Below are 144179 nucleotides of genomic sequence, written 5' to 3'. Positions count from 1 at the left end.
CAGGCTGTCGAGGATGGTATGTATTAAGTTTTAATAGTTTCTGAAAATATTGGTAGAATTCAGTAAATGACGGCTTTTGTTATTGTTGTTACTGGCTTCCTCTCTCTGCATTCCAAGACATCCTGTCCTTGCCTCCAGATGGAATTCCTTAAAACACAACCTTGATCATGTTACTCCTAAGATCTTTTTGTTTCTGATTTCTGTTAATTAAATCCAAACTCTTTAGCATGGTGTTAGATGCTTTCTGTAACTTGGATTCTTTCCTATGTACAAATATTATCTATCATTATTTCCCTTGTCATCTCTTCTGGTGAATTGATTTTTACATGAGGCCATCCATTCGGACAATACCTAAGGGGCCACTGGGTCATGGAAATGAGTACCCTGGGAACTATGAGGCGAAAGGGAGAGGAAGAAACTGGCAAGCAGGGGTGTGTGTAAATACTTCTACTAAGTTCCTGCCAATGGTGTTCATGGGAAAATGTTTGCTGACCATTGCTGGATCTTTAATTTTTTAACATAAAGTTAGGCACTTGAATTTGTATATGAAATTTATCAATTTTTGAATGCTGTCAGTTGAATTAAAAAATTAATCTGTAGCATAATTTAAAAATATATCCATGGGTTGGATTTGGTCTGTGAGCTTCCATTTTGAGACTTCTTGTCTCAATCCTGAGTATAATTCATGTTCCTCCAGCTATCTACCTTTGTTTATACTCTTCCTTTTGTGTAGAATGTTCTGTCGCCATCTCATTCAACCAGAAATCTTCCCTGCCCTTCAGTACCCAGCGCGGGGACCACCAGAGCCTGCCTTGCTCCAGTGTGTTGGCCTCATCTAAACACCACTGGTAGTGCTTGCTGTTCATGCCTCTTATTTGATGCTCAGAAAATCTTTTGCCTTATCATTATTTTTAGATATGTCTTTGTTTTTTGTTTTGTTTTGTTTGAAATGGAGTTTCGCTCTGTCAGCCAGGCTGGAGTGCAGCGGCGTGATCTCGGCTCACTGTAACCTCCGCCTCTCTGGTTCAAGTGATTCTCCTGCCTCAGCCTCCTAAGTAGCTGGGATTACAGGCACACGCCACCATGCCCAGCTGATTTTTGTATTTTTAGTAGAGCTGGGGTTTCACCATGTTGGCCAGGCTGGTGTTGAACTCCCAACCTCAGGTGATCTGCCTGCCCTGGCCACCCAAAGTGCTGGGATTATCAGCACCCAGCCTGGATATGTCTTATATTTACTGTTTTGAAAGCCAGACTGTATTTTTTTAGATTATATTTTAACCATAACTGCAATATCTGTTATGGGGTCTTAGAATAGCTCTTGTACAGAATAAAGTAGTTGAATGAATAAAATGATGTATCTCAAAAGATTGTAGTTAAAATTACTTTTGCATATATGTGAAAAAATAGCTAAAGTTTTATGTCTTTAATCATAGAATTAACATTATACTACTTAGAAACAAAGTTTTATTTGTAGGAAAAACAAACCCAATTTTATTCTCGTAAGTCTTGGAGAATGGATGGTCATTTAGTATCACACAGTACAAATATTTCATGTAGTCGATATGGTATATTACATCTTTAAAGCTTTTTTCCTTCAGAAGTTTTAACCTAATGCATATTTTGTGAGGTTAGGGATCTTTTGAGGTATAATTGCTTTGGAGCTGTTGAAGAGGAAAATTGTTTTAAAACACTCTGGAAATGCAGTGGGCTGTTTATTCCTCTCTGCTTCATACTGATTAGGCAAGTGTTGTAAGATCTTAGGCTTACCTTATAAAGATGCTAAGTTCTCAAATTGCCTAGTGTAAATGAAATTCAAATATATTCTCAGAGCAATTACTTGAAATTTCTCACATTTAATCCTAGGTTATGAGTGTGGACAGAGAAAAAAAACAAATAAGGCAAGGAGCTATAAAGTGTCAAATAGGAGTTTAGCAAAAATTATATATAAGACAAATATAGATATATATGAAAGTTTAAAACATCTTTTTATTCTAAGGAATAGCATAACACATTTATCTAAATCACCCTATAGAAAGAGAGAAGGTTCCCAACATCTGTTGGACATATTAGTACAGGGATGTTTGAGCTGATCAGCCCAATAGTATTTTGCTTTCTACTGCATGAAATAACACACATATGGCAGTTTGTCTGTGTGCTACAACAAGTTCCCCTTCTGACTGAGATTTGTGAATATTTCCAGGGGCTGATCACACTTGTTAAAACAAAGGGGAAATTCCTCTTAGATGAAAGAGTGTGTTACCTGAAGGACTGGTGGAGTAATGTACTAAGTTCTTAGGTGTGAACTCTAGAAAAAAGCTATGACTTTCAGAGGGTAACTGATAATAATGTCCACTGTTCAACAACACCTTTGTGCCCAAATCAATTTGGACCTGACAATCTTGTAGTTTTTTTTTTAATTTAAAAAAAATGCAGTCCCTGCTTTATGCTTCATTGAAGCGAAGTTTGAAATGAAAGAAAATGAATCCCTCCCCTTTTTCAATAGCATTTATTAATCCCCTACTATATTCTGGTCATTGTGAGGTCTAGGAATAAAATGAAAAGCACACGGCACAGTGTCTTCTTTCTCATTCTAATAGAATAAAAAAAGTTCTCAGAGATTGTAATGCAAGATGATGATTGTTATAATTATTGCAGAAAATGCAGGAGAAGCCAGTCTGTACTTTCTTTGGGAAACCAGGAGAAGAACAGGAGCTAGGACTTCCAAGATGCATAAGATATGCTTGGGAACTCTGGCCTGAGAGGACAATGCAGGCAGAGACACCTTAAATGCAAAAGCCCAGAGGCTCGAAGTCAACCAGGTCTGGTTCAGAGAAGGGCTAGTAATTTGGTGTGGTCATATGAGTGAGCATGAGGGATGAGGTGGATCAGAACACGATGGACATCATATATCCACCAAAGTTTGCTAAAATTGATCCCGGAGGGGAATATTCCTATTGTATTTGGATAGCTTTTAAGACCAAAGTTATAACACTTAAAAGGAGGGTTAATTAATGTGATATTTTGATGTATGTCTGATTCAAGTATCAGGTACTGGTCTGCTTTCAGTTTTCTGCTTTCAGTTAAAATTTAGAATTTATGCCTAAGTCAGTGAAGCCCGTTCAGGATTGTGTGCATGTGTGTGTGTGGGTGTGTGTGGTGTGTGTTCTTAGGGTAATAGAGAAGATATGGGTAGACAGAAGAGTCAAGTAACCTTTCAGGGAGGTTTTACAGATTAATGCACTGTGGTTGGAGCACAGCAGGGTTTTGAGAAAAGAATCTTAATGTGGAGGGACACCGTTTTGGGTTAGGGAGAAAGCCATCTAGTAGGAGTTGGATAATGTGAGGAAGGAAAAAAATCTAGAAATGAGTTGAAAGAGATAACCTATGCAAGAAAAGGATAGAGGATCTGTATCTGGATTTACAATCCCCTTTTTGGGCAAGTAGCACCACTGCCTGCCATCTGAAGACATTGGGGCTTGGAGAGGTTCAGCACTTGTCCCAGAGTCTGATACCCAGTGAACAGCAAAGCTTCTTTCACACCCAGGAAACCTGTCTCCCGAACACACTCACATTAACCACTCTGGCATTTTCCTCTATAGAGCTGTCTTCTGTTCCATTGCATCCTTGGTCAGTATAGTAGCTGTATTGTTTAGTTATAGGTTACTGACATTTGCCAATAGACCCAGACTTGTCAAAGCTCAAAGGCTTAATGAATAAAATGATTAAATACCACATGTTAAGACAAGAAGCTGTTTTCTTAGTATGCTTCAAGTGTAGCACTTGGAATGGAAGTCTATTCAGACCAATCCTCATCCTTCCCCTGGATATTAAAGACTGAACCTGGGAAAGAAAGAGCCATTTTTGCTCTTTGGCAAAAGGCTGTAAAGATGTGATCTTAGAACTGTCAGAAGCCATAACCTTCACCAAGCAGAGGCATGAGAGTAGAGATCTACCTGCAAAGAGATGTGGAGATGAGATTTGAAAAGAGAAGGGTCTGACTGTGCCCTAGACATTAAGTCCTTGTCATACCTTAGTTTAGAAGACCTTTGCTTCTCCAATATCTATGTGAATCCAGCAAATCCCTTTCTCGACTGAGTTACGTACAGAGTTGGGTATTTTGTAGCCCTATCTCTGAATATTTGACTGAATATATTCCTCATTCTTAGAATAGTTCAGTTCTTAAAATTTATATTTTCACTGCATATTATATGTTTATTTTAGGTATAATAATAATTATGCTAAATGAACTGATACCTAATGACTCTACTCCAAACAATCTTCTTTCTTTGAACTAGTACAAGTAAACTTTTATTTGTTACTTGGCATTTAATCATCCAACACTCAATAGGGTTTTATTGATTGACAACAAGTGAAAATGTGAAAGAAAGATATACTGAGTAAATGACTAAAAGAGAGTAAGAGAAATAGTCCCTATAAAATGGGGTTAAAACCCCTCTTTAAATAATGAATTGCTTTTGACACTTCTCTAGTAAATTTAAATTGTTAGACTAGTTAGTTTTAGGGTGCTGAGAAACTTTAGGATACCCTTTGGGTGTGATATTAAAAATAGGTAATCAGTGTAATGGATGAGTATTGATCAACCAGAATGGATGTTGCCCTTCAACAACTGATAAATGGCCATACTGGTGTGGCGAGTACTTACTGAACACAGGCTGGTCCTCATTCCAGCTTCTAACCTTTCCCTTAAAGGTTACTTTACTCCTCTGCCCATCCGCATCTTCTTTGTTACCCTGAGAACACCCACCTACGTCACACAACTGCACACACACATGCACACAATCCTGAACAGGCTTTATTGACTTAGGCATAAATTCTAAGTTTTCACTAAAAGCAGAATTGGTCCCATGGGTTTAACGAACACATGTTTTTCCTATTAAGGTGAGGGCGGCTTGTTTTAAAATTTCAACAAGGGTTCTGTGTTGTATGACTATCATTTGACTATTTTTGGCACTTTAATAACCATTATTTATGCAATCCTCTTTATAGTAAAATGTCTTCTATGTCTCTCAAGAAAGCGTAAGATTCCCTGGGTCGACAAAAAACCCATTTGACCTCAGTGACACTTTTTCCCATAGGGAGTTCAAAGTGGTTTGGACTTCATGCTTTATGTTTGAAGGTGCTACTGTTGCTGATTTTAGCTTTTGTACTTGGCCTGCTCACCAGCAGAAAGATAGGTATGAATTGTCAAAGGCAAGGGTGATTTGAATGCTCCGCCTTTTGACCCTGGAGCTAAGCAGCCCCCAGAGTGAGAGCCAGTTTAGGGAGTAATTAAGTGAAAAGTTGCTCTTCAGTGTGTTCAACATGTAACTTAGGGACTCATGCTCTTTCCCCGCAAATTCTGTCCCAGGCTTGACTGTTAGTCATTATAGAGAATTTTGACATGAGCATGATTATGATAAAAAGTTTAATGCACTGTGGTTGAAGCACAGCAGTGTTTTGAGAAAAGAGTCACAAGGTGGAGGGACACTGCTTTGGGGTAGGGAGAAAGCCATCTAATAGGAGCTGGATAATGTGAGGGAGAAAAGGGTCTAGAAACGAGTTGAAAGAGATAGCCTATGCAAGAAAAGGATAAAAGGGCAAAAAAATACAGATTAATAAGGATGACAGCAATGAGGCTGATTTCGTATGAAGAGGACAAAACCATTAGGTTTACAGAGAAACAATCCTAGAACTGCTTTGCTTCCTTGTAAATGAATCTCCCCAAGAACGAGACTTGAGGCATTCAGGGCGATGGAGAAAAAGACCAAGTAATTGGAGGCTTTGGGGGACGCTCAGAAATTCACTTTCATTGATTCCCTGACTTCCCCTAAGATAGGAAGAACATGAAAGTTCTCCAACTCCAGGGAGTTCCAGCAGAGATCCAACATTTTTCTATTAATCCTGTAACTTACTGAAATCTAGAAATCATGCTAGCCACTTCAATAAAAAAGAAATTCAGATTGTTCTATTCATCCAGTGACACTGGAATAATTCTATTAAAAGGACAGCAAAACAAATGCTTGCATTCACACTCATTCCTATGTGATAAGGCAACAAACACATGGGAAACCAAATTAGCAGTAATGGGGTTACATCCCCCAACTAGTGTGCTGCAACGAATGCTCAAAACTAGCAATCTTCTCTGCATGTGTTTGTAGTTTCAAATGGCTCCAGAGATAAAAATTATTTGTATTAGATCTTTCCTTATAAGTGGCATTAAGGTTTGTAGAAATGGGAAAGTATGAATTGTGGGTGGAAAAGTATACGGTTTTCCTATGAGGCTGGACTTACAGGATATCCTGTAAAATGTATGTTTACTGTTATGGAGAGACGAAGGACCTAGTGTAGGGAGGAAAGAAGAGAGGTTGAAAAAAGCAAAATTAAAGCATTTTATGAATCATGCAGTTTGTACTTCATTGGGCTTACATACTGGTAGGATATTATGTTAAGCACAGCTTATACCAGGAATTAATAAACTATGGTCCAGGGACTAAATCCAACCCACCATTTGTTTTTATCAACAAAGTTTTAGTGGATAAAGCCATGCTCACTGGTTACACATCTTCTACGGGGCTTTCCCACTATAATGGCAGAGTTGAGTATTTGCTACAGAGAACATATGGCCTTCAAGCCTAAGACAGTTACTACTCATCCATTTACAGAAAAAGTTTATAAACCCCTGCTTTAGATAGTTGGAGGCTACAATACTTAGAGGTATTATAAACCCCTGCTTAGGTAGTTGGAGGCAGCAATACTTACAGGATTTACAGTCATAGGGTAGACTACAATGAGTGGGTCTCCCCATAGTCTTTGGGAACTGTTGAGATGAAGATGAATTTTGAGTGTAGGTTGAAAGATGACAAGAAAAAGGTCTATGTGTTCTAATGGTGTGTGTTGAAGGGGCAGGGCCCGGCGTGATGTTTCTCAGCTGCTGCCTGCAGGATCCTTATAATTTGCTGATCGAGTGTTCGCCAACCTCAGATCTGCTTTCCAGCCAGCTTTCCCTTCATTCTTGCCACATGAAACTTTAGCCACCTTCCCCAGCATCAGTGAGGGCCCCCAGAGCTAGGGCTCAAGCTGCTTAGCCCAATTTGTTATACTTGAGAATTTGGTGGTGGGAAGTCATACAAAAATGGTATACTGTTAAACAAGGTACTTACTGAACAGGATGTTATGGGATAAAATACCCATCTTGTGATGCATACAAAAGGCACAAAATATGTAATTTGAGGGAGAGCCACCAGCTGGTGTCATGAGCCAGGAATTCCCAAGAATGATGGGATTTGAGACAGGCTCTCAGGAATGGGAAAATATGGGTATATGCAGAAGGGTGGAATATTCACCCTTGTGAAATCAGTGGCGATTTCCTCTTCTCTAGAACAGAGCTAAGCAACAGCTGGCTGACTTCCTACAGAGAACAGCTTTTGTACACAGGGACTAAAGACACGGTTGAGGCTTTATACTCTAGGATTAAACAACCTCAGACCTTAAAGATATGGAATCTGTCAGCACAATTCTCACTGTTGTTCATTCAGGAATTTTATTTGTCTCATCACATTTCTCCCCAGTGCTATTACAATGTAAAGCCACAGGAGATATTTTGCAATTTACACATTGACAAAGAAAGAAACACTTATTTATAAATCCATTTAAATGAAATTCACATGGAATGAATTAAGGTAGAAACAGCAATAAGCTTACTTTCAAGGTAGGGAAATTGAGGTGCGAGAACAATTTTCCAGAGTGACAATTAGTGCCAGATTAGTTACTGAACTCAAGTCTATTAACTTGGAGTGCATAGAGGTGATGTAGAGTCAATATGCACAAGTGAGACTTAGTTGACATATTTTTAAAAAGTTTTCTTTTTGGTTGGTGAATATTCACTGCGTTGAGTTCCAAAAGGCTGAGGTGACTCTAATTCTTGCTTTTGCCAAGAAAGTCCTGGTTTACACCTGTCATTCTCAAAACTGTCCCAGTGTGGGTGACAAATTGTAACCTACACCCCCTTGGACCTCTTTACAAACTAGCAAATAGTTGGCGGGCCGTTAATGTCCACATAGTCAGGGCCTATGGAGGGGAGTATGGCCCACACGGTATCCTGGTCTAAGCAGTTATTAAATATTTTCAATATTATTCCTGTTGGCTTAGTGTTACCCAGAGTCACAAATTCTCTAGGTGGCTTACAGTAATTCTCCTGCATCCTGTGGCTTTGACAGCACCCTGCAGAGAGGAGGACTCTTGTGACCTGTGTCCAGTGTCCTCTTGTGACCTGCATGGCTCTGAGGATCTGGTCCAGGTGATCCATCCACACCTCTCACCAGCTCACATCTCTCACCAGTCCTCATTCTCTGCGCTCTTGCCTGTGGGCTTCCTTTCAGTTTCATGAGAACAACTCTTCTCCCACACTCTTACTCTGCCTCTAATGTTCCTTCTCCCTCCTCATCTAGCTAAGGCATTGTCTAGGCCTCAGCTCTGTTATCCCTTCCTCAGGCAAGCTTTCCCTGACCTACTGTGGTAGCAAAATTCTAAGATGATCCTGCAATGGTTAATACTGAGTGTCAACTTGATTGGATTGAAGGATGCAAAGTAATGATCCTGAGTGTGTCTGTGAGAGTGTTGCCAAAGGAGATGAACCTTTGAGTCAGTGGGCTGGGAAAGGCAGACCCACCCTTAATGTGGGTGGGCACCATCTAATCAGCTGCCAGTATAGCCAGAATATAAAAGCAGGCAGAAAAACATGAAAAGGCTAGACTGACTTAACTTCCCAGCCTAGATCTTTCTCCCGTGCTGGATGCTTCCTGCCCTTGAACATCAGACTCCAAGTTCTTCAGCTTTGGGAGTTGGACTGGCTTCCTTTCTCCTCAGTTTGCAGATGGCCTATTGTGGGACCTTGTGATTGTGTGAGTTAATACTACTTAATAAACTCCCCTATATACACACACACACACACACACACACATACATATATACACACACATACATATATACATATATACATGTATACACATACATATATGCATATATGTATATATACCTATATGTGTGTATATATACATATATACATATATGCATATATGTGTATATACATATATACATATGTGTGTATATATACATATATACATATGTGTGTATATATACATATATACATATACATACTATATATACATATATACATATACATACTATATATATATATATACTTTGTGGTATTTTGGTGCAATGTGAGAAAAATGTGAGAGGATATAAATATATATCCTATTTGTTCTGTCACTCTAGAGAGCCCTAATACAGACCCCTAAGACCTTGGCCCACTGGTATACTCACATCCTCTAGTTATTCACAGAAACGAACCTAGGTACTGCTGTGAAGAGATTTTGCAGACATAATTAAGTTCCCAAATCAGTGGATCTTAAGATGAGGAGCTTACACTTGGTGAGCCTAACCCAATCAAGTAATGGCTAAAGAGGGTGTGGGCTCTTCCAGAAGAAAAAGATTTAAATCAGGTAAGAAATACTACGTGAGGGAGGTTCTCTGTTACTGGCTTTGACGATGGTGGAGACCGTGTGACACAGTGTGGGTAGCTGCTAGGAATTCATCACTGATATCATTTGGCTGTGTCTCCACCCAAAATCTCATTTTGAATTGTAATCCCCATAATCCCCAAGGTATCAAGGACGGGAGCAGGTGGAGGTAATTGGATCATGGGGGCAGTTTCCCCCATGCTGTTCTTGTGTTAGTGAGCGAGTTTTCCCAAGAGCTGATGGTTTTGTAAACATCTGACATTTCCCCTGCTTGTTCCTACCCTGTCCTGCCACCCCGTGAGGAAGGTGCCTGCTTCTCCTTTGCCTTCCACCACAATTGTTAGTTTCCTGAGGCCTCCCCAGCCATATGGAACCGTGAGTCAATTAAACCTCTTTCCTTTATAAATTACCCGTTCTTGAGCATTCCTTCATAGCAGTGTGAGAATGGACAAATACAACCGCAGTCCCCAGCAGTCAGCCTGTATGTTAGTCTGCACGGCTGCTGTAACAAAGCACCACAGACTGGGGGCTTAAACAGCAGACATTTATTTTCTCACAGTTCTGAAGGCTGGAAGTCCCAGATTAAGGTCCAGCAGGGTCAGTTTCTGGTCAGACCTCTCTTCCTGGCTTGCAGATGACCACCTTCTCACTGTGTCTCCATGTGGCGTTTCCTCTGTGCTCGAATGGAGAGACAGAGAATCTGTCTTCATCTTTTTATAAGGCCATCAATAGGCAAATAGGATCTTATTTAACCTTAATTGCCTCCAAAGGCCCTCTGTCCAAGCGCAGTCACATTGGAGGTTTCAACAGTGCAGAACAACCAGCGAGCAAACAGGACCTCGTTACCGTAAGTGCAAGAAACAGATCTTTTCCAATATCCAAATGGAGGTTCTAAGTGAATCCTCTTCAGAGCCTCCAGACTAGAACTGAGTGTGACCAAAGCCTTGATTTTAGCCTCTGAGGCCCTGAGTGCAGAGCCCAGTCCTACCATTCCTGGAATTCTGACCTACACAAGTTTGAGATAATAGGTAGATATTGTTTTAAGCTGCTAACTTTGTGGTTGTTTGGTGCAATGTGAGAGAAAACTACTATACCCACAGGCTAGTTCATACTCCTCCTTTCTTCCGTACTCATACAACCATACTCTTTTCTTTTGTTACTTTCATTCAGTTTGCAGTTACGTATTGAGTTGTGTGGTGTGTTGAATAGTGTTGACCAAAAATTCCTGCCCACTGGGACCTTTAGAATGTGATCTTATTTGGAAAAAGGCCTTTGCAGATGTAATTAGTTAAGGATCTTGACATAAAATCATCCTGGATTTAGAGTGGGCCCTGAGTCCAATAACTGATTTCTTTATAAGAAGTGAAAACAGAGATACACAGAGAAAAAGATGATGTAAAAATGGAGGCAGAGATTAGAGTGAAAATGTCTAGAAGCCAAGGAATTCCAAAGCTGGAAGAGGCAAGGAAGGATTTTCTCTCAGAACCTTCAGAGGAAGGCCAGGCACGGTGCCTGACGCCCGTAATCCTAGCACTTTGGGAGGCCAAGGTGGGTGGATCACCTGAGGTCAGGAGTTCAAGACAGGCCTGGCTGACATGGTGAAACCCCATGTCTACTGAAAATATAAAAATTAGCTGGGCATGGTGGTGGACGCCTGTAGTCCCAGCTACTTGGGAGGCTGAGGCATGAGAATTGCTTGAAGCCGGGAGGTGGAGGTTGCAGTGAGCCGAGATTGCACCACTACACTCCAGCCTGGGCGACAGAGTGAGACTCTATCTGAAAAAAAAAAAAAAACTTCAGAGGAAGCACAGCCTTGCCAGCATCTTAATTCCAGGCTTCTGCCCTCCAGAACTGTGAGAGAGTAAGTTTCTGTTAAGTCACCCAGTATGTGACTACTATAATGTGTATACACATTTTCAACTTTTGGGCTCTCCCTACCAAGGCCCTTCAGTTAAGAGAATGAGTATTTTTGTCCAGCATGGTGTCTCCAGTACCTTTCCCAGAAAAGGTGCTTAATAAATAAATCATCATCTAATTAATGAAGATATGAAAGGAAAATCAGTGAACACTTTGCCTTACCTTTCGTTAGTTGATTTTCCATTTCAACATACCAAGGAATACGTATCTGAGAAGGAGTACACAGCACAAGTCCAGGTTTGAAGTCAGTCAGAAAACTATATATGTGGAGACCACAGCCTCTCATGTTCTCTTTCTACAGCAGAACAGCAATGGTCTTCATTTATTTCCATACAGGGCCAGGCATCATATTTGACAAAAACCTAAGTCCAGTCCTGGACATCTAAGGTAATGTGGACTATTATGAGAGCCTCTGAAGCTAGCCCCACTGTAGTCAGGCTCTGAGGCTGTACTCTGCAGAAACTGGCCCTAACACAAGCAACAATAGGACACCTATGGGTACACACTGAGTAAGCCACAGAATTGAAGGAAGAGTTGAGCAGCTAGCCTTCTGGAAGGGCAGGAACTGAGGCACCACTGGGTAACTGGCAGTTTAGAAACAGGCTCTCTTGCCCTCTATTTGGGGCTCTATCTTTGGATAACACAGCTGCAACCACGCTTTGTGTCTCAGTGCTAAAGATTACATTTTCCAGGAGAGGAAAACTGATTGGCTAACTCGAGTCACATATTCACTGTTGTGATCAGAGCCTTGTGATTGGCAGTTCCACTAGACCTTGTGAGGTAGGGAAGTTCCACACATAAAGATGGTGTTCCCCGAAGACAGAGATAGGATGCTCGGCAGACAACCAGACCAACTTCCTCTAAACTTTCCATGTCAGCTCATCCTCAAACCACAGTGACCCGAAAAAATATTTATTCTGTTATTTCTGCTCTTCTAAAATGTACCTCCTCTTATGGTATCAGGGCCTCTTTACTCTTTGGGCAACCTTCTCTACAGTCATGTGGTATCAGTGGAGCTCCAGGAATGCACAGGTGACCCCAGCCAGACAAATCCAGGCTAAGGAGCTTCAGGTTCCTTGAACATATTAGGGAAAAAACACTATTTTTCTTTTGGAGGTTCCTAAGAATATAGGGTGTAACTCTTGAAAGTCTGTTGCCACATAAAATGAAATGGTTGACTGAGAGTGAAAGCCACACAAGATAAAATTGGAGTCCAGGGATGAGGAGAGCAAGTTTGAGCTGTAATGATGCCATTTGTGTCCTAGATCTGACCCAAATACTGAGCTTTTTAGTGAGTGAGCCTCCCTCCCTTCCTCCGTCCCTTCCTCCGTCCCTTCCTCCCTCCCTCCTTCCCTCCCTTCCTCCCTCCCTTCCTCCCTCCTTCCCTCCCTTCCTCCCTCCTTCCCTCCCTTCCTCCCTCCTTCCCTCCCTTCCTGCCTCCCTTCCTCCCTCCCTTCCTCCCTCCACTCCTCCCTCCCTTCCTCCCTCCCCTCCTCCCTCCCCTCCTCCCTCCCCGCCTCCCTCCCCTCCTCCCTCCCCGCCTCCCTCCCCTCCTCCCTCCCTCCTTCCCTCCCTTCCTCCCTCCCTTCCTCCCTCCCTTCCTCCCTCCCTTCCTCCCTCCCTCCTTCCCTCCTTCCCTCCTTCCTCCCTTCCTCCCTCCCTCCTTCCCTCCCTTCCTCCCTCCCTCCTTCCCTCCCTCCCTTCCTTCCTTCTTTCCTTTTGACAGCTCTCTCTTCTTTCACCTACTCCCTCCCTTCTTTCTTTTCTTCTCCTTTCCACCCAGAGGGCACATACTGTATCTGGTATTATTGTTTTAATCCCAACCTCTCCCCCACTTCACACTTTGATTGTGTCCAATCTTTGTTGTTCTCTGACATGGCCCCTTGTATCATCTTCTTACTCTTTGTGTGTGTGTGTGTGTGCCTGCTTTGACAGATGCACTTACTCTTTCAAAAGTCACAAATGTTTTTCACTGTTGCACTGAAAAGTGGGAATCCTGCAGACAGAGGTGATATCTGTCAGCACAGCATCCTAGTGAGACCCGCTTTCCTAGTTGGTGAGACCCTTCAAATTGTTTCCCTCAGGGTGTGAAGATTTGTGAAGATCTATTTCACTTATGCTATAAAGAACTCAATGCATAAAGGCACAAGTACCTGTCCTGTGTGCACATGGCACACAGCCTGAAACAGCCTGGGTCACAAGTTGGGCTTTTGTGAGGACCCAGTGTTATCTGTCATTTTTGCTAAGGTTCCCAGTCTCTGCTTTAAGTGAGATTTGCTAAGCTAAGTCCATGATATGAGTCATAGCTGAACTAAGAAAGAAAAAGTTAAGAAAGGGCTTCTCAGGGCTTCCTTGTTTATTCTGGAGCTGAGCTGTTGGCATAGATGTAATATCTTGGTGCCCACCTCTGACACAGCAGCTGGTGACTGTTAGAGCAATTGCTAAGAGGAGCAGAGCTGTTTAAGGATAATGTAGAACACCGTTTATGAACCTCAATATATTGGCTCAGCAGACAGGTGGCTTCCAAGTCTAAATCAATTCCTGTGCATGTGAGATGCTGTTCTTTATACTTCCATGGAAGTGGCTATCACTGTGATGCTGTATTCATGGTTTTTATTATGATCATGTCCATTGTCTGAATTGATAGAACCATTTAGCTTGTAAGCCTAAGTAACAGCAGCTGTTTTTAAGTTTAAAGGAAAGCTCTACATTTTTATTAGTAAACTGCTAAATTTCTCATGAAGAAATAGTGTAATTATAAACAGAGGTCTCCCTGACATTCATTTATTTATAATTGATAAACTTCTTCTGGCAAGAGGCATTCTGAGAGAGCACCCAGGGAGAGGCGTGCAGGTTGCTAAGAGAACACATTAGAAGGCTCAGAGGATATTTCAGAGAAAGCTTCTGGAGGAGATGACAGAATAATTCTGGGAAAGGCAATGAAATTTAGCCAGGTGAAAAACTACAGCAAGAGCATTACAACAGAAGAGGAACAACACAAATAAAGCTGGAGCATAAAGCAGCATTGTATGGGCAAGAATGCAAAGCAATTCAGGTGTACTGGAAGTCATGGTGGGAGGATCAGATGCCTGGAGGTTGTAGAAATAGTTAGGACCAGGTCCCAGAAAGACTTATAGATAATGCAATGGTTTGAATGTGTCCTGCAGAAATTCATGTGTTAGAAAGTTGATCCCCAATGCAACAGTGTTGGGAGACAGCGCCTAATAGGAGGTGTTTAGATTGTAAAGGCTCCACCCTCATAAATGGATTAATCCCATTATTAAAAGGGCTCCTGGAAGAGTGTGCACTCTCTCTTTCATTTTTGCCATGCTGCCGTTTGCAATGATTATACAGCAGAAAGGTCCTTAACAAGATGCCTGGTGCCTTGACTTTGGACTTCTCAGCCTCTGGAACTGTGAGAAAATTAATTTCTGTTCTTTATAAATGACCCAGTGTCAAGTATTCTATTACAGCATCACAAACAAGCTAAGACAGATACCAAGCTAAAGGGCTGGAGCTTTCTTCTGTATGTAATATAAATAAAATCTGGAATCACATCATTTGGGAAATGTGAGAGGGAAAGGAAAACGAAAAAAGAAAAAGAAGAAAGAACAAAAGTCAAAACCAAGCACATTAGTTGTCAGAATAAATGTGAATGGATTAATCTTGAGTATTAAAAAGAAAAAGATCTCAGATCCAAAGAGTCGTATATGTGGAATTCTCACATAAAATCAAATGACAAGAAAATCTTGGAAATAAAAGGAAAGGCAAAGATAAATTAGGCGAGTAGAGAGTGGAGAAGGCATTGTTAATATCATACACAGAAGACTTAAGGTAAGAAGGCATTGAAAGAGAGATGTTACACTATTCTCAGGCTGGGGCAAAACAAGTCTATGAAAATAATTGAAATTGAGTAAAATAAAAAAGTTAAGTAAAAATTGAGTAAAATAAATGTGAATAAAATTTAATAAATTCAACTTATCTGATATATAATGGATAGTCTATTGTGTAAGGAGAGAATGGAGCTCTTTCCAAATATTTCTGTAACATTTGTAAGAATCATTAAAAATAGCATTCTCATGAAAACTCTTTGATAAGTTTTCAGTAGGAAACTCCTTGATAAATTTTGTCACACGATAATATTAGAAATTGCCATTAAAATTGCATTAATATATGCTATTTCTAGCAAAATAAAACAGAAAACATTATCCTAGGTAGAACATGTAAATTATCCTTCATGTTAAGAAAAGCCCAAAAAAGAACAGGACCCATCCATCTCATGGGTTGTTCCCACAGCCTTGTGCTCACAGGTAAGGAAGTTCGCTGTCTTTGAATCTTTGCAATATGTGAAGAGATCAAGCCTGGATTTCACCATCTGTTTACTATGTGAACTTTGGAAGTTGTTTAACTTATTTAAGTCCATTTCCTCAGCTATAAACTGGAGCTAAGAATAATATCTACTGAGTTCCTGCTCGGGTTAAATTAGATATTTCACTTGAAGTACTTAGCAATGTTTCTATAGAAAGAATAAAAATGAATTACCTAATCCTTCAAAAAGGTAATTATAGAAAATAACCTAGAGGAAAGTGGAGGAAATAGCATATTGCAGAACAAAGAAAAAATTATAAATTAAATAGAAAAAGAGTTGACTTAATAAACTTGGATTTTTATATTGAGAAAGGAGTTAATATTCAAATCTCACTAAAATCAGAGAAAACACAAAACACAATATCATATATTAGATGCTTTAAAATGCTTATAGACTTTGATTCAGAATTTCCACTTCTAGAAAATATTCCTAAGGAAATAACTATAGAATTACATTAAGATTCACAAATACACATATTACTTATTTTAAGAAAATAATAGAAACAACATCCATCAGTATGTCACTGATTTAATAAATTGCATTAACTCACTGCAGAAATTATGCTAGAGACAAAATCTATGGAGCATATTGCAGGGCATAAGAAAGGACTCATGATATAATAAATAGTAAAACTAAGCCAAAAAGCTACATTCTTAGATACTAATGTGATTTTAAAAATCTATATGCATTCATAGGCACAGGGAACAGATATGTGTGTGTTTGTGTGTTTGTGTGTGTGTATGTGTGTATTGGGGAGAGGCACCGGATGATGGAGCCCAACATATTCACATACTCACAGTGAAGTGAAATACTTTTAGTAAGTTTGATTTTCTTTTGTCTTTTAAAAAAATTCCTAGTTTTGTGCAATGAGCATATATTGCTTTGGTGTTCGGGGAAATTATTAGCATTAGAAGTTACCATTTTTTTTTTCAAACCATGACTTAACATGGAAATAATTGAAAATCTCCTCTCTCTCTGCCCCCCTCCTCCTCGCTGTCTCGCTCTCACTCTCTCTTTTCCTCATCTCTTTATCTTCCCTCCCTCCTTTCTCCCTTCCTCCCTCTCTCCTGCCTGTAAGACACTTTGCTGGACTGGGTAAAGTTGAAGGATTCTTGCACAAACAGGATTTGGCATGAGGAAACTTTTATGGACAAAGATTGTTTTTCAAAACTTGACAAGGAGCTATTTGGAGGGGAAAGTTGAACATGTCTGTCATCCCCACCAGACGCTCTTCTCACATTCATTTCTACCCTTCTTATACCTTGACCAGGTTTTACATCCCACGATAATGAGGGGCCTCGAAGCTCTCCATGTTCCCAGGTTCACCCTAATAATAATTTTTTTTTCTTGACCTGGCAGAGTCAAATCATGTTTCTATAAATTTAAATGTAACTTACATGCATAACTTATTATTTAAAAAAACCCCAGCTATGTGTTTCTGTTCCTTTCTCACTTAGGAAATATGAGTGGAAACTGAAGTCCATTCAGCAGTACTTACTTTGTTAGTTTCCCACAACAGTCAGAAGAAAAGATCCAGCTTCTGAAAAATTGCATAAATATCATACAGTGGATTCATTTCTCTTATACGTACCCTGACTTTTTAAAATTGGTTTGACTCTTACACTTTTTAAGTTTTTTGTTTTAAATCTCATATCAATTTAGGATTACTTTATGCCTAACAGCAAGTGATATAGTAAAGGAATAAACATGGAGAAAGGGTTGAGTTCCGTGGGTCATCTCAAGGAAAACACTTGATCTTCCTGTACAGCAGCATTCTCTTCTGTAAAAGGAGAAGTTTATTTGTGTAAATTCTCTTGGTTGTTCTGGAAGGATTAAATAGCCAATGTCTGGAAGCAACATGAGCGATTCTGAAAATAAGGCTCTGGGAATCTGTGATTTTCTTTCTCAGAAGGATTGATTGCTTCAGCATTGGAGCTTGCGTGCATTATGTGTACAAAGCTAGGAGTGAGGTTCTTGTCTCGAGAAAGGAATTTGTTTATTTAACAAACACGTATGTAGTGCTTACTATGTGCCAAGCACCATTCCAAGCTCTTTACAGATTTTAACTAGTTTAATCCTTGCAATAACTCTGTGAAATAGGCACTATTGTTATATTCATTTTATAGGGTTTCATTTTATATCCATTTTATAGGGAAACTGAGCCCCAAAATCGTTAAGCAATTCACTCTAAATCTTACATTTACTAAGTGATAGAGCAAGGATGTAAACTAAACCCAAGCCACCTGTGTCCAGATCCCATGTTTCTAATCATGATGCTATGCCACTTCAAAGGAATTTTCAAGAAGTCACTGAAAGTCACCCCCATTCTGTACTGTAGAGGTTGGTTTATTTTAAAAATAATCTTACTAATGTTGCCTACTTCCTGATTACGAGTCAATATTTATCTCACACGTGAAAGCAAATCCTGAACTTAACCTTTCAAGGGTGATTCTTCCTCTTAAATGACATGATCCATGAACTAACCTAACCCTTCACATCACATTTTCTTGAATGTACTTTATGTACAGGTTGAGAACTGTCAACAAGAGAGAGGAAAAGTCTTTTTAGTGGATCCAGCGGGGAGGAATCTCAGCCCAAATCCACATGCACTTAGGAAAACCTCTAAGGAGAGGGAAATTGTTTTGAGGATTTTAAATCTATAAGCTCAGCAGATTCCCCACTGTGCTGATGGACAAGATTCACTTGACTAGCCCCGCCTCAATGTAACACCATCTTCTTGGCCCTTAGTGAAATTAGCTTGACTGCAGATGACATTCAGCATTTGATCAAATTTAATGTAATGCAGCTGGAGTTCCAGATAAGATTAATTAATTTCCAAAGTGTCGCTGTTTTTCCTAACATGAAACTTGGGCCGATCCTAGCTTTCTTTGCTTCAAACGTTAATGCAAGTCTAAGTACCTGCTTTTCAATCCAATAAAAGAGAAATCCTGAAATATATGTCACCATCAAGCCATTTCATTTCTCTCTGAATACATACATAAAATTAAATGCCATCAACCTCAAAATCGGCTGAAGGGTTCAGAATAAAGCAATCTCCTTGAAATAACTGCTATCTGTAAGAGCTATAATAAAACATGTGAACATCATCTCTGACTGCATTAAGTGACTTAGTATGATATTCTTAGAGTCTTGGTGGCACTTTACAATCAGAATTGTTCTTTAATAAACTCTTTCCTAACAGCTTAATACCCCTCACTCAATAATTACTTTCATAATCCATTTAAAGGGCAGGTAAGTATTATTCTCTGTATAAGCTGAAGGAAAATGTGGTAAGTCACCAAATTTGAAAAGTGGTTGTTAAGGTTAAGGCAAAAAAAATTAATGATGACAATGTTAAAAATCAAACATAGACAGGAAAACAGATATTTAAAGACTCCTGTAGGCAGTGAAAAACGCTCCCTAGTTTTATTTTTAAGTACCTAGACAATTATAAAATGCCCTTCACCAAATTCCTGCATGCCTTCTATTTTTTATTTTCTGGAGAACAATTGGTGTGTACAGGCTGCTTAAAAGGTCAAACCAAGGGGTTTTAGGTAGATGGAAGGGTGGTGTGTATATACTTTTGCTGTAGTAATGCACTCATCTAGACACCCTCTATACAGGTGAGATCTAAATGGCTTCTCAGCTCCACAGTTGCCCTGCTCTACTTGCTTTCTTGAAACTGACAGCAACTCCAACAGCTCAGCAGTGGATGTAGCCTGTGAACTGCAGCTCAAGGGCAGTGGTGGGCATCTGTTCTCACTCTCTGGGTATGAGCCCTGTTTCCTTTTTGCTCCTGCATCTCATGTTTATGCAACATCTCTTTAAATAATTAATTGCTTCCATTAATGCTCCTCTGTTTAAAGTACCTAAAATAACTCAATTTTCCTGGATGGATGCTAAGCTTAATTTCAGCAGACTCATAGAAAATAAGTGATACTTCTTTTATCTTAATCATTAGGAACCATTCTACTGGCAAGTATTTTCAGAAGGCGTTTCTAGAACAGGTTGTAGCAGGTTTTCTTTAAACTGCTGGAGATAGTTTAAAAGCTGTTACCAAGCAATACTTAATCAATTTCATTTATTCACTAAACATTTACTGGTTGTGTTTATTATATACATGTAACATTTATTCCTAGCTTTTAAAAAGTTTTCTCTCACATTTCCTACTTAGTCTTAACTAGACCACAAAACAAGAATTTGTTCTGAAGTAGAAATAAATGCTGGTTTTATTTAAAACCTCTAGTTTGCAAGGAATAAAGCAATTCTGATCACTCTAAGCAAAACAATAAGGCAATTAAAAATCTTGGAACTGTTGAAGGAACTTGAAACAGCTAGAAAATTGCCAAGCATCTGTAAACTTCTAAAGTATGTTTTGAAAGATCACTGAAGAAAATAAACTTAAATTCTACAATGGACTTTGCAATCTGCTAACACCACTAGATAAATGTTGCTTTCAACTTCTGAAAGGCTCATGGAAATCTCAGTGGTAGTGCGATACATGGTTAGCCTGGAGAATAAGAGGCAGCTACAGGGGACTAGAGACAAGTGGCCAAGAGGTACAAAGCCAGCCTACCTGAGCTTGAACCCTGGCTCTGCCAGTCATTACCTAGAGTTCTAGGGTATGGCTTTCTTATGCCTGAGACTGATGACTAAAATTATAATTATTGAGTCAACCTCATAGGGTTGTAATGAGTATTACATGTAAAGCACTTAGAATAGTATCTGGGAGATAGTAAACATTCAATAAATGTTATTATTAACAATTATTATTATAGCAAGTTACCTGGAGTCTAACGAGTAATTTACCTCTGACCAATCACCCACTTCAAACTTGCTCCTCCCCCTTCCCTCTGTCTCTTTTTTTCTTCCTTCTTTCTTTCCTTCCTCCCTCCTTCCCTTCCTTTCTTCCTTTCTCCCTTTCTCTTTCTCTCTCCTCTCTTTCCTTTCTTTGTTCCTTATTTCCTTCCTTCCTTCCTTCCTTCCTTTCCATCCTCTTTGCTTCCTTTCTTCACTCCCTCTCTGTCCTCCTCCTTGTTTGCAATTCTGTCTTTCTGTTGGCTTTTACCTTCTTCCTCCCTCTCTTCTTCCCTTCCTTCCTTCTTTCCTCCTTTCCTCTCCTTCCTCTTTTCTTTCCTTCCTTCTTTCTTCACTCTCACTCTGTCCTCCTCCTCTGTTTGCATGTTATTCTTTCTGCTGGCCTTCTCTCTCCATCACTCCACTGTCTCCATTTGTCTGCTTCTATCACCCCACCTCTATTTTTCCCCACCATCTTCCACTGATGGCCATCAGTCTCATTAGTGTCCTTCTTTAGTTTGTTATGATCTGTTTAAAATGCATATTTCATTACTCACTTGTTTTAAATAATCTAAAATTTTTATACCTCTGGATTAAAAAAACAAGTAACAGTAGGCAGGAGAAATGTTTTACTTCTTTAAAAGCAAATCCCTGAGATCTAACTGAAACCATTTTAGACATGCCACTGCCCAGGTTGGCAGCAGCAAATGGAGATTTCTTCCCTTTCATTATGATAAAACATCAAGGGCTTCCTAGCAGGAAAGAGAGACAGAGGAGTTAGGACTTCTACAGGCTCTAATAGATTAGCACCTGCAGTCTGAGCTTTGCTCAAATACAGAGGAAATTGGACTGGGCACAGTGACTCATGCCTGTAATCCCAGGACGCTGGGAGGCCGTGGCGGGTGGATCACTTGAGATCAGGAGTTCGAGACGAGCCTGGCCAACATGGTGAAACCCCAATTCTACTAAAAATACAAAAAAAAAAAAAAAAAGAAAAGTAGTCAGGCTTGGTGGCATGCACCTGTAGTCTCTGCTACTTGGGAGGCTAAGACATGAGAATCGCTTCAACCTGGGAGACAGAGGTTGCAGTGAGCCGAGGTCACGCCACTGCACTTTATCCTGGGTGGCAGAGCAAGACTCTATCTCAAAACCAACTAACCAAACCAACCAACCAACCAACCAACCAACCAACCAACCAACCCTCACAAAACACAGGAGATTGGTCAGTGCACAAGACTCTGGGACCAGATCCCCCAGGCAGCTCATAGCACTAAGCAGGGGCCTGGCTGAGTAGAGATCTGACTTGGAGGGCAGCCATGGCCAGGCAGTTGCAGGGAGATTTCCTGTTGTGGGGGAAGAGGAGACCTAGAGGCCCTCCCAGGGCTTTTCCTCCTCTGGGATTTTCTGAGGCTGGGAATCCTGTGTCTGTTAGGTAAGCATATCTGTAGTGACACATCTGTCTCTACTTGCCTGTATTTCAGAGCAATTAAAGAGACTTTAAACATAAGTGAGGATAGAATGACCAAGAAAAACTCAAGTGCATTCCAAGGCCCATGGTGTCATGCATGCTTGGGAAGGCCAATATCCTTGTGCATTTGTTCACTTATTTAGTGGAAGGTCCACTAGAATATGGGCAAAAGGAGTCACTTGGTAGACAGGAAACTTTTTATTAAGAGATACCTATGATGAAGCTACTTTATAAAAAGTCAGAATTATTTCTTGTATGAAATACTTATATCACTTTTAATAACACATAATGATCCTTATGATAATATAAACAGAAGTGAAATCTGAATGGGAACAAAATTTTATTTTCCTTCCCTCATTGAAAAGCCTCCCACTTGGTAGCTACTTCTTTTAGGGATGTTACAGAATGATACACAGCCTATCTCTGTCACCCGGTATGTGGAATTCTTAGAATGAAAACCTGTGTAAGTACCAGAGCTCAAATACTTAACAGAATAATTACAGTGTAACCAGTGTTTCCACTTCCTTATATGTTATATTTTCATCAGCATTCTTAATAAAATGACAATTGAAGAAGCTGACTGAAAAGCCACTATCTTTGAGAACTCCTGGTCTTGAATTCCCTCGTGTTTCTGACATTTATAACGTTGCTTGCAGGACACTTTCATCCACTGTACTAGTTTGCATCTGTAGAGTGTATTTAGCTTCATAAAGCTCTTTTATATGCATCATATGATTTTGCATTTGTGGACTACTTTAGTGTTTATGAAGCACAGTCACCTAAATGGTATCATTTGAGTTTCACAACAATCTTGGTGTATTCATGAGGGGCCAACTGGAAATCGGCAATTTTAAAATATCCCCAGGTTGCAAAGGTAAGAGGGAAGAGGTAACCTGCTCTTGTAATGAAGCCACATTAGAAACCTGGGCTTCTCATTGTTTTTCCTGCAGGAAACCATCAACCAGTACAAAAAACCTTTGCAGATTTATGCAAAGAGGGAATGATGCACAGAATCTCGAACAGAATTTATGACAAAATTTCCACAAGCTGGGCGCAGCCCTAAGCGTAAGTCAGGGTAGGAGTGTCGCCCTTTTCTATGTTAAATCATTCCAGCTATATGAAGCACATTAAGATGACAACTGCAGGACACGGCCTTGATTTAGAACTGAGCCACACACCTGTTCATCTAAATATAAACAAATTTGTAACCTGAGTTCGTGGCAGTCACTTGATGGTGAGCAAGTGAAAGCTGGGGCTGGTGCCTGCCTGCAGCCTGGCTCTGGGCTCACAAATGCACAAGGGCCAAGGAAGCACCCTGCCAACAGGATATTTGGCACTGTGTCTGGTGGTCACAGTGATCTTCTATCTCACCAGAGAGATTATAATTATTATCCTTCTTATCCGTATTGTTATTTTTAAGTGTGCTTAGTTTGCTCTTGTGGCTCCTCTTGTACCCAGCTTGTTGAATGTTCCAGGCCTTCTTGGTTCATATATGTGCAAGTTGCCTGAGTTGCTGTGTTTAAAGAAAGCGTTCTCTCAGGGAACTTGTTTGCTGGGCTCCAAAACACTGAATTAAATCTTACTGTCTATGTGAAGGCAATATTCTTTCAGGTTATAAAGTCCTTGATTATTCAAAGTAGGTAACTATTTCTTGATACTATCTATCATGCCTCTTTCTGTTGTTGCTCCAAGGGAAAGAGACCATGCTGAGTCCCTTGGAATAGTTGCGCATTATCCTTTACAGGTGGGATACTACAGAGGCAATGCAGATGACAGTAATCCAGTGGCAGGCATGTCATTGTGCATGTGGTAGAACTGGACAGAACTGGGACACTTGATTGGTCTGATTGGCCAAAGCATATGATTATCAGCATGTTCTGAAAGCATTATTTCTAGATGCAAAGAACCAGCAGATAAGTTTCTTAATTCTCTTTGAAAATAACTATGAATCTTTAATGCAATCCCAAAAGATTTGCATGTGGAAAATTTTAAACACACAGAAAAGCACCAAAGAAATTTAAAAAGTGTTTCCATTTTTTGGTTTACTTATATGCCCCCCACCCATACCTTGTAATTTTGTGAATTTCACCAAAATATCTTCTAATATGAATAAATGTCTTTGAATTCTTGTGATAAACCTTGAGTATGGTAAAATAGACGTATTTCGATATAAATGGAGATGTAGAGATCGACGTATAAATGTAGATAGGTCTGGTAGTAGTGACCATAGAGGTGTGTAGATCAGTTCTTCCATTGAGAGTTCAGGCTACAATGAGTAGCTGGCAGACAACCTCACCTGCCACCAATTTGGATCCTTCTTATTCACTCAGTGGCCACGCTGTCACTGGTCTGCTCTCAGCCAACGTCCAAGTGTGGCAGGAGTGTGGGCTGTTTTTGTCCCATCCTCCACCAAAAGAGTAAATCAAAACAAAATTGCAGCCCAGGGGAATGGTAAAGCTTAATGCTACCATTGAAAGCCTGGAAGATGCAAGGGTGGTGGTCCCCATTATATTCCCACTTCATTCACAGTCTGGCCCTTGCAGAAACTAAATGGACCCTAAAGAATGGCTACAGATAAGGTCAGCCAAGTAGCCCTAATGACAGCTGCTGTACAGATGTGGTATCGGTGCTGGAGTAGATTTATCCAGGCCTCAAGTGTATGACATTTGGCCATTGATTTGTGGAATGTATTGTTTTCTATTCCACTCAGAACAGATGGCCAGAAATAGTTCACATTCATGAGGAACAGATAACAATAATTACAGTTTTGCCTCACAGCTATGTTAACTCTCCCTTCCTCTGTCATAATACAACCTGAAGAGATCTTGAACATCTCCGTATCCTGAGGAACGTTGCATTGATACAATACATTGATAGCATCATGTTGATGTGGCAGCATGAGCAAGAAGTTGTTAGTATGTTGGACACCCTCATAAGATACATGCATTCTAGGGGTATGGAGGGGGTAAACTCAATGATAAGTCAAGGACCTGTCACTTCAGTAAACATCTTAGGGATCTAGGTGTCAAGGGATTTCCAGAACATAACCTCCAAAATAAAAGCTAAATGGTCATATCCTGCATTACTAAGATGACAGGTAGCACAGCTCCTTATAAACCACCTCAGGTCCTGGAGGCATCATATTCTGTACCTGGGTCTTTGGACTTCTGCCTTGGCTCACATACTAGGTGACATGGAAGGCTGGTGACTTTGGGTGAGGCTTGAAGGAAGAAAGGACTCTATAACAGGTCAAGCTGTGGTATAAGCAGTTCTGCCATTTGGGACATACAGTCCAGCAGACTATAAGCTATAGCTTCTTCCAAGGCACCGGGAAGTTCATGTGCCCAGGGATGAGCAGGGGAGAAGAGAAATCTTCATTCCATGGGTAACTGATTCTGACCAGGAGGAGGAGGTAAGGCATTACCCAATAGGAAAATGTGTATGGAACCCAGGTGACTCATTTGGGCACCAACTAGTACTTTTTTTACTCCGTTGTAACCATGAACTGATTTGTTTGGCAACCCCAGGCTGAGAATGGTCTGATGACCAGTGTTCAGACCCCTAGAGAATAAGGGTTTGGGTCCCGCCACCAGGTAAGCCATTAAGACCTGCTGAGGTGGTAACACAGGAGAGGGAAAATTTAAATAGATAGTGAAAGGGGAAGATAATGAGTACCAGGTGTGCCCTCAAGTCCAAATGCAGAGATGGGGCTGCAGTTTATCCTGCTAGTCTCTTCCTCCTGTGTTTCTCTTCAGGAAGAGAAGCTCTAGACACTGTAGTGGAGCTGTTTCCCAAATGTGTGCGGAAGTGGCTACGTCTGATGTGTGGTTGCTGGTGGTCATTAACGTGCATCATTCAGATCTCACCTTAAGAGTAGCTGGTGGATCCAGGGTCATTCACAGAAAGCCTCCAGGGGCCACATTTTTGAATTCTCCACAGTGTCCAAGTGGTGGTCATGCTTTCTGTTGGCCGCTCCCAGCCAATGACTGAGCAGGGCAGGTGTAGTGAGCTGGGCAATTCCTACCTAATGCAGGGTTCCTTTGAGTACTTTGCTCTAGAGCTCTTCATCAGCCTGGTCAGGACTTTCTCTGAGCTTCTCTGCAACATGAGTCTCCTACCCAGTTCTCTTCCTTTCCCTCACTGCTTTCAGGGTGTCAGGCCAGCAATGCAGATGGAAGCCTCTCCCTGCCTTCTCCTGTTTTGCCCCCTCCACCCTTATTTACCCTTCAGAGACATTTCCCTGAAGACTTACTTCACTTGCATGTCTAATCAAACCTTGGCATTTCCTTTGCAGAGACCTAAAGTCACACACTAGATTTAAAGCTTAAACCTTGGCTTCAAGACTTCCTTTCACTCTTCCTTTCTTCCCCTCAGGTGTGCCTTCCTTGGACCCAGTGGTATAGACAGCTGCAGGCAGGGTTGGCCTCATGGGCATGCAACCTGTGCACTGACACCAAGCGCCATGCTGAGAAGGGCACAGTGCTTGGTTTAATGCTCTGCTGTTACTTTGATTTTCTAGGGCTGTTGCAACAAAATTCCACAAACTGAGGGCCATAAGCAACAGAAATTGATTGTCTCACAGGTGCCGGCAGGGTTGGTTCCTTCTGAAGCTGTCAGGGAGAATGTTTTTCATACCTCACCCCCAGCTTCTGGTGGTTTGCTGTCATGCTTTGACATGCCTTGTGTTGTAGATGCATCACCCTAATCTCTGCCTTTGTGTTTGATATGATTTGGTTATGTTCCCACTCAAATCTCCTCTTGAACTGTAGTTCCCATAATCCATATATGTTGTGGCAGGGATCAGGTGGAGATAATTGAATCATGGGGCAGTTTCCTTCACCCTGTTCTCCTGATAGTGAGTGAGTTCTCACGAGATCTGAAGGTTTTATAAGGGGCTTTTCACCCTTTTGCTCAGCACTTCTCTTTGCTGCCTCCATGTGAAGAAGGCCGTGTTTGCTTCCCCTTCACCATGATTGTAAGTTTCCTGAGGCCCCTAGCCATGCTGAACTGTGAGTCAATTAAACCTCTTTCCTTTTAAATTACCCGGTCTTGGGTATGTCTTTCTTAGCAGCATGAGAACAAACTAATACAAAACACAAGTCGGGCATAGTGGCTCACTCCTGTAATCCCAGCACTTTGGGAGGCCAAGGCAGGCAGATCACCTGAGGTCGGGAGTTCAAGACCAGCCTGACCAACATGGAGAAACCCCATCTCTACTAAAAAAAAAAAAAAAAAAAAAAAAAAAAAAAAAATTAGCTAGGCCTGGTGGCGCATGCCTGTAATCCCAGCTACTTGGGAGGCTGAGGCAGGAGAACTGCTTGAACCCAGGAGGTGGAGCTTGCAGTGAGCCCAGATCATGCCATTGCACTCCAGCCTGGGCAACAAGAGTGAAACTCCATCTGAAAACAAACAAACAAAAAAAAAAAAAAAAGAAAGAAAAGCACGTGGTGTTTTGTGTCTCTGTGTTTGAATTTCCGCCTTTTAGAAGGATAAAGTCATATTGGATTAGGGCCCAATCTAATGATCTCATTGTAACTTAACTAATAACATCTTCAATGACCCTGTTTCCAAATAAGATCACATTCTGGAATACTGAGGATTAGGTCTTCAACATATAAATTTCGGGGGAGATACAGTCATCCCATAATAATCAACACCTTGAAATTCCTAGTACTTTTCATTTTGCACTAAATCCCACAGATAGTACAGCCAGTTTGGCTCTGGCCCTCTGCTTCCAGGCTTTAATATACCTTAAAATCTTGGATCTCAGGAGAGAATGACTTTTTTTTTTTTTCATATAATTATAGCAAAAGTCTTCCTGGGAGCTTGATTGGCTTAGACTGGATCATCTAACCATTTCTAACCAATCCTTATGGCAGTAAAGATGCTGTCTCTGAGTGGTCAGGCCTGGGGCTTGGATCCCCAAATCACATTGCCTATGACTGGGGAGGGCAGCCCAGTCTTTGGTCTACTCTAGGCCTCTTGACAGGTTTAGGACCAAGCTTATGCTAGTTTTATAGAATGTCATTTATAGCTTTCCTATTAATTTTGTAATCTTAAATGGTTTTTGTTGTTTAATATTTTTCTGTGACTTGGAAGTCTAAGCACAGAAAAACACCAGTAAAGTCTGCTGCATTTCATTTGACAACTTGATACATTTTGTATCATTATTAATCTCAGTTTTCCATTTTTTTGAGTCAAATTTTAACATTTATGTTTTCTTTAAAAATTTGTTCATCACTGAATTGGTAATTTTAAAACTTTTCTTCTGCGTATAATTGTTTAGGTCTGTTATGAGCTGTTGTGCTGTCCACCCCTCCCAATTCATATGTCGAAGCCCTAACCCCAGTAACCTCAAAATGTGAATGTATTTAGAGACAGGGTGTTGTTTTTTTTTTTTTTTTTTTTTTTTTTTTGAGTTGGAGTTTTGCTCTTGTTGCCGAGGCTGGAGTGCAATGGTGCGATCTTGTCTCACTGCAACCTCTGCCTCCTGGGTTCAAGCGATTCTCCTGCCTCAGCCTCCTGAGTAGCTGGGACAACAGGCATGCACCACCATGGCTGGCTAATTTTTTGTGTTTAGTAGAGAAAGGGGTTCACCATGTTGGTCAGGCTGGTGTCAAACTCCTGACCCCGGGTGATCCACCCGCCACGGCCTCCCAAAATCCTGGAATTACAGGCATGAGCCACTGCACCTGGCGTGATAGGGTCTTTAAAGGATAATTAAGGTAAAATGAAATTATTAGAGTGTACCCTAACCCAATAGGACTGGTGTGCCTATGAGGAGGGTAGATCTCCTGTTAAATATTGTTACCACAAAACAAAAGTAAAACAAAAACACAAGGAATTTTTGAAGGTGATGGATCTATTTATCACCTAATTATGGTGATAGTTTCATGGGCTGATGCAAGTATTCAAACTCAGCCAATTGTATACATTAAACATTGCAGTTTTTGTATATTACACCTCAAGAAAGCTGTTTAAGAAAATAAGAGGAGATTAGGACACAGATCACACAGGGAAGAGCAGGAGAACACAGGGAGAAGAGGGCCACATCCAAACCAAGGAGAGAGACGTTGAAAGAAACCTATCCGGCTCACACCTGACCTCACACTTCTGGCCTCCAGAACGTGAGAAAATGTGTCTCTGTTGTTTAAGCCATTTGGTCTCTGGTATTTTGTTACAGAATCCCTAGCAAATTAACACAATATGTAAGGCTTAGTACTTGTGTTTTCTTTTACTTTCTTAGGTTAATTAGACTTATATTTTTAGAAAGTATATTTAATTAAAATAACTTCTGAGGCTTTCCATGTTTGATAATATCTTTCTGTTTCTCTTCTCCCATCTTGCTACCAATTTTCTATTTCACAGCCGTTTTTCATCAACACTTGGTGGACCTTGCTTCATTGCTTTCTGTCACTTTGCATTGTGAAAAGGATTTTAATGTAAAACTCATACTTTATCCTGTGTAGACAACCTTTTTATTTTCTGCCTGTATTCTCTCAGATTACTGCTTCCTTTATTTCTGAAATACAGTCATACTGAATTAGTCAGGATTCCCCAGAGAAATAGAACTAATAGGATGTATCTATATAAAAGAGGATATTTATGATGGAAATTGGCTCCTGCAATGAAGGAGGCTGAGAAGTCCCACAATCTGCCATCTGCAAGCTGGAGAAACTGGAAAGCTGGTGGTGTAATTCAGCTCAAATCCAAAGGCCTGAGAACTGAGGGGATTGTTGGTATAAATCCTTGAGTACAAAGGCCTGAGAACCAAGAGTGCTGATGTCTGGGGGCAGGAGAAGGCAGATGGCCAAGCTCAAGAAGACAGAGAGAATTCAACTTGCTTCCACCTTTTTGTTGTAGTCAGGCCCTCAGTGAATCTGATAATACCCACCCACAGTGGTGAGGACCATCTGTGTTACTCTAGACTACCAATTAAAATGCAAATCTCTTCCAGAAACTCCCTGACAGATATACCCAGAGATAATGTTTTACCCGTGAACAGGGCATCCCTTAGCTTCATCAAGTTGACAGATAAAATTAACAGTCACACATATTATAAGAATATATGAGACGGGGTGCGGTAATGCCTGTAATTATGCCTGTAATCCCAGCACTTTGGGAGGCCGAGGAGGGCGGATCACTTGAGGTCAGGAGTTTGAGAGCGACCTGGATAACATGGCAAAACCGCATCTCTACTAAAAATACAAAAATTAGCTGGGCGTGGAGGCACATGTTTTTAATCTCAGCTACTTGGGAGGCTGAGGCAGGAGAATTGCTTGAACTTGGGAGGCGAAGGTTGTAGTGAGCCAAGGTCATGCCACTGCACTCCAGCCTGGGCAACAGAGCGAGACTCCATCTCAAAAAAAAAAAAAAAAAAAAAGAGTTTTTAAAATTTCTTTTGTTTGGCAATTAGAATCCCTCTGACCTGAAACCTCAAACATGTCTTGAATTCAGGAAATCTTTCTCATGTTATTTTGAATATTATGTCTCATCTTTTTCCTTTATCTTCTTTTTCTTCAACTGCTGTTACATGAGTGCCATAGTTTCAAGGTATCTCTTCCATGTCTCTTATCTTTTCTCTCATCATTTTTATATATTCATCCTTAATTCTTAGTTACTGACTAATCTGTGAAGCACATCTTCTGCTTTAATAGGTTAGGGTTTTACGTGATTCTAATAAAGGTTTCACCACCTCCATCACAATTTTAAATCTGAAAATAGGCATTTCTTCCAGATCTCAGATGACTTCTTCTAAGTGTTTGACTAATATAGGTTCATAGATGTAATGTTCTCTTTTACTTTTCCCCAAATATTTTTTCGTTTATTGCAGAAAATTTCATTGATGATAAAACTGAGGAATATTTATTTGATTTTTTGTATTATTTTGTATTGGCTAATTTCTCTTGAAGCTCCTTTTATGTGTCTGATATTTTTCTCTGTTCGTTCTTACATGCTCAAGTTTTCCTAATATTGAAAATTCTGGTGCCTTCTAACCAATATGTTGTGGTCCTTTCTTGGATGTTTTAGACTCAGAGAAGGGGAAAGGAACAATTTCTATATATAATAATTATATTTACCAGGCAGTAATATGTATTGCGAGACGTAGTGAGAGCCGAGGTAGTGAAAGTAGCAACTTCACCACTGCCAAGGAGTTTGTTTTGTTTTGTTTCTCTTTCTTGTTGAGGTTAGACAATTCTTCCATTCTCTGTCCTAGCTCTCATCATTAGGATATATTGTGGCATTGCCTCCACTCTTTGGCTAATAAATCGGTTTGGGATGAATTTACATCTGGTTGAATGAACACTTTTGAGGAAATGCCTTATCTTGTTGTAGGTACTTGCTATACTCCTGGGCTCTGGGATGCCACCTTCCCCGCCCCATCAATAGTCCCCAGCCCTACTTCACTGACAGCCCTTTTTTGGAAGTTGTGATGTGCCAATGTGATCAAGTCAATTTGCTCCTTCTCTCATGTGTAGGGAGCTTTTCTTTTCTTTAATATATGGTGAATTGCATGTTGGCTAATCATCCCCTTAATTTTAGATCTGTCTATACAGTGTGTTGAAGAAATCCTGGTTTCTGGCTCATGGACAGTAACTTTTTCTGGTGTCTATTACTCGTACGGAATTTTTCCAATGTTATTTTTCTTTTGACTATTTAAGCAAACATTCTTAAGCTGTCAATAATGCTGTAACAAATCCTTATTGAGCTTTATTTTGATGAAAATAATTTATGATGAGAGTCCTTTTTTTCCAATAATAAACTTAAGAAATGCATCCCTGTACTATAATCACATTAGTTACTACTGATAGTAAATGTGGTACTTCAGAGCAAGGCCATATGCTTTAGTTTCAGACAAAACCTGAGTCCTTTACTAGCTGTGAGACCTTAGGAAAGTCATAAAGATTCTCAGAGCTTGGCTCCCTCCTCTGTAAAACAGAAACAGCAATACTTGCAGGATGTTTTTGACGATTTGATAATAACTGCAAACATACATTGAGTGCTTACCATTTGCCAGGCACTGTACTAATGTATACATGTGTCTATATACAAGTATATGTAATCATATATGTTACATGCAATACATAATGTTATATATAAAAGTATATGTTAAACACAATGTCATATTATATACTATATAATATGTAATCACAAGCCTTCACAGCAACTCCCTACAAGGTAGGTACTATTAATGTCCCCATTTTATAGGTTATGCATCTGAAGCACAGGAAGGTTAAGTAAGGACCTTGATAATACAGGGGTTAAGTAGTACAACTATTGAATGATGAAACCAATGTATGAACCAAGACAGACTGGCTCTTAAGCATCTGCCTCACTGCCTCCGTAATGACATCAATCACCTCGTACCGTATATTTATATACCTCACAAATAATACATCCTTCAAATAAGAGAGGAGCTACAGATGGAATTGTTTCATAGCCAGTGTTTTAGTGTGCATAAATACACACACACAGATCCATTTACAAGTTATGCAAAATTGCGTCTTTACAATATGCACACATCTAAAATATGGTTATCCTGGGAATAAGTGAACATGCATATTAATTACATCATAACATAAAAATATGTGGAATGCTAGAAAGACATCTTGGAGAGATAGTCAATAGATATTTGACTTTTGGTTATTCATTTATCTCCATGTAGACAATAAGAATGAAATGCTAACATATTGCCATAACTATTTTTTAGATGTTAAATAGGATGTGATCAGTAATTTTCTTAAACTGTTTAGACAGTCCTTTTGTTCAGTGTCATCTCAGTGTTTTATACGATCATAGGCCAAAATCTCTTGCAAACGACTTTTTCATGTTGGTTCCTCCGATTCTCCCTAGTCTTCTTCACTCCCTCTTCCCTTACTTCTTTCTGTCAATGCTTTCTCCTTCCTTTTTTTTTTTTATTTAATATTGTGAGCATCACTGGAGTGCTTCCTTTAAGCCACTTAAATATACAGTGTAGGGGTGACAATTAGCATTTGTATGTCTGATAACTTTCACCTAAGTACTTCTGTATACATTTTACTTATTTTAAAGATATTTTATTTTATCAATAGTATTATAGCAAAATTCCTAATAAATATAAGAGAACATGAACTTTTGAATAATGTAATTATAAAAAAATCCAAACTTTTACCCCTAAATTTTGCTTCTGGAAATGCTCCTTGAGACTTAATTGTGACAGACTAAATATTTTGTAGAATAAATTACAGAGTTGTTTAGCAAATAATTGGGAACAACAGAAATTTCAAAGAGTAGTGAGATATATAATGTAATGGGATAATTCGGTAATATTATATAATCATACAGTGAAATGATAATAGCTATGATTATTGAAATTAAGGATATTTATAATATATTGAAATGTGAAAAATAAATGAGTATGAAGCAGTACATATAAAAAGACATTTTGTGAAAAAATACATTTTCGTATAGACAAATCATATACATATGTCAAAATGTTAACTGATTTTTTGCTGATTATTAGAGGATATGTTACTAATATTTTCATAAATGTTTTCTTTTAGAACAGCTTTAAATTTACAGAAAAATTATGAAGATAAACTTTCCATATATACCACATCAGTTTTCTCTATAATCAACACACACTAGTATAGTTCATTTGTTACAATTGATGAACCAATATTGATATATTATTGTTAACTACAATCCATTCTTTATTCAGATTTCTTTAGTTAAACCTAAATTGCACTTCTGTTTCTAGGGTCTCATCCAGGAAATCACATTACATTTAGTCACCACCATGGTTCTTAAATCTTCGCTTGCTTGTCAATTTCTCAGACTGTTTCTTATGGCCTTGAGAGTTAGGAGGAAAACTGGTTAGATATTTTGTAGTCTGTCGCTCAATTGGGATCTGTCTGAAATCTTCCAGCACTATGTGCTGAAAAGATGATCCTTTCCCCATTAATTTACCTTTATTCTTTTGTCAAAGATCAGTTGACTGTATTTGTGTGTTCTAATACCGCATGTTCTACTCTGTCTCACCAATTCTTTATTCTGTTCTTTTGCTAATGCCACATTTTCTTGGTTATTGAAGCTTTATAAGTCTTACAATCAGGTACTGTGAGTCTTTCAATGCTATTCTTCGGTCTTGCTTTTGCTATTGGAAGATTTTTGTCTTTCAATATAAACTTCAGAATCAGTTTGTCAGTATATGCAAAACAGATTGTTGGGAGTTTGAGATCGTATTAAATCTATAGATTAAGTTGAGTAGAAATAGTATGTTACTAATACTGAGTCAATCCATAAAAACTGATTAACTCTCCAATCATTTAGTTCTTTGTTGATGCCTTTAATCAGAATTGTGTAGTTTTTCTCATATAGGTCTTGTACATATACTGTTATATTTGTACCTAAGTATTTGATTTCATTTTGGTGTTAATGTAAATTGTATTTTTTCTTTGAGGCAGGGTCTCACTCTGTCACCCAGGCTGGAGTGCAGTGGTACAAACAGGCTCACTGCAACCTCTGTCTCCTGGGCTCAGGTGATCTTTCCACCTCAGTCTCCAGAGTAGCTGAGACTACAGGGTGTGCCACCATGCCTGGATAATTTTAGTATTTTTCGTAGAGACTGGGTTTCACCACGTTGCCGAGGCTGGTCTAAAACTCCTGGGATCAGGCCATCTCCCTCCCTTTGCCTCCCAAAGTGCTGGGATTACAGGTGTGAGCTACTGTCAATAAACTGTACTTTTAAAAATTTAAATTTCAATTGTTTCTTGCTCGTATTAGAAAAACATTTGATGTTTATATCTCAACCTTTTACCCTGTGACTTTGCTATAATGACTTATTAGTTTCAAGATATTTTTGTTGATTTTTTGAGATTTTCTGTATAGAGAATTGTGTCATCTACAAATAAAGACAAATTCATTTCCTGCTTTCCAAACTCTCTCTCTCTATATATTTTGAAATGAGGCCTCACTCTGTCACCCAGGCTGGTGGGCAGTGGCAGGATCTCGGCTCACTGCAACCTCTGCCTCTCAGGCTCAAATGATCCTCCCACCTCAGCCTCTCGAGTAGCTGGGACCACAGATGCCCACCACCACACCTGGCTAATTTTTTGTTTGTTTGTTTTTAGTAGAGATGGGATTTCACCATGTTGCTCAGGCTGGTCTCAAGCTCCTGAGCTCAAGTAATCTGCTGTCCTCAGCCTCCCAAAGTGCTGGGATTACAGGCATGAGCCACTGAGCCTGGCCTGAACCTGTATATTTTTTATTTCATTATATATTCTTATTATAATAGCTAAGCCTTCTAGTATGACATTTAATAAGGGCAGTGGAGAGAACATCCTTGTGGGAGCTGTTCATAATCTTGAAAGGCACAAACCCAAATGCCATAATCCCCAGTGCTGAAATCCTGAAAGATGAAATTCCCGTATATGTAATTTTGGAAAAAAAATAATTAAAAATTCTTTACAATGTATTTCCATTTTTAAAGGAAATTTACCTGAGAAACAAAAACACAACAGAACACTTCATAGGCCACTCTACACAATAAAATAGAAAATAATAAGACATATTTTTGCAAGCATAAACACTTAGACATATTAGCAACGGTCACGCAGGTATAACAGTTAAGAGCAGACGAGCTGTATTGATGAAGAAAAAGGTGAAACCAGCCTAAAGCAAAACAATGAGGCCCCATCTCTACAAAAAAATTAGAAAAAAAACCATTAGCCAGGCATAGTGGTTGGCACCGGTGTTCCTAGCTGCTCAGGTGGCTGAAGTGGGAGTATTCCTTGAGCCCAGGAGTTTGAGGCTGCAGTCAGCTATGATCACACCGCTAAACTCCAGTCTGGGCAACAGAACCAGACCCTGTCTCTTTAAAAAAAAAAAAATTATATATATATATATATATATATATATACACACACACACACACACACACACACACACACACACACACACATATATCACTATGTGGTCATCTGAAATACTGTAGTGGACAACCTTTTAATGGGATGATCAAAAACTGCTGTGTGTCACCACCATTTGTCCAAAGAGGTGAGATCTCAAGAAATTTTATCTTTCACAAATGCAATTGTATAGAAAGAACATCTCTTCATTTATTGAGAAAGTTTCAATGTTTTCACGTATACACACAATGCTTGCATACAAAGTCATCATTGTGATAATGTACTTTAATGGAATCAAATTTCTGATGTCCTAGACAGCAGAAGAAATCTGTCCCAGCTCTCAGAGTTTGCCTTCAGTATTTGTTCTCCGGGACTCTGTCCGTTTAGATGGTGCCTGCCAGCACTGAGGGCAGATCTTCCCCGCTTAGTTTACCTGGTCTCACATACTAATCTTTCCTGGGAACACCCTCACAGTCACACCCCAAAATATGCTTTATTCCGTTTCTAGGTGTTCCTTTATCCATTCAAGTTGACACCTAAAATTAAGTTCACAAATCTACCTACTGTCAGTTTGGCACCCATATACATCTCCTTAAATTATACTTAACTGGCAAATAAAGACAACAACAAAGTAATAGTTGTGTCTAACATTCAGCAACTAATTGTGTGTACAGCTGAAAACACACTAATCTTCCTCCAGAATCCAGCTTTTAGGATTTCAACATTAGGGATTTTAATCTTTTGGGATTGTGATTTTGGGGATTTTACATGGTAGGGATTTTAGACTACAAGGATCTGGGCTTTAGAGATTTTGATCTTTAGAGAAGATTTCAGCATTAGAGAGTATGGAGTTTGGGAGTGTGCCTTTTGGGATCATGATTCAAACCCCATTCTGGCCTAATTTCTTTCCCTCCTTAGGAAGAAAATGTCTAGTTTCTCATTATATGTATGATGTCATCTGTAGGGATTTGTTTTTTTCAAATAGATTTTTTTTATTAAGTTGAGGAAATTCTCCTCTATTCTTAGTTTGCTGAGAAGTTTTACAATATGAATGAATGTTGGATTTTGTTAGATGCTTTTTGGTATTAATTGATGTTATGATATTACTTTTCTTTTCTAGCTTGTTGATGAGGTAAACTACAGTGGTTGATTTTCCAGTGTTGAACAAGCTTAAATTATCTGTAATAAATCCTACTTTGTTATCATGTATAATTATTTTTATATATTGCTGAATTCTTTTTGATAGTATTCTGCTAAGGATTTTTATATCTACATTTATGAGACATGTTGGTGTGTAGTTTTCATTTTTTGTACTATGTTTTTCTGTTTTGGGTATCAAAGTAATGCTAACTTCCTAAGATTAATTGGAAAGTGTTCACTTTTTTTTATTTCCTTGAAGAGATTACGTAGAATTGTTGTTAATTCTCCTTTCAATCTTTGATAAAACTCCACTGAAACTCTGAGTCTGGAGATCCCATTTTTAGGGGTTTTAAAATTATGAGTTAAATTTTCTTGATAGCTATAGAGCTGTTCAAATTGTATATTTGATGGTAGGTGAGTTATGGTACATTTGTAGTTCTTATCCTTGTTCCTTATAGGTAAGATTTTTTTTCCTCTAGTTCCTTCAAACTTTTTCTCTGTTTTTGGTGTTCTGTAATTTGCATAGTATATGCTAGGTGTCAGTTTTTTGATATTTTTCCTGCTTGGTGTTTGCTCAGCTTCCTGAATCTGTGGTTTGGTGTTGGTGATTAATGTTAGAACGTGCTAGGTCATTGTCACCTCAAATATTTATGCTCCATTCTTTTTTCTTCTTCTAGTATTTTAATTGTTTGCACATTGCACCTTTTGAAATTGTTGCTAGGGTTCTTGGATGTTCTCTTCTGTTTTATTTAGTCTTTTCTCTCTTTGCATTTCAGTTTGGGAAGTTTCTAGTGATATATCTTCAAGCTCATTGATTCTTTTCTCAGTCTATTAATCAGCCCATTAAAGGTATTTTTTATTACTCTCATATTGTTTTTAAATTCTAGAATTTGCTTTTGATTATTTCTTAGCAATTCTGTCTCCTGATGTCTAGAGTATTAATGTGCTTATCAAAGAAATTAATATCTAACATTTCCCTTTGTTTCTTTCTTAGGGTTTTATCTCTTTGCTTACTTTACTCAACTGTTCTTGAATGCTGTCTACTTTTTTCCCATTGAGCCCCTGATGCATTAATTATAATTATTTTAAATCCCTGCCTGATAAGTCCAACATCTGTGTCATGTCTGAGTCTGTTTCTGTTGTTTACTATGCCTCTTAAGACTGTTTTTCCTTTTTTTTTTTTTTTTTCTTGGTTTGGAATGCCTTATCCTTTTTTCTTGGAAGCTGGACATGTTGCATTGGGTAATAGGAACTGAGATAACTAGGCCTTTAGTGTGAGGATTTATATGAATATGGCTGGTAACTGTGCTGTGTTTATTGTTTGCTGTAGCTGTAGGACCGGAGGTTTTTAACTTTCTCTAGTGTCCTTGATTTGGTATTTTTCTTGACTTGTGTCTCTGGGCTGTGATCTTCCCAAGTATTTTTCCATGGCTCCCTTCCCTAGTGAGACAGGAAAGCTAGAGAGGACTAGTTGGGGACAGATGTCTTCCTGGCTTGAATAAGGTTCTGGTAAATTCTTTTTCTCTAGTCCTTTGCTGTGGAGACTTCTCTGGGTGATTATTCTTTCCTTTTTCTTGGGTCTAAAAAAATGTTCACTTTAAGTTTGTTCAGCTTTTCCATATGATTACAGAAAGTGTTTCCTATCCTCATACCTAATCACTAAACTAATAGGGCTCTGGTATATTACCAGTGCAAGATTCAAACTCTATCTAATCAGGGTCTTTGCCCAATTAAAAAATTGGTTTATTTGTTTTCTTGATGTTGAGTTCCTTGTATATTTTGGATAATAACCCTTTATCAGATACATGGTTTGAAAATATTTTCTCCCATTCTGCAGGTTTCTTTTTTGTGTTGGTTATTTCATTTTCTGTGTAGATTCCTTTCATTTTGGCTACTTGTTTGCAGCTTCCACACACTGCACCACCCTGTTACATCTCTTCTATGCTCAACTGGGTTTAGGAAGAACTACTTGGGATATTCAGGTATTGTATTTGAACTATAAGTCTATAGATACCAATCTGAAGCTGTGAGGGAGAATTTGTTACTATACGACTGTAAACGAGTAAACAACCTATTTGTACTTGATGTAGTGCCTATGACATGACTGATTTAATACAAAACTATGGAACACGCAAGATTATTTTTTGAGATGTTAAATATGACTTCACAAACTTACCTAACCTTTTGCTAATGCATGTAGTACCAAAAAGAAAATATGGTTTTAGCTTCCTTTACTGAAAATATGAACATTAAGTATTGCGAATTTCTCTGCCAAGTGGTTCAGAAATACATAATAACCCAGTTAAAAAAAGAAATTGTAAACCGTCTTGGTCAGTCTACTCTATTCTATGTTTATATGTTATTTTCTCAAGCAATCACTTCATAATTATGGAGTTTACAAAATGATGAGAAAGAAGAGGGAAGGCAAAATAGCCTCTACTGCATTACAAGGAACATCAGCATAAACTGTGCAAAGAATCACATCATTTCCATACCATGAACGTAGAAAGCAGACCAAGTTTACAAATGATAGGACAATGCATTCTCTGCAATAGCCAAATACAACAAAACACTTTGAAAGTAAAGGTGAAAATTGTATAAAGAGAAAATACAAGCCTTTTAAATAGCATTATGCCAAGAGGTGAAAACAAAAAATTCATCTCTTGGCATATTACAATTTCTTTATCCATTGATCGGCGCTTAGGTTGTTTACACATCTTGGTTACTGTGAATAATGCTGCAATGAACATGATGGTATAGATGCTGATTTTACATGATAAAATATCTTTTTATCTTTAAAATATTTATATAAAAGATAATATTTTAATATATAATATATTATAAAATTATAAACTATAAATATACTATAAACTTATATCATATGGTAATATTTATATAAAAGATAACATCTTATAACTTAAAATAACTTCAAAAATGCTGATTTTATTTCCTTTAGATATATACCCAGAAGTGGGATTGCTGGAGTAGTTCTATTTTTAATTTTTTGAGAACCCTCCATACTGTTTTCCATAATGGCTATACCAAGTTACAATTTCACCAACAGTGTACAAGGTTCCCTTTTCTCCATACTCTCACCAACACTCGTTACCTCTTTTTCTTTTAATAATAACCATCCTAACAGGTGTGAGGTGATATCTTATTGTGGTTTTGGTTTTCATTTCTCTGATGATTCGTGATGATGAGCACCTCTTTGGATGCCTGTTGGCCGTTTGGGTGTCTTCTTTGGAAAAATGTCTATTCAGGTTCTTTGCTCATTTAAAAAATTTGGTTGTTTTCTTCCTGTTGAGTTCCTTGTATATTTTGGATAATAACCTTTTATCAGTTACACGGTTTGCAAATATTTTTCTCCCATTATGTAGGTCGCTTTTTTATTTGGGGGATTATTTCATTTTCTGTGCAGATTACTTTCATTTTTTAACTACTCACAATGATGCTTAATACTTACATAACAGGTAAGAATGTTAAGAAGATGTTTTAAATGTACCAGATACAACACAAAGAAGAATTTAGATTGATACACCAATGACATAAATACTTTTATATTATTTACCAGCCTCCAGGCACTATGCTAAATCTTTTCACCTAATTCATTTGCTCTTCATAATAACCTTATGAAGTAGTTACTACTTTTATTCTTATTTTATGTGATGAGGAAACCAAGAGAGGTTAAGTAATTTTCCTTTGGTCTCACAGCTGTTAAATGACAGAGCTGGAAGTTGAACTCCATTAAACTGGCTCTAAAACCTGCTTGGTTAAACATTGCAATATGCAGTCTCACTTTTTTGTTAGCTAAACAATTTTATAAGTGCACAAATCTGTGAACATGATACAAACACCAGTGTAGGCTCATGATCTCTCTGAAAGTCCTAATAATACAGCAGATAAATTTGACTGGGAAATTTTGATGAGCATTGGGTTTTCTATAGCTTTAAACAATCTACTTACACTCCTCAGATTGAAGATAGATATATTAAAACTGCCTACAAAATAATAATACATGTAAGTGAGGAAATCATGAACTGAGAAAAAAATAAGGTGAACTGAGAGTTCAGTTAGCAATCATGCTGCACACCTGCTGGGCTGTGAGGTCAGAATCTGAGGCTAGCGAGGCATCCTGAGAACGGCCCCTCGATTCCTGTGCTCTAGGCATCTGGGAGACTGTTTTCAGAAGAGATAGATCATGGACTTGTCTGGGGTTGGGTTTCATAGCAGTAAATATAAAAAAGGAAACGTGATGAATTTCACAACTTACATCGCCTGTAGGATGAAAAGCAAAGCTAGTAACTTATGAGAAATACATCTATTGTTGGAGCTAGAAATGAAAAAAGAAAAAACATTCTCCAGTGGTTGCTCACAGAGAGACCTTTGTGCCTATCATGAAAAATATTCTCAACAACATCTAAGTGGCAAAAAAATAGGAATGTCATAAGACAAGTCTCATGGCATGACAGCTAAAAGTAATCCAGCAAAAGTTCTGACCTCATGTGAGGTCTCCAGGCACGATATTCCCATGATCCAGGCTTGTCCTTTCTTGACTCTTTACTCCTAGGTCCCATCTATAAGCATAAGGAGCTTAAATTTTTTTGACTCATTTGTTTATTTTATTTAGCATGCCCAAATGTAGTGAGTAATTAGGATGCGTGTGTGTGTGTGTGTGTGTGTGTGTGTGTGTGTATGTGTGTGTGTTTGTGGTCGGGGAGGGAAAAGAAACCAGGACTGAATAATCAGTTCTAATGTATCTACAATTTATATAATGTGAGACACTTCTGCAGGATCTGCATTTCTGTTTTGCATAAACACAAAATTAGGTCTAGCGATATTAGGAAATATATAATTATTAGGAGTGTAGTGGTGGTGAGAGCCGTAGAAAGCTAGAAATAGTGGCAAACTAACGTTGGCCTGGATTGACCCTTGCTGTATGGTAAGCTCCAAAGGAAGTAATTGAACACATTTTTTCAGTCATTTATTTATTTCATGATCAGTCATATTTGGTATCATGACAGATGGTGGCAGAGTTCTGCTGAAATAGAGTCAGCTTTGAATAAGACAGTGTGTGAAAACTCAGTAGCTCTTCCTACAATAAATTCATTAATATTCAGCAATTGCATTTATCTTGTGCTTGAATGTGTTCGTGTTTGGGGTTCGAGCCTCATTACAGATATGAACACTTCTATAAAGCAGCACCAGTTTAAGCTGTGATAAAGGAATTTAAATGCTATCCACACTATTCAGTAAGGGCCTAGAATAATATTCTTTAAGAAAAATTGCTTTCTCCCCCATTACAGTTGTATTTTAAATTGGAGTTTACCTTTTTCTGTGTAGTCTAATTATTTTTATTATTTTATAATTAAAATGACAGAGTTAGATTAAAAAATTTTAGTAGAATTATTACCCTAAAGTTACCAGTTTTCAGCTTCTGTAAGTCTCTGTTCCCTAGTTTGATTTCCACTTTGGAAGGGCAATGCCATAGTTTTGGAAAGAGGAGACATATTTTATGTGATTATAGAGAATGAGTATTTTTATTCTTTCTTTTTTTGAGATGGAGTCTTATTCTGTTGCCCAGGCTGGAGTGCAGTAATGTGATCTCAGCTCACTGCAACCTCCACCTCCCGGGTTCAAGCGATTCTCCTGCCTCAGCCTCCAGAGTAGCTGGGATTGCAGGCACCTGCCAACACGCTTGGCTAATTTTTTTTTTTTTTTTTTTTTTGTATTCTTAGTAGAGATTGGGTTTCACCATGTTGGCCAGGCTAATCTTGAACTCCTGACCTCAGGTGATCCACTCACCTTGGCCTCCTAAAGTGCTGGGATTACAGGTGTGAGCTACCACACCCAGTCCTCTCCATTCTTTAGAAATAATAAAATGTCAAAGAATTGCAGAGTACATCGGATATGGTTTGGCTATCATCTGGAATGAGATTTGGCTCCACCCAAATCTCATCTGGAATTGTAATCACCATGTGTCAGGGGTGGGGCCTGGTGGTAGGTGATTGGGTCAAGTGGCAAACTTCCCCCTTGCTGTTCTCATGATAGTGAGTGAGTTCTCATGAGCTCTGTTTTTTTTAGTGTGTGGCACTTCCCAGTTTCCTCTCTCTTTCTCTAGTGGTCTGCCATGGTAAGAAGTGCTGGCTTCCCCTTTGCCTTTCGCCATGACTGCAAGTTTCCCGAAGGCTTCCAGTCATGCTTCCTGTTATGTCTGCAGAACTGTGAGTCAATTAAACATTTTTACTTTATAAATTACCCAGTCTTGGGTAGTTCTTTATAGCAGTGTAGAAACGGACTAATAAAACATGTACGTTTAATGTCTCCCAAGTACGGGTTTTTTTTCTTTTTGTTATTCTTCATGTCACATTTGGTTGCTATAGGTAGGAGTATGAATCACATAATGGATTTGTTCTACTACCCAAATCTTATACCTTTGGACTATGAGCCTTGCAAGGGGGTGAAACATTTTATTGCAGTAACCATCAGCACAACAAAATTCTGAATTGCGGATCATTGTTTTATTGGAAACACCTGACTCATTGATTTTGATTGATTTTAAATCTCCTCTCAGAATCAACTGAAGTCCTAAATCCTCTACACATTCTTACTTAACTCCTTTCCCTTTGATTAAATGCTTTAATCTCCCATTCTTACGGCATCTCTCAATTTCTACACTGGATTATAGTTACCAGTGCCTAGGTCTCACTGTTCCTATTGGATTGTTTTCCTTTCAAAGGCAAAATAAATGGCTGATTCAACTCTGAATTTCTCAAAGATCTAGCTAAGTATCCCCTAAAAAGTTAGTGTTCAATGGATATTTGTTGAGAGAATATGTAAGAGTTGACCAATGTAGATAACGTAAGATAATGGATGAGAAAAAGGGATTCAGCTATTAATGGAGTATCTGTTGGAGAATTGGCTTAATATCATACATGGTGTATGGCGGAAACTACTGAAACACACCATAGGTGACCCAGATGTCAGTTGTCCCTTCATTATCCTCTTGAAACTATCTGTCTATGTTCTCCGCCATTCTAATAAGACAGAAGCAAGCATTGGACAGCATAGAATCTACTGAAGATCTGCTAGGAAAAGCAGAGGAGTGAGTTGTCTCATAAAAAAATTTAGAACTTAGAAAAGTTCATATAGTGGCCTTTTTTGTTGTTGTTGTTCCTGGGTTCTTTTTGTCTCTTTTCCTTTCCTTCCATAAAGCACTCAGATTTCCCTAAATGTAATCTCCTGCTCTCAAATATTTCTCAAATTTTACAAATCCCTCATCTTCGTTATATGTAGAATTTGCCTCTCCTAACTTACTACAATGCTTGCAAAATGCCCTGTGGTTAGCACCCTCCAATCTCCTTAAAATGTATTGGGGAATTATATTCATTCAGTAATTCAATATCACCTTTGTTTTTATTTTTTTCCATAAGTTATTGGGGGTACAGGGGGTATTTGGTTTAAGAGTAAATTCTTTAGTAGTGATTTGTAAGATCCTGGTGCATCCATCACCTGATCAGTATACACTGCACCATATATGTTGTCTTTTATCCCTCACCCCACCTTCCAATCTTCAACCCCAAGTCCCCAAAGTCCACTGTATCATTCTTATGCCTTTTTGTTCTCATAGCTTAGCTCCCACATGTCAGTGAGAACATATGATGTTTGGTTTTCCATTCCTGAGTTACAAAGCCACCTTTATTTAAATAATTAAATGTTGTTAATAATTAATGCATTAACAAAAATTAATATTATCAGATAATATGACTGTCCTAGATATGGCAGATGGAGAAGTTCTGTAGTATGCACAGAATTATAGCCATTTCTTTGTTTGGGAAAGTTACAACAACTAAGCCCTAGAACAATACGAGTTATAGCCCATCTCAGGAGTCTTTCACTTTTGTGGGCCTAACTGGAAATAATTAGGGAGTTCCTGAATCTGTATGGATCATCATTTTAGGCTGCTCAAACATGCCTCCATGTGTTTGCTGATGGCCAATGGGAAAAAGTTGCCCAAATGTTGCTCAAGGAGAATAGAGAATGTAGTGAACCCTCTAAAGCTATTTTAAGTAGGATTTCATGGGGCAAGATTGAGAAAATTTTATTGTTGTTTTCAGTGCTCCTGGGGCTCTCCTCTTTTCATACTTTTGTCATAAAATACCCCTACCCTTCTACTTACTGCTGAAATCAATTTAATGACTCTAAAGACAATTGAATTAGTATTAACTTGTATAATACTTTGTTAATTTGATGACTATTCAGAACTAGTGATTTGAACACTATTCAGAATTAATGATTAAACAGACATAATAATTATTTTAATAAGCAGAGCTCAGCTCTCCATTTCTCAGAAGGTTTCTCTTGGTGCAGATGTGCAGAGATTCTACTTTGGTTTCCAACAGACTCTTGTCTTCCCACTGGAAGCTGTGGATGAGCCTGTTTTATGGCCAAGTCTGCCTTTCTCCTTCAGCTTTTCTTGCCTTAATTCTTATACCTAGACAATTTTAGACCATCAAGATGTGAATTTCCTTAGCCTTAACCTGGAAGAATGAAAAAGATCCCAGTTGGCTTTAGTCAGGGAACTGACCATGTGTTTGTAATAGAGATTGGTCGATGAAGTTCCTTGCACATTATCTGAATCAAAAGCAGCCAAAGGGATGAACCAAGAGTTTCCACTGTTGGAAAACTCTTTCTATGAGTCTAGTTACTACAGGGATCCCCTTGGCTTTATTTTAGGAAAAGATCCAATAAGTTGGTAGCCATAGAATGGTTAAAAGAGAGCAGGCTGACTAAGGGTAGATAATCAGAGGGAAGCCAAGCTTTTAGAAGTATCCTTACAGCTGTAAGAGGTGCATCTGCGTAAGAACCACATGGTTCTGAAAAATCACAACTGAGTGATTTGCCTAATGTATGAAGTAAAATGAAGAGCTTCCCCCCATCCCCCCAAAAAGAAACACACAGAAGCTATAGACCAGGGGTTACTTTTTGAAATTTTCTGTCCTTTCTATGGAGTTTCCTCATGAGTTTATTTCATTTAGTTCTATTACTGTTCCACTTTATAAACTTAGCTTGGAGGCAAACAAATTTCCATTATCAGGCCTAGAGTTAAATCTGTTATCTTTTACAAGAACTTAACTGTTAAAGACATTCCAACAAAACTAAAATAAGTGTTACAAAGCCATTTCACCACACTGCCTTATTGATAACCAGAATGAATGTCATCTTCAAATATGAAGGACAGACCCTTCTCTATTTTAAGAAAGAAGTATTTGAAAGTAATTTATACTCAAATTATTTCAACATGAATGTCAGCTGCATTTAGTCTGCATTGCTGAAAAGGTGAATAAAGACAGCTGCTAAACCACTGTGGTTGTTTTTAGAAATATTTCTTTTATTAGGTCAATGGAAGCAAATTGAGACACCTTTGTTTCATTTTATTTTATTTTATTCTATTCTATTTTATTTTATTTTATTTTATTTTATTTTATTTTATTTTATTTTGAGACAGAGTTTTGCTCTTGTTCCCCAGGCTGGAGTGCAATGATGTGATCTCAGCTCACTGCAACCTCTGCCTCCCAGGTTCAAGAAATTCTGCTGCCTCAGCCTCCCAAGTAGCTGGGATTACAGGTGCCCACCACCATGCTCAGCTAATTTTTGTATTTTTAGTAGAGATGGGGTTTCACCATGTTGGCCAGGGTTGTCTGGAACTCCTGATCTCAGGTGATCCACCTGCCTCGGCCTCCTAAAGTGCTGGGATTACAGGCGTGAGCCACCATGCCCGGGCTATTTATTTATTTATCTATTTATTGAGACAGGGTCTCACTCTGTTGCCCAGGTTGGAGTGCAGTGGTGCAATCTTGGCTCACTGCAACCTCTACCTCCCAGTTTCAAGCGATTCTCACATCTCAGCCTCCCAAGTAGCTGGGACTACAGATCCATGCCACTACACCTGGCTTATTTTTGTATTTTTTGTAGAGATGGGGTTTCGCCATGTTAGCCAGGCTGGTCTCAGAGCCAGAGAGAAGAGCATTACAGAGGACATGATGGTATGATGGATTAGTAAATGCCTGGGTCCAGTCTAATAGTCTCTGAAACATCTTCAGTGTTGGCAGGGGTGACAGTGAGTGGATGGTTTGGATGTGCTTGCAGCACATGGTGACAGTATCACCAAGCTGTTCTTGAAACTGGAGTCCTTGTTGTCAGTGTGCACACAGAAGCCAATGCCTAAACCATGTATGACGTCTGAGCCTCCAGCTCCCTTTTCTGAGGACAGACTGCAGCAGGCACAGGAGGGGAGGTTGGTTGGAAGAGCTGACGCAGAGCTCAAGTTTCTTGTACTGCATTTGTCCTTAAAGCCACACTCCTCACAAGACATTCCTAAACTTCTTATCTCCATGCGGAACCTTAGGTACACACAATCAAATGTATTCAGTCAATCATCTACCCTGATACCAACACAATGTCATTTCTGTTCAAATATCTCCATGACTACTGTTGACTCCTTTTGTCTCTTTTTCCAGTTTCCACCTCTTTCTGTGCATTGGCAGCTGATCTGAACACTTAACTATCTATCTCCCATCAAGGACTTAATATACATATATTCTAAAACATAAAGTATTGCTTAGTGCATAATTTTAGAATTCATACAAATACCTTGTTTGGTATGAACTATACATACTGCAACTTCTCAAAATCATTTACCCTTATGTTTTTGACATTTATAATGACAAATGTACCTTGATTCTTCTAACTGCAGTATAGTATTCCACGGCACAGTTATATTACAATTTTATTATTCCTCCACTGACCAGCATTTAGATTGTTTCCAAATTTATTTTTTATTATACTTTAAGTTTTAGGGTACATGTGCACAACGTGCAGGTTAGTTACATATGTATACATGTGCCGTGTTTGTGTGCTGCACCCATTAACTTGTCATTTACATTAGGTATATCTCCTAATGCTGTCCCTCCCCCCTCCCCCCACCCCACAACAGGTCCCGGTGTGTGACGTTCCCCTTCCTGTGTCCCTGGGTTCTCATCGTTCAATTCCCACCTATGAGTGAGAACATGCGGTGTTTGGTTTTTTGTCCTTGCAATGGTTTGCTGAGAATGATGGTTTCCAGCTTCATCCATGTCCCTACAAAGGACATGAACTCATCATTTGTTATGGCTGCATAGTATTCCATGCTGTATATGTGCCACATTTTCTTAATCCAGTCTATCATTGTTGGACATTTGGCTTGGTTCCAAGTCTTTGCTATTGTGAATAGTGCCGCCAAATTTTTGTTACTATAAATTTTACAGCATGAACAATACTCTAACAAGCAACTGTGTACATGTTTCCTGTGAATTTGTGCTGTGTTTTCTGTAAAGTAAATGGCAAGAATTAGGATTTCTGAGTTTTGAGGCATACGTATTTTCAAATTTGTTTTTCAGAATGGCTGTGTCAACCTTTTTTCCTACCTGGAGTACAGGACGGTACCCAAATAAATTTACGTGCAAACAACAGTCATCTCTGATGACTAGTTATGATACTATGTTATGATGTGGTTATGATGTTACCTAAGGGTGGTTAGTTTGAGGTTCTTGACAAAGCCTTTCCATGGGATTAAGCTTGATCACTTGGGAAGCATTTCTAGGTGACCATGTCAAAGGCAAGACAGAAATGACCATGGAATTAGCCACCACCTAGTGCTGTATTTGTCAGTATGTTGGTGTTATTAGGAAGCTGATGGAATTTGACACATCACATTATGCACTGACTTCACACCAACTCTTAGGCCCCAACGTATGGCCTAGCCACTCCTTTCAATCTGCTGGCAGCCAAGTGGGATACTCTGGGGTCAGCAACTTGCTGAAGTGAGCAACCACCTCTGCCAGCAGGCTTTAATTAAGCAGCTACATAGAAAACAGCTGCGAAAGATTCATCAATCACAGGATGTCTATTATTGGAATTAAACACCTTCTAACGGTGGCATAGATTTGCATTGATTGCTCTAGGCTGCGAGTAGCACCCTGCATTTCCTGCTTGCTCTGCACTGCTTCTCTGCCTTTGGACTGAAAGCTCAGATGTACGGGCTGATTTCCTTTCTTTCTTGTAGCCTACTTCTGTAATGCAGAGACAATGGGGTGTTACATGGAATACAGATATGTCAGGTGACGTGATTGGTGTGCAGCCATTAAACTTGATATTATTGCAAACAATTCTTTGACAATTAAAAATGGGAACATATGATTTGACAACAATATTTTATGCTAATTCAGAATGTCAGAGGCAAGCTGGGAGCTGCTGTTTGACACTGAAATATGGTATATGGAAACAAGCAAAGGCAGTGTCTGAAATCAGGACTTCGGAAAATAGGGATGGTGGCCATATTTACATAATTGTCTCTCATGTCACTGTTCCGTGTCCTTGTGTAGCTGAACGCGGGGTTGTAGTTTATATTGAGGACAGTTTTATTAGAAGGATTTTTCTCCTGTCTATGAAGTATGTTATGACAGTCTTTTGGGGTCTTCTCAAAGTGCCCTAAATTTCACAACTAATAATAATGATCGATAATTTGTTATTGATAATTATATCAACTGTTATTATAATTTATAATTTTTCTATTGCTATTGTAATTGATAATTGTTCAATTGCTATTATAATTAACAATTTGTTGAACATGCATCTGACATAGCGTTAAATACTTTATATATAATGTCACTGAATCCTTACAGTGATTTAAGTTCTGAGTATGATTATGCCCATTTTCAAAACACGGAGACTACATAATCAATTTAAATTGATTTATTTGCGCGAAGGTGGCCAGTATTAAAATGTTCCTGAGAAGCGTGAATTTGTCAGGCCCATCCGAGGGGAGGTAAAAATGCCAGGAGCAGCCGGGCGTGGTGGCTCACGTCTGTAATCTCAGCACTTTGGGAGGCCGAGGTGGGCGGATCATGAGGTCAGGAATTCGAGACCATCCTGGCTAACACAGTGAAACCCCGTCTCTACTAAAAATACAAAAAAATTAGCCGGACGTGGTGGCGGGCATCTGTAATCTCAGCTACTGGGGAGGCTGAGGAAGGAGAATGGCTTGAACCTGGGAGGCGGAGCTTGCAGTGAGCAGAGATCTCGTCACTGCACTCCAGCCTGGGCGACAGAGCGAGACTCTGTCTCAAACAAACAAACAAACAAACAAACAAATGCCAGGAGCTAAAATTCACCTGTCATTACCAAAGACGAACTTCTCTCCAGCTTTACATAGGCTATCCTCAACTTCTGTGCAGCTTCCCTTTGTGTGGTCTCTACTTTTATACTGTTACCTTAGGTCACTTGCATGTCACATTCAGACTTTCATTCTTCACATGGTCAATGAATATTTTAAACTATAATATGGCAGTGCCAAATATATGTTTACAGTTCAATTTCAGGAAAATTGGAACTTTTGTCCATATAGCAGCATCTATTTGTGTAACTTAAAATATTTTCTTCATTTTTAAAATGAAAAATAATAATTTTTTTTAAAAGTTCAATTACTTAATAATAACGAAAGAAAATTTCCTAGTATGGTCATTAAGATAAGAATGGGTGTCATTAGCCTGAATTGAGTGTTCAGTGGATAAATGCACGGTTTCCTGAAATTACATTTACATGTATTTCTGCCTTTGAAAATATAATGTTTAGGTTCTTGTTTTATTCAGGAAAAGTAGAAAACACATGCTTTTTGCATCACAGTGCTTTCCTCTCCTAGGAGCAGTTTCCCACTAATAAGATCTCTCTGCACCCCAAGGCTTTGTCCTTTCTGGGAAAGTTGCTTTCAGCCCACTTATTGTTTTACTGGAGCCTCAAGGCTAAACAATAGGACAAAACATACCATGCAGGAAGAAGCCCTAAGACTGGATGCAGGAAATAACCAAACCACAGAGTGGAGCAATGGACAGAGCATAACTGCCATTGCATTAATGAAGGGACTTACATGTTGATTTGTGAAATATGGCAAATCCCCTAACGTTCTTTGATATAAGTTAGGGTGTAAATGCATAACACAAAACATAGTTTCTCGATTTTTTTTTTTTTTTTTTTGAGACAGGGTCTTACTTTGTCACCCAGGCTGGAGTACAATGGCACAATCTCAGCTCACTGCAGTCTCAACATCCCAGGCTCAAGTGATTCCCCTTAGTAGCTAGGACCACAGATATGCGCATGCCACCAAGCCCACCTAATTTGTGTGTGTGTGTGTATGAGTGTGTGTGTGTGTGTGTGTGTGTGTATGCGTGTGTGTGTGTATTTTTTGTAGAGACAGGATTTTGCCATGTTGCCAAGGCTGGTCTCAAACTCCTGAGCTCAAGTGATCTTCCTGCCTCGGCCTCCCAAAGTGCTGGGATTACAGGTGTGAGCCACCATGCCTGGTCGCTTTTTGAATTATTTTTGATGCTTCTCTTTCTCTTATCTTATATCTAATTGGATAAAAAGAACTTTGAAATATAACTGCTTTTATCAAATATAATTGCTTCTTATCACCTCCACTGTTAAAGTGGTCCCAGTCACCATCACCTCTCAACTGAATGACCAAAACAGCCTATTTCATCCTTGCCTTTCACAGTCATATCAGACAGAGTGAATCTTTCCAAAGGGAGTTGGGTTCTGCTTTTCTGCTTGAAAGCTTCCAGTGGCCACTCTTCTTACTGAGGCAAAGGTATTGAAATGGCTTATGGGTCTATATATGCTATGGGTCCTATATATGCTACCCCCCACTGCCCTCTGTCCTCTCTGACCTCTTTTCTCACTACCATCCCCAGCTCCCAACCCTGACCACTGCTAGGGCACTGGTCTCTCTGTTCCCCCCTTAAAAGGGAAGAGCCAGTCACATGATGCCTTTACACAGGCTGTCCCTAGATATCCACACAGCTGGCTTCCTTACTGTTTTTACATCTCTGCTCAATATGAATGCTTAGATGAAGTCTGCCCTGACCACTCTTTAAAAAATAACATTTTTTAAAACAATTGTTTAAAATAACAATCATTTAAAAAAGTAACTTCCCTGACCACTCTTTAAAAGATAACAATTTTAAAAAAATAACAATTTTTAAAAGAGTGGTCAGGGTAATTATTTTTTAGAGTGATCAGGATAAACTTCATTTAGTCAGTCATTTGCAGTGTCCTTAGAAATACAAACTAAATATCATTACAAACAAGATATAAATAAAAATCTCCTTTAAAAATATGTCCCTGCCAAAAAGGTAAGTAAATATCTTTTAAATAAGGTATTTAAGAAATGAATAGAAATTGAATATGCAAATAACTATGCATATTTGTTTGAGTTTGGGACATAATAGAAATTAAAATCAGTTGGACTGCGTGTGGTATTTCCCCTAAATGTTTTTTAATAATTTTTGAATTTTTTGGTAAGTTGCTCACTTTTTAATTTCTGGAACCAAAAGCAATACATGCTGTTTTTAATAAAAAAAAAAATTGTTTAAAGAATAATGTTAGATTTACAGAAAAGTTGCAAAGATAGTACACAGAGTTCTCATAGGCTCTACACCGATTTCCCCTAATTTAACATCTTAAATTAATATGGTACATTTGTCACAACCAATGAGCAAATATTGTTACATCATTATTAACCAAAGTCTATACTTTATTCAGATTTGTCAATTTTTACCAAGGCTCTTTTTTTCTGTTCTGGGATCTGCTACAAGACACCATATTACAATTCATCTTAGTCTGTCTGGGCTCTTCTTGACTGTGAATACATCTCAGACTCTCCCGATTTTTGATGTCCTTGAGAATTTTGAGGCATATACCGGTTGGTTGTTTTGTAGATTGTCTCTCCATTGGGATTTGTCTGATGTTTTTTCTCAAAATTAGGCTGTGATAATATGCTTAGAGAGTGAAAAACACAGAGGTAAAATTCCATCTCATGACATCCTACCAAGGACACACCCTATGAACATGACTTATCATGGCTTATGTTGTCCTTGATCACCTGGCTGAGGTAGTGTGTGTCAGATTTCTCCACTGTAAAATTACTCTTTATTTTTATTTTATTGTTTTTACTTTCCAAACTGTACCTTTCAAAAACATGGCACTGTAATCAGCTCACACTTGTGGAGTGGGGAGTTATGCTTCCTCTCCTTGGGTACAGAGTATCTATCTAAGTTGTTTGAAATTCCTCTGCATAGGAGATTGTCTCTTTTCTCCTATTTATTTATTCAGTCATATATTTACATCAGTATGGACTCATCCCTATATATATTATACTTTGGGTTAGAATCCAGTACTATGGTATTTATTTGTTGTTCAAATTGTTCCAGCTTTGGCCATTGAGAGTTCTTTCAGTTGTCCTCTGTATCCCTTTGAGATATGCAGCCATTGTGCATGATTGTGTGTTGGCATGTTTAACACTTTCTTAATTTCTGGCACAACAAAATGTTCCAGGCTTATCATATATATTCCTTGTCCAAGTCCTAGAGTCAGCCATTTCTCTGAGAACCTTTGGTTCTCTTTAATGGAAAATGAGATAGATCACCATCTAGGTTGTGAATATGCTTGTTGCTATCATTGATTTCAGGCCCACTCATCTTCAAAGCAAAAGCATATACCAGCCACTGTTTTTGAACATTGTCCTTACATACCAAGTCCTCACGTTCTTCACTCTATTTTAGTCACTGTAGGGGAAATGTATCCCCTAATTAAATCCTATTGACTCTGTTTAATTATTTATACATGTATGCATGCATTTAAGAAAATATAAGTGAATCAACATTAGTTCACAAGTGAAAAAAATAGCATCCATAGTGATTTCACTTCCCTGAGGGTGAAACTTGGTGGAGGGGTCAGCAGCATCACTCTCAAATGGAAAGCACAGGGCTGTCATTTGCAGTCCCCTTAGAAATAAAAACTTAATATCATTACAAACAAGATATAAACCAAAATCCTTAAAAATCTGTCCCTGCCAAAAGGATAAGTATCTTTTAAATAAGGTACTCAAGAAATAAATACAAATTGAATATGCAAATAATTATGTATATTTGTTTGAGGCTGGGGAATGATAGTATTTCCCCTGAATGTTTTTTTTAAATAATTTTTGGATTTTTTTGATAAGTCATAGTTTTCAATTTCTGAAACCATAAGTAACATGTGCTGTTTCTTAATAGTTTTTTTTTGCATTGTAACCTTAAAGAAATATCTGTTTCAATACCTATAGATTAATGACATTTTAAATGGCTGCATATATCCCTGTGTATCATATAGTATCATAATTAATTGATCAAATCACTATTAATGGACATTTATGCTGTTTTTCACACTGTACCCAACAATACCTCACTGAACAACCTTGACTATTATTTGCCTAAATATTTTTTAAAGAATAGATTCCTACAAATGAAATTTGTGTGACAATGTAGATAGGTAAAAGTTTTTATTCAGTTTCCTAAAGTGCTCTCCAGAAACAAATCAAATTGAGACGTGTATCAATAATTCATGAACATGACCAATCCTTCACATGTGTACTAATTCTGTTTTCAAATGCATACTAATTCTTTACATTTTTGCAAATCCGAATTTTAGCTTTTTAAATTATTAGTGAGTATATTTCCAGAATATGTTGGCTATTTGCACTTCCTTGCTGAATTGCCTTTACAACTTCCTATGCTATTTTTATATTGTGATTGCCGGCTTGATTTTTGTTTCTTACTGATATGTGAGAATTAATTGTATATTAAAGATAGCAATACTCTGTCTTAAGTTGCCAGTGCTTTTCTAGGGTATTGTTTGATTTTTGACTTTCTGTATTTTTTCTTTCCTTTCCTACAAACCTTTTCATTTTACTCTATCCAATCTTTCCTTTATGACTTATAATATTGGAATCATGGTAAAAAAAAGTAAAAAAGAAAAATTCTGTCTTAGTTCATTATTAAAAGAATGTTGATTAAGAACATGTGTTTATGCTTTGGAGCATATTTTTAATTGTTATAAAATTTTAAAATGTAAACTGTTTTCAGGAAACCCCTTAACCTACTTATGTATTGCTTAAAGAGGATTAAAAAGTGCTTTGTATTTTTTATCTTCTTAAAATTATTTATTTTATATCAATATAGATATTTAAAAACAATTACACACTGATCATATGAACATAAGTATTTTGTTCTTAATATTTTTTTCCACCAGAAGAAACTGAATTATCCATTTGTTACTGAAAAAAATGAGCAGTTTTTAAAAGAGGCAAAATTAATATTTTATTAAATGGGAAAATTTCTGTATACAATGCACTTTGGTGAGATGAATAGAATTATACATTATTGCTGGCAAAGAAAAGATCAAGATGATGTTATGTAAATTTACATTAGTACTTAACAGTTGCTATAGTATCATGAATCCAACAGACTTATTTGTATTTATTAGTGACTTTAAATTAGATTCTTCAGTTTTTGTTGAAAGGCATAGTCCAAGTATTGCAGATTAATGGGTACCCTGAACCTAGAATTCCATGTTTCTTCTTCCTTATCTCTTATGTGGAAGGACAGAGGAGACCACGTATCTCCAAGAATTGTCTATTTTTTTAATCCCTATCCCAAAAACATGTTTTCTAATGAAAGGACAGGAATGGTGCATAGAACTTTTAGGGAAGTGGGCCAAAGAAGGCTGAAAATTAGTGAACAGTCATGATGTGGGGCTGAGCACTCTACCTGTGTGAGCTCTCCTTGCCCCCGAGCTCCTCTGGGTCCCTGAGTCCAGCCACTTTCATTGGATGGCACTCAGCTACTGCCATGGGGCACGCTAGCAGAGCACCAGCTAGCGGCGACTGGTGACCTGGCTTCTTGGAGCCTTCACTGGAAAATAAACTGAGCACACAATGGGCAATCTTTTGAATTCCATTCCAAAGAATTATATTTACAGAGTGGAGATAGAGTGCTCAACAGGGTGGGGCTGAAGAGCCCTGAATTAGCCACATCGATCCACGCAAGTGATGGCTATGTTCCCCACTGAAGAGGAAAGCCTTACAGAGTGAAGGGCTTTATCTTCTATTTAAAAACTCTATGGGCAAATTCATCAGGCTGTCTGACAGGTAAATTAAGCAGGGTTGCAGCTTCCAGGGAGCCCAACTCATATTCCAACCAGGCAGCAACAAATCATAGCCAGTTCCATCCACTGGGCTTCCCCTTCAGGAGCTTAACAGGCTCAAAACCAGCCTCAGAATTTGTGCCTCTCAGTCTGCCTTGCCATCCCAGCCAACTCTCTGAGAGTCACCAACAGGTGCTGTCACTTCTCCTGGATGTGGAGGCTATTCCCGGAACAGGCAGGCTTTTCTTCTTGCACAACCCACCCCAAGGGTAATTCATTCATTCCCAGGGCTTGGGGGAAGCTGTGGTGCTTATGAGGCAAAGCTTGGTCACTGTGGACCATGACAGTGAAGTAAGTGAATTCCTTTCAGGGACAGAGAGAACCAATACTTTCCACCCACTTTCACTATAATTGGAGAGAAAAACAACCCCAGCCAAGGGGTGGGGGGGAAGAAAAGAACTACAGAGGTCACCTTCCCGAAGAGAGATACTCTGTTGGCTGCAGGAGAGGAATTAAATAAATAAATTCTATGTCAGTTATTTGTTAAACATGTAGTGGATTACATTGCCTGAGATGCAATGGTGAATAATACACTTGTGGCCTTGTCCACAAGGAATAAAATCCTCATGCCCCATGTGTACGTTTTTAATGTCCCAATATATAATTAGATTGCTAATTAAAGGCAATGTCCTGGTCACTGCAGATAAATAAACAAAAATGACGTATATTTTCCCAGGCCTTCATCCCTTCATGGCTATAGCTTTTCTAGTGCTTTTCATGAGCTCAGCCCTGCAGACAACACTGCCAACTAATTTTAGCCTTTTTCAGACTATCAGTGATATATTATTGGGCTGATTTCACAGGTGAGGGGATCAATGCTCAGTATCTTTTATCCATTCCTTCTTTCCCGCAACTGATATTGAGTGTCTACTCTGTGCCAGGTACTGTTCTGGGGTCTTGCCCTAGAGGTCTGGGGGCCTCCAAAGTCCCTCACCCCTAGGCAATGCCTCTCTTCACAGAAGTTCTTTCCCCCTTGTAGATCTGCCCCACTCCATGCTGGATATGTAGGCTGAGGCTGGTTGGAGGTTCACAGAGCAGGACTCATCACCACACTGAACCCTGTTTCTATGGTGGCAAATGCTATCATGACTTTGGGTTCCCATTTGAGGAGCAGGACTTTGATGTGATTCCTTTCGGCCCTCCCTTTGCTCTGAGGAGCCTGACACATTGTCTTGATACCCTGCTGGGTGTTCCACTGGTGCTTAAACTGAGGTGCTGTCTGGCTCTTGCCAATCCTTGCAGGGGCTTGATAGCTGTCCTCTCACCCTTCAGCTCCGTATCAGGATCCATCCACCCTTCCCCAACTTCCTGGATGGCCTTCTCACAGAATGGTCCTGTGTGTGGTCCCCCCAGACTCCTACTCTTAAACAAATGTACAGAAACCTAGGTTTCATTCCTGACTCCTCCCTCTCCTGCATCCCATATGCAGTCCACAAAAACTACTGCTTATTTCATCCTCAAAATGGCCCTGTATCTAGCCATTCTCTTTATCTCCTGGTCCAAGGTACTGTCATCGCTCCTTGAGCTACTAAGATGGCCCCAGACCAATCTCACTGTAGTCACTCATGCACCCTCCAGTTTGCTCCCCAGCTGCAGCTAGAGTGGCTTTGTTTAAACACAGATCTGAGGACTCTCCTCCTCCTCCTCGCCACTCCACCATGCTTCAACTCTTTAGTACCTTTCTCTTCTCCTTAAGATAAAAACGAAACTCCTTAACTTTCTTTCCTTTGGTCATTCTACCTTTTTGTTGTTGCTGGTGTCGTTTTATTTTTTAAATAAACAATAATGGGATACTTGTAGATTCATAGAAAAATTTCAATTATAGGACAGATGACTCCTGGATACCCCTTGCCCAGTTAATATCTTAAATCACTCTGGGTTGCATTTGTCAAAACAAACAAATTAGCATTGGTGCATTACTAATAACTGGACTCCAGACATTATTAGGATTTCACCACATTGCCGTTAGCCTAATTTGGTTTTTGATCACGGGACTATAGTATTTAATGTTTGATCTGGATTTTTTTTTTTTTTTGAGATAAAAGGGCACTCTTAATAATTACTAGGGACAGCAGGTGTGGATGGGAACTGCCCAAGGTCACTTTATCTAGAATGCAGGAGGATGACGCTCCTCTACCTTCAACTCCCCTCACATTCTCAGTGCTCCAGACATGCCAACCTTCTTTCACTCTTGCTACTCATTTTCCCTTCACATGAGCTCTTCCCACGCATCTTCTCCTGGCCAACGGCTATGGACACCTTCTCACACAAATATTCCCTGACCTCCTGAACTAGGTCAAATGACTGTTCTCACTTGTTTCTTAATATAGCATTGCACTCTCTCCTTACCCTCCCCTCCCCTCCCCTCCCTTCCCTTCCCTTCCCTTCCCTTCCCTTCCCTTCCCTTCCCTTCCCTTCCCTTCCCGTCCCTTCCCTTCCCTTCTGTTCCATTCCATTGCAGTTGTACTTAGTTCTGTGAGGTTATTTGATTGAATTCTACCTTCCTTGTGAGCCTGTAAGCTCCACGAGGGAAGGGGCAATGTTTCATTTTTCCCTCCCTTGTCTCCTCTGTGCCAAGAACACAGAGTGAGTATTGATATGAATAATTCTTTGATGAATGCCTGAGCAAATGAGCCTCTTGATACTACAGTGCCATTCAGTACATGCCACAATGTTCTCTGAATAGCAGGCTCCACCTGCCTAACTCCATCCTCTCCCACCAGCCTTCCCTATGCGCTTATATCATTCTAGTGGAAACATCTAGTTTTCGGGCTTTGTCCATGATAGGCATTGGATATATACATGTTCAATGAATAAACGTCTCTATTTATACACTCGTCTTTGCACCATGAATTAGTCAGGATTCTTCCAACTGTAAGTGACAAGTCCCTATTCAAACTGCTTTACCAAAAACTACATGGAAGGTGGAAGTAAGCAGTGAGTCACATAAAAGGGAAATAGAGGGGCTGGCTAATTTCCATCGTGGCCTTGATCTGGGTACTTAGATAGAGGCCACCAGGAGGCTATCTCACTCCCTCTGTCCCTACTCTGCTTGCTTTTGTGTTGACTCCATGCTCAGGCAGATTGTTCTTGTGTGGTGAAAATGACCAGTGGCCATTTCAAGCTCATAAGGTCTTTAAAAGTCAAAGCTCAGAAGATAGTAATGTGTTATGCTATCAATATCAATATCCATTCCCAACAAAAGATTCTGATTTGGCCTTGCTTGGCTAACAGGTCCATCTGTGACTCAATCTCTGTGGCTGGGAAAGTGATTTATGCTAATTGGCCAATGGGAATAACATACTCAGCCCCCTGGAGCAGGAGGCCAGGACATACGATTCATGGTCCTGCTGGGTGGAAATGGAACTGGTGAAAAATTAGAGCTGCTCACTATAATCCCTGGCTTCCAGAAGCCTCACAATAAGAAATAGATTTCTAGCCTCTCTCTGTTACTTGTTTTCACTAATTTAAAATAGTTAGGTTACACGTAGCAATAAACTTTTTTTTTTTCTGATAAACACCTTTATTGAAGCAAATATTTGATGCAGTATGCATTAATGATTTGTATGCAAAATACCCTCAAGGTTGATTTTTTCTTTTCTTTAAGTTAAAACCAAATTTTAACTTAAAAATTTCTGATCTTTGGGCTCAGTGTTCCATATTTTGCTTGGTATATTTTCTGGAAGTAGAAAAGAAAGTTAAACTACCTCTGTAGCATCCCTTTGGAGTAAATTTATTTTCAAAACATTATTTAAAGAGAAGTTTTTAAAAAAATAATATAACAAGCTGAGAAATTCTTCTGTTTTCCAGATTAATCATAGAATGACATGCTATGATTATTTTAATATTCTGGTTAACTTTGAGTTACCCAAAATACCCTTCATGGATATTTTACAAAAATAAGGCCTGAAATTATTTAATCTTTAATATGTAATTTCGGAGAGGCTTCAGACACATTTAGGTTATTTAATTTGAGCAGCACAGTCAGGCAACTGTAAAGAAAGTTTGGATTTGTTTGTTTGTTTGTTTAGGTCAGGGGCTAGCAAGTGTTTTCTATAAAGGACCAGATAATAAATATTTTAGACTTTGCAGGTCATGTGTGTTCTCTACCTTTACTCAAAAGGGTGGCAGGCTGGGCATGGTTGCTCACACCTGTAATCCCAGCACTTCAGGAGGCCGAGGTGGGCGGATCATTTTGGGGCAGGAGCTCGAGACCAGCCTGACCAACATGGTGAAACCCCATCTCTACTAAAAATACAAAAAATTAGCCAGGCGTGGTGGCACATGCCTGTAGCCCCAGCTACTCGGGAGGCTGAGGCAGGAGAATTGCTTGAACCTAGGAGACGGAGGTTGCAGTGAGCCGAGATTGCACCAGTGCACTCCAGCCTGGGAGACAGAGTGAGACTCTGTCTCAGAAAAAAAAAAAAAAAAAAAAAAAAAAAAGGCGGCAAATTGGCCACAGACAATAAATGAATGAACTGTGTGCAGCTGTGTCCTAATAAAATTCTGTTTATAGATACAGGCAACAGGTACCCTTGGCCTGGACTATAGTTTGCAGACCTCTTTTAGATTCTGCATACACAGAATTTATGGTTGTTATCTTGTGGTCATAATCAAATGTTGTGTAGGTGTTTGCAGTATACTCTTAGCATGGTTTAAGGAACAGAGTCTTGAAGATGAAATCATAAACTTAAGGGGTCCTGGATCTATATGCTGACTATAGTCCAATTACTTCTTCCCTCTAAGCCTTTATTTTCCAAACCATAAATAGGGCCATTGAAAACTGTTCTACCAATCTTAGAGTTATTTGGCGAATCAAATAAAGAAATGTATGAGAAAAGGAATTGAATACATAGTTACTTTCTACCATAAGGTACAATTGATTTAATTTTATGGCACAGCAATTGTCGAAATATTTGAGGAAAAGGGAAAAACCATCTGAAAAAAATAATACGAGTTAAGAACCCTGTAAGAAACAGATAAACAACACGCATATTAAGATCTTTTTTTTTTTTTTTTTTTTTTTTTTGAGGTGGAGTCTTGCTCTGTCGCCAGGCTGGAGTACGGTGGCGCGATCTCGGCTCACTGCAACCTCCGCCTCCCAGGTTCAAGTGATTCTCCTGCCTCAGCCTCCCAAGTAGCTGGGACTACAGGCGCCCACCACCACGCCCAGCTAGTTTTTGTATTTTTAGTAAGAGAAGAGGTTTCACCATGTTGGCCAGGATTTTCTAGATCTCCTTACCTCGTGATCTGCCCACCTCGGCCTCCCAAATTGCTGGGATTACAGGCGTGAGCCACTGCACCTAGCCTTAAGGTCATTTTTGTAGGGTTTTACGTAAGGACTATTTAGAAGGATATGGACAAAATATGAGGGTAGTGCAGTAACGTGGGAGGAGCAACCTCAGAACTTACTGACCTGAGACCCAGAAGGAAGAAGGAAGGTAGGAAGCTGCCACAAGAACAGCTGTGCCCTTCAGTCCAGGGACACAACTAAAGTGACCCTGGGACACAAATATCCTGCCTGCATCCTCCTCCTTCCCTCTTCTCTCCTGATTGATGCCTCCAACTGGTTGAACCCAACCAGAACCCATTCCAAGCAGGTCAGTGTCCCTGGGCAGAGAGCAAGGTGAACAGTAGTTGAGAGGGGACATGAAGGTACAGACAGAAGCAATCCGAAGTGACATAACATGTATATATTCTCGGCAAGCCTACACATGGCTTATCAGTGATATTTTGCATGTTGCATTTCTCTCCTTTTTCTTTGTTGGCATGTTTATTTGTTGTAAAGCATCATTGTAACTAAAGCCTGTTGGTAAACTTACACAGATTAAAGCAAAGTCCAGAATAGTTTGGCACTAAATAAAAATCGCCTATAGAGAAACTAAAACTTGGGTGAAAATAAAAATGGGATAAAATGCTGCCTGCTACTTGTTCTTTATCTTCTCATTGAATTGGCATTTTCTATTACAGTATACTAATATATTTATGCTGAAGTGAAAGGGGAACTCTGGTAAAAGTCATGATAGGCTATTATAAATGCTTAGCCCAGTGTGTAAAAAATATTCCAACAAAACAAAACAAAAACTCTCACCAAAAGAAAGAAAAACTCCCTTAGTTACTAGCAAGACAATTTGACCAGTGTGCATGTTTAGACTTATTTTATCATGTCTGTTAAACTAATCCAAACTCAAGTAACCAGCATTTTCACGTTGCTTTAAAGAACATAGTCAAATTTTCAGAGAAAGAAGCTAATTTTTTAAAAGCCTACATTAAAAATTGATTTTGGAAAGCCTGACAACTTCCATGATATGGTTTAGGATGAGCTCTTGCTCGTCTCTGCCTGTCATGCTTTCAAGTCTATGCCAGAGTCCAGCACTGGGTTGGAGGAAGGATCTGTCACTTTGGAGATCCCCGCAAACCCAGAGATATTATCAAGCCTCAATTGAAGATGGGAATCATGACCTTGGGCATTGTGAAGACCTGATTAACCAGAACACAGTTCATCTTGATTGAGTGTATGTAACCAAAGCAGGAAAGTGGGCTATTATATTCCAACAATAAAGGAGAAAACAAGAGTGCTTCCTGGTCAACTCTCAATTTGCAGAATATTTGAATAACTCAGATCCTACCCTCCCTGAGCATTTTGATTAAAGACAGCTCCTTGCACATGTCTTCTCATTCTTTTCAGCATTTCAGAGGTAGCTCCAATATTTCTAATTCCTGATCATTCTAATGAAAGTAAGGTTGTTATAGGCATATAGGTATAGGTACATTGTATAGGTATACCCTATACATCTTATTTTCATTTGCGATTATTCTTAGTTGTTGGTTTACTTGATTTTGTGGTTTGTTTACCCCATTTGATTATGAATTTGTGACTTGTTCCCCATTGTATTTCTTATGCTTAGCACAGTGCGTGACACAGAGTGGATGCTCAATAGATATCCTTTGAATGAATGAATGAATGAATGAATGAATGAATATCTAACCCATAGGGAAAGGGACAGTAAACCTGGCAGGCTGGTGATACACACGAAGGTAGAGTAATTGTTAGGCTTGTCTGAATGTCTGTCTTAATGTAGGCTCGAAAGAAACTGGGCTTTATTACTGACGTGCTTTCTTCATTATCATAGACAATGGAGGCTGCTGTGAAACGTGGCTTGTGAAAAGAATACATATGTCAAGCTCTAAAATATGCAGTGCCACAAATCATGAGGATTGACGTGTAGACAGAATCTATGTAAATGAATCACTGATCAAAGATAGACTTGTTAGGAAAGCAGACTTTCCATGACACTAGTCTATACATTTCTGAGGTTTTCACTGAATTATTCATTTATAGAAAGTGTTCATGGGTCTTGGCATTAAATTTTAAGAAAAGTATATAAGAAAGAGATAGTCTTTGGTGATATCTTTTCAAACACACTCTTTTCTTAAGGATGGGATTTATGACATTTTGGGATAAGACAATTTGACGTACATTATTTAAGCAAATGGGTTATTGAATCAAACTGCTGGGTTTCAACTTCAGGTGCTTACTTATTATGTAACCTCACAAAGCCTCAGATTTCTCAATAGTAAAATTGGGAGGATAATATAACAATAGCATTTATCTGATGTGTGTGTGTGTCTCTGTGTGTGTGTGTGTGTATGTGTGTGTGTCACAGCACTGATATAATCTACGTAAAAGTACTTAGCACATTATTATTTATTCTCACATGATGCACTTTTATTTAGATTTAATTACATGAAATTGTTTCCTAAGTTTGCTAAAACAAATCTCTTTGTACAAACATATTTCCCTTACATTTATATCTTATTTATTTTTGCTCCTTCCCTAATTTACCCCAAAGTGCAGCCACTACCTTCACTGTTTTGGAGACAGAAAGCCACTGTCTCAGAAAATTGAAGACAAAGCACCTCATGTGTGTGCTGGTGGTGGAGTGTAGGTGAGTGATCGATTTAAGGAATGACCCCATCCGATGAAACCACTGTAGTCTTTTAGATTTGTTGTCATCTTAGAAAACACAGAATCTACCACCAGCAGCGATTGTATGTGTAATAGTTTGATAGCAGTACTGGCTACAACACTTCAGCTAGCCCTGAAAACATTCTTTTTGCCATGCGACTTTACACAGCCTCTTATGCAACAGGCAGTCTGTTATGTTAGACAAGCATCTTGTTTTGAACAAAAGGATGTTATCAGACATGACTCTTTAGAAACCTGAGAAAGTTCTTATACATTTCTGCTTCCCTTCTTGTTCCTCTGTCCTCCCATGAGAACATGCACAGAGTTAAGAATTGGGAAGCAGAGCTGAGTCTTCCTGGTTGCCCCAGCCTAAGCCAGCCTAGATCAGCCAATTCATGGTCAGTGGCCCCCCAGACATGGTGAACCCAGCTGAGCCCAGGAGAATGTGCAGCCTCATCCTGTCTGAACTGCCCACCTGAAGACTCCTGTGCCAAATAACCACTTTGTTTTAAGCTACTGAGTGTTGGGATAGTTGGTTACTTGGCATTATTGTGACAATGTATAACTGATATTGAACATGAGCTGAATAGTTTCATGGGACTCTTTGTGGAATCTCTCTAATGTATAACTAATCATATCGTGTTCATACTTAAATGGCCGTACTTTAGTTAGGCTCTATTTCATCAGCCTCATCTTTTCTCCCCCTAGAACCCCAAAACTATACTTTTTAAAAATTGTACTTGTATTTCTGAGGACTGCATATTATCTCAGTCTTGGGCCTTGGTTGAGCCAGTTGGCCAGACTTCTTCCACTCCCAGCAAAGTCGGTTTCTATTTGTCCTTTGGTTCTTATTTTAGGAATCATCTCCTTTGGAAAATCTACTTAACCTTGCTAAGAAAATGTTGGGTGACTCTCCTTTGGGTGCCCATAACATTCTGGTGCTTAAGATTTTGGCATTATATCACTTTCTGAGTACTTAGTATATGTTGGCATTGTCACCTCTTTTGGGGCTTTTCTCACTGGACGGGATCCCTGTTCTTGGAGGGCCAAGAACATGTGTTTTGGGTTTTGTGAAGCAATGCCTCTCTAGCATAAAGCTCAGTGTCTGGCATGCAGTGTGTGTTCAACTAATAGATATAAAAGAAATGAATGTAGATGTTGAATTCATGGGCAAATGGGGAAAGGATGATATTGTGAGGGTCCCCTGTCCCAGAATAAAGATAAGTAGAATAAAGGGAAAGGAGAATATTAGATCCATCTGTAACTTGGGAATGTTGAAAGTACTTAGAATGGTTTCTACACTGTAGACCTTTTGTATAAACTTCAAGGAAAGATCAACACCAACCCAACTGCTGAAATAAAATTAGAATTATTGGTTTATAAGTAAGCCACTCTTTCTAAAGAGGGTGATCCAAATAGCATCTGCCAAATAGGCATGTGGACTGGACTTCAATTTCTTCCCTAAGCAAGTTAAATAAAAATTGTAAAAAGACCCTGTTTAGAATTTCTTTTACAAAGAGCCACTTACAATTTTGGGGTATTATTTTAGGCATTGAATATGCAGTTTTAAAAACAAACAAAATGAAGGGCACAATCTTTTGGCAGTAAAGATAGGTTCCTATGTTACCAGGAGAATTCATGAGCCAGGGATGTAGAAATTTATAATATCATGGTTACAGGATTCTAGACAAGGAGTAAACCTTTGGGATTAGCTAACCCAGTGTGTTCTGCAAGCTAGTGGAACACAGGTTTGACATCCTAGGTCCACTCTTACTTCTACTCCATCTCCTTCTGGGCTTTCCTTTGGCTTCCCACACTTCTGTTTTCTAGAGTATATACACCATCAAAATTTAAATTTTAACCCATGGCTTTGGTTTACCTTTCCTCACTTTATAAATAAAGACAAAAATTCCCCGAAGTCATGATTGCCTGAGTTAACCCAAATGGTAATGCAGAAGGTAAAATCTACTTCTGGAAACTTGTGGTACACTTGGTGATTTTTTTCACTGTGATGCACTCTCTTTGACCCTTTTCCTCACACATTCCATTGGGTTGTGCAGAATCTGCATGGCTGGAATGAATACAAGTTGAAGGGGAAGTTAAATCCATCTAAACTTTAAAATGTAGAGAAGATTTAACATCCTTATGTCCTTTGGAATGTTATGGTGCATTCATGGTTCACGCAGTCAGTAAACTAAAGGTCGGGCTTCAGTTGGTATTCAGCATAGTGTGTCGTAACATTGACAGGCTATATTTATACAGTGGTGCTGAAAGATTAAAATAAATATATATCAATGTTGATCCTAACAAATGTATGCATTGCAGCTGATAGAGTTACCATCAGTTTTTGAGTTTGTAATTGTTTACCCATATGTTGCCAATGGCAGTTTTTCCAAAATATAATAATTTGGCACTTCATTCTGTAGTTTTTTTTGGAGAACTAAAAAATAACATTTAATATTGGTACACCATGATTTCTAGACTACATTTGTGAGGGGAAAAATAAAGACCTGGCTTTCAATCAGTTCTCTAACCAGTTTTATGAGAATTCCATCTCTACCAGTCTCTCTGGCTACAATTTTTGCTCCTCCAAGTGCTAAGGAAAAAAACAGTTCGTACTCTCTGCTTTCTCACAAGAGAAAATGGCATGGACCTAGGGTCTTTAGAATAATTTGTTACTCCTACCTCAGCTCTGTGCCCACATTTCTCTTGCCCTTTGAGCAATGGGGACTCCAATCTCCTTCCAACAAGATTCAATTCATAATTTTCTTTTCTTTTTCCTTTTTTTTTTTTTTTTTTTTTTTTGAGACAGAGTCTTGCTCTGTCACCCAGGCTGGAGTGCATTGGTGTGATCTCAGCTCACTGCAACCTCTGCCTCCCGGGTTCAAGCCATTCTCCTGCCTCAGCCTCCCGAGTAGCTGGGATTACAGGCGCCCAACACCATGCCTGGCTAATTTTTGTATTTTTTAGTAGAAATGGGGTTTCACCATGTTGGCTAGGCTGGTCTTGAACTCCTGACCTCAGGTGATCCACCTGCCTTGGCCTCCCAAAGTGCTGGGATTACAGGCGTAAGCCACCGCACCCGACCTCATAATTTTCTTTCTATTCACATCTCCAAGGGTAATGAAATGTTTCCTACACTTCTGTTAAAAAGAACTTCTGCCATGAGAAAGAATTCTCTCTCTCAGAATGGTGGTTCTTTTGGTTCAACTCATATGATCCTGTCAGTCCTAAAATGATTGCCTTGATATATCCGGTTTGGAACTCTTTCAGATGAGGTCGTTGACAAAAGAGCACATCTGGTAGCTATTCAGGGCAGCTCCACTGGATCCTGCTCCGCATGACACATGTCTGGTGTCTCACAGCTGTGCACGCGTCCTTCCTATTCTCTCTGCATCCTTGCCTCTCCAGGGAACCCTCCTGAGGAGCTGAAAGACAACCTTTGGCTTATCTTGTTTGCATTGAATCTTTACTCTAATGGTCAGGGAACATTCCTCCTTCCAAGCAGCTGAGTATATTTCATGCAAATTGCACTTTCACTGACAGTCAAGAGCTTCTGAGCTCCTTCTCTGTTCTTCTGTACAGGTGTCTGTTTTTTTTTAACCCCAGGTGCATTGCCTACATTGATATTTTAATAATGTTACAGATAATGATAAAGACATACTTAAATTAGATATACACATATGATTGTATGGGAGGGCTCTGTAGGCCAACATAAGGACAGTAACCATTCAGTAGATTCCCCATCTTTAGGTTTATCAAGAGATTTGAAGTTGCTATCTGGGAGACTTACTCATATTGTCTTTGACAATCTCTTTCTAGACTGTTTCTACAGTCTAACATCCTACAGTTTTGTTCCCTTACTATCTATACTTTATTACTCCCTATATTCAACTGTAGTAGGCACTTTTTTTTTTTTTTTTTTTTTTGCCTTTACTCATGCTGCTCCCACCCTGGGATTCCTGTCCTGGGTTTTTCACTTATTAGTGTCTTCAGGAGATATGAGAAAGCACTCCCCATGTCTCAATCAGAAGTCATTACTTCCTTCTTTGCACTCCCAGTGCACATTGCTGACATTGCTGAGAGGTCATTGGTCCCATCATTTACTGCTATTTCTGTTGGGTGTATACGAATATTTATAATATACATGTGTATGTATGTTCGATATTATATATTTGTATTATGTATTTATGTAATATTATCACAGATTCACACAGGGTGTTAAAAATAGGAGATTCTCAATAACTACTAAACAAATGGATATTTTGTGTGAGTAACTGAACACATGATTTTCTTGTAAACCAATTTCATTTTATTCTTTTAATGATTAACTTTAAAATGAACAGAGGTAACTATTTTGAACAACTAATTGCTGTTGACCATGATTCTGATGAAAGTAACCTATGTCTTCTAGACATTTAGATTCATTCTGAATTGCCTAAACACATTTTTAACAAGAGTGTCCAATCTGGACCTACATAGTACATAAGTAAAAGGAAAATAGCACAGGCTCTTGGCGATAAAGCTTCAAGGTGAATTTATGAGTGTTCAGGGGAAGTTTTCTCCTTCACTTCCAAATGTACTGTCCCAATTTGACCAAATATTTGCATAATATGTTGTGCAAATATATAAAGTACCCTTTCATTTTGTACTTTCAATGCTTGTGTCGCATAGCACCATAATAGGGAAAAGAGGACAAGTGAATCCCTGAACAGAAACAAAAATGTTTTTATGTCACCAAGAACTATGTCCTTCCTCTTTAATAACAAAAAAAAAAGGAAAGAAACACACACACACACACACACACACACACACACACACACACACACCCCAAAAAGAGATCAGGAAGACTCCATCTATGATGGGTGTAATTTTTGTGCTGACGTGTTGGGCAAAAAGAAAATCACTGTCAGCCTCCTGACTTTCACCTGCTAAATACACAACCACAGGCACTAAGAAACCTAGGAAAGCACTTTCATCAGCAAAAGTTTGTCTCCCCCAGCTACTTGGTAACTTCCTGATTCCTCTGTGCCCTCTGTCAGTTGCTCCAGGAGACCCAGGGCAAGGTAGATAAAAGTCATTAATTAGGAAAAGTAATGGAGAAATCATCCACAATGAGCATCTAGTGAATTGTTTTCATCACAGTCTGAACTGCAAAGAGATCATAGTACAGGACAGTGACACACCATTGTGGAATCCAAGTGGGCTCAGATGTGTTAGATGTTAGTTTGTGAAAAAATATTTGCTTATCAGCAATGTCAGAATAAAGAGGTATAAATATTTATTTGAAGTTTAAAATCCACATTTCAATTATTTATCCTACTTGAGTCTCAGTTATCCTAATCTAGAAAATGGGATAATAATAACTACACTATAGAGTTATTGTAATAATTAAATAAGATAATATATGAAATGCTTGGCATGGCACTTTGGGTATCATGAATTCTCAGCCATGTCAGTTCTCCTAATAACAATAGTAATATTTATTCAGAACTTATTAGTGCAGTTGCTATTTTAAGGAATTCATATGGATTAGCTCATTTTGTCCTCTTAATAAACTCTATCAGGCCCTCCAAATGTTAAATATAACACAAAAAGTTTAGTTAAAGCTTTACCAGATGATTGCTAATATAGTATATATAAAGCCATCCTTTTATCATTTGGTATTCAGAGATTAGTTCATAGGGTCAAAAAATTCTACTAATGTAGCTAGTATATATTATATCCATTATTAGAAATATGATAGCATAATGATTTCTTCACAATTGCTCTTCAGTGCTAAAATCTCTTACGTATGTTTCTTATTTGATCTTTAGAATAGTCCTACTAAATAGATAAAGTAGCTATTATCTTCCTTTCCTTTTTTTTTTTTTTTTTTGAGACAGACTCTGTCACCCAGGCTGGAGTTTAATGGCGCAATCTCTGCTCACTACAACCTCCACCTCCCAGGTTCAAGCACTTCTCCTGCCTCAGCCTCAAGAGTAGCTGGGATTACAGGCACCCGCCACCACACCCGACTAATTTTTGTATTTCTAGCAAAGACAGGGTTTCACCATGTTTGCTAGGCTGGTCTCGAACTCCTGACGTCAGGTGATCTGCCTGCCTTGGCCTCCCAAAGTGTTGAGATTACAGGCGTGAGCCACTGCACCCGGCCTTTCTTTATATTTAGAGCAACTGAAACGGAGAAATATTAAGCAACCTACACTGGTACATACCAAACCTGAAGAGCCAGGTCTCTGAATTCTCATTTAATGTTTTAAGTCTTGTATGAGTCTAAATCATATAGCATCTCACACCACTAATTCAATAACTAGTTTATTGTGCATTATTTTTAAGTATATATCATTCCCCAAGCCGTATAATGAGCACATTTAGGTTACTCTAGCATATCTTATGATCATTGAGATTTACAATTGGATGGGACATCAAATCCAGTTAAACAACTTCCGAGACTGCTCCTCTCTGCTCCCAAGATCCACATTCCCCTCCTGGATGCACAATTAGACCACTTTTCCCAAGTTAGGTGTGGCCATGGGCATGAGTTCTAGCCAATGGGATGTGAGCAGAATTGTTTTGTGCCACGTACAATTCTTTCTACTCCTCCACTAACTCGGAGAAGAGAAAAGGGGACATGTTGAAACTAGAAATATTTCATATATGTACATAAACACACATTCTTATGGATGTTGACTAGTAATCTTATTTATGTACATACGTTTGTATATGTGTGTGGAGTGTATGTGTGTGTATCCTTCCTTAGAATATGTACAACAGATGAGGCTACAAAGCACTTATAAAGATGAGAGAGAATTTGGAACTTGTTTTTCCCCTATTCCTTCTTGTTACACATAAAGAAAGTTAAGTGAATTAAGAGACTTGCCCCTGTGCACCTAGACAGGAACTAGCAGATGTGAAATTAAAGCTCAGGTTTCTTTGCTCTCAACCAAAAAATATCACAAAACGTCCAGTGAAACACTATTTGTGCCGGATGATCACAGTTTTTATGAGACAAAGGATTTCCTGGTCACGTGCATTTGGAAAATTCTGGGTTATACAAAGCATAATAAGTTCATTTGCTGCAGGATTTCTCAGGACCTTAATTTAATTTACCAGTGAGTTCTGTGAGTCTTCATGAGGGCAGCACTGAGTTTTCAGAATGTTCCCAAGTGATTTGTTACTAGGAAGCAGGGTTCCACATTGCACCAGGTTCAGCTTTTCCCCTCATTTGTACACAACCTCTCTGTGTGTTGAGAATAGAACGTGAAATTTCTGTTCCCGTCTCTGTCAACAATACCAAATTGACCCTAAGCTAGTTCTAGTTACTTCTTTGGGCCTCAACTTTTCCATCTATAAAAGGAAGTGTAAGATGGTTTTCTTTTGAGGGTCTGATTATCTGTGTTAAACGCTGCCTATCAGCCATATGTGGAAGGGGACAAGACCAGGTTACCTCAGGGTCAAGTTCTAGTTCTGTCACTAACAAGATGGATGACTGTTGGCTCACTGAACGTTTGCAGACCTCTCAGTTTTTATCTGAAAAACAGTAAAGTTGGACTAAACGGTCTCAAGCTCTATGCTCTAGATCACTGTGTTTGATAGGCCAAATATTATTCAATTTTACAGAGACTAGACCTGCCCTGAGAAGTGCTATAAAAAATAGCGAACTATTCAAATTTGATGAGCTGAACCTCAGAGAAAAGTGATACTACGAAATAATGTTACTTTTGGAATAGGAAGGAAAATGAAGGTGGCCCTCTTATTCTAAGACGGAGGGAAGAAGAAAAGAGTGAAGGGAATCAAAGATCGTGATAATATACGGGGGAAAAGTTGAGAGGAAAGTATTATAAGTGTGTTGGAAATTTCTGAGATTAAGTTCCTCTTTTTCTCCTATCAAGTCACAAATTTCATAACATGAATAAAGAAACTAATTAAATAAGGGTAGTACTTTTACAGAATTGAAAAGGAACTCTAGCACTATTAAAAACTACATCCTCAATTCAAATGACTCGTCTGGGGAAAACCAGGCCCCAAATATATCAACATCTCAAATAAAAGTTAACAAAATGGAAATACTGATGTCATCATTAGTAGTTTACAGAAATGAATATTATTCGCTGATTATAAAAGTAGTACATTTGAACATATATTGCAAATACTTCCCCCAGCTTGTCACTTCCTTCTTATCCTTTAGTCTTACAATATTGGACAATTTTTAAAAAATATAATCTTTACTGAATCTTCATTTATTATAAATGGAAATTATTATATTTCTGCTGCATTTGAAAGGCTTTTTGTGATAAGGAGTGAGGCAGGTATCAGATTCATTTTCTCCCCCATATGGTTAGTCAATTGTTTCATTACATTTTATAAGCCATTATTTTTCTCATTAATTCAAAAACGCCTTTTAAAATAAACTTACATAGTTAAATTTATCAATATTTTCCTTTAGAGTTTCAATGTTGAAAGAAAACCATTTTCTTCTACTAATGTGAATATGTAGTTTATTTTGTTTTTCATCAAGAATTATTTGTGATGAAAGGCATGAAAATGGAATGATCATTTTAGCCAATATTTACTCAGTTATTTTCAGCACCATTTATCTACTCTTCCATCACTGATTTCAAATGTCAACATTCTTGCACGATAGAGATAGAGTTTGCTTCTGTTCTTTCTGTTTTGTCTCTTTCTGTGCCATTACTATACCTTTAAGATTGTTGTGCATTTATAATATACTTTAATATCTGATTGTATATTCATAAACAGCTGGTAAAGTCCCTGTCATTATATTCCTTTTCTCTTAATGCTCTTGGCTATTTTTGTATTTAGTCTTCAGATAAAATTTAGAATCATTTGTCAATCTAAGTATAATTATACAGCCAGGAGTAACATGTGTTATTTGGATATAGAGGCTTTAATGTTCTGTAGGGCTTTTTGAGATATCATAGGGAAAGTTCTTATGGAAAAATATGAACTTTTTAAAATGGTAAGTTCCCTTGCTTTAGATCAATATTCAGCCTGAATAAGAGTGAAGGACATTTATAAATTTTTATTTCTGTGCTGTTTATAGACTTTTTTTTTAAAAAAAGAAAGCTATATTCTAATTTTAAGTCCTTAAAAAGTTTCACTGTCACCACAAAATTATTAATACATATTTGTAGGCTAATAAATAGAAAACCGTCTGTGGAGTTCCTAATGAAAGCGTGAGTCTTTGAAGAGGGACTTAAAACCAGTCCCTCTTTAAGTCTATCCAAGTCAGGATCCTAGGAGGATAGCACATTAAATTTAGCATAATAGTAATACTTGTTTTCAAAGACTTTTTTTCTACAAATCACAGAATAACACAGAATATTATTAACACTCAGTTTGCAAGATAACAGCTATCTTCCAAATTCCTCCTCCCTTGCAAACAAAGCACCAGTTAAGAGCTAGTCCTGTAGTTCTCTTCTAGATCGGTAGCTCTCTTTGATGACAGTTTATGCAGAAAAGAAAGGAATGAGTGGGAGGTTTTGTGTAACCCAAATAAAATTCAAGATGCCTCATGGTTCAGTATTAGCAGTATGTTTTTCTGAAAGAAACACTGTCTAATAATCAGTATTATTAAACATCAATTTCAACCTTTACATATTTTTCTAATAATTTTAAAATGGATTCAAGAAATAATCTTAGACACAACTCTTTAAATGTCCTTTTCCTCCGTTCATCTATTCTGTAAAGCACAGAGACTTCTCCAGGGTCTCTCATTATTCATAGTCTTCATTCTCCATCAGCATTTTTTTCTCTGATACCATTGCATCCATAATGTCTCTCTTCTCTTTTGTTACCTTTTCATTTTTATTCTTCATTTTTAGTCCTTTCTATACTCCCAAGTTTGCATCACATGATTTTATAGGCCAGTCATGTAGAACTCTTCTTTAGAGAATAAAGATCAGGGATTGGAGGAAGTTTAGTGGGAAAATCCAAGATTCTCTTTGACAGGTGGGATGAACAGGCCAGAGATAGTTTAAGGCTGAGAGTACTTCCATATTAAATAATTTTGTTCCTGTTACCTTTGTACAGATTAATAACATTCTGTCTAGGTCATATCAAGCTGTGGAATTCAGATTGGCATCTGTCAAAGGAGGAAGGCATTAGTAATTATTTTCATCTTTTACTTAAGGAAAGAATTGCAGTTTTCTGCAGTATACCTTAGAAACGAAGTAGGCAAAAAAAAAATAGGAAGCATTGTTAATAGCTATAATTTATTAATTAATGACTATATTCCATGCAGTGGGGTCAATTACTTTACATCCTAAAACAACAATGAAACTTTATGACAGTATTTATTTTTATCCCAATTTTTCTAGGAGGAAACAAATAATCAGAAATGTAATCAACTTTCCTCAAGGCAGATAACTAGCAAATGGTGAATTAGTCTTCCACTATAGAGTCTGACTCCATATTTATTATTTTCCAACATACAGCAAAATTGGTAGAATTTATAAATTAGGAAAATAGAAGAGTAAAAGCATCTATGCTGAACTATCCACAAAAAGTTCAGTGGAGAAAAACAGCATACACTCTCTCTAGTTACAGAGCAAATGTTCACTATTTTTCCAGTGAAATAAATAAATAAATGAAATGGCAATTTTCTTAATCATTAATACTGTTAATGTTTTATTTTATTTCATATTCTAGCTGATTTTTGAGTTTATTCCATCTTGCTCTATTTTATAAAGTATTGGAAACTCTTTTAAATTATCCTTGCAACGATGAAGGGGTCATAATTATGTGCAGTCTTGACAAATCACGTGAGTCAATAAAAATCGGAATATGTTTAGTGTTGTATTACTTCCAATTTTCATATTCCTAGGGATCCTTATTGAAGATGTATTGTGAATCAAGAAGAATCCATGTAAGACATTTCCTTGGAATTTTTGAGAAAAGTCTACAGGATGTTAAATTCCCTACCGGGGTAGAAGCTCATGTTATTCATAATCACATATTTTGATATAATCAGGTCAATATGTAAGTGACTTTGAATGTGATCCATTGTGTCCATATTTGCTTTCAAAGGTTCAGCAAAGTCTGGTTCCTCCAGAGACAGCCTAGTCAATATCTGTGACTTGCACAAGCCAGATATGTGACATTTAGGGAACCAAGCACCATGGAAGAATGGATTCCCATCTCATTTGCGCACTGAACAAAGATTACCAATTATAGTAAGGATGACGCTAGCATAAAAATTCCTGCTCCCCATTGTAGCCTGGACTTGCTGTTCCATCAGTTCAATACAAATTATTTCTGAGCAATTCTCCCCTGCAATTACCTGATTAGCAATCCCAATTGCTTCTCCATATTTCGAAGACCTTGATTAAATGATATCCCCTCCTGATTACTTTATAAAGTCTAGCTACCATGGATTATTGACAGCTCTGTGTTAACTAACTGCCTGTTTCTTTGGCAAGCTGCCAGGCAAATGGGAAAGCAGCTGTTTCTTGAGATGGGGAGAAGAGAAATGCCAATGGATACAGTCTTTATGGCTTTTGCAAACTGAGAGGCTATTAGCTGAACTGAAATTGTTCCAGTGGTAGTTAGTGTGTTTGACATCACTTTGGATTACTGAAGAGTGATAACTAAATGGTGGAGGTGGTTGATAACCTGATGCAACACCCCATCACCTTACAGTTTATAGAAAGCAGGTGTACTGCGGGTTGTTGTGAAGGTTTGCTAGATGAAGGAAATGAATGCTTCAGCCAATTTTTCAGAATTCTAACTACACAGGTTGTCCAAAGCCACAATGCTCACACTCGACTTTTGCTTAACTTCCTTGTTGAAACTGAAATCATGTGTAAAGGCTGCTGAACATGCTGATTTTCACTGAACAGCTCTATACGGTAGGAATGGTAATCTCTTTTCTATCCCTTACTCATAAACTCAGAAAGGTTTTGACACGTGTGCAAAGATGACTTAAACATATTCATAATCATTCTTCTACCATTGTGATTAAATGTATATTATTTAATTTTTAGCTTTGTTATTTTCTTTCAAATATGAAGTCCCATTTAATTTACTGCCTTTTTTCCCCCTCCATCAAAGGTCCTTCAATCTGAATCTTGTGGCAGATGGGTAGGCAAAATGTTGTGCGAGACGGCTTGAGTTGATGAGTATTACTTAAGCACAACAATGTTTTCCTTAGCCTCACACTTAAATCACAACTTTTTTTTATCTTTTAAAATAGACTTCATTTTAGAATAGATTTAGACTTACAGAATTTTTGTATAGGTTGTACAGAGAGTTCCAGTACATACCACATCCAGTTTCCCCCACTATAAATACCCTTACAATATTATGGAATCTTTGTCACAATTAATTAATTAATATTGATACATTACTACTAACTAAAGTCTATAGTTTATATAGATTTTCTTAGTTTTTACTTAATGTCCTTTATCTGTCCCAAGATTCCCTCCAAGATACCACACTGGATTTAACCAGCATGTCCCCTTAGGTTCGTTTTGACTGTGAGAGTTTCTCAGGATTAACTTGTTTATGATGACCTTGACAGTTTTGAGGAGCACTGGTGAGGTATTTTGTAGAATGTCCTTATATGTAAAGAGTAATTTTAAAGTGAAGAAACCTGAAAAACACTACCTAAACCAGAAGATCAAGGTCAACACCAACAGTGATAAGTCATGTTAATAGTATGTACCCGTCATATGATATAATGAGAATCACACATTACCTTTGTGATTTTTCTCTCCTAAACCTGATACCCCAACCTAATGATGAGAAAAATATTAGCAATATCAATTGAAGGTTCTTCTACAAAATATCTGACCAATATGCCTCAAAACGGTCAAGGTCTTTAACAACAACAACAACAACAACAACAACAACAACAATTAATCAACAATGAATGAATGAATAAAGGAGAATAGACAAATCTGTGCAGAAGAACTTCAAATAATTTATGTAGATATTCTGTCTTCATAATGGACTCATGAATATTTATTTTGTACTTTGGATTAGAGGCCAATACTACTTTGCTTGTTTGTTGCTCCAATTGTTTCAATTTGAACTCTTTTAGTTGGTACTTGTATCACTCTGATGTATCTCCATCATTGTGGGGCATTTTTATTTAGTTTTTTCAGCTGGGTGGTACTTTATCAACTCCAAATGTGAAAAAATGCACATAACACAATATTTACCATCTCAACTCTCTTTTTTTTCTTGCTCTATTTTATAAAGTATTGGAAACTATTTTAAATTATCCTTCCAATGATGAAAGGGTCATAATTATATGCAGTCTTCACAAATCACATGAGTGAAAAAAATGCACATAACACAATATTTACCATCTCAACTCTTTTTTTTTTTTTTTTTTGAGATGGAGTCTCTCTCTGTTGCCCAGGCTGGAGTGCAGTGGCATGATCTCGGCTCAATGCAACCTCCGCCTCCCAGGTTCAAGCAGTTCTTCTCCCTCAGCCTCCTGGGTAGCTGGGACTACAGGTGTGCACCACCACGTGTGTCTAATTTCTGTATTTTTAGTAGAGATGGGGTTTCACCATATTGGCCAGGCTGATCTCGAACTCCTGACCTCATCATCCGCCTGCCTCACCCTCCCGAAGTGCTGGGATTACAGGCATGAGCCACCGAACCTGGCCTCACCTCTCTAAGTCTACAGTTCAGCAGTATTAAATGTATTCACATTGTTGTGCAACCAAACTCCAGAAGTTTTTCATTTTGCAAAATTGAAGTTCTATACACATTAAGCAGCAACACCCTTTTTTCTATGTCTCTAGCTCCTGGCAACCACCATTCCACTTTGTGTTTCTATGAGTTTGACTACTCTAGATATAGCATATAAGTGGAATTATACAGTTTTTGTCTTTTTGTGACTGTCTTCTTTCACTTGGCGTAATACTTCCAGGGTTCATTTATTTTGTAGCATTTGTCAGAATGTTCTTCCTTTTTGTGTCTTAAAAATATTTAATTGTACAGTATGTATAAACCATCTTGTCTTTATTCATTCATCCATTGGTGGACACTTGTGTTGCCTCTACCCTTTGGATATTGTGAATAATTCAGCTATGAATATGAGTGTACAAATTTATCTTTAAGACCTTGTTTTCAATTTTTGGATATATACCCAGAAAGGAATTGCTGAATCTTATGGTCATTCTATTTTTAATTTTTTGTGAAAGTACCATACTGCTTTCCATAGCAACTGCACTTTTTAAATTCCCACCAATAGTGCACAAAATTTTAACTTCTCCACATCCTTACCAATACTTATTATTTTCTGTTATTTTGTTGTGATAGTGGTTTTGTTTTTGGCAGTAGTCATAGTAATGGATGTGAAGTCATATCTCATTGTGATTTTGATTTGTGTTTCCATAATGGTTTGTGATGATGAGCATCTTTTCATATACTTATTGGACATTCGTTTATCTTCTTTGGAGAAATGTCTATTCAAGATATTTACCCATTTTTAAATCAGATTTTTGTTGTTGAGTTGTAGGAGTTCTTTGTAAATTTTGGGTATTAATCACATATCAGGTATAGGATTTACAAATATTTACCACTCCGTAGGTTGCCTTTTCACTCTGTTGATTGTGTATTTTGATATACAATAGTTTTCACATTTTAGTGTTGTCCAATTTATTGATCTTTACTTTTGTTGCCTATGCTTTGGTGTCAAATACAAGAAATTATTTTCAAATCCAGTGTTGTGAAGATCTCCTTCTGTTTTTTTCTAAGAGTTTTATAGTTTTAGCTCTTACATTTAACTCTTTGATGCCTTTAGGATTAATTTTTGTATATATTGTAAGTTAAGGGTCCAATTTCATTTATTCACATGTGGATATACAGTTTTCCCAACACTATTATTTTTGAAAAGAATATTCTCTTCCTATTGAATTGTCTTGGCACCCTTGTCAAAAATTATTTGACTGTACATGAGAGTTTATTTCTAGGCTCTCTATTCTATTGCATTGGTCTATATGTCCACCTTTATGCCAGTACCATACTGTTTTGATAATTACAACTTTGTAGTAAGTTGTAAAATCATCAACTTTGTTCTTTTTCAAGATTGTTTTGGAAATTTGAGGTTCCTTGAGATTCCATATGAACTTTGTGATGAAGTTTTCCATTTTTGCAAAAAATGTCATTAGGATTTTAATTGGTATTAATTAAATCTGTAGATGGCTTTGGGTAGTATTCACATCTTAGCAATATTAAGTCTTCCAATCCACGAACATTGGACATCTTTCCATTATTTATGTATTCCTTAATTTCCTTCAGAATTTTTTTGTAGTTTTCGGTATACAATTTTTTTATCTCTTTAATTAAATTTATTACTAAGTACTTTATTCATTTTGAATCCATTTTAAATGGAATTGTTTTCTTAATTTTCTTCTCAGATTATTCATTGTTAGTATACAGAAACACACTAATGTCCAATAACTTTTTTTTCCTCCAACTCCTGGGTTCAAGTGATTCTCATGGCTCAGCCTCCTGAGTAGCTGGGATTACAGGCACCTGAACCACACTCAACTAATTTTTGTATTTTTAGTAGAGACAGGGTTTTGCCGTGTTGGCCAGGCTGGTCTTGAACACTTGACCTCAGATGATCCTCCCACCTTGGCCTCCCAAAGTGCTGGGATTACAGGCATCTAATAACTTTTAATTCTGATTTAACTGATAGCTTTAGGTAAAAATATATACATAGAATTTTAGAATCCATTGAAGGACCAAGTAGTTTTTCTGAAGAGGAACCCACAACCTCAGCATTTTGAGTTCAGTTGTTTTCACTTACATATGTGACTCAACATCTAATCTTTTAAGGTCAGTTTTTCACTGAAGGACTTTCCTTTTTACTATTTTGCTTTCTTTTACTTTAGGGGAGTTGTTATGCTTGTTCTTCTTGGTTATGGGAAAGAGAGAGACCAAGTTAGTCTCCTCTTGTGGTGCAAATTCCTTGAGACAGTGACAGCATTATTGCTACTGATAGAAAACCTTGCATCATGTGAGATAATTAGAATTTAGTTACTTGTTAGGAGTATGGCTTTGAGGTTAGAAAAATTTGGTTTTGACTCTAGTGCCAAGATTTACTAGCTGTGAAATCTTGGTGATTTACTATCACTAAATCTCAATATTCTTCTTTGAAATAAATGATGAAAATACTATTAGCCACCTCCTAAAGTTCTTGTATGAACAAATTAGAGAATGCATGTGAACTGCTTAGCATAATACCAACCATGTAGAAGCCCCAATATATTGTATAAATCACTATCATGTTTATTATTTGATTAATGGCCAGGTAACACATCTGATGTAATGCTTAATACTGGAGTTCTTCAACTTTACTATTATTGATTGCAAGAGGAAAAAAATACTAACTTCTCTGAAAAATACAGTGGCACCAATGACTTTCTTGTGGGGGTGGGAGAAAGGATTTGCACCAGAAGGCATGACCACGAAGGAATACATCCTAGCTTATCTTTGTATTTAAAATTTGGTTGAGAAGGATCAGTCTGTAGCACACGGGCTTGGCAATGCAACATATGTGTATCGGGGACAGAAAGTAATGTGTGAAGTAGAATTCATAATCTACGTTGATTAGAAATTCAGATACCAAATTTCACAAACTGGCTCCATTCCAACTCTCCTGAATGTGTGCCTGAATCCAAACAGCATCCTTAAAAAGAAAAGAACAGCAAAACTGTGAAATGTGCAGTTAATGAACTTCCCAAATACAGGGACTCAAAAAAAAATCAGCTCTAAATGAAATAGATAAATGTGTGCTAAATGAAATTCTGTCTTCCAATACTCTGAAAGCCACTTGTCCAGAAGTCCTCCTACACCAATATGCTTGGGATTTTCTTAGCAAATGTGTATCACTTCAGATGAAAATAGTTAAAACTGAAATCAGTGGGTAAAAAAGAGAAGTGAACAGATGGTATGTAAGTATAATGATGATCCAATTGCACCATATTATAAATGAGCTATCACAAAATCTCAGGGGAGCTTCTGGCCAAACACTTGAACATAGTGGAGAAAAACCTTACTCTTATCTCCCCCACCCTTTTCTTTCACATTTTAAGAAAATTGCAAACAAATCAAGCAAATTACCAGAAAGTGTAACACAGAACACCTACTCACACAACAAGTATCCTTCTTATCACCCTCTGCTGGAAATTGAAAAACACCAGGCACTTGGTCAGAATGAGAAATCTAAATACTATTTCCATGGAATTTACAGAATAAAGGGCTGATCACTGAAAGGGCCTTCAGAACAGCAAGAGAACACAGCACTTTCCCTTTCCTGGTCTTTTAGGGAAGCCATGCATTTCATTTTTCTCTGCTGCTGTGTGGCTTTCTGGCATCTTTTCTAATTTCCTCAAATTGTTGGTGGGAATTGCTTGAAACGACTTTGTTATCTTTCTCAGATGTTCTATGGAAACTGAAATGAATGTGTCATTTGTAATCATTTAACAGTTTTTTAAAAAGCACTTCTGTTAGAATCTCACAACATAATTTTGCATTCAGTTCAATCCCTTTCAACTAAGTTGAGCCAGTAGAAGAGATATTTGCAAGGGGCCAAAGATAATTTTATTAGCCTGAAATCAAACTAATTTCAATTCTTCTCAGCAAATATTTCCAGTACACCTACAGTCAACTTAGAACTGAGTGAGGTAGAAGGTCTCTACATTCTTGGGGAGTACTGAAATTTCCGTGCATAAAGAAATCTGTTCAGCCTGAATAGTTCACATTAATGAAATGTTTAAAAAGACATTAGTGGCTATTCACAGCTAAGTCTTTAATTTTAACAATTGACAAAATCCAAATGCCTATCATGTTAAATGATGAATTTTGAAGATTACTGTGAAATAGAGTTTCTCAATCTCAGCCCTATTGACCTTATGGTTCAGAGGCTGAAGGAAGTATCACATACTTTGAAGGATGTTTATTAGTATCCTTGGCCTATATCCACCAGATACCAATAGTGCTCCTTATCCCTGAATTGCAACGGCCAAAACTGTCTCCAGATTTGGCAAAATCACCCTAACCGAGATGCTATGAGATTTTTGTTTCCAGTGAGAAAAGGAATAGTACACATATTAGACAATTAAATTGTTAACAGTGCAAAGCCAAAGGTGACTATTAATTAGAAATGGCCTTTTGAATGGCAGTAATTGGAAAAAGCATGGTACTCATGCCTGTTGACATTTTTTAAATTTGTTGCATGATGTCTCACCTCATTCCTGATTTTCTGCCTATGCTGTTTTTTCCAGCAATTCTAAATGGAGAACCTAACTAAAGTATATTGGAGGTAGAGCTTATGCTATCTGTTCTATGATTGGAAATTATAATGTCAAATATCTGATATTAAACAAAGAGATATTTCATGGAGTCTAGAGTTAGCTCTAAGAAAATGGTAATCACTGATATCACTGACTTTCTATCACCATGATTACATATATCTGCCCATTAAGCATTTATGGAGAATTTACTGTAGAAAAAACTGTCCTTTCCATCTCTTGTGAGTTGAGAGCAGAATCTCTCGCCCTTGTTAAAGATGGAAATGACAAGATACTCAATTCCTCATTTTCCTTGAAATTAGGGCATATGAGAGAATTCTGACTCCCCAAAAAGAAGGCTACAAGAGTGGGAGGATGTGAAGCTTCTAGAAAAGGTTTGGCGCCATGGTGAGAAGGAATTCTTAGGAGTGACTCTCTTATTAACCCGTTCTCATGTTGCTAATAAAGATATATCTGAGACTGGGTAATTTATAAAGGAAAGAGGTTTAATGGACTCACAGTTCTACATGGCTGGGGAGGTCTCACGATCATGGCGGAAGACAAAGGAAGAGCAAAGGGACATCTTATATGGTGGCAGGCAAGAGAGCTTGTGTAGGGGAATTCCCATTCAGAAAACCATTAGACCTCATGAGACTTATTCACCATCACGAGAACAGTATGGGGGAACCATCCCCATGATTCAATTATCATTATCCCACATTGACATGTGGGGATTATTATAACTCAAGGTGAGATTTGGGTGGAGATACAGCCAAACCGTATCACTCTCTTTCTTCTCTGTGGCTATGATCATATGAGCATATAGCAGCAGGAGCTGTAGCAGGCATCTAGGAGCGATAAGGAGACAGCCAGAGGATGGCAGCCACACTGAATGGCAGAAGTGAAATATGAACATCCCAGTGTCTATGGTGACATGCCTGTGTGGTTGAATTCTTCAATCCTATGCTGCCTGACTTCATACATCTTGTTAGGGAAGATTAACTGCCCTTGTTAAAAAAGTTTCTGTTAGCAAGGTTTTCTGTGAATTGCAGCTTTAAAAATTCCTAGATAATATTTTCCACTATTTGCAAGACATGATGCTATTTCGTGTGTGGAATTTAAAGACCAATGAAGCAAGCAAAAAGAATGATGAGTTCTGTCTTTAAGAAATGCATTTTAACATCATTGTGGACACTCTGTTTCCAGAATTGATATTATGGCTTCAGAATCATCTTCAGCCTGCAGTGGACACAGATAGCATAGCATTTTGTCAACTTCTTTCCATGCCAGTAACAGGTTGAATTGTGTCCCTTCAAATTCATATGCTGAAGTCCTAACCCCTAGAACCTCAGAATGTGGCCCTATTCAGAGAATGTGTCTTTGAAGAAGTAATCAAGCTGAAATGAGGTCATTAGGGATCGCCCTAATCCCATATGACTGGTGTCCTTATAAAAGAAATGTGGACATAGAGATATGCAAGAAGGGAAGACCATATCAAGAAATGTAAGAAAATATGGCTGTCTACAAACCGAAGCAAGAGATCTGGAACAGGTCTTTCCCTCACGGTCCTTGGAAGAAAATAACCCTGCTGACACCTTGACTTTGGACTTACAGGCTTCAGAACTATAAGGCAAAATTTCTGTTGTTTAAGCCACTCTATTTGTGGTACTTTGTACTGGCAGCCCTAGCAAAGTCATACAGTGTCCAAAACTGAATTCTTCATATCCACTCTAAATCTGCTCCTTCAATGGTCATCCCTATCCTAGTTAATGGCAACTCCATCCTTACAAAGCTCAGGTGGAAAACCTTACCTCCTGGATGTTCAGGCATTATCCCTCACTACTTCTTTCCCTCTCTACAGCTAGTCAGCACTACCGTCAAATGTATTAGAATCTCATAGTTTTGGGGCCGGGTACGGTGGCTGATGTCTGTAATCCCAGCACTTTGGGAGGCCGAGGAGGGTGGATCACCTGAGGCCGGGATTTTAAGACCAGCCTGACTAACATGGAGAAACCCCATCTCTACTAAAAATACAAAATTAGCTGGGCATGGTGGCACATGCCTGTAATCCTAGCTACTTGGGAGACTGAGGCAGGAGAATCGCTTGAACACAGGAGGTGGAGGTTGCAGTGAGCCAAGATCATGCCATTGCGCTCCAGCCTGGGCAACAAGAGCAAAACTCTGTCTCAAAAAAAAAAAAAAAATGAATCTCATAGTTTGACTGGGGGAACCCAACCCCAACATTTCAACATAGGTTCTTTCTATTTTCCATAAATGTCGGCCAGCTAAGAAATAACGAGAGACAGTACAAAGAGGGGAATTTTACAGTTGGGTCACCGGGGGTGACATCACATATCAGTAGGACTGTGATGCCTACCCGAGTCTTAGACCAGCAAGTTTTTATTAAGGGGAGGGGATGTAAGAACAGGGAGCAGGTACAAAGATCACATACTTCAAAGGGCAAAAAGCAGAACTACTAATAAGGGTTTAACAAAGATCACAAGGCAAAGGGCAAAAGCAGAACTACTGGTAAGGGTCCAACAAAGATCACAAGGAAAAGGGCAAAAGCAGAACTACTGATAAGGGTCTATGTTCAGCGGTGCATGTATTGTCTTGATAAACATCTTAAACAACAGAAAACAGGGTTTGAGAGCAGAGAACCAGTCTGACCACAAACTTACCAGGGCAGAGATTTTCCCCACCCTACTAAGACTGAGGGTACTGCAGGAGACCAGGGCATATCTCAGTCCTTATCACAACTGCATAAGACAGACATTCCCAGAGCAGCTGTTTATAGATCTCCCCCCAGGAATGCATTCCTTTCCCAGGGTATTAATATTCCTTGCTAGGAAAAGAATTTAGCAATATCTCTCCTACTTGCACGTCTGTTTATAGGCTCTCTGCAAGAAGAAAAATATGGCTCTTTTTGCCCAACCCCACAGGCACTCAGACCTTATGGTTGTCTTCCCTTGTTCCCTAAAAATTGCTGTTATTCTGTTCTTTTTCAAGGTGCACTGATTTCATATTGTGCAAACACATGTTTTACAATCAATTTATACAGTTGACACAATTATCATGGTGGTCCTGAGGTGAAGTACATCCTCAGCTTACGAAGATAACAGGATTAAGAGGTTAAAGTAAAGACTGCATAAGAAATTATAAAAGTATTATTTGGGAACTGATACATGTCCATGAAATCTTCACAATTTATGTTCCTCTGCCTCGGCTCCAGCCGGTCCCTCCACATGGGGTCCCTGACTTCCCGCAACATAGTTTTGACTTTACATTCAAATTTGATAGCATATCATTATCTCTTTTTACCTCCATAGCCACTACCCTAGTCAAAGTTGCTGTCACCTTTTTATTCAATTATAGCAAAAACCATAGACCTCTTTTTTTAAACCTCACTGGTTTTTCTATTAAAGTAAGCAGATTTATCCTGTTAAAATAACATATGGGTTATGAACCTGTTCAAAAGTCTGCAGTGGCTTCTAATGACTCAAGTAACAATCAAAGTTCCTGAAAAGGCCAGACCAGATCTTGGCCCTATTATCTCTCTAATTTTTTGTTACTACATTTTTCACTGACTAAGGCCAGAGTGGTTATGCTGGTTCTTCTTTGAGCCTTCGTGCATTCTCCTTCCCACTTGCAGTTCTTCTGCTAGGATAATTACTTCCCCCAGATTTGTTTGATTCACTCCTTTACCTTCTTTAGGTATTTCATTTGAGAAGACCGAATTTTCCTAATTAAGTTATCTATTCATTTATTTCATTTTAACAGGTGGTATTTGGTTACATAAATTCTTTAGTGGTGATTTGTGGGATTTTGGTGCACTCATTACCTGAGCAGTATACACGGTACCCAATACACAGTCTTTTATCCCTCACCCCTCCCCCACTTTCACCCAAGTTCCCAAAGTCAATTGTATCATTCTTATGCATTTGCATCCTCATAGCTTAGCTCCCACTTATGAGTGAGAACATATGATGTTTGGTTTTCCATTCCTGAGTTACTTCTGATGGCGTTATTCAAATATGAAATTGCTAGTTCCCCTCTCCAAATCCCAGCTTTAACCTACTTTTTTCCCCGCATTAATATTTATACTAATATTATTTGTTGCCTATATATATGTATTTCTTATTTATTTTGATTGATGTCTGTCTCTCTTACCATAATGCAATCTTTATGAAGGCAGGAATTTTTGTCTTTGCTTACTGCTCCATCTCTAGTGCCTAAGAAATATAGTTGCTCAAAAAATACACGTGCAATAAATGGATGAATGAAGAACTCGCTTTGCCAATGTATATTACAAGATTAGAAGTTCTAGGGTATTTGGAGTCATTAAAAACTTCTTATGCTTTGTAGCATGGTATTGTTAGATTTGAAAAACAACACTCCTTGTAGTTTATGTGTAATGTTTTAAAACTGGTGAATAAACACTTAAGTACTTACGATGTGTAAATCTTTGCTATAACATAAGCCCACACTAACAAATTAAGAGGATGAACGTATTAGGGGCTTAGTAAAATTTTGTCTAGGGATTGAAACTGCAAGTACTTGCCTTTTTCCTTTTACTTTTTTTTTTTTTTTTTGAGACGGAGTCTCACTCTTGTCCCCCAGGCTGGAGTGCAATGGCAAGATCTCAGTTCACTGCAACCTCCACCTCCCTGATTCAAGCGATTCTCCTGCCTCAGTCTCCTGAGTAGCTGGGATTACAGGCACCCGCCACCACACCCAGCTAACTTTTGTATTTTTCGTAGAGATGGGTTTCACCATGTTGGCCAGGCTGGTCTCAAACTCCTGACCTCAACTGATCCACCCGCCTCAGCCTCCCAAAGTGCTGGGACTACAGGCGTAAGGCACCTCTCCCAGCACTTTTTACTTTAAATATCACACTCCAGGACTACCTGGCTGAATCCAGTAAGTACGTGTTTTTTTGTTGTTGTTCCTTTCATTCAGGGCTTGTTCTTAGGTCCTTAGGTTTGAAAGTTACCCAGGTAGATAGCTACCTTTGTAAATAGTTTATAATATTTCTTGATGTGAATACTAGACTCAACTTTTGTTGCTAAATAGGTATAGTTTTCACTGGAGTGTGGGAAGGAGGGATAAAGCAAAATAGATTTGTTGTTATTTTTAGATTTTTATGATAGTAAAATTTGTTTGAAACCCCTCTGAACAGGAACACATTTTTTCTTCCCTCAACTTCTAGCAAATACATTATATATTTGTATATAGTACAAATATTATATGTTAAATAGTAACATCCATTTACCATCCACTGCAAACATTTTATATGATAAAAGTATATGTTCCTTTTTCATATATTTTATGCTTGATATAGACTTAGGCCCCATAATTTTAAGCTCTGTCAATTAGTCTGGAATCAGCTATCAAAGGATATTTCCAAGGGAACTCTGAGTATGGTCATGGACTCATGTTAATGAACACCTAAACCATCAAACACAGGTGTTTTTATAGTCTGGTTTTAAGGATTTTCAGGGTCAGAAAATCTAGAAGGGCTTTCCTTCGCTCCTAAGTCTAGATCATGCCTTAAAACAAACAAATCTATACCTAGCTTAAGTCATTCTTGCTAAAGGTAAATTCTTTTTTTATTTTGTTTAATCCTTAGAAGATATGGGTGGTCAGTGTCATGAGAAGAGGTGGAAAAATAGTACTTTAAGGCTATTTGCATGACACAAAAGCAAACTTTTAACCCAAAGGCTTCTGGCAAATAATAGCTACAGAGATTCTTGCCAGAGATTTTGTAATGAGAAACATTACAGCTCTATTGGGTAAATTTATATAGAATCACAGTGGAGGAATCTTTAACACTTTGGCCTTCTCTCTCCCTTCTTTTTTCTCTTTTCTTGCCCCGAATATAAAATTTTAAGACCATGTCTTTCACGTGGGTAATTCATAATGGTGGGGCATCTATTATCCTTAATTCTTTCTACAGCCTCTCTGTTGTCAGACTAATGACCTTAAAACACAGTCACTCTAAAACCTCCATAGTTCCTCCATTGTGTATATAATACAATTTAAACTTCTTAGCTAGGTACTCCTGACTGCCCTAGGTCAGGTCCCCTAGAAGCCGGATCTGAGATAAGGATTCTTGTACAAATAAATGATGAAGGTGTTCCCAGCAGAAGCCCTTAAGGAAGAGAGTGAAGAAGGGAAGCAGGAGAGCGCAGGGGAAGACGCTAAGCAAACCACTAGATGGGGTTTCAGCTGACATCTAGCCTGAGTCTGACCCACAGGGGGTCTGGATTATGAATGGTACCATGAAACTTTTCCACTTTGAGGCAGAGGCCAGATTTGTACCCTTGTATCAGTGGTTGCAGCCCACCACCCATACTGCAGATCCCCTGAGAAGGGGCCCTTTTGGCCAAGGGCAATTTTCCAGGGAATGGTGTGGCTGGGAGTCCCTATCACCAACACTCACTGCAGCTGGGAGGTGGATGCACCAGCCCAGTAAAGGGAATCTGGGTGGAGCACTGATAGGCTCCAGTAGGAAGGCTCTAGGATCTGCCTTCACTCTCGGATACCATTTTCTTCATTTGTGTATCTTCCCCTCTGCTGCTTCCTGTAAACACTTACTTCCCCTTTCTCCTCCTTTCTAATGTAAGGGTTTAAGAATCTACCACTTATTTAATCTTCCCTTCAGGGACCTGGATGATGGTTCACTCTAAGATTCTCTAGACAATTGGTAAACTAGTACAACATTTATTAGACTATGTATACATCCAGGTAGATTTTCTTGGCTGCTTACCCCACCACCATTCTCATCTCCCTTCTTCCTGGTGGACAAGACCCACGTCATTCCAGTAGCTAGAAATGCTGCATACAACATTTCCCAAGCTCTCCTGTTGCTACGGCATGAGTGTATGACCTGCCCTGGCCAGAGGATTGGAGAAGTCTTCTGAGGTCTCGTTAAAGGAGGACCTCACCCTTGCCTTGCTGCTCTTGGACAACGTCATGTGAAGATGTAGATGTGATGCTTCAAGCTGTCTCAGAAACCTTACAATTCAATGACAAAGCCCACAGAAGCTCAGGAAAGTCCAGCTGGTCCCCAGCTGGCAGTGAATTCCCAAATTAACCCTTGGGCTGCCATGGCCTTTTGTTGTTGTAGGTGAGTCAAACAGATCTCCACTGTTTAAGTTGTTTTTGTTGGATATTTTGTTCTATGCAGCTGAAAGCGCCCTACACTATGAAACTTTCTGGTAAAAACTGGAATTGAGAAAATGGCTATGACCTTAGAATTACATAGATTCTCCTACTCCCTCCTCTCCGTATTGACAGCAGCTGGACCCAGCCAGCTACTTGGATGTGGGCTGTGGGTCTATTTCACAAGAGAGAAAATACAAGAGATCAATGGTTCAGTTTCTATACTAAACAGAAATAGGAAGCTCAAGAGTACAACTAATGAGGGGTCCAAGCAGCTGCTCCTCCATGCCTGAACACAGGCAGGCAGAGGGAACTGGCAGGGGAAGGTTCTCCCATGAGACACAGTGATTCTGCCCACTAGGGCAACATGCCCTGATGAAGGCCATCCATGGCCGCGTCAGGCAAGTTACTCCTACTTCCTGGGAGATGGGAGTAGGGTTGCAAGATATAGGCTGCAGTTGGCATCAGACATCATCTCCCAGAGGGAGTCATGCTTTTGGTTTCTTTGGCCAAAAAAATGGGTTGGAGAATGAGAAAAAAAGAGACTCTTCTCTGAAAATAATAGCAGTAATAATAATTTTAGCCTATAGCATGCAGGATGCATTTTACTAAGAGCTAACATGCATTATCATGTCTAAACTTCAAAATAATCATGGAAATCTGGTGCTTCCTTTCCTCTCTGACTTTTCTTTGTGTTTTCTTTCCTTACAAGTTCCTATTTGGTTTGGGCTTGTACAAAACCCACCAATATTTAGCTTACAAGCCTCTCATACATTCACAGGAGCAAAATTCTCTTCTGCTGGTGAACACTGCACCTCCCTCCACTTGTTTTTGTGTGCATAGAAGGGAACCACGGAGAACTGGAATGAGAGTGATGGATGAAATACCTCCTGATGAAAACCCATCCCTTTATCTTCCAAGAGCTTTAAGTTTGGGAACACTTTTATTTACCCACCGTGGAACGTGTGTAATAGGAAATGTTCACTATTTTGTAGAGTTTGAAATTGGGATATAACTGAGTATAGAAAGAAGTTTACACAAAATAACTCTTGTAGAACATTCCTGTTTAAGACTATGTCTCTGAGCTATTAGTAGATGATCTTTGGGAAGAAGATTTTAGTTAAATAAATTTGAAAAACTCTGGATTTCACTAAATGAAAGAGTTTTTCTTCCTTACAGACTATTCTGGAATTTAATGCATTAATATCAACTGCAACTTTCCAAGAATAGAATATAGCCTGAAGAATTTATCAAATTTATCCGACCGTGAGTTCCGTTTCATGAGGAGCACCCATTAACATGTCTCATGTGAGTGTTCTGTGGCAGATACTTTGGAAAATGATTTTTGAATAGACATGAATAGTTTTTCTTATAAATCCTATCAATAATCTGATTACTAAAATCATGACATGAACACTTCTCACCAACAAAAGTTCTACTTCAATCACATTGTTATAATTCTCAGATATTTAAATCATACTGGATTTTATATATGTAATTATTAAGACCACGTATATTGAACTTTCTTTTTTTCTGGTAAGTTACTTCCTTATTTTCTTGCTTGGAAATGAACCAATCAAGAATGTCCAAAAACATTAAAAGATACTTCAGAGATGGGAAATGGGAACATTATATTTTATTAAAAATATGAATTGACTTATAATACAATATAGAGAAAAATAAAACCATCAGAAATATTATAAATCACTCTATCTGGAACAGCAAGGAATTAACTTTAATCTTCTAAGAAGTCCTTGCCACTCATCAGTGACAGGACTAAATAGTCCCAATATTGATACCAGATTAAATATATTATAAGGTTGTATAATTGCATAATAATTCATATAATTCATTAATTCATGATAATTCATATGATACAAAGATAAGAACAGCTTGATTATGTATCAGATAGACAGAGCTTTAGAACATAGAAATGCCCTCTATGGTATTGGTTTGAAGTTTACTGCCAAGAAGACGAGGAACAAGGACTGAAAGAGAGTAGAGAAAAATATGAAATTGCAACATACAACACGTAAGAGGTACAATAGCCAGTTTTCTTTTTTGGGAATGACCTTATAAATGTCTCTGTACTTTTACTACTAATAGGTGCATTTTATAGGAAAAACTCAGCAATTCCTTTGAAAGTTACATGAGAATATCCACAAAGATGTGAGGATCAAGAAATACCCAAAAGTTGAGTTGAGTAATAGGAAAATCCCTAAACACAGAGCAAAAGAAGGTGCTTCTAAGTCTAACATTGCCCTGGAGGGAGGTATGTGCCCTTGGAAGAGGGTTATGGGCTACTAGATTATCAGTAAAGTAATTTATATTTCTAAATGTATGTCATTATCTTAATGGCATGTGAAAATAATTTACTAGATGCCAAGTGTTTTTGGTACATATAATTTTGCCAGATGTATATTTGTTTGGCCTCCCTTGAAAATGACATAATTATGTGTTAAACATAATTTACTGGATTTCTCAAGAGATATATGAAAGAAAACTGATGACTCCAGAGGAAGTAAGACGAAAGATAAGAAGGGGACTTGGTGACATGGTTTGTGATTTTTTTTTTTTTTTTTTTTTTTTTGGTGTATGTGTCACCTTGGAAAGTGGTTCTTCAGTCCAACCTGTCTTGAGGTTTTCTTTACAAAGCCCTGATTACCATCAGATTTGGTAGGGTTTGGAGACTTGGAGGAGGTGTGTTCTGGTGCCTTTGTGCTCCCTCTGCCTTGGTCTGCACTGCAACTTTCCTCTTTCTCATAGGCCCTGAAGATATGTTTTTGTACCAGGCAGGATTGTCTCACATGGGCTCAATAGTTGCCTTTCCCTGAAATGTCTTCAGAAGGAATAGCTGGAGGGTATGTCAGAGGTGAACTTTCCTCTCAAATATATTTACGTTTTATTTATAATCATTCTGTAAAAACCTAATTTTTGGAGTCTTTAATGTCTGCAATTTGGCTAAGACACATTACCACAAACATAGCAGCTTAACATTCATTTGCTATCTTAGTGTCCATGGGTCAGAAGTTCAGGTATAATGAGGCTTTACTGTTTCCCTGATTAGAGTCTCACAACATAGCCGCACCCTTTTTCACAGGATGTAAGTGTGGGATTCATTTTCAGGCTTATTCTTGTGAATTCAGTGCCATGCAGTTATAGGACTGAGGTCCCAATTTCCTCACTGGTTGTTGGCTGAGGTTGTTCTCAGCTCCTGGCAGCCACGTGCATTGGAAGGGCTTGTGAACCCTTTCAAACCAGCAGTGGTGGGTTGAGGTTGAGAACTCCTTTTCATGCTTTTAATTTCTCTGACCTCCCCCTTCTGCCTCATGTCTCCTGCCTTCCTCTTCTGCAACATCCCTCTTCTAGCTCCAGCCAGAGAAAAGTCTCTGCTTTTATTTTTTTTTTATTATTATTTTTTTTTGAGACGGAGTCTCGCTATGTCTCCCAGGTTGGAGTGCAGTGGCGCGATCTCGGCTCACTGCAAGCTCCGCCTCCCAGGTTCATGCCATTCTCCTGCCTCAGCCTCCCAAGTAGCTGGGACTACAGGCGCCCGCCAACACGCCCGGCTAATTTTTTGTATTTTTAGTAGAAACGGGGTTTCACCGTGTTAGCCAAGATGGTCTCGATCTCCTGACCTCGTGATCCGCCCGTCTCGGCCTCCCAAAGTGCTAGGATTACAGGCGTGAGCCACCGCGCCCGGCCAAGTCTCTGCTTTTAAAGATTTAAGTGATTAGATTGGGCTCACATGGCTGTTTCAGGATAATCTCCTGTATTAATCTATTGTTACACTACTATGAAGAAATAACCAAGAATCCATAATTTATAAAGGAAAGAGGTTTCATTGATTCAAAGTTCCACATTACTGGGAAAGCCTCAGGAAACTTACAATCATGGTGGAAGGCAAAGGAGAAGCAGGCACCTTCTTCACAGGGTGGCAGGATGGAGTGAGTGCCAGCAAGGGAAATGCCAGATGCTTATAAAACCATCAGATCTCCTGAGACTCACTCACTATCACCAGAACAGCATTGGGGAAACTGCCCCCATGATCCAGTTACCTCCACCTGGTCCCACCCTTGACACATGGGGATTATGGGGATTACAATTCAAGATGAGATTTTAGGTGGGGACACAGCCAAACCATATCATCTCCCTATCTTAACATCCATAGCCTTAATTACATTTGCAAAGTCCCTTCATAGCAGGACCCAGATCAATGCTGAATAACTAGGAAATAGGAATCAGTGTATGTCTTTGCAAGTCTACATATTATAGTGGCATCATTTGGAATTTAATTAAATGTAAATACTTGTAATACTTATATATGAATAAAAAAATAGTGTCATTCTCCTTCTTGGCTGATTCATTCATATACCCATTTAACATTCTTTTGGGAATACCTGTTGATTATTTGCCATGCACTGATCCAGGCACTCAGAATGCAAGGGTAAAGTGAGGCTAGACGTTTGTTGCCCAATATGGTAGCCTGTGACCATTTATGCAGCTATTGCAAACTTGAAATGTGCCTAATGAGACTAAGGAACTGAATTTGTAATTTTATTTAATTCTAATTAATTTAATTTAAATTTAAATAACCACATGTGTGGCTATCCGACAGCACAGATTTAGAATATTTTGATCATTGCGAACAATTATACTGACAGAGCTGCACGTCTCTGCATTCTTGCTGTTGATATTCTAGTATGGAATTGACATTCTAGTGTGGAATTGACAAACTTTTTTCTGTCAAAGGCTATATAGTAAATATTTTAGACCTTTTGGACCAAATGGTTTCTGTTTCAACTACTCAACATTGCCATTATTGCTGAAAGCTACCATAGCCATTCATAAGTGAAATGGTGTGGTTGTATTTTCTAATAAAACTTTATTGACAAGAATAGATGAGGGGTCAGATTTGGCCAGGAGGCTATAGTTTGCACACCCCAGTTCTAGTGGATGATTCCCAATTCCTTCATCTTATGGCTATTGCAAAGTTTTCTCCACTTTTGCTAGGATCTTCACTTTTGCCACTAGGCCAAGCACTCTGACATCATTTTATTCAACAATGTATGGGGCTTCAGCCTTGTATTTGTTTGCTAGGGCTGCCATAACAAAATATCTGGTGGGGCTTAGGTCTGGGGGCTTAAAAAAACAAATTTATTTTCTTGAAGTTTTTAAGTCCAATAGGCATAATTCTTCTGAGAGCACTCTCTTGGCTTGCAGTCATATGCCTTCTCACTGTGTTCACGTGGTCATTGCTCTGTGTGCTAGCCTCCCTGGTATCTCTCTGTGTGCACAAATTTCCTTTATTATAAAGACACCAGTCAGATTGGACTAGGGGTCACCCTAGCAGCTTCATTTTAACTTAATTACCTCTTTCAAGGTTTTATCTCCAGATATGGTTACCTGTGAGGTACAGGGAGTTAGGGCTTTAACTGTGACTTTTGAGGAGTCAAACTTTAGCCCATAACAAGCCTAAAGTTTAATACAGTGCCTTCCAAGCTTGGTCAACTTTAAGACTACTTGAGAATTTAAAACTGCATCCTTAGGTCTTCCTTAAGAGATTTATTGAGTAAATTTGGAGTCCTGCCTGGGAATTGAAATTTTTAAAGTTCTCTGGATGTATTAGTCCATTTTCATATGCTATGAAGAAATACCTGAGGCTGTGTAATTTATAAAGGAAAACAGGTTTAATGGACTCACAGTTCCACATGGCTGGGGAGGACTCACAATCATGGCAGAAGGCAAAGGACGAGCAAAGACATGTCTTACATGGCAGCAGGCAAGAGAGCATATGGAGAGGAACTGCCCTTTATAAAACCGTCAGATCTCATGAGACTTATTGACTATCATGAGGACATCATGGGAAAAATCCACCCCCATGATTCAATTACCTCCCACTGGCTCCCTCCCATGATACGTGAGGATTATAGGAGCTACAATTCCAGGCGAGATTTGGGTTGGGACACAGACAAACCATATCATTATGCCCCTGGCCCCTCCCAAATCTCATGTCTTCACATTTCAAAACCAATCCTGCCTTCCCAACAATTCCCCAAAGTCTTAACTCATTTCAGTATTAGCTCAAAACTCCACAGCCCCAAGTCTCATCTGAGACAAGGCAAGTCCCTTCCACCTGGAAGGCTGTAAAATCAAAAGCCAGTTAGTTCCTTCCTAGATAGCATGGGGGTACAGGCAATGGGTAAATAAACCACTTCCAAATGGAAGAAATAGGCCAAAATGAAGGGGCTACAGGTCCCATGCAAGTCCAAAATCCAATAGGGCAGTCATTAATCTTTGAAGTTCCAAAATGCTCTCCTTTGACTCCATGTCTCACATCCGTGTCACCCTGATAAAAGAGGTGGGCTCCCAGGGCCTTGAGCAGCTCCATCCCTGTGGCTTTGCAGGATATAGGCCCCTTCCTGGCTGCTTTTGTAGACTGGAGTTGAGTGTCTGCACCTTTTCCAGGTGCACTTTGCAAGCAATTGATGGATCTACCATTCTTGGATCTGGAAGATGGTGGCCCTCTTCTCATAGCTCTAGTAGGCAGTGCCCCAGTGGTGACTCTGTGTGGGGGTGCCAACCTCACATTTCCTTTCTGCATTAGCCTAGCAGAGGTTCTGCATGAGGGCTCCACCCCTGCAACACACCTCTGCTTGGACATCCAGATGTTTTCATATATCCTCTGAAATCTGGGTTCCCAAACCTCAATTTTTGTCTTCTTCAGACCCACAGGCTTAACACTATGTGGAAGCTGCCAAGGCTTGAGGCTTGCATCCTCTGAAGCCATGAACTGAGCTGTACCTTGGCCCCTTTTAGCCATGGATGGAGTGGCTGGGACATAGGGTACCAGGTCTCGAGGGTGCACATAGCAGGGGGTCCTGGACCTGACCCAAGAAACCATTTTTCCCTCCTAGGCCTTTGGGATGGGGCCTGTGATGAAAGTGCTGCTGCAAAGGTCTCTGACATGTCCTGGAGACATTTTCCCCATTGTCTTGGTGATTAACATTTGGCTCCTCATTACTTATGCAAATTCCTGCAGGCAGCTTGAATTCTTCCCCAGAAAATGGGGTTTTCTTTTCTATCACATCATCAGGCTGCAAATTTTCCAAACTTATGCTCTGCTTACTTTTGAATACTTTACCACTTAGAAATTTCTTCCGCCAGATACTCTAAATTATCTCTCTCAAGTTCAAAGTTCCACAGATCTTTAGGGAAGGGGCAAAATGCCTCTAGCCACTTTGCTAAAGCATAGCAAGAATCACATTATTCCAGTTCTTAATGAGCTCCTCACTCCCATTTGAGACCACCTCAGCCTGGACTTTATTGTCCATATCACTATCAGCATTTTGGTCAAAGCCATTCAACAAGTCTCTAGGAAGTTCCAAATTTTCTCATATTTTCCTGTCTTCTGAGCTCTCCAAACTTTTCTAACCTCTGCCTGTTACCCAGTTCCAAAGTTGCTTCCACATTTTCAGGTATCCTTATAGCAGCACTCCACTCTACCAGTACCAATTTTCTCTATTAGTCTGTTCTCACAGTCAATAAAGACATAACCAAGACTAGGTAATTTGTAAAGAGAAAGTGGTTTAATGGACTCATAGTTTCACATGGCTGGGGAGACCTCACAATCAGGGTGGAAGGCAAAGGAAGAGCAAAGGCACATCTTATATGGTGGCAGGCCAGAGAGTGTATGCAGTGGAACTGCCCTTTGTAAAACCATCAGATCTCATGAGACTTATTCACTATCATGAGAACAGCATGGGAAAAACCCATCTCCATGATTCAATTACCTCCCACCAGGTCCCTCCCATGACACATGAGGACTTGAGAGCTGGAATTCAAGATGAGATTTGGGTGAGGACACAGCCAAACCATATCACTGGATAATAAAGATAATCAACAAGGTTGGAAACTATTGTCGTATCATGTATCCAAATGCTATATACTATGAAATCCAGTAGTGACCTACGTGACACATCATGAGCAACTCTTCAAAGGCATGATGTTTGCATCTCTATGAACAAGTCTAAAAATTAATTCAGTTTAAAGTAACTTTTCTCAAGTTTTTCTCATCTATGACAATTTTGAACAAGCAACATGCACTCAGGAAAACACTTACTTTTCCAGGGATGGTGCTGGTACTCCAGGATGCAGCTAATTTGTCCTGTCTATTTTACTGCATATGATGTCACTCATGTGTGTGAAAATGGTGATGGTGAGGGCTCAGATAAAGACATATCAATAAAGACCTTGGCTATGTGCTTCTAAAAAGAAAAACAATCATTAAAATTATAATGTGCCCTTGATTCTAAGCATCATTAAAAATTATGAATAATTGAAATCTTTCGTGTAGTGTGGAGAGTCCTAGACCAGGTGGCTTCAAGTTGCCTATTTTGCTTCCTTTCCTGCTATCCTTATGTAAGACTTCCATGTTACAACTACCTAGCACATCTCACCATATTTATGCATGTGCTTTTCTCTCTATGGAAAGTTCTTTCTCTTTCTTTATGCCTTTTATAAAAACACCTTTTGATATCTTCCTTACATTTTTAGACACAAGTACTTATGACCTCTATTTATTATTATTTTTCCTCTTGGGTTGTAGTTTTCTCTTTCTGTGTTTATGTTGCTCAACAGATCACACATTTCATCTTCCACCCCTTATCTCCTAACTGATTGTGGAGGTGATCTATGATAGTTCTCTCTCTTGCATGGCTGATATGTAGACTCACAACACAGTTCAACAAAGTACTCTGGGAAGACACCACTAACTGACCATTTGGCTTGAGATTCAAAATGCTTTCTATTTGGGCATTGAATGGCCTCTTAAGAGTGGAAATTGACAAACAGTCAAAGCTTGGTAAACAGGTAAACATGGGGCGGGGTACGGTGGCTCACACCTGTAATCCCAGCACTTTGGGAGGCCAAGGTGGGCAGATCACCTGAGGTCAGGAGTTTAAGACCAGGTTGGCCAATATGGCAAAACCCCGTCTCTACTAAAAAATAACAAAAATTAGCCAGGTGTGGTGGTGGGTACCTGTAAACCCAGCTACTTGGGAGGCTGAGGCTGGAGAATGGCTTAAATCCATGAGGTGGAGGTTGCAGTGAGCCGAGATTGCCCCATTGCACTCCAGCCTGGGTGACAGAGAGAATCCATGTCAAAAAAAAAAAAAAAAAAAAAGTAGGTATATATGCATTGAATTAATAGAATTTTGACATAATGAATGCAAACATAGCTTTTTGTTAAATTTTTTATTTTTAGATATTTGTAGATTCATATACAGTTGCAAGAAACAATACAGAGAAATCCCATATACCCTTCACCCAGTTTTCACTAATGGTAACATCTTGCAAAACTGGGGTACAAAATTACAACCAATATATTGACATTGATATGATTAAGATAGAGAACATTTCTGCCACACAAAGATACTTCATGTTGCACTTTGATAACCACTCTGTCTTCCCTTCTGTCTACACCCCTTACACATAGCAACCACTGGCCTGTTCTCTATTTCTATAATTTTTGTCATTTTAAGAATCTTATATAAAAGGAATGACACATAATATAACTTAGAATTCACTTTTTGCATTCAGCATAACTCTCAGGAGGTTCATTCAGGTTGTTTGTGTATCAATTTTCATTATTTTTTGTTTATGAGTAGTATTCCATGACAGAGATGTACCACAGCTGGTTTAGTCATTCACCCATTGAAAAACAATTGAGTTGTTTCCAGTTTGGGGCTATTACAAATAAAATCTCTATAAACATTTGCATACAGGATTTGTGTGAACATAAATCTGCATTTCTCTGGGATAAATGCCTAAAAGTGCTATTGCTAGATCATAAAGTAGTTGCACGATAGATTTTTTTAAAAAGTGCTAAACTATTTCCCAGAGTGGCTGTCCCATTTCACATTCTTGCCAGCAATGTATGAATAATGTAGTTTGCCCACATCGTTCAAAGCATTTGGTGTTATCAACATATTTTACTTTAGCCTTCCTGATAGGTTTGTAGTGATATCTCATTGCAGTTTTAATTTGCATTTCCCTAATGGATAATGATATTGACTGTCTTTTCAAATGTTTATTTGCAATCTATATATTCTCTTCAGTGAAATATTTCTTCATATCTTTGACCATTTTCTAATTGAATTGTTTGGTTTCTTTTGCTCTTGAGTTTTGAGAGTTCTTTTTATTTCCTGGATATTATGGTCATCTCCATATGCAATTTGGAAATATTTTCTCCCACTCTGTAGCATGTCTTTTGATTCTCTTAAAGAGCAAATCTAAGAACAGAAGGGAACTTCCTTAGCTTTAGAAAGAAAATCTACAAAAACTTTATAGCTAGCATTCTGCAGTGAAACCACCTGTGCCTGTAGATTTCTGTTTTAGGAGTTCTTAAATTACAAATTCAATTTCTTTAAGCTATAGGGCTATTTAAATTATCTCTTTTATAATGGGTGAGTTTTGATTGTTTTTGGTTTTTGAGAAAGTGATCCATTTCCTCCAAATTTTCAAATTTATGTGGCTAGAGTTGTTTGTGGGATTCCTCCAGTGTCCTTTTGAAATCTGCAGGGTTGTGATTATATCTTCTCTTTCTCTTCTGATATTGATAGCATGTGTGTTCTCTCTCTCTTTTTTCCTTTGTCAGTCTTGCTAGAGGTTTGGTAATTTTATCGATCTTTTCAGCTCTTTGTTTCATTGATTTTCTCTATGGTTTTTCTCTTTTCAGTTTCATCGATTTATAGTCTTTACTATTTTCTCCTTTCTGTTTACTTTTATTTTTTCCCTGCTCTTCTTTGTTTTTGGTTTTTGAAGAGGGAGCTTACTGACTGATTTCAAACTTTTCCTCTTTTCTAACGTGTGCATTTAGTGCTACAGATTCCCTCTCAACACCACGTTAGCCGTGTCCCACCAATTTTCATATGTTGTATTTAGTTCAATGTATTCTTTAAATTTCCTTTGAGACTTCCTCTTTGACAATGGATTATTTAAAAGCATAAGGGCTGGGGGACCAGGGGTAGAATGCTATAGACTGAGTGTTTGTGTTTCCTAAAATTCATGTGTTGAAATGTAATTTCCCATGTGATAGTATTAGGAGGTGGTCTTCTGGGAGGTCATGAGGACAGAGCCTTTGTGAATGGGATTAGTGCCCTTATAAAAGAGATCCCAGAGACCGCCCGTGCTCCTTCTGCCATGTGAGGACGTAGTAAAAACATGCTGTCTGTGAACCAGAAGGCTAGTCCTTACCAGATACTGAATATTCCAGTGACTGTTGTACTTCCAGCATCCAGGACTGTGAGAAAATAAGTTTCCAACCATGTCTATGGTGTTTTGTTACAATAGCCTAAACAGACCAAAACATACAGCTTTTATATATTAATTGCTCTAAGAATTACTTTATATATGTGTGTGTATATACACGTGTGTGTGTATATACACATGTGTGTGTATATACATGTGTGTGTGTATATACACGTGTGTGTGTATGAAGATTATGTATATATAAAGTTATATATATATGTGTGTTATTAGTGTCATATTACCAGGTCAAGTAAGATATAGAACTCTTATCCTTTTATCTTCCTCTATTTATAATATAATTTTCATAAATATTTCTTTCACATACATTTAGAACCACATCAGGCAGTGTCATAATTTTTACATCAACCATCAAACTTAATTTGGGAAACTCAAGAAACAAATATTTTAAGAATAACATGCATGTATTTGTGTGAATATACACACACACACACACACACAAATCCATATTAAAAATAAGAGGGGTTCATTGCTATTCACACTGTTGATAGACATTAATCAAATATGTTTTATTTGCAATCAGATTATTTATAGACTTATTTCTTTCAATCTTCTAAAAGACAATCTGAGGAAGTGGCAATAAATCAATAGAAGAATTTCAAAATCCTCCTAGAGCATTTAAACCTTCTCCTGTAAGCAGTGATTTATCACCATGAGAACTTGATGGCATTGCTTGTATTTCATATTATTAGTTGTTTTATGCATGTTTGCTCTTAGGCTTGGTTGTGCAGTCTCTAATATTGACTCCCTTGGAGAAGAAGCCTTCTCATACAAAAAAACGTCACATAGAAACATGAAAACAAAACAGTGGGGAAGTCTTTATACTGCATCTCATGAAGCAATGTTGCATATGCCTTTGCCATTACACAAAAATACCTCAGTTGACCACTTCTACTTTGTCCAAATGAAAAAACCAATGAGCTCAGTATAGACAAGGGGTTCTCAACAGCACCACTATTGGCATCTGAGACAGAACATTCTTTTCTTGTGGGGGTGTCCTGTGCCTTGTAGGATAAGTGACATTCTTGACCTCTACAAATAGATGCCAATAGTATCTCTACCTCACCTCATCTCAGTGGCAACAAGCAAACATTTCTCCAGACGTTCCTAAGCCTCTCCTGGCGGGTGGGAGGCTGTGGCCCCTGATTGAGAGCTGTTGATGTAAAGATGGGAGCTCTGACACTTGCCCTCTCTTGTCTCTGCTCTGTGCTTGTAGGCTTACTTCTTCCATTTCAGTGATAAACCCTTATTCATGACCAGCAAGCTGTCCATCTTTCTCCCCTCTGTTCACTTATAAACAGAGAATTCATTACTTAATTAATTTTATTCCTGCATTAATGTGTACAATTCCCACTACTGGGGAATGTGCTTGGTTCCAGTGGACAGATCTGATCATTCCTTGAAGAGGCCATCTTCATCAACAAAGCACCCTGCTTAGCCAGCCACAGCTACCAGATCAGAGCACAGGCAGGGTGCCTTGATGTCTCGGAAAACTTGGCATCATCCTGAAACGGGGTTTTGAGACAGCTGGGTTTTAAATTTTAATGTATTTATATGACATCTCAGAAATGAAGCAACGGACACAAAGAGATTGGAGGTGTAGTTTCCCAGTTCATCATTTTTAGCTACATATTTCTCAAAAACTGTTTCTTTGGACAATAGTTTCAAATTATTCTCATAGGAGTAAAGCAAAAAAGGCTTTCATAGTCAGATGAATTTGGGAACATATGAAGTTAAGCAAGACTCTTACTCAGAGCTTACTCAGAGCTTTTTATGTCCTATTAAAAAGGATAAGGCTAAGGCAGGAGAATCACTTGAACCCAGGAGGCGGCGGTTTCAGTGAGCCGAGATCGCGCCACTGCACTCCGGCCTGGGCGACAAAGGAAAACTCTGTCTCAAAAAAAAAAAAAAAAAGATAAACAATAAGATAAAATGATACACAATATAAAAAGGATACATAATAGGACCTAACATTTTAAACTTTTTTATATCCTAGATATAGTTAATCATAGGGCCTTTTGTCTTCACAGAATATGTCGTCTGATCACTGATCCCCATATTACACTCTGGGAAATCTTGCAAACCTTAATTCAAAAAGTTGTACTTTAGGAAGCTTTGACCTAATTTTTTATTTTGGGAGAGAGAAAAAGACAGACACATACACAGAGAAGTAATTATTTGTCTCACATCATTTATAGAATAAATTATTTTGATCTTACAATTTCAGTAGGTTATCCCTCATGAAAGGTAAGCACATTTCCCAAAGTTCATTGGACTGAGAATAGGACTGAATTATATCTGCTGCAGATGAACTATGGAATGGTGGGTAAAAGCTCATCAACTCCATCTTTAATGTGTTAACTAATTATGTAGCCTTAAGGAAAAAGTTTCTTGTCTCAGAATCTATTAATGTCTCCATCTATTAATCAATGGGATCACTTGGTCTCTAGTTGGCCCTCCATCTCTGAGTCATTATGACATCTTTAGCTTGTCAATTCATAAGTAAAACAGATAATGCTTGACCAGGCCTCTGAAGGACTTGTGGTGGGAAGATTTTTGTCTAAAGGCAATTTAAATGTTTAATGTCAATTTGTGCTATATTCTGTAACAAATATCCTTCTGGGATTTCAGGTTTCCCTTTTGGATGTTAGATTATTAACACTGGATGTTAGAAATATTTCATGTTTCTATAGTTCTGATACCAGCCTCAGAGTTTACAGTGGAGACAAGATATTTAGTGATTTTCTGCAATGTACTAATGAGGCTATTATAAATTACCATGTTCTTCCATTTGAAAAAGAAAGGGCAGTTACCTAATCTAAGCCTTTATAACCTACTCAACAGAGTAGAAAAATATCTACAAAAATTGCAAATTTAAAGTCGACAGGAAGCACATACATAAAAGAAGCTGTCTGAAGAGCTGCTTTTATAATTAAAGCCATACTGTACAACTTAACCTTAGTATATGAGATTATTTTTTCATCTAGAAATGTGGGCAGATCTACTAAAAGTTATTTGGGTTGTATAAATTTTAAAAATCATTTTATTGAAGTAAATTCAAGGTAGACATATATGTGTATCTTATCTTGTTCATTTATCTAAGCGTTCTCACAAATACTTTTAGAATCCATTTTGTTCTAGAAAAAAATGGAGAAGATATTCTTTTGTTTTTATCTCTCTCTTCCACTTTCATAGAATTTACAATTCTCCTTAAAACATTGGGATGACCATTAAACAAAGGCAGCTCTGTCACTGTATTTTCCAACATTTCACATTTGAATTCCTGTAGATTCTACTTGTAAAGGTTACATTTCAACTCTGTCATGTTCAAGCTCAATTTATTAACTAGCAAATTATTTTCTGTTAGCCAAGCTCCTGGTTGCCAATTCCTTTATCCTTTATTTCATTATTTCCATCCATTTTTTTATTGTTGTTGTTCATCTGCTTACTGTGAAAAATATTCTCCAGTCAGCAGATTTTCTCAGAATCTGTGAAAAGAGCGTTGATCTGTTTGCTGGCCATCACAAGGGTAGGGCTGTGTAAGGAGGGGAGTCTGTCAAAATAGGAAGTCATCTTGTGACTAGATTTGAAAGATCTAAAATCAGGATGCTGAAATGTATGCAATGGCAATATCTGGCTTTCAGTGCAGGTAGAAAAATTAAATGAAAGCCTTTCCATTCGATCCTCAGAAAATGTGATTGACTGCAGATGTGCCTATAATTGCAGTGCTGTGCAGCACAGCACAATAGAAAACTTTATTGCTTTGTGTCCCTCTAACACCCATTTGCATCTGTTTGCTGGATGAATGTATTGGCTGTAATCAACACGTACAGATCTTGGCTGGCTCTTGCTTTGCTAAAGGTCTTTCATGGCAGAGTGCTTTGTTATTTATCTAGATATGTTTCTGTTTTCCTAAAAGAATACACTTTGATAGAAAAGAAGCAAAAAAGAAATGTGCCATTCAGAGATATACTAGGTAAGTTCTGTGCCAAAATGTTGGAAGAGTGACAGGATGTATTGCACCTGAGATAATGGAATCATGTGCTTGGAGGTGTGAACAGGTGACTGAGAATGGGATGCATTCATCATGAAGACCAATGTGCATTGGCTCTCTATGATGGTATTTTTCAAATATACATAACCTGTTATATATATACTTATGTAACAGGCTAATAAGCACTTCCTTAAGTTAAAAACAAATCGGAAGACTAAGCAAGTTGATACGATAGAAATTGGGGAAGTCTCTATAATCCTCCTGAACTTCAGTAATATAAAAATGTCACCTACAAAAGAGACACTCATTTTCTGGCTATTTGTTGTTCACATTTCATTCTCTCTTCCAGCTGTTCCTGAAGGTTAGTTGATCTCAGCTTGTTTCCCTCTCCCTTTCAGCGAATAGAGAGGGCAAGGCCAATTGTTAAATTCAGATCAGTTGCATACAGATTGGGCACTCATATTGGATTTGGGGTACTCTGATCTAGTCCTAAGTCACTCAGAGAGACTATTGTTTCTCCAAAAAGCAACTACTGTTTTCTCAAACTCAATACCTTACATCTTTTTATTGCTTTAGAATATAAAGTCTAGTTTCATGTTTCTTCTTTCACCCCCACAGCGCTCTATGAAACCCTAGTTATTAAGTGTACTTCATAAGGTTATTAATCATCATTATTGTTGTATTGCACAGATTCTTGTGAAATAGCTCAAAACTATAAAGGAATGAAATGGGAATCAATCAGTCAATCAATCCATATTGCCTTCATAGTGGTAATAAAATAATCATAGTGAGGACTCAGGCTCTTTGATGCTGAAATCAGCTGCTCCAGCCTGTTAGGAAGATATTCAGAATTAGACTTTGTCAAGAGTTTTCATTCCATGACTCATTATGCCACACAATAATTACCAGAATAAATGTTTATAGTGCATTCAGAATTAAATATCTTAATGATTCTCAGGACAGCTAGGATCGGGAAGCTGACTGGCTCTCTTCTTGGACACAAAAAGCAAATGGACATCTTTTCAAGGTACATGCATTTCTTCAGTCACAGATTCCTCCACTTCTTCAAGATAAATGAAATGTGACCAGTTTCCAATATAGTGTCATTTGTGCTGAAGACCCAGTCATAAAAAGAACCATAATTTCTGCTCTTTGTTGTTCAATAATGCTAACACTAATTGTAGTAAACCGTTGTATTTACATGTGGTATATAGTATGTAGATGGTAGTAAAAGCTTTGTGGTAGATGAGGTCATCTAAGGCAATTATGGAAAATGAGAAGAAAAAAAAGGCTGAAAGCCAAATTCCAGTACATAGCAACATGTAAATATTCAGTGAAGGAATAAGATTTTAAAAACCTGAAAAGAAGTAGGAGGAATTAGAGAATAGTTTCATGAGCATTAAAGGTGAGTGTGTTCATTTCCTGGGGCTCCCATGACAAAGTATCAAAAACTGGATGGCTTAAAGCATGAGAAATTTATTCTCTCATAGTTTTCAGGATTAAAGTACAGAATCAATGCATCAGTAGGACCATGCTACCTTTGAAACCACTAAAGGAGGATTCTCCCGTGCCTGATCCAGCCTTTGGTGGCTCCAGGAATTTCCTGGCTTGCAGCTGTGTAACTCCAGTCTCTGTCTCCATCTGCGCATGGGTGTCTGCCCTCTGTGTCTGTGTTTCCACGTGGTATTCTTCTCCGTGTTTTTTTCTGGGTCTGATTTTTTTTTCTTCTTATGAGGACTTCAGTCATATTGTATTAAGACCCACCCTAAAGAACTCTTCTTAACTTGATTACATCTGCAGAGACGTTTTCCAAATAGGGTTGTATGTAGAGGTACTAGAAATGACCACTTCAATGTATCTTTTGGGTGGACACAATTCAGGAAGAAAGGAAGGTAAAACACAAGAAACAGAGCAGAGTAAGGTCAAGGCAAAATGTGCCTGCTGGATTTTATGATTAAAATTTGGTTCATAACCTTATTTTCAACAGACTCATGGGAATGATAGGAAAACAGCAGAACCCATGGGGTTGAGAAATGGATTACAAAAGAAAACGGTGTCAAAAGAAAAAAGAGACGGCAATGACTAGAATGAGATCTAGAGATGAGTGTTTTGGGGGGTGTGTGTTAGTGAGGTGTGTAAAGCACTTGTACATATGTGTGCATTAGGACAGATTTTCTGCTTTCTTTAGCCTTTTTTCCTTATCAGTCATCACTCATAAGAAGAAATAGATCTTTTGATATAGTGACATCAAAGTGATGCTCTGAGAGATTAATATTTGTGAGAGGAAGGTCTGTAGAGATTGTCAGTATATTGCCATATTGAAACCAAGACCATTCCTCTGGAGTGACTTGACACAGGCAATGAGAAAAGCGGAGACCCTCTCTGTCCTACTTCATTTTGTAGATGTTGAGTTGCATTGCTGCTAAGTAAAGTTGCCAGGATAAACACAAGGTGTCCAGTGAAATTTGAATTTTAGATTAAAAAAGTCTAATACTTTTTGTAGAAATATATCATGCAATATTTGGGACACACTTGTATTAAGACATTTTTCATCGCTTAAATGAAATTTAATACATTGTTTAGTGTTTTCATTTGGTAAATTTAGCAACTCAGTAGCTGAGTGAATATGTGTTAATAGATGAAGGATGGGGTGCAGGGTGAGAAAGAGAGAGGAAAAGCAAAAGAAAGAGACACAGAAAGACAGAGACAGAGAAAGACTGAAAATAAGACAGAGAAAGTGAGAGAGAGAGAGAATGAATAAATAAGTATGAGTATAGGAACAATAGGAAGGGATAAAATCCTATGTTGGAGGAATTAACATGAAGTAGAAGAGACAATTATTTCTATTGAGACAAGGAAAAAAGATATGGATCACATATAAATATATTCAATTTTGGGAATGTCACCTTGAATGAATTTAGTCCTAATCATCTCTACTTTTATCTGAATTAGGAGGGTAAACCATCTTCAGGGATTGAAGAATTAGAAGTAGAACTAGGAAGGAGGAGCTTGGAGAGAATAGGGAACACTTGCAATAGCCAGTGGAGAGAAAGTATCATAGGAAGGGGAGGGGACTGATTTGGGACTAGGAGCAAGCCCATGCACTTCCCTGCTGTTCTGCAAAAGCAGCAGGAAGAGTAACCCTACTTCTCAAGAGAACTGCAGAAAAAATTACTTAATGGTTTACATTGTAGGGCAAGGAGACTTGGCAAACCTTCAGATCTCCAAGTTTGGAAAATGAATTGGTGAACTGAAAAGGGGAGAGAAGACTGAAAAGATCTCTCTCTATCTCTCTCTCACACACACACACACACAATGTATTTCCACACATTAGTTGACTCATTAGGCAAGCTATAGTGTCACTGTGGCAAGATGCCAGCCGAAGCCTTAGGCTTCAGCCCCCCAGTAGCAAGATAATTTCTTTTTCCTAATTTTTATAGCATGCATCCAAGGACTGATTGACTCTGCTTGAATTAACTATTTCTGAATCAGTCATGTAGGTCATGTTAGTAGAAACTTTTGATTGGCCAATGCTGGGGCTGAACTGCATGGATTTGAATCCACGATCAAGGACAAGGAAACCTACAGTGCCCTGTGGCTGACAGATGAAATCCACTACATAAATATCTAGAGTTTGAGGAAGACTAGGAAGGTAGAAAGTGACAGAGGGTCAGGAAAGAGTTAAACATAAATTGAAAACTTTGTTCTCAGATTTATCTGCCTTATATAATTTTCTATATTAACTTTGAATTCAGCCCAACCATCTACAGACCTCAAAGTTTACAAAGGGGAATTCTCATGACATCAGTGGCACCTTTCTGTTTACAGGTGCAACTGTGCCTAACCATTTCAGGTTGTTAGATGTCTGTCTCCTTTTTCTAGAGCTCAAGATCTGGCTAAGAGTTATCCTAAATGAAACAGAATAATATGTAGTCTTTGAAGTATTCATGGCATGACCTACTTCAACAATTCAATGTAACAAGCATCTATTGGATGGCTGCCATGTGTAAGTCACTGTCTTACAGATTAGGGAATATGGAGTGCTGTATACACAGGTGCTCTCAGAAAATATTATTGAATGAATTCATTGATTTATTTAAGAGGCAGATTTAGTGTTACATGGAATTGTAGCAAAAGTTCAATAGTAATGATTTATGTGGGTGATATTGGGTAAATAGTTGTGAAGACTTAACTTTGAAATTTCTTCTTGTGTTAATCATGATAGTCCAGGTTAAAGTGCAATAAGAGAAAATAAATTTCAGAGGCAGAAAACAAGACAGGCTTATTTTTGCTCATGATACATGTCCATTTTGCATTGGCAGGGTGCTCTGCTCCACACGGTTGTTGCTGAGGGGCCGAGGCTGATGTAAGCTGTGAACACACAGAATGGCTGTCAACACTTCAGAAGAAAGGGAGGGTAAAGAATCATGCAGTGGTTCTTATGTGCTTCCACCCAGGAATGACATGAATCACTTCTGCCCCTATGTCAGTGCCCAGAGGAAAGTTCCGTGGCCAGAGTAAAGTTTCATGGCCAAGCTTAACTTCCAGAGGGTCAGGAAAATAGAATCTTTGCCTGTGCTAAGAGCTCATGAGAAGCCAGATAGTTGTCAATCTCAGACTACCTCAGCTTCTCAAAAGTGGATTATAGCATTGAGTCATTAGCTGCTATCATGATGAGGATACTAGCGATTTTAATGATGAAAACCACCATTTATGGGGATCTATTAATTTCTAAGTATTGTGAAACATGGATTAATATTGGGTTTCCCTTTTCATAGATGAAGAAAGTGAGTCAGAAATTGTATAGATTTTCTAATGTCACAGGTGCTAATGTGGCTATATAAATAATTCATGTTGTCCAATTCTAAGATAGTTCACAAATACCTCAGATCTTGTTACTCAGGGAATCTTAGTGCTGAATAAATGTATGTAAATTATTACTCACAAAGTAACTAGTGAATGCCAGCCAGTGGTCTAAACACTTCCTGTGTAATTTCCCATTTCAGAAATATCTGCCTCAATTGCTCTAATTCTGTAGCTTGCCCTTGCATTATTTGATGGATATGTAATGAATTGGTTTGTTGCTGTAATCTAATAGTTAAAAATATTCAAATAGTTTAAAAAGAACACTTCAGGTAGAGGAGAATATTATATGGAAAGATCTTTAAGCTTGGCGTAGAGACTTCACACTTCATTTCATCTTCATTTCTCACTTCCTGAGCCAATCCTTGGACCTCTGTTTCCTTTTATGTAAAGTGAGCAAATTAGATCAGTTGACCTCTATGTATCCTACATTACCTATGGTTGCTTTTCTGTCAGTCATTCTACATCCAGTCAGATTAATACAATCAGATGAAATTTGAAACCTCTATCAGCTTTTTGAGAAGGGTCCCCAAAGCAAGAAGAGTGACTAAAATAATAGCAAGAATCAGGCAAGAACACATGCAGTCATTGGCAGCAGTATCAGCTCCAGCAAGACACTCTTGGTTTGTGTTAGGTTTTGAGGGAGGGACTTAAAGAGTGATCACCGAGATTAATAAAAGCCAATGGCTCTGAATTTTTTCTTAGGTATAAGAGTGTACACACATATGCCTATCAGCTTGTTGCAGCTTTTCCTACAGCCTAAACATTTTTGCTTAGCCTCAGAATTAATACTATACAATGAATCCAAATCAAGAAAGAAGTGAAATCGGAAGGACTTTAAATAAGAAGGAAAAAAATCCAGCCATTCCCCTCTCATTTTCACCTCTTTTGTTCCTTAAACACTTCTTAGATGTCCTTTGAGTTCATGATTCTTAAGTGGTTACTAAAATTACCTCCTTTTCATGCTCCTATAATGTTAAAAAACCACATTTCTAAAATGAAGTGCTATACCAATGGTATGAAAAGTAGGCTATTTTATGGAGTCAACAATTTTCTCTCCAAACAATAAACTTACCACATCAATTTTCCCAAGTGACAATAAACATACCAAAGAGAAGAATGGTTTCCTTCTTCAAATTTTAAAGTTAAGTGTTTCTGCTAAAGAATAGGTTGCATGATATGAACAATGCATACTGCATATAAGGTTGTGATGAAATTTTAGTTCATCATAACATGTAGAAAAGATAGATGCTATTATAATTCAGCTAAAATGACCAACTAAGTCTCTAAACTTAGAGACTCAAGAAAGAACTACCTGGAAATATAAGTAAATCATTTAAATCCTTTCACATGTCTAGCCAATTAGTAATATAGATTATATCCAGGTAGTACAAATGTCTTAATATCATTTTCAGGCCTCATTCTGCTCCTTGCTAATTCAGATAAAGTGGCCAGATTTTCTTTTTAATAGTAATAATCAATATCTCTTTAATATTTTACTATGAATAATTGACTCTTAAACAATGCAGGGGTTGGGGGTGCCAACCCCTTGCATGGTAGAAGATTCATGTATAATTTTGGACTCCCTGAAAACTTAACTACTAATAGCCTACTGTTGATTAGAAGCCTTACAGATAACATAAAAATCTTATTAACATATATTTTGTAGGTTTTATGTATTACATACTATATTCTCACAATAAGCTGGAGAAAAGAAAATATTAAGAAAATTATAAAGAAAAGAAAACATATTTGCTATTTATTAAGTGAAAGTAGATCATCTTAAAAGTCTTTATCTTCATCATCTTCACGCTGAGTAGTCCAAGGAGGAGGAGGAGACAAAGGAGAGGGGTTGGTCTTGCTGTCTTAGGAATGGCAGAGGTAGAAGAAAGTCCATAGATAAGTGGACCTGCATATTTCAAACTCATGTTGTTCAAGAGTCAACTGTATACATTTTTTTCACATTAATTATTGACTATTTACAATAACACTGAAAAATAGTATTATTTTAATCCTCACTTTACAGGGAAGGAAACTGAGGATCAGTGTCCAAAGCTCAAGTTGTAGTGTGACCATGATACAAACTCCCATCTTCAGCCTCCAAATCCACAGTAAGCCCTTCTGTCACATGAACCCTAAATTAACCATTATATCATATCTTGTCCTCAAAGAAATACAGGCAAAGTGGGACATTTTGATGTAACCAGGTATAGTGATCAAGACAAAGGAGTGTACCAGGAATGCAGACACAACAAGGAACAAAACAGCAGAAAATTCCGCTTCACAGATTTTAATGGAAATGGGTAGAGTAGGGAGAGTCAGATAATAGGTAAGACAAATATGTAAACTACATGCTACATTAACTGATGATGAGTGTGAGAAGAGAACAAGGTAGGAGAGCACAGAGTGCAGGCTGGTGCTGCTGTTTTAAATGGGTCAGTCAGAAAAGACTTTCCTGAAAATTTTGCAATAATCTGAAGCAAGGAAAGGAGATGAAGATGCAGGTAAACTGTAATTTGAAGAATTTTCAGGAACAAAACTGAGAATGCAATTCTATCACAGCTTTCCAAATTGTCTACATCCAACATGGAGGGAGGCAGATGAGCCTTGCTGGTGAACTTCCTGATAGCTTAGCATATTCCTCGGTGGGGGGAAACCAAGTGATGGACTGACTCCAGATGGTGACAGTGGTGATTGAAGTGCTAGCAGTAAAATAACCAGGGAGGAACAAGCTGAGGAAATGCCCAGTTTCCTTGGACAAAATATTGCTCTTTCACTTTTCATGTTGGGAGAGAGCTCCTGGACAAGGTTCTAACTTTATTTCTCCTTCTTTCTCTAAAGCACCTTGTCTCTTCTCTCCTATCATCCTAATTGTCTTTTCCTTCTAATTTCCATATGGTAGGAAAAGGAAAGGGGTGTGAAAAATAGTAAGTGCCCAAAATCAGAGTCAAATCAGAGTTGGAAGTTAAAATCAATTTATCTCTTCCTCCTGTCCCACCTCCTACTCTTAATAATTTGGCTCATTGCTCATCTTAAAAGTTGCATTTTTCTTGACGATGTTTAATCAAAGTTGCCATCTTTTTTCTTCATGTAACCTCAATTCTCTTTGAGAATTTTATAAATAAAAGCTACATTTGCATGCATAAAGCGATTGATTCCACTGGGTGATAGATGAGTTTAATCTTTGAATGATTAAGTAAAAAATTTTTAGCTCCCTGTTTGCTTTTATTTAGCGAATCATACCATTTGACTGAAATATTGCAGCTAGAATTGTGACTTTGGTGATGTCAAGGGTGGACACATACAAACTGAAATAAAATGAAGTCGAACTCTCCATCTTTAGTCAAATTGGGCTATATGGAAAAGTCTCCAGATATTTTTATCATCATATTGCTGGATAATACTCAAATATAAGATTTTTAAAAAGTCTTCCCTTCCACTTTTACTTCCAGCAGGTGTATTCAGTATTGGACCTCATTGCCTTCAGTGATGCTGTTCCAGTGAATCATCCATCTGGGTTGCCTTTGTACTTTTGAAGCACAATGATAAATACCTGATTTTCAAATTTCACAGATGGTGTTTCCTTTTTGTTGGTCTTACTTTAAAAGAAAATCCATATTTTATCTGGGGGTAAAAAACAGCTCTTCTCATTTTACAGACTTCCCAAGCCTTTCCAACACTTCATAATACTTGCTTCTGTCAAAATAAATACAATGTAGAAATAAATGCAATGCTCTAGTCCAATTCATAAATGCCAGTTAAGGCTTAATTCTGGGGTTACATTATGTATAGAATTGAAAATGATGTTTTTAAAATTGAGAGTTTGTATACATTGAGAACTTCATAGGCTTATAGAAAATCTAATTGGAAAGGTTATTAGTAGTCATCCATCTGTACTCTTACCTGATGTATAAATCCACATAGCCCAAAAAATGGTTGTTCAGTTCAAACTTGAACACTAATAGCAAGTCTTTCAAAATATACATGAGATCCAGGCTGTGTTAGTTGAAAAAAATGTTAAAAGGACAAGAATTAATTAGGAATATGATATCCTCTACTGTCTTTTTGTCCTCATCATTTAAACTAACCAGTCTTTGGCACAAACCCAAACATCCTCTTGTGTTCTGGAAGATTTTTAAAACAAGGATAAATTTAAAGACAGTATTACACATGAAAATGTTCATCTCTCTGCCTATCACAAAGTAAAGTTACAACAAATTTTAGTCATTATTACTTAAAATGATTCCTTGGCATACATTTGATTATGCAGACAGAACCTATTTTTTGTGTGTGTGTGTATTAGTCTGCTCTCACACTGCTAATAAAGACATACTCAAGACTGGGCAGTTTATGAAGGAAAGAGGTTTAATTGACTCACAGTACAGCATGGCTAGGGAGGCCTTGAGAAGATTACAATCATGGCAGAAGGGGAAGAAAACAAGTCCTTCTTCACATGGTGGCAGGAGAGAGAAGTGCAGAGTGACGGGGTGGGGAAAGTCCCTTATAAAACCATCAGATCTCATGAGAACTCACTATAACAAGAAAAGTATGGAGGTAACCATCCCTATGATTCAATTACCTCCCACCAAGTCCCTTCCATGATACATGGGGATTATGGGAACTACAATTCAAGATGCAGTTTGGGTGGAGACACAGCCAAACCATATCACTTGGGCTGTGTTGGTTAAGAATGAACAAAATCATCTGCATCTGTGGATGGCCAATGAGTCCTAGTTTTCCAGGGACTTGCCCATTTTAGTGCTGAAAGCCCTACATTCTCAGAACCTTTTTTTATGCCTGGACAAACCAGGATGATTGATAATCTGACCCAGAATCGAGATTTCCAGCCTGGATCTTTGATTCTCTCACCTCCTCTTCATGTCTATAGATTTTTTTCCACAGAGTAACTTCTGAATTTAAAAATACATGTAATCTTCCAATATATACAATTGAAGAATGTAAAGGTTTACTCTAAATGTTCTAGTTCTAGATTAATAACAGCATGCTACGTTTTTAGGACCTGTACTACTAAAATGTGTAATGGTGGTTATTTTTCTCACCCATATCCCTTGTGACAAATGTAATTGGTTCTCAAGGTTGCTGGTGCCTTGACCTTGGATTTCCCAGCCTCCAGAACTGTGAGCAATAAATTTCTGTTGTTTACAAATTATCCAATTTAATGTATCTTATTCTAGCAGTCTGAACTGACTAAGACTCAGGGCTATACACAAAGTTTCTTGGAGATATAGCAAGAGATGAGATGTTCTTTGTCATCCAGCAAATCATGCTCCATTGTCAGACACACTGTACTTGGTTGAAGAGTTATTATGTAAAATTTAGCAGATTGATACCTCTAAATTTATGATTACTAGTGTTACATGCACCTTCAAAATTGTTTGTCAATCTTACTACTTTTTTGAACTGGCTTGTGTTTCCATTTAACATAAATGTCTATTTCAATATTCCACAGTATTGTCAAACCTCTAGGCTTCCTCCCCTTTTCACCGTCAGTAGATAACTGCTTCTTGCTTTACAAAGAAAGTGTAAATCATCAGGGAGAAAGGCTTTCAATTTCTGAAACCAAATTTGCCTGCCTGCTAAATGGAAGTGATAGACATTTATTTATTCAAGCCCAGTTCCTTAAACTCTGTTCATGTCCTTCTCTTCCTCTTGCACCAGATTTTTCTATTCTGTCTTCTGTGTCTTCAACTTGTGACTCTCTACCTGACCTTTCTTATCTCAGCTAAATTTGCTTCTCTCATCTTAAAATAAGAAAGCCTTTCCTTGATTTGAATCTCTTCCTACTCCTGCCTTTTACGCTCCTTCCTTTCCCACTCAAACTTCTTATGAGTTGTCCAGGCACATTGTCTCCACTTTTCCACTCCAACACTGTCCATGCTAATGCCACCTACAACCTCAGTATCACAAAATCTAAAACATGATCTTCCATTATTTTCTAAGTAACATCCCAATCACATTGAATGCATTTGATTTTCCTTGAAACAATATCTTGCTTTGACTTCACTGACGCCGGAATGTTCTGATTTTCATTTACCACACTGGTCACTCCGTGACAGTCTCCTTTGCCATCTCTTTCTTTTAGACCCAATTTTCAAATGCTGACATTTCCATCCCAAGCTTGACCTCTCTCTCTAGTGCTCATTCCAGGCAAGATTTTATCCTTTCATCCCTCAAACTCAACTGCTGACTTGATTCGTGTATTAATAGCTTCAAACTCAACTATTCAAAACCAAATTATTTATTTTTCTTCACAAACCTGATCTTTTCCTAGGATTCTCCATCTCAGTAAATGACACCATCAACCAGCATTTGGCTCAATATAGAATTCTGGTTATCAACCTTACTACCTCCCTCTCCCCGCATCTGCATTGTATTAATCACCATTCTTTCAATTTTGCCTACCTCTCTTCATATGTAACATCGTATTCTAAATCAACAATGTCTTTCACTTGTTTTCCTCTTATCCAGTGTTGCTCCCTCAACCTCTACCTCTATTTTTTCTTCTGTAAGCAGTTAGAGTTGTCCTTACAAAAACAAACTTTTATCATGTCATTCTTCGGCTGTTCAATGGAGTTCCTCATTGCTCCTAGAAAAGCCTTTAAAATCCTTAACATAGACTGCAGGTATTGAAATTATATCATTTGTATTGTTCTTGCCAACCTAATTTCTCACCATTCCCCACCCTATTCTGTGTAATATAGTCACCCTGGACTTCTTTTGATTTTTCAATTTTTCTGTGCCCCTTCACACCATGGAGCCCTCATGCACGTCTGACCTGTCCTGCCTAGGCAGCTTTTTAACCTGCATCTTCACCTAGATAACTCATGTTTCAGTTCCTCACTTACAAGTTGTTTCCTTTGAATCAAAATAGTCTCATATTTCCATTTTGTAATACAACAATTGACATATATGTAATTCTTAGTGTAATTATTTGTTTATAGACTATTTTGCTAGCAAGATGAGGCCGGGCATTATCTGCTTTATTTACAGCTGAGACCAGGCATTACTTGCCTCATTTATAGCTCTATCACTAGTTATTTTTTGAATGCATGAAGACACTCCAATCAAATTTCCCCTTTGTAATAACTTCTTGATTTATCTTGTTGCAAAAAAAATCAGTCTGATAACTAATACAATAAAAACACTGCTTTGAAATCTTCCTGGTTGGTTGATTAAGGAATTTCCAGAGCTCTTCATAACTATTTTTGAAGTCTGTTTTTTAGTGTATAAATCTTTTGTTCATTTGCCTACTTATTTACTGTATTGTAAATATTACAAACAGTATCAGAAACTTAAACAAAAGTGTTGTGCTTTTGTGATTATCAAGATCTTTTAAATAAACAAATAGCATCACCGGAGTTTAACTTTCAGTTAAACTCCAAATTAATTATCTGGTCATTTATTTTTAAATTCATAGGTTAATGTGCATTTATATATTTAATATTATTAGAATCTAAATTACAGAGACATGAGCAGGGGGAAGAAAACCGACAAGGGATGGTGAGGCACCCAGGCACTAGTAGTATTATGAAGCCATTGTCATCACTAGGGCTGAACGAAGGGGAGGGAAAAGTGTTACTGGAATCTGACAAGAGTTAAAACAATGGAAGATGGGTCCCTCACCTGAAGCTGGAACATAGAGGAGAAAGGACACTGCCTATGTGCATCAAGACTGGATAGGACTAGCAGCAGGGTGTGCGTGGAGGGGAAATTTCCTCACCTTCACCCCCATTACCAATTTTAAGCCTCTTGCTTCTGCCTGCCATTGGTTTAACCCCACAGGAAACCAGGGAACACTGTGGGAGAGAGGGTAGAGTTTGGGTGGGTGAGGGAGCTTCAGAGAACACCCAGGAAATCTCTTTTCCTCCATAATATTGTAGCAAGATGGGTTCTTATCTTACAACTCCTTTTTTTTCCCCCATGTCTGTTGTTTTATCTCTTCCAGTAGCCCAATGGTAAGATTTTAGTTCTCTCATTTCTAGTATAAATTTCTGTAGATTCCTTTTGTACAACACCAAAGTAGGCAGGTAAAATCACTAAATAAAGACATTTCATGCAAAGTACAACTCATAAATTATAACTTCCCCCATGGAAACTTTCATTAGATCATCATATGAATAAGACACAGAAAGAAGTTTTATGAAGACGTGACCAATGTGAAACTGGCATCATCATGATTAAAAGAAAGCTAATATTAGGTTCATGATATCACATGGATACCTATAAATGTTTTAACCCACAAATGAAATTGATTGGATAAGGCAAAAACAACAACAACAACAACAACAAGAGGTAGATAATAGCCAATACAAGAATTTGTAACTAGAGTATAAGATTTAATTCTATGTTGGAACCCATTTAATATTGTAACTCAAGCCTCATTATTTTGCAATTTAGATTTCTAAGGTTGTCCTATGTCATCTATGTTAATTGGACAATTAATCAACGTTAATGTTACTTGATAATAGACCCTTTATTAAGTTGAAACATCTGAATTGCTGATAATTGTCCATTTTGGCCCATAAAAACCGTAAGACAGTGGTACCACATGCTGTATAAATGCACAATAACCTATGAATTTAAAAATAAATGGCCAGATAAATAAATGCACCCTTTGTTTCCAGTATTTATTATCATCATTATTTTTTATTGAAATATAATAGACATACATATTTTTGAGGTGCATGCAATAATTTAACATATTTATATAATTTGTAAAGATCAAGTCAATGCAATTAGGATATCTATCACCGTAAATGATTGTCATTTCTTTATGCTAGAAACATTCAAATTCTTACTCAAAATATGTAGCCTTTTAAAAATGGCATTTATTTATTTGATAGAATGGTAGCAATTTTGAAAGAATTATACAATACTTGTACTATAGCTAGTGCCAACATGTGCATCTGTGCCAGAATTAATCTCTTTGACATAGCACTTTCTGAAAGTAATTTGTTTATCTCTTCCACATTACATGCTTGTACACAATTCTTTTGTTAATACAACACAGACTTATCTTTTCATTAAGCATTTTGAATGTAGTCAGGTACCTTGGTGATAAGGAATAACAAATCTGCCTAATATATTTTTAAAAATCAAAAATAGCACAGCTATGATTTCTTCTTTGGCAATTTTACTGTTTGTGAGAATGCTCTATGGATATATTCTCTCTTTCAATTTTCACATTTTAACTTCTATCAAATTTAACAGGAGCTGAGAGTGTTAATTAGAACAAGCTTTGGCACAGTATTTTTCAAACCTTCAATCCTGAAAACCTCTAACTACTTATTTATCATTGGAAAAAAATAATAATTTTGATGTGCTGAAGACTTAACAAGAACATGTATAATGCCTATTTTTAATACAAACTTTCTCTCATTGGTATTATATATTATAGTTTTAGCCAAGAGAGATACGCTTATCTAGAGACATGTTTATATTTGTTTGTTAAAATTTATAAGGTAAATAATTTGTTTTTAAATCAATGTTTAATTTTCTGTGATAACATGCAATCTAAAATACCTCTAAAATAAACCAATTCTCCACTCTAACAAAATATACTGTTTTATTTTGTATGTTTTTCAGACTTAAATAGGAGCTCACAAGTGAATAGATTATCAATTTTATAAACCATTAGTTAATACATCTCAAAATCTTTTTCCACTAAAAGTGAGCTCCACTGTAAGAAAGAAATGAAAAAATGAAAATAAATGAAAGAAAGGAGAGAAGGTATGGAGAAAGAGGAGATACGAAGAAAGCAAAAAAAGATTAAACAAGAGAATCAACCTAAAGCAAACTCGAAACAGATATAATGGCAGGAATTGCATCCCGGCATGTTGGAGAGTTACTCTACATGTTTCCTAAATTGGCTGTACCCTTTAGTTGAGTAGGGATGGCAGGTGACACTGACCTGGGTCATGTATTTGCTGAGGGATGATAAAGGACAGGAGCAAAGCCCTCCCTCACTGTCTTGGCAGCCATCTCTCTCTCCATCACCATGGCTTCAACTTTTGTTTTTAGAGGAGAATTTTAGGTGAAAGCAGTATGTCTGGGGTTACAGCCAAACATGAATCAGAGGGAGTTGCCATAGTAATGGCTACCTCTGCTCAGGTTCAATTCTCATATGTCAGCTCGACATTTGCTCAGGGCAGGTGGTCTCGAAGATTTGGCTTACTGGATATTTTTCCAACCCTCGATGGAACTGGAGAAGCTGCCAAAAATAAGACAAGAGTAAGGAGTAGGCTCTCAGGACAGCTGATCAGCTACTCTCTATGTGCTAAGAACCAAGTCATTTCAAGTTCCGGAGTCTTATCCTCCCTGCATGTAAACTGGTATCTGTTTTTCTGGTTGCAGGAAATGTAATGGGCTTAGATTAGAGAATACATATGGATGTGCTTTAGAAGCTACACAGTATTGTACAGATGGAAGGTGTAGGATTACAATTGTATTAATAGCTAATTTTAAGGCATTGTTTTGGAAAACTGAAAAATCTAGGAAACAAAAATCCACAAGAAAGTAAACTAAACCATTTGAACTTTTGGATAGTCTCTACTTATAGTGCATGCTCCCCAGGTGCTGTATGATTTTCTCTATTGTGAAGATTCAGTCTATGACTGTGGGTTTTAAATGTAAGAAGTATCTGATACACTTAATGAAAATGCTGATGTCATTCTGCTGGAAGTGGTCAGCATAGAGTAGCTGCCACACTTTTATGGCTATCATAACATTCAACAGTGTTAGCCTTTGAGTCAGCTGTGAGCCTTACTACCTCCACAGCTTTCAGCACGTTTCTTCGTTTGTTCATTAATTCATTAATCATTGATTCAGTCCATACTCACTGAGCATTTGTTGTGCTAGATACTGGCCAAGGTGTTGAGATAAACTGACAAACCTCTTCCTCTAAAAATTCTGATGCTTGTGGTAGCCAAGCAGGCAGGCAACAAGGAAGTAAAATCAAACAATGATTCATGCTGGGAAAATATAAACACTAGTTTTTTTTTTAAATTATTATTATACTTTAAGTTCTAGGGTACATGTGCACAACGTGCAGGTTTGTTACATAGGTATACATGTGCCTGTTGGTTTGCTGCACACATCAACTAGTCCTTTACATTAGGTATTTCTCCTAATGCTATCCCTCCCACAGCCCTCCACCCTGCAACAGGCCGCAGTGTGAGACGTGCCCCACCCTGTGTCCATGTGTTCTCATTGTCCAACTCCCACCTATGAGTGAGAACATGTGATGTTTGGTTTTCTATCCTTGTGATAGTTTGCTGAGAATGATGCTTTCCAGCTTCATCCACATCCCTGCAAAGAACATGAACTCATCCTTTTTATGGCTGCATAGTATTCCATGGTGTTTATGTGCCACAATTTCTTAATCCAGTCTATCATTGATGGACATTTGGGTTGGTTCCAAGTCTTTGCTATTGTGAATAGTGCCACAATAAACATAAGTGTGCATGTGTCTTTATAGTAGCATGATTTATAATCCTTTGGGTATATACCCAGTAATGGGATCGCTCCCTCAAATGGTATTTCTAGTTCTAGATCCTTGAGAAATTGCCACACTGTCTTCCACAATGGTTGAACTAATTTATACTCCCACCAACAGTGTAAAAGCATTCCTGTTTCTCTACATCCTCTCCAGCATTTGTTGTTGTTGCCATTCTAACTGGCGTGAGATGGTATCTCACTGTTGTTTTGATTTGCATTTCTCTGATGACCAGTGATGATGAGCATTTTTTCATATGTCTTTTGACTGCATGAATGTCTTCTTTTGAGAAGTGTCTGTTCATATCCTTTGCCCACTTTTTGATGGGATTGTTTGTTTTTTGTAAATTTGTTTAAGTTCTTTGTAGATTCTGGATATTAGCCCTTTGTCAGATGGGTAGACTGCAAAAAATTTCTACCATTCTATAGGTTGCCTGTTGACTCTGATGACAGTTTCTTTTGCTGCGCAGAAGCTCTTTAGTTTAATTAGATCCCATTTGTCTATTTTGGCTTCTGTTGCCATTGCTTTTGGTGTTTTAGTCATGAAGTCTTTGTCCATGCCTATGTCCTGAATGGTATTGCCTACGTTTTCTTCTAGGGTTTTTATGGTTTTAGGCTGTACATTTAAGTCTCTAATCCATCTTGGGTTAATGTTTGTATAAGGTGTAAGGAAGGGATCCAGTTTCAGCTTTCTACATATGGCTAGCCAGTTTTCCCAGCACCATTTATTAAATAGGGAATCCTTTCCCCATTGCTTGTTTTTGTCAGGTTTGTCAAAGATCAGATGGTTGTAGATGTGTGATGTTATTTCTGAGGCCTCTGTTCTGTTCCATTGGTCTATATATCTGTTTTGGTACCAGTACCATGCTGTTTTGTTTACTATAGCCTTGTAGTGTAGTTTGAAGTCAGGTAGCATGTTGCTCCCAGCTTTGTTCTGCTTAGGGTTGTCTTGGATATGCAGGTTCTTTTTTTGGTTCCATATGAACTTTAAAGTAGTTCTTTCCAATTCTGTGAAGAAAGTCAGTGGTAGCTTCATGGGGATAGCATTGAATCTATAAATTACCTTGGGCAGTATGGCCATTTTCATGATATTGATTCTTCCTATCCATGAGCATGGAATGTTCTTCCATTTGTTTGTGTCCTCTTTTATTTAGTTGAGCAGTGGTTTGTAGTTCTCCTTGAAGAGGTCCTTCACATCTCTTGTAAGTTGATTCCTAGGTATTTTATTCACTTTGTAGTAATTGTGAATGGGAGTTCACTCATGATTTGGCTCTCTGTTTTCTGTTATTGGTGTAGAGGAATGCTTGTGATTTTTGCCCATTGATTTTGTATCCTGAGACTTTGCTGAGACTTTGCTGAAGTTGCTTATCAGCTTAAGGAGATTTTGGGTTGAGACAATGGGGTTTTCTAAATATACAGTCATGTCATCTGCAAACAGACAATTTGACCCTTTATTTCTTTCTCTTGCCTGATTGCTGTTGCCAGAGCTTCCAACCTTATGTTGAATAGGAGCGGTGAGAGAGGGCATCCTTGTCTTGTGCCAGTTTTCAAAGGGAATGCTTCCAATTTTTGCCCATTCAGTATGATATGTGCTGTGTGTCATAAATAGCTCTTATTATTTTGAGATACATTTCATCAATACCTAGTTTATTGAGAGTTTTTAGCATGAAGGTTGTTGAATTTTGTCAAAGGCATTTTCTGCATCTATTGAGATAATCATGTGTTTTTTATCATTGGTTCTGTGTATGTGATGGATTACGTTTATTGATTTGTGTATGTTGAAAAAGCCTTGCATCCCAAGGATGAAGCCGACTTGATCATGGTAGATAAGCTTTTTGAGGTGCTGCTGGATTCAGTTTGCCAGTATTTTACTGAGGATTTTCACATTGATGTTCATCAGGAATATTGGCCTAAAATTCTCTTTTTTGTTGTTGTGTCTTTGCCAGGCTTTGGTATCAGGATGATGCTGGCTTCATAAAATGAATTAGGGAGGATTCTCTCTTTTTCTATTGATTGGAATCACTTCAGAAGGAATGGTACCAGCTCCTCTTTGTACCTCTTGTAGAATTTGGCTGTGAATCCGTCTGGTCCTGGACTTTTTTTGTTGGTAGGCTAATAATTATTTCCTCAATTTCAGAACCTGTTACTGGTCTATTCAGAGATTTGACTTCTTCCTGATTTAGTCTTGGGAGGGTGTATGTGTCCAGGAATTTATCTGTTTCTTCTAGATTGTCTAGTATATTTGCATAGAGGTGTTTATAGTATTCTCTGATGGTAGTTTGTATTTCTGTGGGATTGATGTCCCCTTTATCATTTTTTATTGCATCTATTTGATTCTTCTCTCTTTTCTTCTTTATTAGTCTTGCTAGTGGTCTATGTGCTTTGTTGATCTTTTCAAAAACCAGCTCCTGGATTCATTGATTTTTTGAAGGGTTTTTTTGTGTCTCTGTCTCCTTCAGTTCTTCTCTGATCTTAGTTATTTCTTGCCTTCTGCTAGCTTTTGAATTTGTTTGCTCTTGCTTCTCTAGTCCTTTTAAATGTGATGGTAGGGTGTCCATATTAGATGTTTCCTGCTTTCTCTTGTGGGTATTTAGTGCTATAAATTTCCCTCTATACACTGCTTTAAATGTGTCCCAGAGATTCTGGTATGTTGTGTCTTTGTTCTCATTGGTTTCAAAGAACATCTTTATTTCTGCCTTCATTGTGTTATTTACCCAGTAGTCATTCAGGAGCAGTTTGTTCAGTTTCCATGTAGTTGATTGGTTTTGAGTGAGTTTCATAATCCTGAGTTCTAATTTGATTGCACTGTGGTCTGAGAGACAGTTTGTTGTGATTTCTGTTCTTTTACATTTGCTGATGAGTAAACACAAGTTTTAGTAGAAAATGTCATAGGATTTCTCTTAGTAGTCAGAATTGTTCAACATAAAGATGTCCTGGCCACATCAATGATGTTCAATCTTAGACCATAAAGTATTTAAACATGCCAATCCTCCGTTTTCTCATCTGTGAAATGGGAATAAATTTGGGATCTTGATGTAGTTTGGGTGTTTGTCCTCTTTAAATCTCATGTTTTAATTTGATCCCCCATATTGGAGATGGGGCTTAGTGGGACATGTTTTGTTCATGAGGGTGGATTCCTGATGAATGTCATGGTGGTGTCCTCATGGGAATGAGTGCTTTTGCTTTATTCATTCCCACCAGAGCTGATTGTCAAAAAGAGTCTGGCACCTCCCTCCTCTCTCTCTCTCTTCCTTCCTTTCTCACCACATGATGGCTGCTCCTTTTCCATCATGAGTGGAAGCTTCCTGTGGCATTCACAGAAGCAGATGCTGGCACCATGCTCCCTATACAGCCTGCAGAACTGTGAGCCAAATAAAATTCCCAGAGAATACTCAGCCTCAGGTATTCCTTTATAGCAACACACATGGACTAAGACACACCTACCTCGAAAGGTTGTTGGGAGGATTAAATGTGGTGATCATTAGCAGATTGTCAAGTACAAAGCAAATGTTCAATAAGAGTTAGTTATTAATAATACTAATTACTATTTAGTTTCTTGTTATAGTAAGGAAACATAAAGAGCAATAAATAAACAAAACAAGATTATCCAAGTAAATGATGTAATAAATTTCTACTGTCTTGGAATTTTTTCAGTAACTCAACAGATAATGTGGGTTGTATAGTAACAGATTTATAACTTGTATAAATATATTGCCCCAAGTTAAAGAAAACAAAAGCCTTTTTAAAATGTCAGAGCATGTCAAAATCATTGTTTCACTAAAGCTAAGGCCATGATCCAGAGGTTTAGATGAGGTCAAAACAGGAGTTGAGATCAAGCCAGCAAGCCTGTTCTTCATCAGACTCTGATTCTGCTTGGTTCTGTGTGCCACTCCAACCTCAGGCTGGCAACCCAATGGTTACAGTGGTGCCCACACTCATATCAGGACATATCTGGAGCCAGTGAGAAACAAGAGATTATTTCCAAATTTCTCAGAAGTGAGAATTATCTTCTTTCTCAGAAATCTCAAGCAAACACCTCCTGTCATCTCCTTTGGCAACTGGGTCATCTCCTTATTCCTGAACCAACTTTTGTAGGAAGAGGAATGTCCTTTGCCATTGACATAGACCTTCCCATCCCTATCCAATCACTATGGAAAGGGTGATAGGATTAGCCTAATTGTACACTAATCAGGCCAACCCTGCTGCATTGAAAGATTTTTCAAATCACATCACTATACAATGACAAGGGGACCATTGGGAAGGCCAGCACATACCCTATATGTAGTTCTGCAATCCTTAATCCCACAGTGGACTTGTGTGCTTCCAGTTGTAAGTCTAAAGGAACCAAAATTTGAAGTTCTTACTCAAAAGTAAGGTAAAGGTGACTTGAGGGAGAAATACTTTGATCTGAAGGGCAGAGTTGATACCGATCCTGTGAGCAGGGAGGGGTCTGAAGTCCAGAAATGTGTGGGGATAAAGCAGTTATTCATTCATTCTTCCATGTATTAAGTGCTAAATATTTGGTAGACACTATCTCCCTGTGGGAGCTTACATTCCAGTAGAGGTGAGGATGTGTGAGGGACAAGAACAGAGTATAAAATGGGAGGCATGATGGCAAAGATAAGGAATAATAGCATGATGAATTAAGACAAAGGAAGGTCTTCAATATCCCCTATCTCCAGAGAAAGAAGAGCAAAGTAAAGAGGGACAATTGCTTTATAAATGCTTGTACTCTCTGTTCCAGCATTAACACAACCTTAGTCTTCTGGGTGCCAACTTTAACACTGTTTTTCAAATCCATGTCTTATTTAAACCATTATTTTCACTGCTTTCCACAGAGTAACTCTTTGAAACTTAGTTTTATTTTATTTTCATCCTTGCAGTCCTCAAACAGAAGTTTAATATGCTTGTTATATTTTAATAGGTATTCATTAAATGTATAATCAAATTTTTAACAAGTAAAATAAAATCAACAAGTAAGCATTTCTGTGTGCCACTTAAAATAATATCATAGCTGGGCATAGTGGCTCACGCCTGTAATCCCAATAGTTTGGGAGGCCGAGGCTGGTGGATCACCTGAGGTCAGGAGTTCAAGATCAGCCTGGCCAACATGGTGAAACCCCATCTCTACTAAAAATACAAAAATTAGCCAGGAATGGTGGCTTGGGCACCTATAATCCCAGCTACTTGGGAGGCCGAGGCCGGACAATCACTTGAACCCAGGAGTGGGGAGGTTGTGGTGAGCCGAGATCACACCATTGCACTCCAGCCTGGGCAACAAGAAACTCCGTCTTGAAAATAACAATAATGATAATAATAATAAATAATAATATCTTAGCAGTGGAACCTGTCTCATGCTTTGAGAAGCATTGTTTTATTCTGATAATCCTTTTGGTAGCCTCTAGGTTTTAATTTCAGCATACCCAATCCAGCTTCAGGGCTCTCTAAGCCTCTAGATTTGAATGTCTTTAGCAACTCTAAGAGAAGCATTTTTCTGGGGATTTCAACTTGTATTTTTAAATCTTCCAAAGCCTTTTTTACTTACCCTGTTGGTGTGTCCTGAGAAAGTTCTCTTTCTTTCTTTCTTTCTTTCTTTCTTTCTTTCTTTCTTTCTCTCTCTCTCTCTCTCTCTCTCTCTTTCTTTCTTTCTTTCTCTTTCTTTCTTTCTCTTTCTTTCTTTCTTTCTTTCTCTCTCTCTCTTTCTTTCTTTCTTTCATTCTTTCATTCTTTCTTTCTTTCTTTCTTTCTCAAGATGGAGTTAAAAGTTGGGTGTACCCATCCTTCATTCTCTGCTGACAGCCCTGGTACCCCTGGCTTAGCAAATGCAGTGAATACATTCTCCATGGCAGTTCGACAGATGCCTCAACCATGACATTTGCCTTTTATAGATTAGGAAAAGAAGGTGTCCCCTTATGGGCTGCCTGTGCTAAATCCCCTGACACATTTATTTTCGATTTATTGCATATTAGATTTCAGGTTTTTAATTTGCATGTTTCTGGCAAAGTGTCAGAAGGTTGTGTCTTAGCACATGTCTAGAGTTGTATGTACATAAAACACAGGCAAATTCAATAGGTAAAGCTCAAAGAAGGAAACAAAGGGCACATCTAATTGTTTAACCCAAATCGTTTCGCTTTTTCTGCTGGATGTGTCAGAATATAAAGTGGCATCATTTAAAAAATATTCTAGATTATTTCTGAGGTTGTCCATTGATATTTTTGTTTCTTTACACCTAAATTAAAAGCAATGTCTGACTTTTAACAACACATTTTTAACAAAAAAATACACAACACATACAAAATAGAAGCTTGTTTTATAATTCAGATCAGTTTTCAGATTGTGTTATGATGAATGCAACCAGAAAATTATGAATAAATTCCTTCTAACAGGGCCTTCATTAAAACTGTTTGTAAAGCAGGAACTTTCTTCTTTACTATTCAGTTCACAAACACTGTTTTTAGACAATAAAAACCATACAATATAATTATGTACTTTGTCTGAAATATTTTATTAATTAAATAATAGGTTTAGATGACTGAATTCTAGCAAACCTCTGCCACTTGTAACCCAACAATCTGTGGCAGGCATGCATAGCCCCTCAGAGGCTCAGGTTTCCTCAACGGGAAAAGGGCATAATAATAACTAAGTTAAAAGCTGGCTTGTGAACTTGTTAAGGGAATTGAATAAGAAAATCTATGTGGAACTGGTTGGTAAATTCTATAGCACTACAAAAAGTACATCCATATTGTAACATAAAAATTAACTAGCACATATTGTAATATAATAATAGACCATAATACCGTATAATCTCATAAACTTAGAGAGTAGCCAGGACTTATAAACATGCTTGTGATTTCAAATACTATCTCCATATATGTCTAAAAATATATTGGCATGTAGTTGTCCAACAGGTTTGTTCTTCAAGAATATTTCTGGATCATTTGTAATTAACTTGGATTTTAATTACTATAGTTGCTTGAGTATACTTATAGTTTCAATTTTTAATTTTGTATTTTGAAATGGCTTTTGCCAGAGTAGCCTTGTTCAATTGGGCTATATAAACATGTAATTATTTATACCAACTCACGTTAGGTTCATAGTTTAAAGACTGCCAATTTTCCACTGTTGTAGTTATAGCCATAACAGATCTTAAGTTGTTTGAACTAAACAGTTCACTGTCTTTTAAAATTTGCCTTGTAAGTTTTACATTCATTACATTTTTAAAGGTAAAATTACTATACACACACATCCGTACACACACATATAAATTGTGTATGAGACATGCAATTCTTAAAAAGTTGGTAATTCTGACATTTAATATATGTTTCAGAAACAGTAAATACAACTTTCATTTCAAAATGTTCTTCAGATTTTAAAATAACTTTAATTTCCTTGGATATGAGTACTCTGTAATTAAGTAATCCCTGTTATACAGAAAAAAAGTGTTAGATGTAAATACATAATTCTGCCACCGCAGCTAACAGAAATGTTATCATTAAGTGTTTTCTACATTCTTGAAGAAGTGAGTAAATATTTCGAAGTCTGTCTTTTTTTTTTTTAATGAAAGAAGCATTAGTCATATTGAATATCCAGTTCTAGCCAGGAAACAGGAAAACACAGAAGACATATTATCAAATACTTCTTGAGGGCAAACTTCTGTTTGTCAACCTTGGCTGCTATGAATGACATTATTAACTAAGGTTCACTATCATAATGCATTTCTTGTAGTTCTCACAGCTCTTAATTCTCTGAGGTGAAATAAATGCTCTTTGCAATAGTATGATTCCCAAGTTGGCCTCTGGTTTTGTAAGTAATTTTTTAATAGATATTTTTCACTTATTCATTCTGTTTGCTTATAGGGCACAGCTAATTTACGATTGTTCTGATCTAGTTCTGAACGTGGTATGTTGCCTACTACTGAATCATCAAACATAATTTGCGTATCTATGTCTAGGTAAACACAGCACCCACTGTATTTAGAGTAATGTTTTCACCAGAAGTTCCTGCAAAACTTTATATATAGCAATATGGGATGTTGGCATAAACAGACTTTTCAGGATAGATCAAATAAGTTTGTGTGTGAGCAAGGAAAGGTTGACATGAAGCATCTCATAGCCAAATACATATGCTAGATTCACTTTCAACCCAAGCCACCTTCAGAATGTGCCAGATTTGGATAAAATTGCCTTTTTTTCCTCTCCAGAGCTTGGCTTCACTTATCCATCTCACATTTTTCTCAGAACAACTCAACTAAAAACCCCCTAAACAAAATTTATGAGACTCCATAATCACCCTATGGACAAACCTAATATAGCAGTTTATCTGAAAACTACTAACCAAAAGGTGAGGAAATGTACCAGAAAAACACTTGTCCATCTGTATGTTTTCCAACATCTCCTAAATGACTTATCTTGATTGTGTATGCTGAATCTTTTGGGAGTACACATAAAAAAATTGACATATATGTAAATGATTTACAGGCAGAGATGATATTTGTATTTAAATTTGAGCTAATTGTATTCTATCATTTTATTGCCTTACACTCATAAAAGATTACATTTAATTTCTTAAATTCAGATGATTTCAGACTTTGTTCCTGTAAGTAATATTATTTTATTTGAATTGCAAATAGTCACATAATCTCATTTTTAAATTTCAAGCCTGGGGACCCAAAGATTCTCTGAAAATCCAAACAGACATTTAATATGAAGAATGTTTACAGACTTACTGAATCAAATGTTTTTTGGTTACTAAATTTTTTGACAGTGCAAAAAGTTTTTAAGAAAAGAAACTAATTTTTGTGTGTGGCTTTCTTTACACAGCAATGGTGTGTGCAATCAATTGTTAAAGCTCCTTAGTTTCTACATTATAGATTCCGCAGAATGCAGCAAGGTATTTTTAAAGTCAACATCTGTACTTCTTAAAGCAAAAGTAAAAGAGACCAGTTTTATCCACCAGTATTAAGCACATTTTTAGTTGTTTAGGAAAAAACTTAAATATATATATATATATATATATATATATATATATATATATAATAAGTATTCAGGTATTCAGATATTGGAATACAGGCAATGAAGTTCTGTAACATTAGAGAAAGATAAAGTAAGCAAGCTAGGTCCTGCAACTGCCCCAGTACAGCCTTGAGATTTTCCAGGGAGGGGAATGCAAGAAAAATCTATTGGTTACCTGCATTTTGGAGACAGCATCAAAAGGTAGGAGAGGACAAGGAGCTAGAGTTCCCATGACAGAGTAATGGTGAACAGAAAGTTGCATGAAGGGAAAATGAGCTACAAAGACCTGCCAAGGATTCCCCCCTCTGTCTTCAGCTGAATGAAATTGGTGCATGCATTTGCAGTAGCCAGCAAGGCCAGGGAAAGGACTACCTGTAAAGAGCAGGTGGAACAATCTTAGGCTCACGCCAAGCCTTTAAAAGTTGATATTCTCAATAATCAGAATAGAAACCCCTTGTAAAACATGGAGCATTGAGTAGAATGTTAGAAAATGGTATTGCCTTAGCAGTGAGGAAAAATGAGGCCTGAACTAAAGACTTTTCTGGTCCCACTTGTAAAGCTTAGAGGCAGGTTTCAAAAATAGGAAACTATTTACAAATGACTTGAGAAGCCTAGAAAAAAAATCTTAAGAATGTTAAAAAAATACAAGACTCTTTGAAGAAATAATTAAAAATTTCCCCAAATTTGATTAGGAGTAGAAATACATTTATCCAAGAAATTCAATAAACAAAGCACAGGAAAATTAAGACAACTGCAAGGCATGCCATAATCAAATAGCCTACTAAGGATAATAGAGAGAAAAGTATTAAAAGTAGCTAGAGAAAAAAGACACACTATATATAGTAAAACAAAGATCAGGATGACAAACAATTTCTCTTAGGAAGAAATACAAACCAGAATACACTGGAAAAATATTTTTAAAGTTTTAAAAGGAGGTATTATTGTCCACCTAGAAATTTATATATAATATAAAGCCTTTAAAAAAACTAAGACAAAATAAAACATATTTCTAGAATACAAAAAAATGAAAAACATTAATTACCAGTAGGCCTGCACGATAGGAATGTAAAAGGAAGTCTTTCACAGAAGGAAAATTATATTGGGTAGATATATGGATCTAACAAAAAAGAAAAGAGCACAGAATTAGTAAGCATGCAGGTAAATATAAAATTGTTTTTTTATTTTGAAATTCAAAAATAATGGTTTAAGTAAAAATGATATTATATTGTAAAGTTCATAACAAATACAGAACTAAAATGTATGATAATATCAAAAACTCTGGGATAGGTGAAATGGAAATATTCAGTTGTATATAAAGTGATGTAATATAATTTTAAGGTAGACCATAATAAATTAAATGTGTATATACTAGAAACCCTAAAAGTGAGCACTAAACACACACACACACACACACACACACACACAGACACACACACACACAAAGGTTCGGATTAATAATCCATCATGGAGATAAAATTATAAAAGATACTAAATCCTAAAGAATGTAGAAAAACAGGAAAAAAGGAAACAGAGCATAGATGGAACAAAACAGAAACAAAAAAATAGGATTGTAGATTTAAACAAAACCATGTCAATAATCACATTATATGTAAATGGCCTAAACATCCCATTTAAAATACATAGATTGTCAATTTGTCATATAGATTAAAAAACAAGACTCAACTACTTGCTGCCTATAAGAAACTGACTTTACATTAATGCCACATATAAGTTAAAAGTAACACTAATGAAAAGAAAGTTGGAATGCCAACATAATAGTATATAATGTAGATTTCAGGGCAGAGTTTAATAGAGATAAGTAAAGTCATTTCTTCAAAATAAAGTCAGTTAATTGTGAGGACATACCAATCATGAATGTTTATGTACCTAATAACAAGCTTCTAAACACATAAAGCAAAAACTGTCAGAACTGAAATAATAAATGAAGCAATTCACAAATATAGCCAAAGATAACACCAGTCTCTCAATAATCCCTAGCAAATGAACACCAAAAAATGTATTGGCAAACATATGGAAGACTTCAACAATGTCCTCATCTATTTCATCTAATTGACATTTAGAGACTATTACTCCTACCCAATACAGCATTGTACACATTTTTTTCAATTACATATAGAACATTTTTCGAGACAGACCATATTCTAGGCTACAAAGTAAGTTTTAGTATAATTATTTATTTATTTATTTATTTTGAGATGGAATCTCGCTCTGTCACCCAGACTGGAGTGCAGTGGCACAATCTCGGCTCACTGCAACCTCTGCCTCCTGGGTTCAAGCAATTCTCCTGCCTCAGCCTCTTGAGTAGCTGGGACTACAGGCACGCACCACCATGCCCACCTAAGTTTTTGTATTTTTAGTAGAGACGAGGTTTCACCATGTTAGCCAGGATGGTCTTGATCTCCTGACCTCATGATCTTCCCGCTTCAACCTCTCAAAGTACTGGGATTACAGGCATGAGCCACCGCGCCCGGCCAAGTTTTAGTAAATTTAAAAGTATAGTAGTCCCTCCTTCTTCGTGGAGGATATGTTCCAAGACTCCCAGTGGGTGCCTAACACTGAAGATAGTACTAAACCCTGTATGCACTATGTTCTTCCTATGTACATATACCTAAAATAAAGTTTAATTTATAAATTGAGCACAGTAAGAGATTAACAAAAATGATAATAAAAAAGAACAATTATATCAATAGACTGTAATAAAAGTTATGTGAATGTAGTCTCTCTCTTTGCTGTCAAAGTTCTGTAATATTTTCAGACCATGGTTGACTATGGGTAAATAAAACTGCAGAAAGTGAAACTGCAGATAAAAAGGGACAACTGTATTCAAATAATACAAAATAAATTTTATGATGATTATAAAATTAGCAATCAATAGCAGAAAGTTCTCTTTAAAAATTCTCCAAAGTCTGAGAATTAAGAAACCTACAGCAAAGTTAAAGAAGAACTAAAACAGGAGATTAGAATATTTTGAGCTGAATGAAAAATGAAAACAATATAAAAGCAATTCTGTTATGCAGCCAAAGCATTGCTTACAGGGAAATTTATAACCTAAAAATCCTGAAAACCTGTAACATCTTTAAAAACTAGAAAATTGAGAGAAGATTGAACCTAAAGTAAGTGTAACAAAGGAAATAATAAATACAAGAGCAGAAACTACTAAAATATGAAATAGAATAACAATAGAGAAAATCAATAACACCAAATGCTGATACTCTTATAAATCTTTTGTCAGACTAACCAGGAAAAAAAAGTAAGACACAAATTGTCAATATCAAGAATAACAGAGGAAAGACCTCTGTAGAACTTACACATATTATAAAAGGAAAATAAGGAAATATTACAAATAAATTTATGTCAATTTCTACAATTTAGGTGAAATAGACAAATTCTTTGAAAAACTGAAACAAAGCTCTGCAAGAAGATGTAGATATACATATATGTATAAACAGATGATATATATAGACATAGATATGTATAGATTCATTAACAGTCTGTATCTATTAAAGAAACTGAATCTGTGGTTCAAAACCTTCCCACAAAGAAAACTTCAGGTGCATATAACTTTACTGGTGATTTTTTTCAAACATTTAAGAAGAAAAAATGCCAATTTTACACAAACTTCACCAAAAAGCTAAAAAAGAAGGAATACTTTCCAACTTATTTTATGAGGCCAGCATTGGCCTAATAGCACAACCAGATAAAGGCATTAAAAGAAGCCTACAGCAACTCAAGATTTAGCCAATCAAGAAATAGTGCTGAAACAATTGGATATCTAAATGCAAATCAAAACCCCAAACCAAAAGTATTTTTTGAAATTTTAAAAAATTTTATTTTTTACCATATAAAAATTAACTCCAAATGAATATTCCTAAATATAAAGCCAAAAATTATAAAGCTTCTGCAAGAAAACACATGAGAATAATCTTTCTCATCTTAAATTAGGCAAAGATTTCTTAGATTTAGGACCAAAAGCATGGTTCATAAAGGAAACATTGATAAACTGAACCTTATTAAATTATGAACAGTCTTCTGTTTTCTGGAAGACATTGTTAAGAAAACATGGACACGGCCGGGCACAGTGGCTCATCCTTGTAATCTCAACACTTTGGGAGGCCAAGGCAGGCAGATCACCTGCGGTCAGGAGTTCGAGGCCAGCCTGGCCAACATGGTGAAACTCTGTCTCTGTGAAAAATACAAAAATTAGCCAGGCTTGATGGCAGATGTCTGTAATCCCAGCTACTCAGAAGGCTGAGGCAGGAGAATCACTTGAAACCCGGTGGTGGAGATTGCAGTGAGCCGAGATCGCGTCACTGTACTCCAGCCTGGGCAACAAGTAAGACTCTGTCAAAAGAAAGAAAGAGAGATAGAGAAAGAGAAAGAAAAAGAAAAGAAAAAAGAAAAGATAAGAAGGACACATAGAGAAGGACAACACACACAGGGACCTATCAGAGGGTGAAGGATGGATGAAAGAAGATGATCAGGGAAAGTAACTAATGGGTACTAGGATTAATACCAGGGTGATGAAATAATCTGTACAACAAACCCCCATGACACAAATTTACCTGTACATGTACCCCTGAACTTAAAAGTTAAAAAAAGAAAGCAAATGAAAAAGACATACCACAGACTGTCAGAAAATGTTTGCAAATCAAATATTGGATAGAGGACTTGTTTTCAGAAAATATAAAGAATTTTCAAAACTCAACAATAAGAAAGCAAATAACCAAATAAAGGAATGGGCAAGAGATCCAATCAACTCTTCACTAAAGAAAATAAAAGAATGGCAAATAAGCACATGATAAGATGCACAGCATCATTAATAATTATAGAAAAGCAAATGAAAACCACAAGGGGCTACCCTTCTGCATACACAATGATAGTAAAAAACAAAACAAAATGGTAGTGCCAAATTCAGGCAAAGATGCAAAGTAAAATATATTGCTGGTATGAATGCAAAATGGGGAAGCTTATTTAGCAAACAGTTTGGAAGTTTCTGGTACTTTTAAATATCCACTTGCCATATACCCCAGAAATCTTACTCCTATTTATTTAAAGGAAGTGAAAAATTATGTTCACATAAAAAATCTGAACTCAAATGTTTATTATAGCTTTTTTTGTGATCAACCCAAACTGGGAGCAACCAAAATGCCCTCAGTTGGTGAATGGATGAGCATTGTATAGATATACAATGGAATAAAACTTAGTAATAAAAAGAAACAAACTGTATTAGCAGGGTTCTCAACAGGGACAGAAGTAATAGGATATATGTATATATGAAAGGGAGTTTATTAAAGAGAATTGATTCACATGATCACAAGGTAAAGTTCTACAATAGGCCATCTGCAAGTTGAGGAGCAAGGAAGCCAGTGGTGGATCAGTCTGAGTTGCAAAACCTCTAAAGTAGGGAAGCCAACAGTGCAGCCTTCAGTCTGTGGCCAAAGGCCCGAGAGCCCCTGGCAAACCCCTAGCATAACTCCAAGAGTCCAAAAGCTGAAGAACTTGGAGTTTGATGTTCAAGAGCAGAGAGCATCCAGCACGGGAGAAAGTTGAAGACTGGAAGACTCAGCAAGTCTGCTCTTTCCAACTTCTTCCACCTGCTTTATTCTAGATGCACTGACAGCTGATTAGATGGTGCCAACCCAGATTAAGGGTGGGTCTGCCTCTCCCAGTCCACTGGCTCAAATGTTAATCTCCTTTGGCAACACCTTCACAGACACACCCAGGAACAATACCGAGGCAGGGGAATCACTTGAACCCGGGAGTCGGAGGTTGCAATGAGCCAAGATCGCACCACTGTGATTTGGTTATTTGCTTTCTTATTGTTGAGTTTTGAAAATTCTTTATATTTTCTGAAAACAAGTCCTCTATCCAGTATTTGATTTGCAAATATTTGCATCTTTCAATCCAATCAAGTTGACACTCAATATTAACTGTCACATAAACTATGGATGTTTGTACCAACATGGCAGAATCTCGCATTGCTTTGCTAGGGCTGTAGTAATAAAGTCACAAAAACTAGGCGTCTTAAACAGCAGAAATTTATTGTGTCATAATTCTGGAGACTGAAAGTCTGAGATCATGGTGTCAGCAGGATTGGTCCTTCTGAGGGCTGAGAGGGAGAAACTGTTAAATACATCTCCCCTAGCTTCTGGTAAATTTCTGATAATTTCAGAGTTACTTTGCTTGTAGAAGCATCATCCCAATCTCTGCCTTCATTTCTCCATGGCATTTTTCCTATGTGCAAGTTTGTATCCAAATTCCTCTCTTTTATAAGGACACCAGCCATGTAGGACTAGGGCTCACTCTGCTCCAGTATGACTTCATATTAGCTTAACAATTACATCTATAATGTTCCTCTTTCCTATGGATATATAGTAATATATAAACAATGGAATATTATTTAGCCATGCAAAAGAATGAAATCCTACCACTTTTGACAATATGGATAAAATTTGAGGATTGTACTAAGTGAAATAAGTTAGACAAAGAAAAAAATGATCTCACTTATATGTGGAATCGAAAGAAGTTGAACTCATAGAAACAATAGAATGCCAGGTGCTGGGGAGCTGGGGGAGAATGGGAGATGTTGGTCAAAGGCACAATCTTTCAGTCATTAAGATGAATACATTCTGGGGATCTAGTATTCAGCATTCAGCATTGTGACCGTAGTTAACAATACTGTGTTGTACACTTCAAATTTGTTCAGAGTAGATCTTAAATGTTCTTACCACCTGCCCCCTCCCACCAGTGGTAACAATGGGGTATTAGATGTGTTAACTAACTTGATCGTCATAATCATTTCACAATACATATGAATATCAAAGTGTCATATTATACACGTTCAATTTGTCCAATCTATGTCAATTATAACTCAATAAAGCTGGGGAAAAATAAATAGGAGCAGAAGTCTCCATATACATTAATTTTTATACAACATTGTTTTAATTAAAAGAATTAGAAATAGTTTAAATGTTCATCGATAAAAGAATGTTCAAAATGTATTACCAATGTTTTGGAATACAAAACACAACTGTTAAAATGTTGTACACCTTAAATGCATGTGAGTTATTTTTGTCAATTATTCTGCAATGATGCTAACATTTTTTAATAAAAAGTGCTGGGCATAGCGGCCAATGTCTGTAAACTCAGCACTTTGGGAGGCCGAGGCAGGCAGGCAGATCGCTTGAGCTTAGGAAGTTCAAGACCAGCCTGAGCAACATGGAACAACCTTGTCTCTACAAAACATACAAAAATTAGCCAGGTGTGGTAGTGCCACGACTGTAGTCCCAGCTACTTGGGAGGCTGAGGCGGGATGAACACTTGAGCCCAGGAAGTTGAGGCTGCAGTGGTTACAACAGTGCACTCCAGCCTGGGCCACAGAGCCAGACCCTGTCTCTCACACACACACACACAATAATAATAATAATAAAATAGAGTCAATCAATGATGTAGATTGGTAGATTTTCATTTATTCATACAGAAGATGTTCATGGTACAGCAGACTAATGCTACAGTGCCTACCAAGACCAGATGATGCTTTGCTTGAGAACTGCAGTATGTTATTCTCAATTCCTAATACAAATGGAGTCAAAGAGATTCTCCCTTCTGAGAATATGGAATTGGGGTAAGAGGTGCTAGTTTATCTGAAATAGTTACAAGAGCGAACTGTGAGAAAGCCAAAACGATGAGAGTAGTGACAAGCAAAGGTGCAAAAAGAAGCAGACATGAGGTTCAGTGGCCCCAGAGAAAGACAGAAGAACGTAATGGAAGACAGTGGTTTTCCCAGCATCTCTTCTTCTTGATGCTGGTATTTCTTGATGCCCAGCTGTTCTCTCATCCTTGGGTTTTCTGAAAGATCTCCTATTCTTTATTTCAAATGTCCTTTACTCCATTAGCTAATCTTTCCTTTGGAGTTGAAAGATTACATGAAAAATAATGCTTAACAGTTTACGGACCCCCAAAAATGTCAGAGAAAGAGAGAGAATGAGTAAGCTTGGGCAGGAGATATACAAACCTGCTACTAGTGATTATCTGTAGATGGTGGGGCCATAGATGATTTTATTTTTTTAATACATACCTTAAATTTAGACATGAGCAGTTGTTCAATACATAGACACAGGAATGTGCCATTCCATCCCAGTTTAATTATTACAAGTGAAAATTATTAATGGTTTGATATTTACAGTAGTTTAGAATTCTTAATTATATCACTGAAGTATATTTTTCACTTTCAAGTAGTTTTGTTTGCAATGATAATGCATTTCTTTTTATAATAAAAGACCCATAAACATGTTTAAAATAAGTTAAAATCAATTTGTTGTGAATATAGCCTGTTTTCAGATATGAAATTATATCACATTTTCTCATTTCCTTGTAACACTGTGCCATTTCCCCTTGAAAACACATTTTCTTTTAAGTTGATGCTTTCCTTAGCTTCAGTGATCTTTATACAGGCAGAAGGAAAAATGTTTGTTATTATCTTCCTTTAAGTAAATCTTCTTATAGTGAAGAATTTCCTAAAGGAGCTCTAATTTCTTTGCTTTTATTGGAATTTATCATATTTAATATTGTTTCATTAAATCATAGGCATTTTTGATAACCATGTTTTTTAAAAAATTACAACTTAAATTTCTCACTCTTCAAATGACAAGAATAACACCTAGAAATGTTAAGTTACAGAGATCACCTTCAAGTTGATATTCTGTTTTCTAGAAGAAAATAACTTTGTATGATGTGATGTCTCAGGATATTAGACATTTCTTCTATCAGTGGCATCATTTCAATAGCTATAATTTATTCCTTTTTAATATATGAATTTGTGATCTGTATATCTAAGTGCAAGTGTATATTCTAGAATGCGTTTGCTCTTCCTCCCCTTCCCATCCTTCCTCCTGCTCCCCCTTTTTCTCCTCTTCTCTTTCTACTTTCTCCTTCATTTTTAAATAAGATTTGACATACCGAGCTGTTTTAAGATCTTGTCTCCACTTCGTTTTGAATTGGGTAACAAGTGAGACAAATAAGACATTGTCTTGATAGGGAGTTGACATTTGTTTTTCTTACTCTATTTACGTTTACAAACTTGAGAACTCAATACCTCACATTTGCCAAGTATGCTCTGTGAGCCAGATACTGAACTAAGTGATTTATACTGATTATTTTGTTTAAACCTCCCATCAACTGCTTAGAGTCTCCTATGGAAACTGAGGTCCAAATAACTTTTTCAAAAATTCAAACAGATTGCAAGAGGTAGACTTCTGATTCAAATACAGGTGGTCTGATTTCAGAGACCAGACTCTAAAAATCTGGGAAACTAAATTTGGTCAAGGTTATAAGGCCCAATATTTTAACTTTTCACGTAGGAAACCAGTATTTCTAGATCACCACAATGATCTGCAGATGTCTGCCATTGTGACCACTGACCAAGTTTCTCTACTGGGAGAGGCTAGTATGGACTCCAGCTGAGAACGAGGACATCCAGTTAGATCGAATTCAGAATGCTAAATTACTCTTCTAGCTGTGTGTGTGTGTGTGTGTGTGTGTGTGTTTTCTTTTTTTTTTTTTTTTTTTTTTGAGACAAAGTCTCACTCTGTCACCCAGGCTGGAGTGCAGTAGCGCAATCTCGGCTCACTGCAACCTCAGCCTCCCAGGTTCATGCAATTCTTGTGCCTCAGCCTTCAGAATAGCTAGAATTACAGGCGCCCACCACCATGCCCGGTCGATTTTTATATTTTTGGTAGAGATGGGGTTTCATCATTTTGGCCAGGCAGGTCTCAAACTCCTTACCTCAGGTGATCCACCAGCCTTGGCCTCCCAAGGTGCTGGGATTACAGGCGTGACCCAACATGCCTGGCCTCAGGGTAATCTTTTAAGGAAAATTTCTTATCTGCCTTGAAGCTCAAGATGTTCTATGCTGGAAACTAAGCGACTATATATATTTTTAAAAAGTTCTTTCTTAAGGCTATTTACTTAGCTCCATATGCAATATTAAAGGTTATGTTGCTTGCATTGATTGTTTATGGCAGTCACATAAATTCATGTGGACTGACAGTTTTGTCCTGTTCTCCAATGACCTTGAAGTGTAGATAAATATGATTTCTTAAAATAATTAAATATATGCTATATTAATCCCTTTAGGCATATGATGGCCAAAAGATACTTCTTTGCTTTTGTCATATTAATGTGGAAAAGGCAGAAATATTTGGGGCTGATAAATATATTATTTGGTGGTGAATCACTTGAGCCCAGGAGATAGAGGCTGTAGATTGTGCCACTGCATTCTAGCCTGGGTGACAGAATAAGACACCATGTCAAAAAAGAAGAAGAAAAAAGTATATATATATGTGTGTGTGTGTGTGTATGTTACATACGTGTGTGTATGTATGTGTGTGTATATATGTATATATATATGGTGGCTAGCATATTTTTACTTTTATTATGCCATGGCTAGCATATTTTTACTTTTATTATGCCACTAGATGTTAGTTAATCATACATCATAAATTACAGTGTTGTTTATAATTAAAAAAAGAAACCTAAATGTCTAGCAATATGGAATTGGTTAAGAAGTTTCATTCATAAGATGGGAAACTACACTCACTAAAATGTATTCAGATGAATAATCACATTAAAAAGCTTCATGAGATGTAATTAAATGGAAAAATATTTAAAAACACTATAAATCAGGATATGGGATATGAGTTTATTTTTGTAAAACAATCAACAAGTTAAGATATTTGCCTAGTGTGAGATATTTTACTTTTTCTTTTTGCACATTTCTATTTTTAACACCCAATATGTTTTTTTTGTTTTTTGTTTTTGTTTTTTTGAGATGGAGTCTCACTCTGTTGCCCAAGATGGAGTACAGTGGTGTGATCTCTGCTCACTGCAACCTCTGCTTCTCGGGTTCCAGCGATTCTTCTGCCTCAGTCTCCCTAGTGGCTGGTATATTACAGGCACTGGCCACCATGCCTGGCTAATTTTTGTATTTTTAGTAGAGACAGGGTTTTGCCATGTTGGCCAGGCTGGTCTTGAACTCCTGATCTCAGGTGATCCGCTCGCCTCAGCCTCCCAAAATGTTGGGATTATGGGCATGAGCCACCATACTCGGCTGTATATTCTGTATAAGAAAAAATAACATACATAAAATATTACTTGAGGACAATGTGTAAGGAGATAATCTGTGTTTGAAAGAAACACTGTTTAGGTGTTGTGAATGAAAGACAAAAATAAAAGTACCTCACTGAAAATGCTATCTTAAGATTTTATTTATGCAAATATTTGGGACCATATGCTGAACCTTACAGTTTGGCATGCAAATATCTCAGCTTCTAATTGCCTGGGGATCTTGCCTAGATTTGGGAGATTATTTAAAGTTATTTCCAATAACCAAGACCATTTAGTCTGTAAAACCAAGTAGAGTACAAAAAGATACCCCAAGTAGAAATAGGTCAATTACATTATCAAAACCTATGGGCTTGTTATATTATTAATTATCCTTAAGGCCAATTATGTCAGTATGCATTTATATTATATCAAGAATAAAATTTATATCAGTTTGGATCAGAAATCTTATTCTTTCTAAGGCCTATCTGGCCATTTGCAATCTTACTCATTGGCAGCTTTCCAAAGAAGGTCCAACATGCTCCAAAAGAGGTCTTCCCTTACAAATGCAAACAAACATTAAAACAATGTTGTCAATACACATGAAATGCTCAAACCTCTTACAAAGCTCCCATTGCTCTTAAAGTCTAAAACTTTAAAAATGATGTATAAGGTCCTCTGGGATCCGTTGCCTGCTTGTTCCCCTGGTCACCTCTGTCATGATTCCCCAGTCTCTCAGTGCACTCAGACCAAACTGGATTTATTTCAGTTATTTGATTGTGTCACACTTTCTTGTCTCTGTGCCTTTGTATGTGCAATTTCCTCTGCCTAGAACATCCTGCCCCTTCTTCAGGCCAACTCCTGCTCAAATTTGAGATCTGGGCTGAGATATTCCACTTCTTCCAGGAGCTACATGGTATCACTTTTTAGAGGGATGGTCCTGCAAATCACCTTTCCACTTAGATATGGGATAGAGACCGTGTCTCTCCTTCTCCATGGCATCAGCTGGTCCTAACATAAAGAGGTATAGAATGTGCACATTGAAAATGCAATGATCAATATCAATGCAGTTTCTTTTGAAATATTATGCTGTTTTCAGAAGATCCATGTGATTTTTCCCTCACTATGATGTGTGGGAAAGAGAGAAATTTGAAGTTGAAAGGGTTCTTGTCCTTGGATGTTGAGTTAACTGTGATTGTGATCTGTAATTGGTTTTGCAACTTCCCCAACTGTCAGTTTCTTCAGTTGTAAATGGGGCCAATAAAGATATTCTTAATCTCTTCCTTAGATTAACTTCAAGAACAAATTACCTCACGCATAGGAAGTCATTCTTTAAATGAGCAAGTACCATGTATATGTCAGTTATTTTATTGACATTTTCAGTGGAAATCTCATTTGCCAGTGGTGGTGCTTGGATTGTCACTTCCCCTAAGGCTCTATCATCATCTCTCAACAAGGAACACCAAATGGATATATAAACTGAGTAAAAATAGTATTCTTGCTCTGCAAGTACATTGTCATACATCCTGAACAATACATACATTCCAAATATGTTTCTGCTCCTCTTATAATGAAATTGGAGAGACATCACCATCTTTATGTTCAAAATTCTTATAGCTACAAGCATGTGGTAAACAAAATCCATCCCAAACAGATTAGCTTAAAATTAAATTGGCCAAATCTATTAAGGAAATTTTATAGTTGCCTTATTGTGTTACTGGATATCATTAAAGTGAAGTTCTGAATGGTGAAGAAAACATAATTTGGCATAACATTAACACCAAGATCAGTAGAAGAAATGCTGTTTTTAAATAGATTTTTAAAAGGGTTATCTGTAGAAAAGTCTCCATTTAGGAAATGGTGACATTTGATAATTAAAACCTGGGATATCTCCAAAAGCAAAGGTTCAAAATGGTTTTCTCTATTGCCTGTCAAATGTTCTCTTTTAAATAAGGTGTGTTGGGCTCATTGATTTGCATGAATTCTTCTGGTTTCTGTCATCTGAAAGTGTGTCTTGCAACTTTGAATGTTTATGTGCTTTGACAGTTCCCATCTGCTGTGGGGATGGCTAAGTGCCCCAAGCCTCATTGGCAGAACTCAGTTAAATCTTTGTATTTAGTTAATAGATTTTAAATTATTTATAGTGATTCTGTCTCATTGATTATTAGATAAAATTTTTGATGACACAAGAATGTCCTGTCAACATTTTCCAGATTATAAATAAATGCAAAGTAAAATGACACACACTTCTTATTAACATGAACTTTCTGATATTGTGATCATAATTAGTTGATCTGTGGCCACTTCATTAGTTATTTATTTATTCGCCTTCATTTTCCACTTCATTTTGGAAAGGATTTGTGGTGGTGTCATTTCATCAAGAAAAGTACAAGGGCAACCGTATCAGAAATGTCAATTCAGAAATCGTCGACCTTGAAAAAATTCACCCTTCAAACTCTACAGATCTAAAACTCTTAACTATGACAGGCAGGCTTTCAACAAGAAAGGAGCTAGGGGAGAGGTAAGTTGGGAATGCCAACCCTATCAAGATGGCTGGCCCACATGCCATAGATGCCGGCTTTTTATGTTCAGGTCATGAGTATTCAAGCTCTGTGTATCACTGTACTTACTACACTTTACTTACTTGGGAAGTGACTGTGTGATAGTCATTAGCCATAGCTCTGGGAAAAAATAGAAAACACAGAGAAGGTACCTGTCCT

The sequence above is a fragment of the Pan troglodytes genome, chromosome 13 (genome assembly GCF_028858775.2).
Source record: "Pan troglodytes isolate AG18354 chromosome 13, NHGRI_mPanTro3-v2.0_pri, whole genome shotgun sequence".
Taxonomy (NCBI): Eukaryota; Metazoa; Chordata; class Mammalia; order Primates; family Hominidae; genus Pan; species Pan troglodytes.
The sequence above is the reverse complement of the archived record's forward strand: the minus strand, read 5'-3'. Positions refer to the sequence as shown.